The sequence below is a fragment of the Saimiri boliviensis genome, chromosome 16 (assembly GCF_048565385.1).
Source record: "Saimiri boliviensis isolate mSaiBol1 chromosome 16, mSaiBol1.pri, whole genome shotgun sequence".
Classification (NCBI taxonomy): Eukaryota; Metazoa; Chordata; class Mammalia; order Primates; family Cebidae; genus Saimiri; species Saimiri boliviensis.
This window is the reverse complement of record NC_133464.1, coordinates 78,570,573-78,714,751: the sequence shown is the minus strand read 5'-3', so window position 1 is coordinate 78,714,751 and position 144,179 is coordinate 78,570,573. Positions and strand designations below refer to the sequence as shown.

At 39.1% G+C, this 144,179-nt stretch overlaps 1 protein-coding gene across 7 annotated transcripts; it reads right to left on the bottom strand.

Moving 5' to 3' along the window:
• Window positions 1-36,170: 36,170 nt before the first annotated feature.
• KATNAL1 (katanin catalytic subunit A1 like 1) lies at window positions 36,171-135,552 on the bottom strand. Of its 7 annotated transcripts, none has more exons than XM_074387894.1 (13): window positions 135,432-135,552; window positions 113,562-113,731; window positions 109,904-110,079; window positions 106,408-106,568; window positions 91,800-91,968; window positions 85,820-85,861; window positions 74,311-74,438; window positions 73,813-73,918; window positions 66,345-66,503; window positions 65,525-65,651; window positions 62,484-62,618; window positions 43,760-43,886; window positions 36,171-42,544 (listed from the first exon to the last, which is right to left on the bottom strand). In XM_074387894.1, the coding sequence occupies exons 3-13, from the start codon at window positions 110,063-110,065 to the stop codon at window positions 42,346-42,348; spliced, it is 1,515 nt and encodes a 504-aa protein (XP_074243995.1). In that variant the 5' UTR covers window positions 110,066-110,079; window positions 113,562-113,731; window positions 135,432-135,552; the 3' UTR covers window positions 36,171-42,345. The 7 variants fall into 7 exon arrangements, with proteins under 7 accessions (XP_074243995.1, XP_074243994.1, XP_074243996.1 ...); XM_074387893.1 differs by lacking the exon at window positions 135,432-135,552 and adding an exon at window positions 134,861-135,034; XM_074387895.1 differs by lacking the exon at window positions 113,562-113,731.
• Between the last annotated feature and the right edge of the window lie 8,627 nt (window positions 135,553-144,179).

Below are 144,179 nucleotides of genomic sequence, written 5' to 3'. Positions count from 1 at the left end.
TTGCATCTAGAAATACGGGGTAGTGATTATAAACATGGATTTTAAAGTCACACACATATAGATTCCAAAACGTGCTGTAACCCCATTTAAGCTGTGTGACCTTGGGCAAGGTACTAAACATCATGAGTATAGTTTCGTCATTGTTAAAATAGGTACAGTGATGTACAAAAAAGGAACTAAAGCACTGAGCACAGAACCTGGCCAGCAACATCATTCGCGCATCTGCACTTTTGGGTGGTGTCTCCGCTCTGACCACCTCAGCGCAGGTTTCCACCGTCTGCTGCCTGTTGACCACAAAACTCCCAACTCATCCCTCTCACTCCAGTCTTCCTCATACCCCGGTGTCTTCTACACACTAGGGACAGAGTGATCCTCTGAACATAAAACTGATTAATAATCGATATCCAAACAGACTGATAATTGACAATCGACAAATTCCTCGAAAAAAAACCGAGAAAACTGGCAAAAATTGTCAACTTTTATAGAACCCTGAAAGTTAACCACCAAAAGCTAGGAATAATCTAAGAAGTTTTTATTTAATTAAAATGGCTGAGTCTTGGTACGAACAGCAAGCTTTGTGGTGTTTCAACCTGCCCTATTCCTATCCTTCACATGGTGGTTCCCTAGAAAACTCTAACAATCAGTAAAACAGCAGTCTGGTAGCCATCAAAGAGAGATCAATGGAGTCGGGGGCCCTTTAAAGCCTCGTTCCCATGGAATCATCATTATTTAGCCTCTCTAGTAGTTCCCTGGCAGACCCCATTTATTTTTGTTTGACCTGACTTAGAACTCACCTAGTACAAAGGCTTTTCTCCAGGGGTGTTTGTCAAAAAAAAAAAAAAAAAAAATTAGAGACCGTTGTTTAACTTTCTGGCTGGGTGCTTTGTGGCTGCCTAAGGCTGTGGATAACAGTTGGGCAGACAAGAAGCGGATCAAACACCATAAAAGGAAGATCTGGGAATGAGCTCTCCATAGGGTCTTTGACAAGCTTCACCTCCTTCCTGGGCATCTAGAAGGCTGCAGGCATGTGTAAGACTCTGCATGTGTCCAGGGTCATGCACATGCTCAGAAAAGACCTGAGAAGGCCCAAAGAGCTCACTTCTGGCTGATCTTGGGGCACCGTAAAACCAGAAAGAGAAAGCTAAGGCACGGTTTCAACTGCCTGGCTGAGTGTTGAAGGAGTGCCCAACATGCACACAGAGCAGCCTTCCGAGGACTGGGATATTCACTGGTCACTGGTGTTCAAGGACACCTCTGTCCATTCATTCACTGACTGCTGAGCTGACTGAGCAGACAGCTCAGTGGCTAAACATGATAAAGAATATAGACTTCACAGAATTATTTAGAAATATCACTAGTTAAAATAATAATAACAGACAGCGACAGCAAGCCCAGGGTGGAGCAGAATCTGACTTCCAGATAGCCTATCAGGGAGCTTCTCGCCCTCCATAGTCAAAAATCGTGTGCGCCAATTCCCATAATAAATTTAAAAAGTGCTTTGAGATGAATGAAAATGAAAACGCAACATAGCAACACTCGAGCAATCAAGGATGCAACTAAATCAGTGCTTATAGGGAATTTTGCAGCTATCAACATATTTTTAAGAGAGAAAGAAAAGTTTCATATCAATAATCTAACGTTCCATTCTAAGAAATTAGAAAAAGAAAAACAAACTCAACCCAAAAATAAGCAGCAGGAAGAAAATAGTAAAGATTAGAAAGAAAAATTTTTAAATGGAGAATATTTAGAATAGAGAAAATTTGATAAAAACAGATCATCAAATCACAATACAACTAAACTGACCCCCCCAAAAAAAGAGAAGACTCAAATTACTAAAATCAGGTATGGAAAAAGGGCATTATTTGCAAAAATAGAGTTTGAAGGATGTATTACAAACAGTGAGATGACAACAAATTAGATAACCTAGATGAAATGGACACATTTATGGAAACACACAAACTACTGAAACTCAGAAAGACAAAGATCTGAATATACATGTAACAAGAAAGATGCTGAATTTGTCATCAAAAAATTTCCCACAAAATAAAAGCCCATGACCAGATGGCTTCACTGATGAATTCTACCAAACATTTAATGAAGAATTAACATCAATCCTTCACAGACTCTTCCAAAATCTAGACGAGGAGGGAACATTTCCCAGAAGCTGTCTCAGAGGCTGCCTATCAAAATACCCTTAGAATAAAGTCTAAATCCTCCACACAGCATTGCCAGTTTTTTATAATCTGCCCGCCACTGTCGTGCGTGTGGCGCTCTAAACTTCCTCTGTCGTTTCTAAGACTATACTATGCTCTTCTCACCTCCTCGCCTTCATACCCACCATTACTTCTGCCTGGTATGGCCTCTCTGCCTCCCCTTCTCTTACTGATTGCTGTCCATCTTTTGAGACAGCCCCTCTGCAGGAAAGTTTCCTGCACCCCTCCTAACTGTATGAGGTGTCTCTCCTGAGGGCACTCACACCACTGCCTATGCTCCTGCATCACTACTGACTCTGGAAAAAATATGCCCATGCGTTTATCTGCCTCTCTTCCCAGTCCTGGGAAACAGGAATAGTGATTCCAATGGCTTGCAGGGTGCTTTCACTAGCAGGGCACATCAACCTTTGCTGAATAAACCACCTCAGGATAAGGTAAGGCACTCCTAAATTACTGCTGTTTCTGGGGCTAATTTTGATAATTTTATCCTAGTCCCATCAAGGACTCTCCTTCTGTAGAGACAGCATTCACAACTAAATGGATCTGTCTCAAGAGTAAAATAAAAGAGCAGTTACAGGTTCAGACCTGCTCACAGAGTGAAACAGACACGGCCGGTCCGTGCCTGTCTGAGTACACGAGCTGCATTCTCTGTGAATGCCGTGGTCACCTCTGGGGATGCACCCCACCAGTAGCGACCATGCCTGGGACCACAGTGCTGTATGGGTGCTGGAGATGCCAGGAGGTGAGGTGGGAGGCACGGGAGGCGGGAGACACCAGCCTGGTCTCTAAGGAGCTCAAGTGTCTAGTGAGGAGAAATGGGCTGGAAAGTAGAAAAAAGCAACGTTGCTTCCAGGAAATCTCAAATCAAAGTCAAGGAAGTGAGGCCAGCCGTCACTGCTCTAAGGTGCAGGGTGGTATTCTGAATAGAGGGACTTAACACAGTATTTCACAAGAAAAAACAATTCTATTATAGCCTAAATTTTAAAAGCTTTTAACTTTGTCTTTCTTCCCCTCTTGTAACTAATAGCTTAGTTTGAGCATGAAAATAAACCGGGGGGAAGAATGGCCTTTGTTTGCTCATGGTTTTTCCTTTTACTTAGTATTGTGAAACGAGATTCTTTAATAGATGGTGTTTAATGTTCTGTGTTAACTTCCCTTAAGGCTCTGTTGAGCATGACAAATGTGTGGATCATTACTTCTCAGTTCTCCTTGAGAAGATAAAACAATAATAATACATTGAAGTTTGTATTTTAACCCAGTTTTTCTGTGTGGGGCCTTTAATTTTTAGTGTTGTTGACAAACATACGCATCCCATTTTCCAAGCGGATGCTATGCTTCCCTTTAGGACCTGATCACGGCTGAGCATGGTCTCGCATCTCAGGGCATTCTCCACCAGCTTTACCGAGCTAGTGGGAGTCTTGGCGTCAGGGCAGTGCCATTGCGTGGTCACTTCTGACTCTGAGGACTGCAGAGCAGTCGGGTGTCCTCCACAGTTTAGGAAGTAAGGGTCGCTGCTTTTGAATCAGATACCCTCTCTCTAAATGGACGTCTTAGAATGTGCCCGGGACTGCAAATGCGCTTCCTGTCTCTGTAGCATGTCATGGAAAGTTTTGAGCTGTGAAACAGCCTGTCCTTTTATCTTCAAAGCTTGAAAGCTCTTGGATCTAAGAAGGAAATCATTTATTTGTGTTGAAAAAGACAATTTAGTTTTAGGATGATTAAACACAGAGTTAACAAAAAATGAAAACCAAACGACTTTTAGCCAAATAAGAAACTCACATGTTTATAAATCTGCTGCTCTTAACTCATTAATGTCATCTAAAAACCAGGCGTCCTACTGTTGGGAACTGCGATACTGAAGCACAAAATAAAATGGGTGGGGTGCACAGAACCGAGAATCTGACTAGCAGAAGAGTCTGTGCTCCAATCGCCTTATTAGGAGCTCCAAAAAGCAGGCAGAGAAAAACAGAGTTTGAAATAGAACTACTGACCAGGGGACAGTAACAAGGTGGTCCAGAGTTATCCCCCACGCACAAGTGCACACACCCCCGGGAACCCTGGAATGCTTGCAAAGGTTACTTGCTCACTAGGCCAGCAGACTTTCTGCTAATCACCAAGTCACTGAATTGCAGGTTCTTCTGAATCCAATTAAGAAGAGCAAGGTCTGGTAGAAAGAGACTTTTAATTTCAAAGCTAGCTTAGGGAAGAAGTACAGGCTTCCTGCCTTATGGGTACCACTTCACTTCTGAGGCAGAAAGTGGGCAATTTTGACTAGGTGTAGTGGCTCACACCTGTAATCTCAACCTCTGGGCGGATCGTCTGAGTTCAGGAGTTTGCAACCAGCCTGACCAACATGGGGAAACCCCGTCACTACTAAAAATACAAAAAATAGCTGGGCATGGTGGTGGGTGCCTGGAGTCCCAGCTACTCTGGAGTCTGAGTCACAAGAATGGCTTGAACCTGGGAGGCAGAGGTTGCAGTGAGCTGAAACTGTGCCACTGCACTCCAGCCTGGGGGACAGAGTGAGACTCTGTCTCAAAAAAAAGTGGGCAATTTTAAAGGTAAGGGACTACGCAGTGGTGGAAGTGAGCAGGTGAGTGGGATGTGGTGAGGAGGGGGTCTGTGTACTCCTCAGTGTCTTACCTACTGGCCAGTTGAATGGCGTCTTCCTGGGAAGAAACAGGTTGTAAAGGTGGCTGAAAATTCTAATGTGCATACTTTTGGTTGTAAATGGGCTGCTATCTGTTCAGGCAGCCTCCTGGTGGGTGAGAGCTCTGCTCTGGAGCTTCTAAGCACAGAGTTAGATGAACTTGCCCTGTAGAGAGCGTCTGGTGAAGAGGAGTTAAGAGGCTCTGATTACATTTCTAAAGGGCTAAGTAGGAAGTGTGGAAAAGTAGAAAAGAGAAAAGAAGAGAGATGAAAAAAATAAACTATCTCTTAGAAAAATGAGGGTACTAGGTTACTGCCATGGTCTCAAAGGGCTCTGATCAATCAGGGCTGATACCGTTATTTAAAACATGGTTATTATTAGGAGGTTAACTGACTGTGTGAGCTTAGTCAAGGTGTCCAGCCCTTGTGAGCCTCAGTTTATTAATCTATGAAATAAGTGAATTCCTTTTACCCGGGTTGTGGGTGGAGATTAACAGTAACGGGTCAGCATCCACACAGTACCTGGAGCAGAGCGGGTGCCTCCCACACAGTGCTGTTGCTGTGACTTTGTTCTTATTTCTAATCAAGTTATGAAGAAAGGAATTGAACAAAATGAATTTCAGTGGTCTCTTTAAAAGGAATATCCAAGTGCTAAAGTAGTTTTTCTTTAAAATATTGCCTATATTATCCAATCTTTGTAGATTTTTAAGATTGTGGCTGTGTGTGTGTGTATAATAAAACCTGCATATGTAGCTATTTTAAAATCTTAAATGTGTGGAAATTTCACTTTTAAAGAAAAGGATACCTTTAGATAAGACAGTTTGTAATAGAAACCACTGTGTGAAATTATTTCTAGAGAACTATTTATGTAATATGCCACCTTAATCCAGAAAATGACACAGGCAAAGAAAATTAAGTTATTAAAAATCGATTTTTAAAGTTTTTATTTTTAAAGACCAACTATAAAGCAATAAAAATTGGGAGAAAGGTGTATCTAAAAACCTAAGCCAGGCAGTCGTGATAGCTCACGCCTGTAATCCCAGCACTTTGGGAGGCCGGGGCAGGTGGATCACAAGGTCAGGAGTTCTAGACCAACCTGGCCAGTATGATGAAACCCCATCTCTACTAAAAATACAAAAATTAGCTGGGCATGATGGCACACGCCTATAATCCCAGTTACTCAGGAGGCTGAGGCAGAAGAATGGCTTGAATCCTGGAGGTGGAGGTTGCAGTGAGCTGAGATCATGCCACCGCACTCTAGCCTAGGTGACAGAGCAAAACTCCGTCTCAGAAAAAACAAACAAACAAACAAACCCTAAGCCAATATCCCTATTATGACTGAGCACAAAAAGTCTAAAAGCTAGAACAAAACAAGAAATGCACAGGTCATACAGTTTTCAATATTTAATAAGAGGAAGTTCATCAATTTATAAGGTCTCCATTTTGAAAGAAACCAGTCACATATAGGTCTTTATATATTAGTGATTTTGTATGATTGTTTCTTACATGGATCCTCTTTCAAAGTCAAAGTGCCATGGATTTGTAGGTCTTTGATGGGATTTCCCTGGGGAAACCCCATCTCTACTAAAAATACAAAAAATAGCCAGGCATGGTGACAGGCGCCTGGAATCCCAGCTACTCGGGAGGCTGAGGCACAAGAATCGCTTGAACTTGGGAGGTGTTCAAGTGATTGCAATACGCATAGTCTGAGTAGGTAGCTTTTTCTTTTTTGAGACGGAGTTTCGCTCTTGTTACCCAGGCTGGAGTGCAATGGCACGATCTCGGCTCACCGCAACCTCCGCCTCCTGGGCTCAGGCAATTCTCCTGCCTCAGCCTCCTGAGTAGCTGGGATTACAGGCACGCGCCACCATGCCCAGCTAATTTTTTTGTATTTTTACTAGAGATGGGGTTTCACCATGTTGACCAGGATGGTCTCGATCTCTTGATTTCGTGATCCACTCGCCTCTGCCTCCCAAAGTGCTGGGATTACAGGCGCGAGCCACCGCGCCCGGCCGTAGGTAGCTTTTTGGTGATCAAGTTGGCATGACGTTAGATGTCTACACACTACACATAAGGGGGACCCAGTGAATCAGGAGAATGTGAGCTGAGCACTTAATGCCTTGGTGGTGTCTATTGCATGCCAAGAATAGCCCAGCTGCGCTCACTGAGCTTCCAGTCACGTCTCCCTCCCTGGTATCTGGCTTGGGCAATTTCCTTGCTGCTCCACCCTCTGAACTTCTGCTACCATCTTCCTTGATGCTCTCCAATGCGGCTTTCTGAATGGGAGTCACACGAAGCTTTATTCTTTTACTATTTGGTACTAATGCAGCCCAACTAGAAGGAAGTTTCTATTGGTATTCGCAGGTTGCCTGTTCTCCCCATTCAGGAGTAGAGTTTGATCAGGAAGTCTAGAGCCATCTCACACCACCCTTTAAACTTGTGCCCTGTTTTTTGATAAACTTATGTTTATGCTCAGCCCACTCACGGGGGATGCAGGAAGGATGAGCTTTGCCCTTCCATGACGTCCTTCTGCCAAAAGAATCTGTAGAGCTTCACATTCTGCAGTTTTTATTCTTAAAAATGATAGGTCATTTTTCAGTTTGTGAAAATAAAGTTATATAAATTTAAATATTACTTTTCCAAGCCCTCCTCCCTCAGACTCCGATGCTGGGGAAGGGTATGCACCAACTCCAAGAACCACTTAGAGGAAAGGCAGGTTAGCAGGCCCTTCGTCTCTTTGTTGAAGCGCATCTTCCTCATTGCTGTGTTTACTCATGCAACACAGGAGTTAGAAAAAGTATGATAACCACAGGTGACTTGCTGGACAGGCAGGTATTCGGGGTGATTGAAAAGAAGGCCCAAAGCTTTGCTGGCAATGATTGTAGGAAGCAAAATTACAAATTTCCTGTGAAAATTGAAGAGCCAATTACATTTTCTTGCCTGGATGAAAGATCATCTCATCTCATCTCCACCCAGGGTGGATTACAGAAGCTGGACGCAGGGCCAGGGCTCTGCTCAGGAAATGGTTTCCTGAATATGTCCAAGTGCTGAAGTGCACAGTTGAAACCTCAGGGCTCCCCCGTGTAGAGACAGGACAAGGGCCTAGGAGAGGTTCGGCATGGTTTCTAAAATGTGTGGTTTTGAAGGGCCACATCGGGTGACCTGCTAAAATGGGCTGCTCATCAAATATACCTTCAGAAAAGTTAACCTGCTTACTGGAACGTGAACAGTCCACCTGGATGCTGAAGAGAGTTGCCAAAACCAGTAGTATTTAGCAAAATGTGTACTGGCCATGAATATCGAGCTATACTTTCTGATTATAACTGGACAGCAGATTTTGTCGTCTCCTGATAAGGTTACTGGCACCTGAGAGGAAGACCATGTCATCACCTGGCACTGCAGAACGCATGCTCGTCGGAAGAGAACATTCATTTTTTTCAGTGTTATCAACTCAGAAGTTCAGAAGGATAGGACAATAATATCATCTAGTGTTATGCCACTTGGAGTTTGCTATTTGCCCTCTCGTCTTCCTCATTGCTGTTTTTACCTTTTTGTGCTTTGTGGTGGTTCTTTTATACATTCTCCAGAGCTGTATGACCAGGCACCCTTGTCTAGGTCGTTCTGGGGAAGCTTTTATGTAGGGAGTCAAAGATGAGTGGTGGATTAATAAGTTGCCAGCGTTTCCATATTGCAAACATTTTCTTAAATACAGGTAGTGCTTGACTTACGACCACGGTCGGGACAGCGGACAGTCGTAACACGATTTGGTCGTAAGTTGAGTAGGCTATATGTACAGTTGAAATGGTGCACATGGAGATGGTAGAGCTGCCAGAAGCTGGTCCGCACTGTCATATGCCCAGCTGGGCAACGTTTGCGCTGCCAGACGCGGAGCAGTCGTGGCTAGCGATTGTGGTCGTAAAGTCGAATGGTCCTAAGTCGCATAGGTCGTAAGTCGAACAGTACCTGTAAATGGAGCTGCGTGTGCCAATAGTCCACTGTAGAATAATTCTGCCTTACAGTATTTGCTTTTCATGGCATATATAAAACCAAGAGGGTCAGGCCTGTGGTTTCTAAAGAAGAGAGCTGGTGGCTATTGACAGGAACCCGAAGGTTCCCCCAAAATCAATGCTGGAGCAACTGAAGGTGTGCAGGAGAAGCACGCACGGACCTGAAGGTGAACAAGGAATAGTGAGAGAATCCTGGGGAGACTGAAGGTTGTGCTAACTGACAGGTGAGGGGCAGGTGGGCGGGGCTGTCACTGGCAGAAGGATGGAGTTCAGAATGACACAGACTCATTATGTACTGGCCCCAAACTACTTTCCCAGCGTCATCTCCTGCGACTCTTCCCTAAACACCTTCTAATCTAGCAACACAAAAATCTGAATCCTAGAATGGCCAGGAGCACTGATTCTGTAGATTTGTTAGACCTGCCTGGAACCCTTTGCAGAAGGGGAAGAGGAGAGATTGCTGTGGTTGGCAGGCTCATCGGCCATGGGTTTGGGAGGTGGGGAGTGGTGTGAATGCTGTGAACTAACAAGCCTCTACCAGATGCTCCCCCGACACACCACGGTTTGCGTAACTTCATGCCTTTGAAATGCTGTTGTAGCTGACTTGAAGTTTGTTTCACACCATGTCCACTGATTAAACTCCTACTAATCTTCCAAGACTCAGCTCCATGATACTCTTTCTCAGAAGCATCTCTTATCCCCTCCCCAGCCCCAGCTTCTTGCCAGCAAGGAGAGTGTCTGCCTTTCTCTGTGTCCGCAGCCGCAGCCGTGGCTCCAGCGGAGATCACACAGCGCTGGTAGCACTTGGGTATGAAGCCATCTCCCCAGACTTGAGCTCCTGGGGGGCAGGGACCATGTTTTACAACTTCTTTAACCCCCTGTGGGAGAGGCAATGCCTGGTATATAGATGTCATTCAATAAATGCTTAATTAATTAGATATCGATTTCTAACTAGTTAATGGATTATAACGGGTAATTAAACACTACAGGGGAGCTGTCCAGGATGGTTCTTTGGAATTCCTGCCTTGAGGGAGGGTAAACTTAGCTTCACTTGGCCTGGCTAATCCTAAAGGTGGGTGGGCCGACTCGATGGCACCCCTCCCTCCAGAAGGCCTGCCTGTTCTCCAGGCTCAGGCTTTCCCCCGAGAGGGCCCCCAGCTGCCTTTTCCATGCAGAGCGTGCCTCCCTAGCAATGCTGGCCAATCTCCTCCTGGACCCAAAAGATAGCCTTGTTCCAGCACACCCCTGGGTCTGTGGAGGGAGGCTGCTGGTTCTTTTGCCAGCAAAATCTGGCCTGTGGACCAGACAGAGTGAATGATTTTTAGTGCAACTCTGCACTTTAGGTCGGGGTGCCATCCAGAGTCAGCCCCGGAGCGCGGGGTGCTCCTGGCCCGCTCACCCCTCACTGGACACTTCCCCCTTGCGTAGCTCTGTGCTGCCGCATCTTTGCTCCAGGTGCTTCCTCTACCTGCAACTCTCCACCCCCTTCCTCTGCAGTCAGTTAGTGAACACCCACTCATCTTTGAAAACTCAGCCCAGCATCATCTTTCTGGAGAAGCCTCTTTGGATCCTCCCCACATTCCCATCCCCCACTTGTCCCAGGCCCCAGCAAGCACTGACCCCTCCCTCTTCCACACCCTTCTGTTCTAGTCCCCATCACTCCATAGCAGTCCTAGTTGTGGGACACAGTTTGCTGAGATTCCTACTGTGAGGCCAGGACAATTAAAGAGCCAGGTCCTTCCATCAACACAAGAACAGTCCCGGGCCGAGGCCTGAGCCATTAGCCCCGGGTGCAGCAGGCAGCACCTGGCACAGCAGTGTTAGGAAGGCGGGCTGTGTGGTCCTGCTGAGTGTGACTGATCAAAGGCCAGTGTCGGCCTGGCAGGCGTGGTAGCTCAAGCCTGTAATCCCAGCATTCTGGGAGGCCGAGGTGGGCGGATCACCAAGTCAGGAGATCGTGCCCATTCTGGCTAACAGGATGAAAACCCCTTTCTACTAAAAATACAAAAAAAGTAGCCAGGCATGGTGGCATGTTCGGGAAGCTGAAGCAGGAGAATCAGTTGAACCCAGGAGGAGGAGGTTGCGGTGAGCCGAGTTCACGCCACTGTACTCCAGCCTGGGTGACAGAGCAAGACTCCGTCTCAAAAAAAAAAAAAAATGCCAGTGTATGGGTAAGGGTGGGCACACATGTGGACTGGCAGCCAGAGAGGCAAGGCTCTCCAGGTGATGAGGCCACCAGCTGTGACTTTGGGACCTGTCTCAGGAATCTGTCTGTTCTCAGTGGTGACATGCAGCTTTGAATCACCTCTTTCTTCCCTCTTCTGTTGGAGAAAGGAAACTAAATAGAAGCACAATCATATTGCAAAATAAATTAAGATCTTTTCTGTAAGGAACATAAATATCCTTAGGAGGGTGGAGAGCCCACCTGTGGCTAAGAGCGAGAGGCAACAGCTCAACCCTGAGAGACGAAGAGCCCCGTGCTGTGGTGACGGGCCAGCTGCTGAAAGACCCACTCGGAAGAGCTCTGGAGTGAAGATCCCCAGCTGGTTGACAAAGGATACTGAGAATTTGAGAAAATGGCACCCAGCCTTTGTAGGCATTTTTTTTCACTAAAAGTTATTCTTCAAGAGCCATCTGCTTCAGGAGTAAATATTCACTTCAACTCTTTCAGGGAAGACAACGCTTTTCGGGAATTCCCTTCACCTCCATTCAACCTGGTTTTGATGCTAGCCTTTGCATTCAGATGGGGTGGCCGTAGCTTGCTAAGCATGGTGCAATAGCATATCACTACAGGGGACAGAGATGAGCTTTTACAAGCTCCCTTGCCTCTTAAAGATTGACTTAGCAAAACAGTAAACACCTACCACTTACTGTGGGTGAGGCCCTGTTCTAAGTACTTTATATAGATGAATTCATTACTCTTCCCAATAGCCTTGTAGAGGAGTCAGGCTTATGATCTAGATCAGGCGTCCCCAAACTACGGCCCGCGGGCCACGTGCGGCCCCTTGAGGCCATTTATCCGGCCCCCCGCCGCACTTCAGGAAGGGGCACCTCTTTCATTGGTGGTCAGTGAGAGGAGCACAGTATGTGGTGACCCTCCAACGGTCTGAGGGACAGTGAACTGGCCGCCTGTGTAAAAAGTTTGGGGACGCCTGATAGATTTTATAGATAAGGACCTCAGAGGCTCACTAACTTGCCCTGGGTCACATAGCTAGAGACCGGTGAAGCCAGGATTCGAACTGGGCATCAGCTGGGCTGCAGAGCCCCCTTTAACCAACGTGCAATCCTGCCCTTTGGCACGAAGGCCATGCACGTAGTGAGGTGTGCAGGATGCAAAGGATGGTGGCCTCTGCCATAGTGGGGTCATGGACATGCTAAGTGGATTCTTGCAGTGACTGTTCATGGATGAGGACAGATGAGGGGGAGAAGCGAAGCAGCCAGTGGGCGCTCAGGTCAAAGAGGTTATTGCCAGGGTGGGCAATGACCAAGAGCAGCCGGGGGCTGGTACAGATGGGTCCGGGCAAATGTCAGGACTCAGCATCAGAGAGCCTACGAGATGAATCCCAAAGGTGAGGTGCCGGACACGGGCAGACGCCGGCGACGTGGGTGAGGAAGGAGAGACAAGCCCCTAGGCGGAGAGGCGTGGTGTGGGGTTCAGGCTAGTGTGAGGAGGAGGCCTGGGTTACGGGGGTCGCAGACGGCAGAAGTTTGAAGTGTGAGCACCACAGTAAAGACGCCACCACAGAAACCATGAACGAGGACAGACTCAGGAGGAAGATGTGGTCAGGGATGTTTGAGCTGGATCTCTGAGTTGTCTGGACTATGAGCCCAGGATGCAGCCCTTCTCCCTAAAAGGCACAGGGCCAAACCTCCCCTCTGAGGCCACAGCCTGGCTCACTCTGGCCTCACCCGCTGGCCAGCCTCACGGGGCTCACCAGGCAAATCTGCCACCACATCATGTCCTGTAAATTTTAGCTACAGGACAAATGCTAAACTAAAAAGCACAGAAACTATTAGCAACATACCGGTGATCTCATAATGCCACTGTGGAGATTTCCCAAGTAAATAATTTCCTTTCCAACCAAGTATCGTTGTCATACAAACACGAGAGATGTCCACTTACCCCCGGCCGTCCCCCTCAGATTTACGTTCCCATTGTGACATGGAACCTTGCTGCATTTCAATGCATTACTTAATCAAATGGTTTGTTGGTTGACCCCGGCGGGTCTTCAAGTTGGGATTATTTATGGATTTGGTTTCTTGCGTGGGGTCACTGTGGGGCCTAATCTGCATATGTCTCTCAAGAACTGGGAAGTTATTTGCATAAGAACCCCAAGGTTTCTTGAGAGGACCTAAAAAAGGGCCTGCAGAGCAATTTCTGGGCATTTTCTCTACATTTAGGGTGCAGGTACCCGAAGGGAGACTCTAGCAAAATCCCAAAGAGAGCATGCTGGGAAAGCAAGTCCCCCCATACCTCAAGAGGGAGCCAGTCCACACTATCCCTGCCTCCGGCAGCAACTCAGTTGGTATAGACGCCTCACTCCCTGGAGGTCTGTCCTGAAGAGAAATGTAGACCTGTGAGTCAGACTGCAAGAGTTAACAGCATTCCTAAAGCACATCCCATGGCAGGTGGGGTGAGAATCAAGACCAGCCACTGTGATCTTTACTCCCAAAAGCTCTTCAGTCTTGTGAAGAAGAAGGGACACCAACCAGGACAGTGGTTGGTCTTTATGTTACTGTTTGGTGTCTTCCTGGTGGCTTAAGCTTTCTGGCCTTAGGAAATGTCCCTCCTTTCTTTCTTTCTTTCTTTTTTTTTTTTTAGAGGAATCTTACTGTGTCACCCAGGCTGGAGTGCAATGGCATGGCCTCGGCTCACTGCAACCTCTGACTCCCGGGTTCAAGTGAATCTCCCACCTCAGCCTCCCGAGTAGCTGGGACTACAGATGTGTGCCACCACACCTGGATATGTTTTTTATTTTTAGTAGAGGCATGGTTTCACTGTGTTTGCCAGGCTGGTCTTGAACTCTTGACCTCGTGATTTGCCCGTCTCATCTCCCAAGGTGCTGGGATTACAGGTGTGAGCCGCCACACCTGGCCTGTCCATCCTTTGCCTCTAGTAACTTGCTCTGAAGTCTGCTTTATCAGATAGGAATATAGCCACTCCTGCCTTTTTTAAAATTAAAGTTTGCATGGTGTATCTTTTTCTATCCCTTTCCCTATGTTTTTGTATTCGAAGTGAGTTTCTTGTAGACTGCATACACTGAATCATACATTTTTAGTCCACTCAGTCAATTTCCATCTTTTAATTGGTATATTTAGACCATTTGTATCTAAGGTAATTGTTGATGAGTTAGGGTTTAAATCTGCCATTTTATTATTTGTTTTCTGTTGTTTCTTTTGTTTCTAAGCCCTCTTTTTCTCTTAACTTCCCATGGCTTACATGTGTATTTTTTTAGGATTTCACCTGCTGTATACTCACGTGGCACTTACATTGGGAATACATTCTGATAAATGTGACATTAGGCAATTTTGTCATTTTGTGAATGTCAGAAAGCGTACTCACATAAACCCAGATGGTATAGCCTACCACACACCTGGGCTATATGGTATAGCCTATCACTCATAGGCTACAAACTTGTACAGCATGGTGCTCTACTGAATGTTGCAGGCAACCGTAGCATAATGGTAAGCATTTGTGGATCTAAACATATCAAATATTAAAAAGGTATGGCAAAAATATAGCATGCAAGATTTTTTTAAAATGGTACGCTTGTATCAGGCACTTACCATGAATAGGGTCTATAGGATTGAAAGCTCTGGGTGTCAGTGAGTGAGTGGTGAGTGAGTGTGAAGGCTAGGATATTACTATACACTATTGTAGCATGGTACAGGTTTTATAAACACTAGACACAGACTGCACTAAATTTACTTAGAAAAATCTTTCTTCAACAATATATTAACTTAGCTTGATATAACTTTTTAACTTTACCCTTAAATGTTTTTAACTTTTTGACTTTTATAATAACGGCTCAAAACAAACGCCCATTGCGTAACAGTATAAAATATTTTCTTTCTAGAGGATATATAGAATAAGATGTAAATCTATCCTTAGGCTATATATATATATATATATATATATATATATATACACATATCCTTTTTATTTATTAAATGACTGGCAGTGCACTAGATTTGTTCACACCAGCATCTCCACAAATACATGAGTAATGCACCATGCCATGATGTTACAGTATTTACCTCATTACAAGGAAACGGAAGATTTTCAGCTCCATTATAATCTTATGAGCCACCATTGTAGATGTGATCCATCACTGACTGAAACATCATTACGTGGCACATGGCTTGCATTTACAGTATTTTCAAGTATCTTGTTTTGCACGGTTTTCTTAGTGGGTGCCATAGCTATTGCAAGATACACACATAACTTAACACAGTCTACTGGTATTGAAGTTTATCACTCAACGGAAGAATAGAAACCATACTGCTATTCTTGTCCTTTTACTTTGCCCACTTTTCAGATATAATTGTCTCAAGTATTTTCTACACCTATACTGAACACCACATTAGATGGTGCTAAAATTTCTGCTTCAACCATCAAATATGATTTAAGGAACTCATGAGAAGTAGGATAGCCTATTTTCTCCTATTTTTAATCCACTCTGATATCCCTTCTTCCTTTTTGAAGTTCCAGGGGCTTTCTTCTGTTATTATTTCCTTTATGCAGAGAACTTCCTTTAGTTATTCTTTTTTTTTTTTTTTTAGATGGAGTCTTGCTCTGTTGCCCAGACTGGAGTGCAGTGGCATGATTTCAGCTCACTGCAACCTTCGCCTCCCGGGTTCTTGAAATTCTCCCGCTTTAGCCTCCTGAGTAGCTGGGACTACAGGCACACACCGCCATGCCCGGCTAATATTTTTTTGTATTTTGGTAGAGACGGTGTTTCACCGCATTGCCCAGGCTGGTCTCAAACTCCTGAGCTCAGGCAATCGGCCAGCCTCAGCTTCCCAAAGTGCTGGGATTACAGGCATGAGCCACCGCACCCGGGCCCTTTAGTCGTTCTTAAAAGATAGGTTTGCTAACAACAAATTCCCCTAGTTTTTCTTTGTCTGATAATGTCTTTATTTCCCCTTCATTCTTGAAAGATATTTTCCCCTGATAGAGAATTTGCAGTTGGCAGCTCTTTTAATACTTAAAAAATGTTGGCCGGTTCCTGCTGGCCAAATGAGAAATTCGCTGTTATTTGAACTGGTGTTCCAATATAAGTAATGAGTGTTTGTTTCTGGGAACTTTCAATAATTTTTTTTTGTCTTTAACTTTTAAAGTTTAATTATGATATATCTTAGTACGAGTTTCACACCATTTTGGTTATCCTTCTGGGTTTCACTCAGTCTCTTAAATCTGTAAATGTATGCTCAACCCCACAGATACCTTTCCAGCAAAAGCAGGGCAGGACATAAACTCACCTTGCCTCCTTACGTCCAAAGGTGTGGGCTCAGTTTCCCCCCTGGGCCCCACTGACACCTAGGAAGGGGAAGAGAAATCAGAATCAGCTAGTCCTGCCTCCTACTTCATTCTGCCTCTTTAATACTACTTAAGTGTGGGGCTTTGCTGGTCACTGGACTTCATTCACATGACCCTAATAGGGAAATAAAAGCACCATCTGCTTCCACAGAGCAGAGGATGGAAGTCTAACTACCCACTCAGCCCACAGACAGCACCCAGCAGGTGCTTCCAGCACCATGTCAGAGACGGGAGATGAGGGATTTGCTCAGCCTACTGAGTAAGTTAATTTGAGTGCTATTACCTACTCTGGCAGGCCAAGAAGGCTGCAGTACATCAGCTCCCAGTTCAGCCCTGCTGAAATTCCAGGCTAAGGGGTGTATTTGTCCATTTTCACGCTGCTGATAAAGACATACCTGAGACTGGGCAATTTACGAAAGAGAGAGGTTTAATGGACTTACAGTTCCATGTGGCTGAGGAGGCCTCACAATCATGGTGGAAGGCAAGGCGGAGCAAGTCACATCTTACATGGATGGCAGCAGGCAAAGAGAGAGCTTGTGCAGGGAAACTCCCATTTTTAAAGCCATCAGATCTCATGAGACTTATTCACTATTATGAGAACAGTATGGGAGACACTTGCCCCCATGATTCAATTATCTCCCACCAGGTCTCTCCCACAACTCATGGGAATTATGAGAGTACAATTCAAGATGAGATTTGGGTGGGGACACAGAGCCAAATCATATCAGGGAGATGTAGTTTTCCCATTGGTATTTAGATGAAGGGGGATAACTATTGCCAGAAAGGTTTTCTGCTGTTAGGTCATCCATTTCTCAGTGTCTGGGGTATGGGACACAGGCTTTTCTTGGAGATTTTTGTTGGCAGCTCTGGGTTGAAGCCTTATGTTAGCTCCCTGTCTGGAATATATAGGAGGCAATAAGGAAACCTGGGGGACCCACCACTGTTGTTCTCCTCTAGTTCTGAGGACCCTGAGAAGTTTGCCACATTTTTTCTGCCTTTGAGGGTCTTTTTATGTTTTCTTGTTGTATCTTGTCCAGGGTCTTTATTTGCAAGAGGAAGGAGCTGGGAGGAATAGGGCTATTTCACCTCGGTTGGAATCAAAAGTCTGATTATACTCGGGGTGTTTAGGAGAGGTCAGATATGTGCCAAGAGACCTGCAGTTCCCTTTGTGGTTACAGGGCAATCACAGTGTTTCCTCATGACCAAGCAGGGTGGAGAAGCAGCTGAGAGAAGGAGTCTGTGAGTTTGCCAAAAGGTTGCTGTGACATGGAAGAAAAAGTTTTTATTGCTTTAAACGTAATGCCCTTTCCAGAAATTAAAATTAAGTAATGATCCAGGAACCTCGTACAATGAGGCAGTTTCAAAACATAAACTACAAACTTTATAGAGCACAGCTCACTTTCCCATGTTGGGCAAATACATTTGGTTATTATTTCTTAGTAGGCTTTCCAAGGCGCTTACAAGAAAAACACCGGGAGGAGCATAAATAAGCCAACATTTCTAGATCCTAAGTTCTAACATTTCTCAATGGTGGCGTTTTGAGACACCGTGTTTGAAGGCCCTTTATGAAGCGTAACATACACAAGGTGCTGTGGTTGCAGCCAAGCATGCTGGAGCAGTGTGCGTGGTTAATTTCAATGCGCTTTCTGGGAAATGTAGTGTGAAGGCACCAAATCAGTAAAATGACCGTTGAAAGGAAGGCTTTGATATGTTACAAAGAACAGTGACTTTTGTCCCCAGTTGCTGGCATTTTTTAACAAGAAGTTTTTAAACATCTGTTTCTGAAGCCGAGCTGGAAATCTCTACAGCCACAGTTCTTTGGTTGTGTCACATGGTGACTATAGGCTGTCCGTACTTTTTTGTTTAATCCTACCAGGAAATCTTCTTCCTTTTAAACTGGTTCAAAGCAGAGCATTTATATGTAGGGAGAATTTGAGAGGCCACTTTTTCAAATGGTGTCATGAGTCATGGTCGAGGATGTGATTCTGCTTCAGCAGGTTATGAATGGGGCCGCTTTATTAACAAGTCAGAGTGGGAGCACCAGAGTCTACGTCAGTCTCATAGAAAAGGCATCTTTCAGGTACTTCTCTTCTGGACACCACTTTGAAGCAAGAATAACTGTTCTGGTCCTTTGTTTGATTAAATGGCTTTGGGAACTGTGTTTCCGATCTCTGTGACAGGCTTCTATCGCTTCAGTGGCCGTGGATTAGACAAAAGGTGTGTGTGTGTGTGTGTGTGTGTGTGTGTGTGTGTGCCTGTGTGTGTGTGGGGGTGTGTGTGTGAAGGAGTTTGTGTGCAGTAGCAGGGAGGTCAAGGCAAGTTTTTTAAAAAATGAAATATATAAGGTACCATATGCAGGAGCAACCTGAGAATGCCAGGTGTGCCTGCCTCAGGATCTAATATGCAGTTACCATGGAGACCAGGGCTCCCTCAGCGCTGCAGGGTCTCTGTTTCCCCGCCCCTGAGGAGCCTGCTTGTCTAATAGGAACAGGTGCTTTAACATATAAAAGAATTAAGCCTTGAAGGTAAGCCTTCAGCAATTTCAATTTCCCCTGATACTTCCTAGAGTTTTTCCTCTGTACTCATGGTTCTTGCATGAACCAAAGCCTTGTTGAAATAATAATAGTGACATTAATTAAGACAACACTTTGTGTTATAAATACCATAGCTACCCTCTGGAGTCAGTGTTTTATCCACATTTCTGAGAAAATCAGGGCTTCAGGAAAATGAGATTTCTCCAGTCATACATTTCTGTCCCCTAGTCAAAACCTTAACCCAGACCCATCTGACTTCAGCCTGTGCACTAACTTCCTGCTAATGGGTGATGATGGTCATCACATCGGGAGTATATCTTCACCAAGGATCGGCCAGCTTTCTTTGTCCTATTTTGGCTTTTACAACTAAATCCACACTAAAATTAGAGATGGGAACAGACTAAGAACTGAGAAGCATAAGAAGAAATAGGATGTGAAGTTCCTGAAGCCTTTAGAATAGTCAGGTCGTGATTTATTCACAGGACACGCTGCATCACGCTGAGGATGAATGGCTAAGATTTACTAAGCATCTGTATGTGTCACGCGTTCTTTCAGCAAATACGTATTGAGGACTACTTATGCCAGACGTCGTTCTAAGTCCCGTGGGTACAGCAGTGAAGAAAATGAAGTAGACAGAAATCTGTGTCTATGAGGACTCCTGCTCTGAGCCTGTGCAGGCACCATGGCCCTGGGAACTTGGAAAGGAGTAAAATGTGGTCCATATCCTAGAGAAGTCTTCCATTTAGGGGCCAAGACAGACACACAAGCAACCTGACTGTACTGCCCTGTGGCAAGTGCTGGGCTCAGAGAAAGCATACATCACTCTGAGTGTGGGTTACTGGGTGGGCCTGGGTGTTCCAGGGTTCCTCTTGCTCACCTTTTAGATGATTAGAGCTTTGAAGAGACCTCAAAAGGTCCTATGGGTACTCTGGGATCCTCCTGACCAACTTCTGGGAAGCTGGCATCCTCATGGAGATGCATAATAGAGCCAGCCTTTAGCATGTAGTGGCTAGTATACAGGGTCTCCCTATCTTATACCTCAGGCAACTGATAAGTGTAGGATTTTACATTTGTTCCTAATTCATTTCATTTTTCTCCTTTCAGCTCCCCCTTCCATGCTACTGAGTTCTTATCCTAAATGTAAATCTGTACTTCCCAGCTTTGGGTCATCTGGAAGTTTGACATCTTCATCTTCACCTTCAATTAAAACACTTGGAGAACGGGGTCAACATGGCTCTATAACATGGAATCAAAGCCTTTTCTCTAGTCCAGAATAGGTTCATTAACTAATACCCTTCATTTAACCAGTGAAGAGCCCACCCCTCATCTAAGTTGCATTTCTCTACCTGTCCACAAGGACATCACTGGAGATGTTACCAAGTGCCTTGGCAAAGATCTTTCTTCTGTCCCCAAAGACGCACATACTCCTATTTTGGTAGAAGGCTGGGAAGATGGAAATTGATTTGAAATCGAAATGTGAAGTGAGACTACCCAAGTACCCGGCTCCAGCCATGCCAGCATACTCAGGCCTCTTGTTTACATTTGGGCAAGTGCTAGACTCAGAAAGCATAAAGTTCTATGAGTGTGAGTTACTGGGTGGCTGGGTGTTCCAGGGCTCCTCTCACTTGCCTTTTAGTTGATTAGAGCCTTCTAGAGACCTTGAAAGGTCCCACGGGTCCTCTGGGATCAGTTTGCATGGTACCAAACTGTCAAACACAAATGTGATGTTAGCAGACAACTGTCCTCCTTTGTTTTCTTAATTTGTGGGCAGACAGACATGCTATCAGTGCAGCACATAGAATTCAGCATTAGAATTAAATGAAATGTACAGCAAAGTGATTCTAATACATTTTAATGATATGTACCGTCATGCTAGTGCTACATGGAAATTAAATAGGAATGATGAGACATTCACAAGAATTGAAATAATTTCCTTACACAGACAAAAATTCCTAGAGTAGATTTGAGTAAAGAGAGGTCTGAAAAGAAGGAATAAGGGACACAGGGGAGGGAATTAGGGCCATGTATATGGTCAGGTTTAGGGGTAACTTCTCCCCTCTTTTAAACCAAGAAATTCCAAGGATTATAGTGTATCTTTGTCCGACTGTTTCCAATCCTGGAAGTGGCTGAATTTACAAGCTAGAAATTTGGGCAGGAAGAACAGAATCTAAGAATACTTGCTCAATCTGAGAGAAAATAAACTAAAGCATTAGCTCCTGGGAAGCTGATTCTAGTATAATTAAGAAATTAACATGAAAAGTAAGTACCTCCATCTATTAAGGCAAGCAACAGAAGCAGGCTTTCCAATGCAAGAGTTCTTTGCCAGCTACGTCGATTCAAATCACCCCGGAAGATCTTAAAAAATTCAGACACACCAAAACCTATCAAATCGATCTCAAGGAAAGGGGTTTAAGCACGTATATTTTTAAAAGATCCCCAAGTTGTTCTGATTATTCCCCTGGTTGAAAACCATTATGTTTATCGATTTTGTACGTAGAGATAGTTAGAAATTGCAGCCAGAGAGAGAGGAAAGATTGGGGAAGTCAAAATGAAAAAGTAGGATACATAAAATGCTAGAATCTCACAATGCATAATAAAGTTAATCAGATTGCTTTCCTAACACCCATCACTTAGGGAAAAGGTGTTCTGATCCAGTCAGTAGACAGGGAGATTATTCTGAGACAATACAGAGCAGTCTGAGTGGAAGCCTAAGTGAACTGAGCACTTGATTCACAGGGAGATGTTTCAGGAGATTGAAGGTGTTAAAATATGCTATTCTAGCATATTGATTATTAAGTTAAAGGCACTTGAGAAATAGCAGGTGCAAGATCACTTTGACCTTCGTGCTGATTCTTAAAGGCAGAAGATGAAATTCTCATGTGAAAGACGTTTTTCCTCTACTAGAAAGATGCAACATCCTTATCATCAAGGATGAGAAAATTGAGGCCAAAGGAATTCTGCACAAACAAGCTTTGTTAAAGTAACCTTTATTCTCCTAGCTACTTCTCTACCCTGGCTGAAGCCCTTTGCCTTATCATTCTAACTGCTTCTTCGGGTCTTTATGAGGGCTCCCATGCCATGTAAAACTTCTGTTGTGCTTTTTCTCCTATTAATCTATGTCATGTCAATTTAATTCTTGGACCCCGCTGGGACCCTGGGATGACAGAAAGAATTTTTCTGCACCTGCAACAGCGGCCCCCACCTTTTTGATACCAGGGGCTGGTTTCATGGAAGATAATTTTTTCCATAGACTGGAGGAGGGGGGATGGTTTCAGGATGATTCAAGCACATTACATTTATTGTGCACTTTATTTCTATTATTACATTGCAATACATAATGAAATAATTAAACAACTCACCATAATGTAGAATCAGTGGGAACCCTGAGCTTGCTTTCCTGCAACTAGATGGTCCCTTTTGGGGGTGATGGGAGACAGTGACAGATCATCAGGCATGAGATTCTCATAAGGAGGGCGCAACCTCGATCCCCCGAATGTGCAGTTCACAGTAGGATTCATGCTTCTGTGAGAATAATGCCACTGATGATTGACAGGGGGTGGAGCTCAGGCAATGATGCGAGCGGTGGGGAGCAGCTGTGAATACAGATGCAGCTTTGCTCCCTCACCTGCTCCTCACTTTCTGCTGTGCAGCCCAGTTCCTAACAGGCCATGGACCAGTACTAGGCCATGGCCCAGAGGGTTGGGGACCCCTGCCCTACCAAGTGAAAGGAAGTAGAAAAACAGAAAGGGGGCTTTTCAAAATTTAATTGAATTAATTTTGCTTTCAGTCTCCAGACGCTGAAGCAGTTTTCCATGAGCTCCTTTTAGGTGGGTTCTTTCCTCCTCCTGTCTCCTTTTACTGCCACACACCAAAGGTGGAAAGTGTGTGAGTGTATCCAAGGAGAGGGTATTCTTTCCACCCTCTACCACCACCCACGCATGCCACTTAACCTCAGCCAGGCTGGCAAGGCTACAAGAAATTATCTACTTTGGGGACTTCCCTTGTCTAACACTGTCAAGTGCAAGCATATATTAAAGCCTCTTGGTCACAGATGTGAGAGAGTTTAGGATGTGAAGTTGATTAAGGTACCTGCAGCCATCCACCACCAGGTGCTTGCCCGTGAGCTCCCCTCAGAGACAAAGATTACACCGTCAGTTACAGGTGTGCCACGGCATATCCACAGCCATTCTTTTCCCTTTCCTTTTATATTTTATCTGGAAGCCTTTCATGCAATAAGCGCTTTTGTCTTCCCCATCACCACCCCCTCCCCAAAGCAGAGGCAGCTCCTATGTTGCCTCTTTCTGTTGTCTCTCAACTTCAGTTCTCTGCCTGGGAACATTTCCAGTAACTTCCATCTATTTTATCACTTTTTCATTGGCCATTGACCTCAGAATTTGAAATCTCTGAAAAGCGTAGGTAGGGTACTGGGAAAGTCAGTGACTAAATAATCCCCATTTCACAGGGGCAGTGTTGGGCTTTGTTTTTTTTTTTTTTTTTAATCAGGTGAGCACCATGAGAATATTAGAAGCCCACAGAACGCTCGCTGAAGAGCTCTTACCCAGTTTAACGTCTGCAGTATTAAGTCATCCACCTACTGTTTCCCTTCACAAAGCCTGAAAGAAAACATACCACAAATACTACATACAGTTATATTTTAAATCAAATCAGCACAGGGTGCAGACTATTTATAAAATAGAGATGTCACCTGGATGCAGTGACTCACGCCTGTAATCCCAGCACTTTGGGAGGCCAAGGCAGGTGCATCATTAGGTCAGGAGTTTTGAGACCAGCCGGCCAACATGGTGAAACCCCATCTCTATTAAAGATACAAAAAATTTGTTGGGTGTGGTGGTGTGTGCCTATAGTCCCAGCTACTCAGGAGGCTGAGGCAGGAGGTGGAGGTTACAGTGAGCCGAGATTGCACCACTGCACCCAGGCTGGAGCCTGGGTGACAGGGTGAGACTCTATCTCAAAAAAAAAAAAAAAAAAAAGGAAAGAGATGTCATTTGCCTTAGCAGGAACTGTGTCTTATTATAGAACCAAACACCTAGTGCTCTGTTGATGCTACATAATACATTTTTTAAGGTGTCCTGTAATACAAATGCAACTAAAAAAGAAACTGATAGAAAACTGAGCAAGTTTTTCTTCCAAAACTGACCACTCAGGTTGTGTTTTATTTCTGTCTCAGAAGGGATGTGATTTCAGGAACAATCACGCATTTTATTTTCCAATTAGGGAAGTAGCAATTCTTCTCTAACACTTCCCCAAGCTGACGCTGTGAAGAAAGTACTGCAGTGACATCCTGTTGTGTGATCCTGGGCCAAGCACCTCACTAGGCCTCAGATCCCCTACTAGAATAGCCAGAGCAGGCCGGGCACAGTGGCTCACGTCTGTAAACCCAGCACTTTGGGAGGGTCATTTGAGGTCAGGAGTTTGAAACCACTCTGGCCAATGTGGTGAAATCCTGCCTTTACTAAAAATACAAAAATGAGCCGAGTGTGGTGGTGGGTACCTGTAATCCCAGCTACTTGGGAGGCTGAGGCAGGAGAATTGCTTGAGCCCAGGAGGCGAAGGTGGCAGTGAGCAGAGATTGCACCATTGCACTCCAGCCCAGAGCAGACAGAGCAAGGCTCTGTCTCAAAAAAGGCAAAGCCAGAGCACTAGATAATATCTCTAAATGTCCACCCAGTCCTAAAGCTTTCTGACTTTCCAATTCGGAAACTTCCAAATTAAAAAAAAAAGTAAATAAAAAACAGAAATTCAAACTGAATAGCCTAGTCAGCCAGAGTGGTGGGCAATTGGCTGTCTGTGAGGTGCATGGGGCCGGATGCCCTGGAGTAGGGCATGTCACTGTTCTCAACTACAGTTTCTCTCCCTGGTGGAGGATGGCACATCTCCACCCCCTGCCATGGGAAGCCTTGCAAAGAGAATAAAATTTTCCGGTTCTGATGACAAGAAGTTTGGCTGTATGACTTGTCTTGGGCAATGGAACTTGAGTAGAAGTGATATGTCACATCGGACAGAAGTCTTTGAGCCCCTGAATGTTGCTGAGCCCTCTTGCTCTTTTCCCTATGCTACAAGAATGGAGGCTACTGAAGACATCCTGGCTCTCAAAATGAGATGCACAGGGTGAAATTACAGCCAAAACAGAACTGCTGGGGACATGTAATATGTGAACAAGAAATAGCCTTGTCATTGCAAGCCACTGGAATCTTGGAGTTATTTGATTATCCCTCAGTCTTACCTAGAGGGAGCTGGCTGGCTCATCACCCTTCATTGGGCATATATGATACACATAAAGAATGACAGGTGGCTGGGTGTGGTGGCTCATGCCTGTAATTCCAACACTTTGGGAGGCGAAGGCGGGTGGATCACGAGGTCGAGATCCAGACCATCCTGGCCAGTGTGGTGAAACCCTCTCTCTACTAAAAATACAAAATTAGTTGGGCATGGTGGTGCACGCCTGTAGTCCCAGCTACTCAGGAGGCTGAGACAGGAGAATCACTTGAACCCAGGAGGTGGAGACTGCAGTGAGCCAAGATCATGCCACTGCACTCCAGCCTGGCAACAGGGGGAAACTCTGTTCCCCACTCTGCACCAAAACAAAACAAAACAAAACAAAACAAAACAAAACAAAACAAAACAAAACAAAACAAAACAATGACAGGAATGGCTTGATTGACACACAGCCTTAGAATCCTTAGAATAAGAGTTCCTGGCAGCAGAATCCTTGTCATTTCAATAGAACCATGAACACCAATGATACACAACTATCTGAATACGTAGTGCTAGCTGCTTTCCACAGGAATTTGGGGCTGGCATGCTGCAGTTGTCATGGCCATGCCCCCCATTCACCAAATCTCTAATTAGAATTCGATTGGTCAAAGGAGGACTCTGGACTCATCATCTGGAGACTGCAGGCCGCTCTAATTGCTGAGTCCCTCTAGGTCTGCAGACTTTGGTCCTATCTCTGGAGTCAAGTCATGTGATCTCGAATCTCAATCCCCATGGGCTAGATCGTGTTCATCTTTCTTGTGGTTGCTGTTCTGAATGAAAACAGAGTTATTTAAAAATTTCTCCTAGAACAAATGAACTCTCCAGCTCAGTCTGAGAAACACTGGAGTCAATGGTCTGTAATAGAGGAATTTGAAAGCATTACCTAATCTGAACATAATTTTCCTCACCATTTCACAGGTGGGTACCCTATCTACTGGCGACACACATCAACCTGATGCAGTAAATTAGGGCAGGAAAAAAACAGATGAATTTTCCAAGTGAAGTGCCAGGACAATTTAGGTAAGATGAACATGGTTAGAAGGTAAACCTGCCCCTGCTTATCTCTTTGTCCAGAGGGCAATGTGCATGTGACTTTAAGAGCAAAAATCCCAGAGAACTAATTAGGTTTACAGTCTGTGAACACAGTCAAAATAAAAAGCTCAAATCTCTTTTTTTCTTACATAGCCGGAGGGCAATAGCCAAAAGAAATTACTATTAAGTGTGAGTAATGCAAAACAGATTGTGCGAATTTCAATCTGAGACGTGTGAATCTAATATACAACTGCAAATTAGGAAGCACCTTTTGGGTTTCAAAATAGGCTCAGTTCATAAGTGGAACAAATTCTACCTCATAGACAACTCCAAGATGGGCTAACAGACCACACGTGGGGCTGGAAAAATGGAGGAAAATGTGTAGCACTGCAAAGATACTGTGACTGGCAGTTGTATTATCATCACTGGCAGGTAAATATTAAAGCGCTGAGAGGAATGTTTTTGCCAAGCCGGCATGGCTGCATGACATGCCATGGCAGGGCAGCCATCTCCCCTCTTGAGAAAGCAAGCAAAGCAGTTTCTATCAGGGTCTCAATAACTAGAAATCAGCCAGGCAGGTGGCTCACACCTGTAATCCCAGCACTTTGGGAGGCTGAGGCGGATGGATCACCTGAGGTCAGGAATTCGAGACCAGCCTGGCCAACACAGTGAAACCCCATCTCTAGAAAAATACAAAAATTAGCCGGGTGTGATGGCAGGGTGCCTGTAATCCTAGCTACTCGGGAGGCTGAGGTGGGAGAATCGCTTGAACCAAGGAGGCGGAAGATGCAGTGAGCCAACAGCATGCCATTGCACTTCAGCCTGGGTGACAAGAGCAAGACTCTGTCTTAAAAACAAACAGAAATCAATATAAGGTAACTTCAAGCTACAAAACATGAAAGGAAACTTAACTTTGTATTCATCTTGACTATGTCCACAGACTAGACAATAACTTTGCTCCAGATGACTGCTTAGGAGCTGATTTCAAATATAAGCTCCATGGTCATCATGCATTGGCTCTTCGGAACTGCCTGGCTTACAGGGTCCCAATGAAGAAAGCCTTTTTTTTTTTTTTTTTTTTTTTTTTTTTTTTTTGGTAGAATAAGGTTTTCATTTCCCATTGGGGATTTGAGCACCACAACTTGGAAAACCCTGTGGAGGAGACAATGATGAGAGAGTGCTGCTCGTCCTCACAGAGCGCTCCCTCAACAGCTGTCAAAGAACTCACGCTAAGGGGCAAATGCAACCATATAGTAAATCACCAGGAAGGTGGGGACCGTCACCCACCCCTGGATTAGTATTCCTCCTTTGCCACCTGGCAAACTCCTCTGCTTGCTTCAGCACGTGGCTGACCTCACCTCCTCCAGGAAGCCTTCTTTGTCCTTCTCCTCCTCCAGACCATTTCTCAGCCGCATGCTGTTACAACCACACACAGTATCCTATGACTACTTTGTGGCTTTCTCTACTTCGTGGCTTTCTCTACTAGGACATGAGTTCCTTGAGGGCAGGAGCTGTGTCTCAACTTAATTGACTTCAGTAAGTTTGGATTGATATTATATTGCTCTAAATAATAGGCCTATGTAAATATTAGTGTAAGATTTGAATTAGAATAGACTAAAGTCCTGGCGAGAGTCTCCAGACTCCCTCCCCGTGTCAACTCCCATGGACTACACAAAAACTTTATAAATGACCTTAGCAAAGTCCCTGTTATGGAACCTGAGACCCTTGGACATCATGTAATGCTTTTTCTTTCTTGTGAAAAGCAAATGGGACTAACAAATCATGACTCTAGTCTGCAGTTCTAAAGCGAAGTACACAAAAGTCTGTGTCATTTTTCTCTAAAAGATGTTTTATAGCTGCAACAGGAAAGACAATGTGTAATGTTTGTAAATTTCCTATTTGAAGTGCCTCTTTATTGAGAAATTATGCTTTGTTTCTATTGAAAACAGAGAAATGTGATCATTAGTGTGCTAAATAAGACAAGAATTCTAATGTGGTGCTACCACCAACTTGCGTTTTTTGGTTCAGAAAAGGTATTAAAATAGGTGAGAACAGAACCTCTCTTCCTCCTGCCTCTCCCACCTTTGCTGGAAAAGTAGCTCCCACACACCTTCAGCAAAATACCTCCATGTGCACGTCTACCACGGCCACTAGGTAAGTGTTAGATACAGTGAACTCCAAGTTTCTCTTCCAAGAATCAGTATGTCAGTATGTTCAGGGAAGTGGAATATTTTTGTCCACTACTAGTGTCCTAAGACTTTTGTACCATTGCAATAAAAGTATCAGAGTGCATATAGTCTAGTTTAGGGAAGAGAGTGGCCCCTAATTTCGGCAGACCCCAAAACAGCCATTTACTCCTTGAGTCAAAAATGGCTCACTGAAAGTCAGACTGACCCAGTCACGATGACTGGCAAGGTTAGGAGTATTACCGTCACTGCATCCACTTGTTTCCGAGGGCGTGACAAAGAGCCAGGCTACACACCTGGACCCGCATTAGTTGCAGTGGAGAAAACACCCACAAAAATAAAAAGAGCTAACCTGTGACAGGCTGGTAAACTAGCTCTTCCAGGGAAATAGAGGATGGAGAAAGGCCTAATGTGTAGTGTTTGCTGATTTCCAAGTGTGAATCCTCTCACTACAGCTACGCTTTTCACCTATCAATGGTGGAAAGGTTTGCAGCATTTCTTAACATTCCACAATTGACTTTGAGACACCCTGGTGTGCACCAGCCTTCACACGTCACTGTAGCAACATTAAGGGTTTGTATGGTGCCATGATCAGCACTTTAAATTCAGTGCCTCATTTAATCTTCCCAACAGCCCTACAAAGGAAGGTCCTGTTATTATCTCCATTTTAAGGTAAGGTAACACAGCCACAGAGAGGGTAAGTAACTTGCCCAAGGTCCCACAGCTTAGAAGGGGTATAGCTGAGGCTAGAATCGTTTTCTGACTGCAGAGTTGAGGTTTCTCACGATATTTAAATACGACTCGTGATCCAAAAGCGGCTTTGTTTTAAATAGCCAGTAAGTATCCAGTCAAACAGCAGGAACAATGCTTCGGCCACAGGAGGCACACTCCAAATAAGACCAAATATTTGTGGCTTCTGTCGACCTTCTTCACCCAGTTGCAGCAGAACACATAAGGATTCCTTTCCCTCGAAAACTTGATCCTCTCCTTTCCCTGACTCTTCCTTCCAGTCTGACTCTCAAACTTTAACACTTTCCTGTTAGTAACTAAGAGTCTCTGTTCCTCTCTTGGTCCTCCCTTGAACGATTCCAATCCCGTGTACAATAACTGAAGAGCCCTATTCCTCCTCCAGGAACAAAGAGGTCACCAAGCAACTGTGCTGCCCCAGGGAGCTGGCAGTCATCTGAACGTCCTGCACTACTGCAAGAACCACAGTGACCTGGTCCTTCCCCAAGGGATGTTTTTAATGTCAGTTGGAGAAACTGTTTTTGACATTGGGACAGGGATCACTGCTGATTGACTTTTAAAAAAGAAGGAATGAACAGTGACATATTCATATCATATCTAGAAATCAGGAATAATTTGAAGACTGAGGAGAAATGAAAACAACAGGAATTAAGCGTGTCTTAAATCTTTCAAGAACTATCATGTCTAGACTGATCAAAATCGGGAAAGCCACCACTGGGATAGATTTAGAATCCCAAGGCGTTTGAGGGTCAGGGAGGCAGGCAGGCAGAGAGAGGGCAGTTGTCCAGTGCCTGACCCTGAGAACTTGATGGCCAGGTTCAAACGATAAACAGACTTTCAACGGCCTATCAAGAACAGCACGGTGAAGGATGGGCCCCTGGGTGGCCAGGAAACCAGGTGTGGCCGCTGGTGCTCACCAGCCTACATCTCAATTGCGCCACTGAGTAATCCGCAGAGGAAGGTGGGAGAGGGCCAGGGCTGCAGCCAGCGGCACCCTGCAGTCCAGGAGGTGGTCTGGAACTACAAGTTGTCCATCATTAACGAGTAATGAAATCAATTTCCTGGGGCAGGTCCAGGAATTTTACAAAATGAAACCAATTAGAAAATATCACAGTGCATTATATATAAGGCAAAGCTATTGTTTTATTAAATTTTTGCTGTATGCACACAAACACACATATCTAGATAAAATGAAATGCTTACTTGCTATACTCTACAACCTTTTTTTTTTTTTAAAAAAAAAGGATGAGAAAATGATTACTATATGAAAGAAATCCATGTTACATGAAGAAAATTGATGTTGGGAAATATTTTCCTTGTTACATGATTTTGTTGCCAAAAACACTGAGCCTCTCTTAAGAACTTTAATATGTGCAACTTAAACTTAAAATAATTTTCCTGTTTAAAAATCTTCCAAATGAAGAGGTGCAGTAGATAAAATGCAGCCTTTCAACTAATTTGCAAGAACTGACACCAAGAAAGATGCAAATTTAATAGCCAAGTAAAAGCTTCGGCATAGTGGGCATGATTTTAAAATGAACCTCATTACTTGAGATTGCAGCCAATGATCTATTTATTCCACTTGGACCTACGTACCTTTGTGAAGTTACTTTTTGAGCCAGAACAGTCATTAAAACTAAGCACTGAAATAAAAAATAAAATCACTGTCCCTAAATTATCCTAAGGTTAAAAAAAATAAAGTATATTTAATGTCATGGCTCTCAATGAAAATATTACTCGTTTTTTGGAAGGAATTTGTAGCAATAAAATTATTTTTTCAGTTTTCATACTATAGTCTTTTAAATTTCTATATTTTATGGCTTTTTATAAATTATATACAAATACTGCTATAAGTATCCTTAAACTACCAACATGGTAACAGTGTGTTACTCACACTCTAGAGAGACACTGTTAACAAGGGCTGGAGAGTGCTGTCCCAGGTGAGAGTAAGAGTGACAGTGGCCAACACGGTCCTGGCCTTATGGGTCAAATGAAATGGGGTCCAGAGCTGTGACTGACTCTTAACTTAGGCCAACAGCTTTTGGGAGACAGAAGGGCAGACATTGACTTGATTTCTACAAATACTGCTTTGAAAAATCTTTATTTCATATTTCTGTTACAAAGTAAATAATTATCACATAAAAAATACAAAGTAAAAGGTAAAAGTCTCCCTTAATGCAAGAGGTTTTGCATTCTTGTTTAAATAAAGAAAATTTTAAGTGTCGGTTTTAAAAAGGAATTATCATAAACGTTTTTTTTTCCTAAAAGACTACAAGTTCATCTGTGGCACAAACTAAAGAAATTAGTGTGTTTTGAAAAGTATAGAGATTTTTTATTGTCTAATAATCCCATACTAAACAACTCAGGGAAGAAGTTTCCACTAAAAGTAGGAACTGAAGAGGTTATTATTTCTTGCGATGAGCAAATATGTATTTTAAACAATTCCCTAATGAGAACCAAGAAAAATGGTGCCTTTCTTTTAACATGAGTATTTCTGAATGCAGTTCCTAGCTGCCTTCTACAAACTCCCTTCATTTGTTGCCATGTTTTCTGCAAATCTCTTCCGGAGCCACTGTGGCTTACGACATTCTGTCCAATTAGTTGTCAGCATAGTTCCTTTTACCTTCACTGCAATGACCTTACTTTTGCTAAGAAGATCTCATACAATCAACCCATTCAATTAAAGCTATACAAAAGCTATTCTCAAAAACCTACTGCTAGGCAACAGAAACCTGTTGAACTAAATCTTGGGCGAAAAATATTTCTAAAGAGAAATGAGAACAATAGTAGTCACTTCGCAATAAATTATTAATACAGAATACAGAATAAATTTTGTTAAAATGTATAAGCACAGGTAAAAACAAAAAAGTTAGCCTACAAGAATTTAAGTGATTACTTTCACATGTACGTGTATGTGACTACGTACTGCATACACATTTTGCGTAAGTGGCAGATCCCCAATAACTAGCTGACTTAGTTCAATGTTTGCTCAGCCCACCTCCGTCACCTTTGCTATGAATTTGGGAAAACAGTATAGAATGACAATGTTCTGTGTTTTCAAGAGGGCATAGTTATTGCAAACTCTTTGCAGACAGTTGCTCTGAAGTGAACAAATGAAGTGAGTTCTTATGGTAAAGGCAGAATAAAGTTTATTATCCTAAATTCACAACTAAGTTAGATTTTGAAACATGGGCTTTGTACTGTAAATCAAACTAAAACATTTCATCCACATTTATTTATCTTTGGGGGAAAAAGTTTTGATTGGAAAAAGGCCTTTAAGGGCTGACAGAATTCATGAGAAGAGTTTCTCAGGCTTCTTAGAAACCTAATTGTTCCCAGGAAACAACTTTGATGAGTTAAGTGAAAATGAATCAGAAACATATGGATTAAATTTCCCCTTAAATAAACACTTTTAAAAGTTTAAAAATTAAAGGAAATACATTTGAGAAATGTTACAAAACATATTTCAAAATGTTTGAAAAATAGCTCGAGGTATTTTACAAACCCCAAATGAAGTTCAATTCATCCACATCTAATTACATAATAATTACTAACACCACAGTTCAGGATTTATGTTATAGAATACAGTAGTCATACTATGGTTAGTTGTTTAAGAATAAGAAGTACTAATTGACAGACATTTTGAACATTCAGACGAGACTGGTATTTTGAACATTCAGAATTAACTTCACTCTGGTGCTTCAAAGTTGGACTTGGTGTTGCCCTGATGACAACGATATGTCCAGCTAAGGACTCTGAAGCTGTCCTTTCCAGTGAGCAGAGCACTGCTGGAGAGCCTAGTAATACAAGTAACTGTTAGAGCTCGATGACACCTATGTTTGGTGGTCCATATGATTCATGGGAATTCTTAGAATGATTAGTTCATTTCATAAAGTGTTGCCCTTAAAAACAGCAGGTATATATATGTACTCAGAGCAAATGGCAGTCAATAGTCTCAAATTCATTTAAATCCCACAAGAGCCCTCTTTTCTTGCCTTATTACCATAAATTCTGAAACAGAACCTATCAGAGTAGTCTACCTAAAAATCCGATAATAAATCATTAAGGGAAAAACAAGATTAAAAAGTGATTAACCACCTCAGAAAAATGGGTGAATGCAACATATTTATTTTAAAAATAGAGTGCTCTTTGTGTGCTGAACATTGTTGAGAGTAATCTTAGAAAATGGCAAAATAATGTATTCTTGAAGCAAATTGACCGAGGTTCCTACCCTTCTACACTCCTTATGAGCCATTCAACTAGGGCAAGTCACTCTACAAGCCTCAGTTTCCTCTTCTGAAGAAAAAGGATAAGAGTAAATATATCTTTTAGGGCTAATGTATGAATTTAATAAAATAATAAAAGTATTTAACACACAGTAAACATTATGTTAGTTCTAATCCTATGATGTCAACTTACCGTACATTTCTTATTTTTAACCATCATCAGCTAGGGTAATTGTCTGTATTGGAAGCTGCTACACAGTCTTAAAGGTCCTTAATAAATGTTCTGCCATCTGACTTGCTTTCTTTAAGCCTCGTCTGCAGCATTCTTCAAGATCAGAAACACATATAAGTTCTGCTTCCAGGTCAGATGTGATCTTGAACACATATTTTTAAATTTTCATGGGTTCAACTCTTCATCTGTAAGAAGAGGGGACCAAGTCACTTGCTCTTAATTTCAGCTCTCAATGCTGTAGGTTGCTGGTGAGTCTCTCAAAACTTACATGGAAGGTGTTAATAAGATACTAGAAAAGGCAAAACTAGGAAAGAGTTGGCCATCGAGCTTTTCCAATTGTAAAAAGGGTAAGAAGTAACCACTGGGCACATGTGCTCTCTCCCCTGATTGCTTTTCGCCCTGTTCTGGGTGTAGCAGGAACCAGAGGAATGCCCAGGTGGAGCCCCTCATCTGCCTGGCCAGGTGCAGTTGAAGTTGTGACATCCAGCCAGGGAGGGGGAGGAGCACCTGAGCACCAGCCTCCAGCCTCCAGCCTCCAGGGTCGTTGTATCAGTTGTTGGAACCAGCCAGGTGAGGCTTGAGCCCACCCTGCCTTCCTGCTTATCACTGAAAAGGTAGCAGCTGATGCTGGGAAGGGATGGAGCCAGGCAATGCATCTACCTTCCGTCACAATTTCTAGTTAAATTCCTGGCGTCTGGGCAAACACAACATTAAAGCTAAGAGAAGCTTTATCTTTGGATCCCAGAAGTGTTCCCGGTGGACCTTTTCTCTGGATGGCCCAGAGAAACAACACACAGTACTAGAGCCCAAAGAACAGACCTCCCCAACATGCCTCATCCCTAAGCTGCAGTACTCATCTACACATGATGCTAACAAGCCTAACAACTATTTTATTAGGTTTACTGAAGGCTGAAAATAGGACACTGGGAGAGGAAGAAATGCTGATTAGAGACCAGAGGAAATGTTATAAAAGCAAACACCAAAACTCAAAGACCAATCAGTGAGAGAGATTAAAAAAAAAAAAAAAAAAGCCCTGGTACCCCCTCCACTAACCGCAGAGAGTGGCATAAAACAAAGGACTGACTGATCTCATAACAACTCTGAATCCTAAAGAAAAGGGTAAGTTCCAATTCTCCAGTTTACAAACTCAAGGAATAAACATGATATGCTTTAGCAAAGTTTCAAATTGATAAGCATATGAAAAAATGTTCAACTCATCTGGAAACTGCAATAGAAACAATGAGTTACCATTACACTCCTATCAGTGAACCTAGAGAAACAGTTATTAGGCTTGTGATCATTATTGCTATTAGAATGGCAAATCCCAAACTACCGACAACACCAAATGCTGGTGAAGATGTGGAGCAACAGAAACCTTTATTCATTGCAAGTGGAAATATAAAATGGTACAGCCACTTTGGAAGATAGTTTGGTAGTTTCTTATAAAACTATACATACCCTTACCATACATTCCAGCAATCACACTCATACTCAAGTAGGTTGAAAACATTCTGCTATAAACATTCACGTGCCTGCAAAAACCTGCACATGAATGTTTATAGCAGCTTTATTCATACTTGCTAAAACTTGGATACAAACAAGATGTCCTTCAGTAGGTGAATGGATAAACAAACTGTGGTACATCCAGACAATGGAGTATTAGTGCTAAAAAGAAATGAGCTATTGGTGCTACAGAAAGACACGGAGGAACCTTAAGGGCATACTGCTAAGTAAAAGAAGCCTGTCTAAAAAGACTATATAATATGTGATTCCAATCATACGACATTCTGGAAAAGACAAAACTAGAGAGTCGGTAAAAAGGTCAGTGGTTGCCAGGAATTGGGAGGAGAGGGAAAGAAGAATAGGTGTAGCACAGGGAATTTTTGAGCAGCGAAACCATTTTGTCTGCTATTGTAAAGATGGATACATGACATTATGCTTTTGTCAAAACATGACATTATGCTTTGTGTATTACACGAAGTGAACCCTAATATCAACCATGGACTTGAATAATAATAATGGATCAACATCAGTTCACCAATTATAACAAATATATCATACTAATATAATGTAAGATGTTAATAAGAGGAGAAACTGGGGGTGGGAGTTGAGAGTAAATAGGAGCTCCATATTTTCTGCTCAATTTTTCTGTAAACCTAAAACTGCTCTAAAAATAAAAATAAAGTCTATTAACTTAAAAAAAAACTATTTGGAGGATGTCATAAAGTAAAAGTTAGTCATCTAGAGAATTCACCATTTGGAACATCCACTTTGCAATGGTGCTACACGAATAAGACAAGTGTATTGACTATGCCAGTTAGAACTGAAAAAATACACATCTTACCTGCATCAACCTTGAAATTATTGGCATAATGCACTGCAAATACAAAATGTCAGGTTTACAATATGTGATTGTATGAGAACAACAATCTGGGGAAAGCCATTCCTTACGAGTGAGGGTTTTGTTGCTCCCACTGGTGGCAAGTGCACCTGTGGCTATAGATCAAAATGAACCACAAAGAAAGCAATGACAACCAACACTATCTAAATTTATTACCAAATTATAACCTATGCACAAACACAACTAAGTTAATGAGATTAGCAAAGTAGCAGCACAAAATGTAAGGAAAAACATATTTAATAAATACAACTTGGAATGTCTTTTTCTTTAAATTAAGCTCAAATACTGGGGAGACAAACACTGAAACTAAAGTCTTAACAACGCACTTACAAGCCATCATACCATGCAGTGATCCTGCTGGACACTGTGTTCACAACCATGTTAGCCCGCGCCACTTCCGGCTGCCATATCATCATATGAATATACATTTGTCAGTAGAAATGTGACATTTGTCCAGGTTTGTGTGTTTTCATAAAGTTACTCAGGTGTTTAGAGAATGAATGTAGGAACATGTAGGCTCCACAATTTTTAATGTCATCACATTAGTTTGTATTTACAAAACTATAGTAAAATAGATGTGTGCTGTTTGAAACTGCTGCTTAGAAAGCAATACATCCAAATAATGATGCTGGCCATAACAAAGAAGAGAAAAGTAATTCAGACATTTCACAGAGGCTTAATTTGAAATATAATGCTTTGCTAGAGAAACAAAGACAAAATATTTTAAACAATTTTAAGATTAAAAAGAAAGGTTAATGGGAGGAGGGAAACAGCAGAAGAGAAGAATGTGCTTAAAGAAACAAATCTGCATAGATGATGAAATGAATTTAATTCAATTGATTCCTGCCTAAAACCAAGCCTGGTTAACTGAGGTAGACTCTGGGAATTACACGTGCAAAGAGTCAGGTTTTCCAAAGGGTGACATTTTGTCATTTCGGATATGGTAAAGTAAAAGTGCATTTCATAGTTTTGAACAATAAAATGGGGAAATTTCCTTTTATAAGAAGGAAATTTCTCTATACTAATTTCCTATTTTTGTGCCAAATTTCCAAACATACAAAAACCTATACACTGCTGGTAATAAAGCAATATCCGGGTTTTGTTCATTTATTTATTTTCTCAGGAAATGAGGAAGGTAAAATAAATTGTATGACATTATCTGAATATTTTTCCTGTTTTTATTAATAAGTCACTGGGAATTTAGAATTATTATTAAAGCTAAAGAGTTGTCTGGAGCCAAAAAACCTAATAAAAATTCAAAGATCTATTTGTTAATGAGGTGAATGTTTAAAAATATATCTATCATCGTAAGGATTTGAGTTTTTAAATACTCATACAATTTCTATATTAAGAAACAAACATTAAAAGCAAATGTTAAAAAATTAAATAAATAAGTATGAAAAGCCTAATTTAAAAGTATAAATAAGTGAACTTATAGTAATTACAACAGAGTTTTTAGCTTTTTCTGTAAAAACAGTTAGTGGAGATGAGAGTAAAACATTTGAGGCTTAAATATTGTTGTCCTCCTAACATGCCCTCCAACTATAATTTCTGCTTTTTTCTATTGTGACATATTCTTAAATTCACATAAATATTATGTGCATCACAAATTAAGTGGTTTCTTAAAAATATACAATCCAAACAGCTAAGGAAAAAAGATACAAAAAAGAGAATAGTTAGGATTTTTTCTTCATACAAGTTAAGGTGGCCTTTTCTTGGAAAAGGCCAGCATACACCCTTAACATCTGACGGCTGTCATACAGAATATACCTAAAGTGATTTATCACTAATAAGATAAAACGAAGAGTGGGAGTCCACTGGCAAAGAAAGACTCAATAACCAAGACAATACTGAAGGAACCAAAGTCCACTCACACAACATGAAATACTTGCCTGGGTCCTTCACTTCATCTCAAATTAGGGTGGGGGGAAAGTGAATCGTAACTACCTCAGCTGGTTACTGTTTTATGATTCTCATCACAGATTTAGCAGTGTATATAAAAGCTTACTCCTAAGGAAGGAATTCAAATGAACCCAGACTATCCAAAACCTAGAGTACTAATAATTTCATGTTCAACAGAAGCTACACAAGGCAGTCAAGGAATGACAATTATATTGTAAATGTGGATTGTACACACACATTTTCCCCGATGTATCTGTATGACTGTCCATAGTAGATTCACCAAGTATTTGTTTGCTCACTTTTTGAGTAATCAGTGCTTTCAGCCTATGTTTTGAGACTGAAATATGACGTCACAAAAACTGTCATCTCAGAATCTCAAATTAAGCCCCGAGCTATAAAGCTAGATCATTGCATGCTTCCCCTTCCAAAATGGCTAGGTATTGCGGGAGGTACTGGTCAGACCCGAAAGTGTATAGACAAAGTCTGTGATGCCATCATCTATTGCCTATTTGGGTAACCAGAAGTTTGCAGCTTCCATTAAAGAGCTGTTTGATACATTTCACTAATATTAATTTCCTTTAAAAAAAGAAATTATGGGGCCAAAAGGTTTATAGTAAACGTGTCATGCTTATAATAAGTATGCAGCTTGGGAAATGATAAAAATTGTTCATTAAAATAGATCTAAAATAGTTTTACACATTATTCAAACAAATGGGTATCAGTTCTAATTTCAAAACAAATTTAAAGTGCAAAAAAGAGGGAAAAAACCTTTTACATATTTTTCCAAAGCACACAGAGTACTATGCCTCTCCATCAGTGATCTAAACTCTTGTTTCAGTAGAGACCAGAAGCTATACAGAATCATTAGAGAAACTGCCAGGTTGGAATGGTACTCTCTAGTCCAGCTTTGTCTGGTCCACAAAGCTCCCACCCACTGTGTCTTGGACCAGTCAACACACATCTACAGAATGAAGGGACTATCTGATCAGATATCTGCAAAGCAGACTTAAACATAACTTAGTCCGACAATCATTGTGCTGCAGAACTCAAAATACTCATGTTTTGTTTTGGTTTTGGAGGAATTAAAGGAGCCAAATATTTCTCCTTTGATAACGAATCTGCTACTGCAACACAGAATAACAAAACAAAACAAAGCAAAACAACTCAATCTCATTCTGGGTAAGGCAACACACCGTGTTCTGCAATAAAGACATTGCGTGTGTGTGTGTGTGTGTGTGTGTGCGTGTAATCCTAGGAGGGGTATGTGTATGCATGTGTGTGTGATGTACACTAAAAGTTAGGGCTGGGCGCAGTGGCTCAGGCCTGTAATCCCAGGAGAAGGGGGGGTGTGTGGGTGGGTGAGAGAGAGAGTGTGTGTGTGTGTGTGTGTTTGTGTGTGTCTAATCCCAGGAGGGGTGTGTGTATGTGTGTGTGTGTGTGTGTGTGTGTAATCCTAGGAGGGGTGTGTGTGTGCATGTGTGTGTGTGTTATGTACATTAAAAGTTAGGGCTGGGAACAGTGGCGTATGCCTGTAATCCCAGGAGTTACAGACTACCCTGGCCAACATGGTGAAACTGCGTCTCTACTAAAAATACAAAAAAACAGGCATGGTGGTGGCAACTGTAATCCCAGCTACTCAGGAGGCTGACGCAGGAGAATGGCTTGAACCTGGGAAATTAGCTGAAATCGCACCACTGCACTCCAGCGTGGGCGACAAGAACAAGACTCCATTTCAAAAAAAATAAAATAAAAAAAACAAAATAAAATAAAAGTTAGAACACCTGAGGGATGTCTTCAAGATCCTTTAAGAGATGTAAGATATAAAGCATTTACCATCCACTGAAAGGGCAAAATGAGAAACAAGGTAAATAAAAAGCACACCAGCTTCACTTAACATAGTAAAATTAAGCTTCCAGGAAGTTTGAGTACTGCTTAACTGTCATTAAAAGAATCACAATTACTATGTCATTATATAAAGAATTCAGAAAAATAATTAAATGCACACCAAAATATTTAATACAAAACTCCGAAAAGGTCTAACTAATCAACTAAAATATTGTTAGGCTGGTGCAAAAGTAATTGCAGGTTTTGCCACTGAAAGTAATGGAAAAACCACAACTACTTTTGCACTAATGCAAACAAGTTTTTTTTTTTTTTTTTTTTTTTTTTTTTTTTTGAGATGGAGTCTTGCTCTGTTGCCCAGGCTGGAGTGCAGTGGCATAATCTTAGCTCACTGCAACCTCTACCTCCTGGGTTCAAGCAATTCTCCTGCCTCAGCCTCCCTAGCAGTTGGGATTACAGGCACACACCACCATGACCGGCTAATTTTTGTATTTTTAGTAGAGATGGTGTTTTGCCATGTTGGCCAGGCTGGTCTCAATCTCCTGACCTCAGAATATCCGCCTGACTCAGCCTTCCAAACTGCTGGGATTACAAGGGTGAGCCACCGCACCCTGCCCATGCAAACAAATTTTAACAATCAGAAGACTAATGTTTTAGTGATGGCTCCTAAAACTTCAGGGGAAAAAAAAAGTACATTTCTGAATGGCAATAGTTTGCAAAATAATCTTAATGGAACTACTTATTTCTTTATTTTAAATGTTAATGAATAAAAGGAAACTTCTGTCAATTTTTAGGAAGAATTCAATTACAATAAAATCATTATGCCTTATAATCTGGCATCTTATAATCTGTGTCTCAGAAAGAAGGGCAATTTGCAGCCTCAGATGAATACCGGAGTTTAGAGTCAGACTTAAGTTATCTGAAAAGAACGTAAGGCATTTATAGGTTTTAGCAGGGAAAAAAATAATCAAATCTCTTTAAAAAAAAAAATCCTTCTTAGTATCTTGCTTAAGTGTCCAAAAAGCTGTATTATTTTTAGTTTTAAACCAGTAAGTGCTATTAAAAACTGAGAATTCAGGATGTTATCAAATACAAATTTTAAAAAGCTTGACCATTACAGCAATAAATTGCCTAATAAGACACATGTAATCATAAAAACAAACACCAGGATCATTTAGTTGTGATTAGATATATGCCATTTACTTTTTCTGGCTTCTTTCTAATGCGTAATTCCTGCTGAATTGAGTGACCACGTCAGATTTCTATCCGTATCTTTCAGTAAAAGTTCTCAACCTAGACAAGGACAAATTTTAAAATTTTCAAATGAACATCAGTCATTATGTATGATGCTGTTTTGTTAAACTAGCTGTATGCAAAACTATAAAGATTTTATTTGTTTTGTGTTAGCCACAGAGAGTGGACTTGTTTAGAATGCCAAAGTATTTATCACAAATACTAAAATCAAATTCAACAAAAAGCAAACAATGTTGGAGCTGAGAAAAATAATGGCTATATATCTGTTTGAATATTTTGAAAGAAAAGTGAAAATATAGCCAGGTGTGGTGGTGCGCCTATAGTCCCAGTTACTCAGGAGGCTGAGGCAGAATTGCTTGGATCTAGGAGGTGGAGGTTGCAGTGAGCTGAGATCATGCCACTGCACTACAGCCTGGGTGGCAGAGCAAGACTCTGTCTCAAAAAAAAAAAAAAAAGTGAAAATCAACTGAGAAGTCTAGAATGAAGAATTACACCTAATGCAATAATATTCTTCCCACCTTTTCAACATTAAGAAGCACCATCAAAAAATACTAAAGACAGAGAAACAACCCGGCAAAATGATTCAAATACCACAGAGCATGAGAATATTCCTGAATAAAGCTCAAGACGTTCTTAAACAGCTAATAGAAGAAATGGTGGGGGACGGGGGACATAAAAATTCTAACCATAAGACAGACTCTAACAGTAAGTAATACATTCTAAAGGTTTAACTAGTAAATTCATCATTTCTTCCAAAAAATGCTCTTATTTTCTTAATAAATAATGAATTTGACACAAATCCGATTTTGATGTTAAAGTCAACATATATAGATATGACCCTCATGTTGACAGAGCAAAGAATTGGAAAAAAAAAAGACAAATGCAAATGAAAAATAGGGGTCTTTTTAAATCTTCTGTAAACAGGTTCTTAAAATAGCACACTGCTCCCTTTCTTCAGCCTCCCTGATAGATTGGTTTGGGCGTGCAATATTAATGCAGGAACATGTGGAATACCAGCACAAAGCTGAGGGCGACTAGCAAACTCTCGCCATGAAATGTTCTTATTTCTCAACTACATTTAGTATTCTTTACAGTTTTAGACTTTTTTCCTTTAAGTGAAAACCGTTCCATGAAATGTTCTTATTTCTCAACTACATTTAGTAGTATTTACACTTTCAGACTTTTTTCCTTTAAGTGAAAACCATTCCACTGAAAAAAAATTCCAAACCGGTTTTTTAAAAATTGCAGGAATTTCTTAACATTTCATAAACAAAAATACCAGAAATTAAAGAGCTGACAGAAATTCAAGCAGATCCAAATTCAACCATCCATTTTTCATACTTCTCCAAGTCTGCAGCAGAGACAGACTTAGCAATTTTCTTAAGGGCCAATTCAAAGTCTCCTTTGGTAACAGGCATCTGAAGCTCCTCTTTAGAAAGTGCACGGATCTCTTCTGGACTTAAGCCATTGATACGCCGTCTCATTGCCATTAAAGAGGCATCCCTAAAAATATACCAAAATCAGTTAACAGTAATTTCTGCAAATGTTTTAAACACTTTCAATTGTAACAAAGTTATGAAAAAACAATCAAAAGATTATTTTATATGTTTTTATGATGCCGCTTAGAATTTTCCACTTAAGAAAAACCCTGGGGGCTCAGAGAAGTTAAAGCAGGACGCAAATAACCAAAAATGTAAAATGCACATAGTCAATGAACCCTAAAAGTCTAGGTTAAGCTCAAATAGTATTGAATTTTCCTTGCCCCACTTGCTCCTCAAAGTCAGCCAAGAAGTTTAGGAAACTGGAGTCGAATTTTGAAATACTGAATTGTACACTTAGAAGTGAACATATGGCTGATGTTAAGATAATTCAAACCACAGACCAGTTTGTCTACAGACTAAATAGAGGAATAAAGCCAGGAATCACTCCCTCTGAAACATGAATATCCACATATAGTGGACATGGAATTCTCTACATGGAGTATTTGTAGGCAACTGAAGGCATAAACTCTGGCTTCTCCTGATCCCATCTGCAGCTCTCTTGGACCAACTATAAATAAATATGAAGGGCTGGAAGAAAAGGATAATTCATAATCACAAAGAAGCTATCAGGAGGGCCAAGCCAACAAAAATTTCAAGTTCTTAAATATTTTACTATCATAGCAGTAGGAACTATTGTGAGCGTATCGTGTGCCATTAAACTTAGATGCACATGGGAAAAATGCGAACAGAAAAGGTGAGAAAAACAGATGCTATGGCTTTAAAGAAAGGCTACTAAAGTCTATTTAAGTACAGTTAGAAAAATAAGAAAAAAATGCACAGAGTGACAGGAACTGTCTAAAAATTATGATGTTGCTAAATGGAAAAATTTTTCCAGCTTACACTGATCATTTTTGCTCATCTGCATGTGTTTAAATAATGCCAGCTGAAACTAAATATTACTTTATGTTGATGCAGAAAGGCTCCAACACAAGGCTAAAGTAATCTTAGGTTGTCAAATTAATTATTACCAAGTTAGACACAATTTCTTAAAAATCAAAAGATCAAAATAGAGGAATAAAGTTACATGGGAACAAAGGACAAATGGAAAACCATTTCGAAAATATGGGTAGCTGCTTTCATGTCTAATGACACTGGGCTAAAGTACACTGACTTGAAGAGCAGTCCTCCTGCCAACTTTATAACCAATGTCTAGAATCAGAGATCATTAAAAAAATACCTGCAAACATTAGTGATGTCAGCACCAGAATAGCCCTCAATCTTCTCGGCTATATCTTCCAGTTGAATATCAGGATCTAATTCGACCTCTCGAAGGTTGATCTTCAGAAGCTCGGCTCTTCCTTTTGCTGTTACAAGATTTTGGTGGTGGTGTTAGATGTTTCACTTTACAAATAATTTTGCTAAGAAATGACATTAACAACAGGGGGAAAAATGAGGCCAATGCAAAGAAGAAGCAATAACTGTGTGTCCATTAGTATTATTACCAATCACTGCATGACTTACGGAATCATTTAACTTTCTATGTGCCTCTGTTGAACTAACTAAAAATTGACCAAAAAAATCTATCTGGGTTTTCTTTATAGACTGTGAGGTTACCTCCTATGAGAACAAAGAATCTGAGATCCTTCAAGAAAAATATAAATATCAGTTTTCAAGCACCAGAAATGCTTCTCATAAAAAATATTTAGCCTGGTGTTACAAAATTAGACCATATCAAGTGTAACTCCTATGAATTACTTTACTCACCTGTTAGTACGACATGGATCTCCAGAACTCTTAATAGTAGTTTAAAGAACATTTCCTGAAAATCAGTAATTGGCACAAAAAGCTCATTAATGTATTTTTTACTTGGAGCACCAGCCCACAGACATTTGGTGTTCCAGTATGATTTAAATGTGAACTGAATAAGTTCAAACATACTACAGAATTTTAAAAATAACCAATCACGTTTGCCATTTCACTAGTGCTTTTAGTGGCAAATCTGCTTAGCACAGCACACTGAGATAATGCATTACTAGTTTATTTGGCACTCTATTTTCTGAGATACAAAATGAAATTTAATTTTCTTCTACTTTTATTTTGAAAAATGCTAAATCTACAGGAAAAGAAAAATCAATGAATACCCAGTCACCTTTCACTGAGATTCACCAATTGCTAACATTTGGTGAATTGCTAACATTAGGCCATCACTCTAGCTGCCTCCTCATCTCCTCTCCTCCCCCAACTTTTTGAACTGAGCACCAGCTGTAGGCATCACAACACTTCACCTTAAATTCCTCAGCATGTATCTCCTAAGAAAAAAGGTAGACATAACATTTCTAACCCTTATCAGGAGATTTAATACTGGTACATTAGTGTCTAACAAACAATTCAAAGCAAAGTTTCCCCATTTGTCCCAGGCCTTTGTAACTTTTACAAACCAACACATTGCATTCAGTTACCATGCTTCATTCATCTTCTTTCACCTAAAACAGTTTCCCAGTGTTTACTTTTTGGTTCATTTTGTTTTGTCTTTCATCTAATTGACAATCCTCCCCCAACTGATCTTACAGAGCCAAAGCATTCCAACAAAGATTCTCCTAAAAGGTCTATCTGTAGAAATTAACGGGCAGATACCAAATGTTCATGGAAACGGAAAGAACCAAGAACAGCCAAGATGCTCTGGAAGAGCATCAGCGAAGTGGAAAGAATTGCTCTATCAGATTTCAAGACTTATTACAAAGGTATAGGACTCAAAGCAGTGTGACACTCTTGTGGAAATAGACAAACAGGTCAACAGTACAGAACGGGGTGCCTAGCAGCAGACAAAAGCATACATTATAGATACTGAATTAATGACAGAGGTGGTTCAGGCCGAAATGCTTTTCAATTAATGATGTAAGAACAGCTGACTATCCACAGGGAAAAAAATGAAATCAGTTCCTACCTCATACTGTACATGAAAATCAGTGCCAGAAATATTACATCCAAATGCAAAGCTGTTAAGTATTTTAATAGATAACACAGAATATCTGAATGATCTCAGGGAAGTATTCTCAAGACATGTATTCAAAAATTCAACTAAACTAGGAAAAGATGGCTAAACTGACCACATTAAAATAAGAAACTTCTATTCATCAAAAGAGACTGTATACATAGTGAAAACAGGTTAAGTTACAGAATTTGAGAGATATTTGCAACATATATAAGCAAACAAAGACTTGTATCAAGAATATTTAAGGAATTCCTAAAAATCAGCAAGAAAAAGACTAGTTAACAGCCAGCATGCCTGGCTGTGCACAGTGGCCAGACCACAGAGCTCGCTCACTCATGCACCCCTCACCACTCTGTGCCTGGCTCACCCGTGGCAGGCATGGGATCAGGGCCAGCAGCTCCAGCTGAGCACAGCCTGCCAGGCCAAGTGGGTGAACACTGGGCTCAAGCAAAACTCCAGCAATGGTGCCACCAAGGATCCTGCAACACAAGCACTTTGGAAAACACACTGAATTCATCTATCAATATTGCAGCACAACCTAGCAATTCACTCCTAGGATGGAATGCTCCATTCTGGCATTCTTACTACTACACATGTATGAAAATGTTCAGAGTAGCTGCACAGTTCATCACAGCCTAAAACAAGAAATAAAAATGTCCACTAAATAACATGATGGATACATTTCAATATAATCACATAATAGATGTTATGGGTTGAACCACGTCTCTCAAAATTTTTATGCAGCTCCTAACCCCCAGTACTTAAGAATGTGACTGTATTTGGAGACAGGAGAGGCAATTAAGACAAAATTAGGCCATATGGACTCTAATCCAGCATGACTGGTGTCCTTGTAAGGAGAAGAGATTAGGACATGAACACCTCTAAGGGAAAGACCACGTGAAGGCACCGGGACAAGACGGCCACCTACAAGCCAAGAAGAGAGGCCCCAGAATGCAATCACCCTGCCTACACCTTGATCTTGTACTTCTAGCTTCCAGTACTGTGAACAAATTAAATTCTGTTGTTTGAGCCACCCAGTCTTTGGTATTTGTTATGGCAGCCCTAGCAAACAAATATGATAGAATACACACACAGCAACAAAAATGAATCTAAGGTGGCATCTATATGTAGTAACATGGATGAATCTTAAAATACACTGAGCAAAAAGGCCAGGCATGGGGGCTTACGCCTGTAATCCCAGCACTTTGGGAGGCCAACGTGTGTGGATCGTGAGGTCAGGAGTTCAAGACCAGCCTGGCCAACACGGTGAAACCCCATCTCTACCAAAAATACAAAAATTAGCTGGGCACAGTGGCAGGTGCCTGTGATCCCAGCTACTCAAGAAGCTAAGGCAGAAGAACCGCTTGGATCAGGACCTTGAGGTTGCAATGAGCCAAGATTGCGCCACTGAACTCTAGCCTGGGCAAGTCTTCGTCTCAAAATAAATAAATAAATAAATAAATAAAGTACACTGAGTGAAAGAAGATACAAATGAACACAATCCATGTGATTTCATTTATGTAAAGTTTAAAAGGAGGTAAACTTTGTTTGGGGATACATTATTAGATGATAAAATTATACAGAAAAGCAATACATTATTTCCGTAAGAGGAAATCACCGTAATGGAAAAGTGGTGACCCCTAGCAGAGGGCAGGGAAGAGCCATGCTGGGAGGAAGCGCACTGGGAGCTGCTGAGTTGCGAGGAGGCTCCACTTCTCCAGGAGCCGGTAACAGGGCTGTCTGCTTCACCAGCTACTGGAGAAACTAAACATTTTAGTAACTGTTTCTGTATTGAGTTACATTTCACACACCACACACACACACAGTAAGACTGAGCAGAGCAGTGCCAAAAGCAGCAAGCAGGTGTGATTTGGGATTACCAGAAAACAGAAAGGGCAGGACTAGAAAACCTCTACCTACACAATTGCCTAATCTCAGAAGCCCCTATCCCGGATCTCAGCCAACAGGCTCCCAGGGAGTATACCCGCTCAATATGTGGTTTACGGCCGAAGAAGTCCTCCAGTAAGGCTGAAGGCAAGAGGGCTAGGGACAAGAAGGGGTGAGGGGAGGAAGCTCCTGTGCCTACCGCTACAGAAGGCTCATGGTCACCTGATGTCCAGGTAAGAACTAACGTTAACATAAGAACATCGTTACACCATGCTCCACATAGAGCCAGAGACAGCCAGTGAACAAAGACCCCTTTTCATTCTTACAGGCCCAATATTAGAATACCACTGTATGTGTAAATCAGATGTTTCACTGTGTCTGGCCTAAGATCCTAACACCAAGTTTAATATAATATATTCTCCCATTGAAATGAAGTTCCAGACAGCCAACTTAAAATGAACCTGGGAACATAAACCTGATCATAAGTGAGGACCTGGTGGTGCTGAACCTTAACCAGAAGCATCCTCTGTTTCCCTAGTAACTATGATTCTGGGGGCAAGTAACTTAATACTAGTTATATCAGTAATTTTTCAGAATAGTCTTAAAATTTATCAGCTCTATAAAAATGAATTAATGATATTCAATAAGCTTGTGAAAAGATTTAACAAGGGATTAATGTGTCGTTAATGACAGCGTAATGAACTGCCAATTCTCTATCACAACGTTAATACACATTCTAAATTTAAATAAATGTTGTTAAAAGAATCATACACTCCTTAAACAACCCCTCTTGAATCCACCAGGCAGTCCAGTGGAGTTAAAAACACTATGTTCTGGGCCTGCCTATCTGGGCTTTGGAATCATATGCCTGCTCTCACTTAGCCTCTGGGTGTATCAGTTTGCTAAGTGAAATAAGAACAGAATCTACCTTATAAAGCTGTCATGAGGGTTAAGTGAGTTGATGCATACAAGGCCTGGCCCACGGTAAGTACTCAGTAAATGTTCACTGCCCCCACCACCAGTCAATCAACAAATAGGACTCTGGGGAGACAGAAGTGGCCTTTTCTCGAGAGACATCTAGGAAAGCAGCAACCCAGATGAAACACCTGGGGACACAAGACAGGCCAGGGAGAGAAGACTGCATGACACCCACATGCTGTAACACTGGCTTTGAAAAGGGTAAAATTTAAAGAGAAGTGAAGAGAGAACTTGGGAAATGGGAGTACCACAGATAATGACACGGAAGTAGGAGGAAGCATGTGTGCAGCAGAATGAGCAAAAAAGGGTACAAAGTAGAAAAATACAATAAAATACTGATAGATGCAAACAGACACAGATAGGATACATACGGTGTGAACTTGCAGTAAAAGGAATACAACAACAAAATAAAAATAAAAGGACTCTGATCCTGATGTAATAGGAAGTCAGAGTCACTCTGAGTCAAAAGGACTCTAATGCCTTGGTGTTTAGGAGGTCAGCCTAAAAGTAAAACAATTAAATGAAGGGAAGTTGAGGAAGGAGTACATTGGGCTCACCAGGTAGCTGCTGCCATAATAGATGCTTAAAATGAGAAAAGCCTTAAGGTAAGGATGTTAGAACTCACTTGTGCCTATGATTTTGCCATTGAGTAAAGCAGATTGTATTTACCAAGATGGCAGTAACAGGTATCTCCCATCCCACACCCATTTCTACAATGTGACCCTACCAGTCCCCAACCCGGAGGCAGTCTAATTCCCCTTCTCTTGATTGGTGTGGGCCTGAGAATGGCGGAAGTATGAGCAGAAGGGACATTATATAACCTCCAAAGCTAATTCATAAAATCTGATGCCATTTCCACCTTATGCAGTGGAACAATCACATTTGGAGCACGGAGCTACCATCTATGAGATGCAAATATCCCAAGGCCACATCAAATAGCCACAGGTAAAACGTAGGTGCTCCTGAGAAACAGTCCCAGCAGAGGTCCAAACATGTGAATGAAGACATTCCAGAGGATCCCAGGCCCCAGCTGTGCAGCTGCCCCCAGCCATGACCCAAGGAATCACGGAACAGACACAAACCATCCCCACAGTGCCCCTTTCGATGTCAGCACAATGGTATGATTACTTTGTCCCATTACATTTTGAAGTTATTTGTTAAACCACAAGAGCAAGTGATATATTGGCTTTTCTTGCCAATATATTCTTGCCAAGTTCTAATTCTTAAAGAAATATACACATTTCTTTATGGAAATTACATAAAAAGGCACATTAGATGATGGCTTTCTGGTTTCATCTATCCTGATTCTTGTAATCCTTACCTTTTTCAAATAAAAATTCTAATTCACAGTTGCTTTTGTTCATAAAATGTCCAATTTAAAAAATTTTAACACATTCTATGTTTCTTTTCATTAATTTTATCCTGGATTTCCAAAATCATTCTTTTCAGATCTCTCATCTTCTTAAATTTTCTTTATTGTTCAATCTCTTCCAGACCCTTTTATCTATCAGTTGGCTCCAGCCCCAACACCTATCTATCTAGTCATTTTCAAGCACCCATGACTTCGATTCTACTTTTCTCTATGAAAATTCCGTTAAAATGCAACTTCCTTCATGAAATCTTCGCTAAGTATGCCAGTCAGAATTTATGATTCCTCCCTCTCCACTCCAAAAATACTGTGCAGAGCCCTTGGCTCATGCATTCCACTGTTTTACTGGAGTTTTAACCTAGCCCAGCCAAATTAAGCACTATTTTAAGAAAAAGAAAAGTTTTCTTTTTAAATAATGAGATTATTAAATTAATAGAATACAGAGTAACAGCCAGAAAAGATAATATAAGATGGAATCTGTGAGCCAAAAATCTATCAGTTGATTATGTTATATACCCTTGGGGTCTAGTCAAAAAAGTGATCAAGGAATATGTTATAAAAATTAAGTTTCAAAATTCAAAGATGAAATTTCTACTTCTAGTCATGTTGAAATAACTGTTACCAAACTTGCCCTCCTATGGTAAACAACTATAAAAAGAGACAGAATATAAAGAACACTGTTTTCATGTATTAGCCAACAGGCAGTAAAGAAATGAATACTGATTTTTCTTAGTTCTGCCAGTAATCTGAGTGCCTGACAGAACACCATTTAAAGGAAAATATATAACCTGTAATCCCTACAAATGTAGTGCATACAATAAAATTACTGGATATGTGAAGCAGAAAAATATGGTCCACACTCAAGAAAACTAAAAAGTAGCTAACAGAAATGAATCAAATGCTAAAATTAGCTGACAAAAAACAATAAAGTAGATTATCTATTACTGAATAAAAATTTACACTAAAACTTAGAGACTTAACATAACTATTTGTTATCCTCAGAGTTCCTGTGTGTCAAGAATTTAAGAGTGGCATAGCTAGAAAGTTCTAGCTTGGGGTCTGTAACGGTTAATTTTGTATGTCAACTTGGCTGGGCAATGGTGCCCAAAGAGTGGATGAAAAATTATTCTGGCCTGGGCACAGTGGCTCAGGTCTTTAATCCCAGGACTTTGGGAAGCGGAGGTGGGTGGATCACTTGAGGTCAGCAGTTCAAAACCAGTCTGACCAACACGGTGAACTCTATCTCTACTAAAAATACAACATTAGCCAGGCATGGTGGCACACACCTGTAATCCCAGCTACTTGGGAGGCGGAAGCAGGAGAACTGCTTGAACCAAGGAAGTGGAGGTTGCAGTGAGCTGAGATTGCACCACTACGCTCCAGCCAGGGCAACAAGAGTGAAACTCCGTCTCAAAAAAAAAAAAAATGAAAAAGAAAAACGAAAAATTATTCTGAATCTGTCTGTGAGAATGTTTTTCAATGAAAGTAACATTTAAATTGGTGGACTTTGAGTAAAGTAGACTGCCCTTCCTAATGTGGGTAGGCCTCATCTAATCAATGGAAGGTCTGAATAAAACACAACACTAAACACCCCCACAGGAAGAGGAAATTCAGCAAATGGCCTTCAGATTTCAACTGCAACACTGGCTCTCCCTGGGTTTCCAGCCTGATAGCTTTTGGACCTGAACTGCAATATCAGCTCTTCCTGGGTCTCTAACCTGCCAGCTCAGGGTACAGATTTTGGACTTACCAGCCCCCATAATCATGCGAGCCAACTCCCTAAAATAAACCTCTCTATATATACACATCTTGTTGGTTCTGTTTCTCTGTAGAACCCTGACTAATACAAGGTCTCTCAGGAAGTTGAAATCAATATATGGACCAGAACTACAGTCATCCAAAGGTAGCTCACTCACACGGCTGGCACGATGGTACTGCTTGCTGGTGGAAAACTTCAGTTCCTTTCCATTTGGGCTTCTCCACATGTTTCCAAGAATGACAGGTGGCTTCCCCAAGAGCAAATTATCCCATGTGATCCAAGTGAGGGAGAGTCAGGCAGAAACTATCTTTTTCATGATCTAGCCTCAGAAATCATTTAGCATTTACTTCTGCCATATTCTGTTCCTTAGAAGAAAATCACTAAGTCTAATCCACATTCAAATGGAGGGGAATTAAGCTCTACTTTTTCAAGGGAAGGATGTCCAAAAATTTTTAAAGAGAGAGAAAAATAAATAATCAAATGAGGAATCCCAGCCAGTTAATGAAAACTATAAAAAGTAACCAAATGGAAATGCTTGACTTGGAAAATACAGTATCTAAAATTAAAAATTCACTAGACAGGTTTAAAAGCAGATTGGGGATGACAAAAGAAAGTGTCAGTAAACATGAAGACAGATGACTAGAAATTATCCAACCTTAAAAGTATAAAGAAAAATTTTGGGAAAAAAACATTTAACAGAGTTTTAACGTCCTTTGAGACAATATCAAGAGGTCCAACATACATGCAAGACAAAAGGAAAATCCCACAGAGGCAAATCATAGCCAACCTGCTGAAACAGAAAGATAAACAGAGTATCTTAAAAACACCATAGAAGACAAACACTCAAGAATGTTCCAACTTACTTTCTACAGTAGATATATACCACACCACATGCCCCAGTCATTTCACATATAGGTAAAGTCAAAAAGTCTATGTCTACACAGACTTGAACATGACTATTCACAGCAGCTTTATTCACGATAGCCCCAAACTAGAAATAATCCAAATATTTATCAAGAAGACAATGGATAAAAAAATCTGTGGTATGTTCATGTAATGGAACAAATACTGTTCACCGATAAAAACAACAAACAAGGATGAAATTCAAAATCACCATGCTGAGTGAAGGAAGATAGTCACAAAATAATACCTACTATATGATTCTATTAATATGAACTTCAAAGTACTTTATACTGACAAAAACTAGAACAGTGGTTTCCTGAGTGGAAGGTGTAGAGGGAAGAGGGAAGGATGGGTTACAAGGGGCACCGGAATCTTTTGAGGATAAAAGACACGGTCTCCATCTTAACTGTGCTGTGGTTTCAAGGCTGTATAACTGCCAAACTCATCGAATTTTAAATGAATAAAATTTATTCCTCAGTAAAGTTGACTTTTTAAAAGTGGCCAGAAAGAGAAAGACTCACCACACACAAGGGAACAATGATATGAATAGCAGCTGACGGTGTGTCAAAAAAATAATGGAGGCCAAAAGTGACATCAACAAGGTAGCAGAATAGGATGTCTCAGACTTCTTACAGTTCTGCCACAGAAAAAACAACTTAACAATAAATACAGTTCAAAAAGCCTTTATAAGAACTTCAGACACTAGTTAGGAAGTCACAGAACCACAGGCAAGCTCAAAGCCTAGAACTGCACTGAAATGAGTAAGAAAAGCCATTTCATGTTAATTGAGTTAGCTCCTTCCTCAAGCTAGCAGAGCTTCATGCAATCAAGAGAAAATGCCTACTTCACAACTTCTCCCTTAGGAGAAAGAGAAAAGCAGAATATACATTCAGCATTCCAGCTTTTCACAGGGCTACCCAAGGGATTGGTTTCTGTCTTGCCACACTTGGAGCAGGCACAAAGACAGAACTCAGCAACTTTTTGCAGCACTAGCAACTTACAATACAACAGACAAAGCCGACACAGCTCCGTATGATTGGGAGAAAGCAATCAGCTTGTGGCTCCTTACTTGAAGGGGAAAGAGAGAAGTGGAATGTGTATCTAATTTTTCAGTTTTTCAGAGGACTGCCCAAGGGACTGATTTCTATCTCACCTGACTTGAAGGACTGATGGAACTGGGTAACCTTGTTGGCCCAGGGGCCACAAAAAACAAAAGAGAGTTAGGTAATTTGTTGCATGCCAGAGAACCTACAATACCACATATAGATAACAGAAGGAGCATGATAGACCACAAACTCATGAAAAAGGAATCAGCAAATCTCTCTAATTGGGAAATTACACGCATAAGCCCAGAGAGGCGGTAGCCCCACAAAAGGTTTGGGAGATCCTTGGATTATCAGTCAGGGTAATTGGCGAAGGTCTTCCCCTGCAGAAAGTGAGTTCATAAAAGATCCAAAGGGCTTGCTGTTCTTTTAAATGCAAAAATCACAACAGAAAAAACAAGGCACATGTTAAAAGAGAAACATGGACCAATAAGGGAAAAAATTAATTTCTAGGAATCAAAAAAAAAAAATCTAAGTATTATCCAAGAAAGAATTCAATATAATCATTTTAAAGAACCTCAGCAATATACAGGATAACCCAGAAAAACAAACGTAATCAGGAGAACGATGCACGAGCAAAGAAAGAATTTAACAGAGAGAAGCTATATAAAGAACCAAACAGAAATTTTGGAGCTAAAATATACAGATTCAGTAAAGAGGATCAACAGCAGTTTTGATCAAGCAGAATACTTAGTGAACCCCAAGACAAGTCATTTGAAATTATTACGTCAGAAACAAAAAGGAAAAAGAATGAAAACATGTGAAGAAAGTCTAAGGGAGTTAGATACCGTAAAATGACCAATAAACATAAAATGGAAGCTCCAGAAGGAATCAGAGTGAGAAAGAAACAGAGAGCCTATTTGAAGAAATAAAAGTCCAGAACTTCCTAAATACAAAGATATTGCAGATCTGGTTGCAGACCACCACAATAACGTGAGTCACACAAATTTCCTGGTTTCCCAATGCATAGAAAAGCTGTATTTACACTATAGTCTATTAAGTGTACAATAGCATTACATTAAAAAAATAGACATCTTAATGTAAAAATACTTCATTGATAAAAAAGAAAATGCTAACAATAATCTCTGCCTTTAGCAAGTTATAATATTTTGACTCGTGTAGGGTCTTGCCTCAATGTTGACGTATGTTGATGAATCAGGGTGGTGGCTGCTGAAGGGTGGGGTGGCAGTATCCACTTCTTAAATAAGAAAACAGTGAAGTCTGCTGTATCAGTTGTCTCTTCCTTTCATGAAAGAGTTCTCTGTAGCATGCACTGCTGTCTGATAGTATTTTACCTATAACAGCACTTCTTTTGAAATTGGAGTTCTCTTCAAATCTGCTGCTGTCTTATCAACTAAGTTTATAAACTAAGTTTATAGAATATTCTAAATCCTTTGTTGTTATTTCGACAATGTTCACAGCATCTTCACAGGAGATTCTACCTCAAGAAATATTTTCTTTGCTTATCTTTAAGAAGCAACTTCTTTCTTGTCTGTTCGAGTTTTATCACGAAATTGCAGCAATCCAGTCCCATCTACAAGTTCCACCTCTAATGCTAGTTCTCTTGCTTTACCACCACATCTGCGGTCCACCTCCACTGAAGTCTTGAACCCTTCAAGAAGTCACTCATAAGGGTTAGAATTAACTTCTTCCAAACTCCTGTTAAGGCTGATGTTTTGACATCCTTGCACGAATCACAAAGTTCTTAATGGCATCTAGAATGGTGAAACCTTTCAAAGGTTTTCAATTTACTTTGCCCAGATTTATCAGACAAATCGCCATCTACGGCAACTATAAGTTTATGAATATATTCCTTAAAAGTAAGACTTGAAAGTCAACATGACTCCTTGATTCATGGGCTGCAGAATGAATGTTGTGCAAGCAGACATGAAAACAACATGAATTTCTCCATCAAAGGTCTTGGATGACTCCAGGTGCATTGTCAGTAAGCAGTAACATTTCAAAAGGAATCTTAGTTCTTCTGGATAACTTGCTGCAGCTTCTGAGTGCTGCTTCAGTACTGCTGCTTTATCTTGCACTTCTTTCTTTAAACCTCATGAAACAACCTCCTAGATTCCAATTTTTTTTTTTTTTTTGAAGCTTCCTCACCTCTCTCAGCCTTCGTAGAATTGGAGAGTTGAAGCTTGCTCTGGATTAGGCTGTGCTTAAGGAATTACTGTGGCTGGTTTGGTCTTCTATCCAGATCACTAAACTCTATCCATATCAGCAATAAGGCTGTTTCACTTTCATATCGTTAATGTGTTTTCTGGAGTAACACTTTTAATTCCCTTTAATAACTTTTCCTTTTCATTCACAACTTGGCTGTTTGGTGTAAGTGGTCTAGCTTTGGTACACCTCAGCTTTCATCATGCTTTCCTCACTAAGCTTATTCATTCCTAGCTTTTGATTTCATATAATGTCTTCCTTCACATGAAAAGGAAGATATAATTCTTCCTTCACTTGAGTTGCATTTTCCTTTTCACATGAACACTTAGTGACACTGTAGAGTTCTTAACTGGCCTAATTCCAATATTATTGTGTCTGAGAATATGGGGAGCCCTGAGGAGAGGAAGAGTCATAAAACACACATTTATCAATTAAGTTTGCCATCTTATGTGGACATAGTTGGTGGTACCCCAAAACAACTACAACACTAACATTAAAGATCACTGATCACAGATCACTGTAACAGATAAATGATAATGAAAAGTCTCAAATATTGTGAGAATTACCAAAACGTGACACGGACACAAAGTGAGCATGTGCTGAAGAAATGGCATTCACAGACCTGCTTAATTCACGGTTGCCACAAACCTTCAATTTGTGAAAAACAAAGTATCTGCAAACTGCAATAAAAAGAAGCATAATAAAAAAATGTATGCCTGTATAAGAAAAGAAATGAACAAATTCATGAAGCTTAAAAGGATTCCAAATAGGATGACCTAAAAAAGAGCATAGACACACATAATCAAATTGTCAAAATTCAAAGACAAAGAGAGAATCATGAAAGCAACAAAAGAAAAGGTATTTGTCATCTCTAAGGGAACACTCATAAAATATCAACATATTTCTAAGCAGAAACATTGCAAGCCAGAAAGCCGTGACATTATATATTCCAAATACTAAAATAAAGACCCTGCCAACCAAGAACACTATTTTGGCAAAAATGCACTTCAAAAATAAAGGTGAAATAAATGAAGGAGACCTTCCTAGAAGAACAAAAGCTGAGGGAATTTATCATGAATAGACCTGCCATAAAAAATTGCTGAATGGAGTCCTTCAAGTTGAAACAAAAGGAAACTAGACAGTAACACAAAAGCAAATGAAAATATAAAGTTCTCTAATAAAGGTACAGATAGGTACAGAATCCTGTAGTACTATAATGGTGGTGGTATATAAATCACTTTTAATTTATGTTTATGATTTAAAAGATAAAAGCACAAATAATAACTATATAAAATTATGCATACTGTAATTGCTAGAGCAACTAGTAAAACAGATATAGTTAGATATAGCGAAAAATCCAATAATGGCATTAAAATGAATAGTAAAAAACAGCCAATTAACCCAAAAGAAATTAGTAAAGGCGGTACAGAGAAACAAACAAACAGGACAAATAGCAAGACGGCAGACTTACACAGTCATATCACTAATTACAATACATTTAAATAGACTTAAATACTCCTATTAAAAAGCAGAGACAGCCAGGTGCAGTGGCTTACGCCTATAATCTCAGCACTTTTGGAGGCCAAAGTGGGCAAATCTCCTGAGTTCAGAAGTTTAAGACAGCCTGGACAACATGGCCAAACCCCATCTCTACTAAAAATACAAAAAAATTAGCTGGTGTGGTGGCACACACATGTAGTCCCAGCTACTCAGGAGGCTGAGGCAGGAAAATCACTTGAATTTGGGAAGCGGAGGTTGCAGTGAGCTGAGATTGCGCCACGGCACCCTGCCTAGGCAACAAAGCAAGACTCCGTCTCAGAAAAAAAAAAGAAAAAAAAAAAAAAACCAAAAGGCAGGTATAGACTGGACAAATAGCAAGATCCAACTATATGCTGTCTATAAAAACTGCACTGTAATGGCCAAAAGGCAGATATAGACTGGACAAATAGCAAGATCCAATTATATGCTGTCTATAAAAACTGCACTATAATGGGCAGATGTGGTGGTTCATGCCTGTAATCTCAGCATTTTGGGAGGCTGAGGCAGGTGGATCACAAGGTCAAGAGATCAAGACCATCCTGGCCAACATGGTGAAACCTTGTCTCTATTAAAAATACAAAAATTAGGGTGTGGTGGCACACACCTGAAGTCCCAGCTACTTGGGAGGCTGAAGCAGGAGAATTGCTTGAACCAGGAGGCAGAGGTTGCAGTGAGCTGAGATTGCACCACTGCACCCCAGCTTGGGCAACAAAAGCGAGACTCCATCTCAAAAGAAAACGAAAACAAAAACATAAAACCTGTATTGTAAATATAATGACAGAGTAAAAATTAAAGATAAACAGCAGACATATCATAACAACAGTAGCAAAAGAAAGATGGTAAGGCTAAATTAATAGCAGTCAAAGCAGTATTTCCAGAGAGGAGTGTCAGGGTGTATTCTGGGAGATAAAGAGAGGCATTTCATAATGGTAAGAGGACCATGAACATATAACAATGATAATTTATTTAGCTAACAACATAACATCAAAATACATGAAGCAAAACATAAAGCAGAAACTGAAAGAATTAAAGGGAGAAATGAACAAGTTCCCAGTCATAGTTGAAGATTTCCATAAGCCATTCTTAGTAACTGATAGAAAAACTAGACTAAAAAATCAGCAAGGATCTTAATTTTTGAGTAACACTATCACACCAAATTGATCTAGCTGACATTTATAGAATATTATAACAAGCTCAGAATAAACATTCTATTCAATTGCATCTGGAGCTTCACCAAGATAGACTACATTCTGAATCACAAATTTCAAGAAGTTCAAAAACTGACATCTTACAGAGTATGTTCCTGACTGCAATGGGATTAAATTAAAAATCAGCCATAAGATACCTAGAAGGCCGGGCATGGTGGCTCATGCCTGTAATCCAAGCACTTTGGAGGCCAAGGCAGGCAGATCACCCGAGGTCGGGAGTTCAAGATATCTAGAAAATATCTCAATTATTTGGCTCCCAAACCAATTTGAGTGCTAAATAACTCAAGGGCCAAAGAAAGGGGGGAAAAAAGGAAAACTAGAAAATAGTTCTAACTTAATAGTAGAAAATATATTATGGTCATATTATGGTCATTGGTATTTTTGTGTAGTGTCATTTCAAGTCTTTTGCCCAGTTTTTAATTGGATTATTAGTTGCTTTATTAATGCTTTTTATGTTATATCAGATCTGTGCATTGTGAATATTTTCTTCCAGTTTGTAGTTTGCCTTTTGATTTTCTTTATGGCATATAGGAAAATTTGTGAGATAAAAGCAAAGCAGAACTTACAAGAAATTTATAGTTTTATATTGTGCACATTTAAAAAAGGAAAAAAAAAAGGCCAGGCACAGTGGCTCACATCTGTAATCCCAGTGCTACTAGGAGGATTGCTTGAGGCCAGGAATTCGAGTCCAGCCTGGGAAACATAGCAAGACTCTGTCTCTCCAAAAAATAAAAATAACAAAAATTAACCAAACGCAGTGGCATGTGTTTGTACTTCCTGCTCAGGGGCTGAGGTGGAAGGATCTGTTAATCCCAAAAGTTTGAGGCTGCAGTTAGCTACAATCATGCCACTGCACTCCAACCTGGGTAACAGAGCAAGACTCTGTCTCTTAACAAAAGGGTGGGTGAGGGTGGTTCCTAAAATCAATAATCTTAGTTTCTAACTTCAGAAAGAATAAATTGTACTCAAAGTACAAAACAAAACAAAAATTTTTTTAAAGAGAGAAGAAATCATTGAAAAAGAAAATTAACAAAGCAAAAATTTGGTTCTCTGAAAAGATTAACGATATTGATCAATCTCAACCAAAAATGATGAAGAACAATAGAGATAAAATAAATTAGTAATATTAGGAGTGAAAAGTGAGCCATCACTACAGATCCTATGGCCAATTAAAGGAAAATAAGGTGTATAGATTTGTACTATGCCAACTTAAGTGAAGCTGGAATTTCATTTCCCAGAATTCTCTTCATTGCATAGCTCTGGGTTAGTGTGGACCACATGAGTCATTATGTCTGAGCTGTGAAAGGCAAAAATTAATCATCTCAGAAAGTTGGCGCATACTGTCACTTATTTCTTGGTTCTCCTTGTTAGTGTGAGGCAGCACGTGTGCTTTCAGCTCTTTGTAGTTTCTGCCAAATTTCTTCCTTCTGCTTTTTTGAATCTTGAGCCAGGTATACATTTAGCTAGCTGCTTCTGTAGGAAAGCCATTCATCTAGATTAGGAGTCTCAGTGGAATAAAAGAGCTCAACATAGATTCCAATGTATTCTCATGGAGTGAGCTCATCGCCACAGGTAGAGTTTGTCCTTACTTCTACCATGGCACATTATCATCTCTTCCTAAGTGTTCTCCCTACTGATTTCAAATTCCAGAATCAGACGTGAAATCTACAATCACCCATAAACTATTTAATCAGCTTCCACATTCACATTAGGTCAAATCCAAATAAATTTGACAACTTATGAAAAATAGACAAATTCTTTGAAAGACACAAGTTACCAAAGCTTGCTCAAGAAAAAAACAAGTAACTTAGATAACCATATGTGTGTATGTAAAAAACAATGGAAAAGAGCAGTATTCAGAAATAAACTCACACATATACACAACAAAATAATTTTCTGTGAAGGTGCCAAAGGAATTCAATGAAAAAAGCAAAGTCCTTTCAGAAAGTGATACTACAACTGCATATGCATACGAAAAAAATGAAACTCAACTTCTACCTGACACACACACACACACACACACACACACACACACACACACACTCTTCATTCAAGAGGAATCACAGATATAAATACAGTTTCTAAAAGAAAACAGAAGAAAAGCTTTGCAGCCTTGGGATAGACAAGGTTTCTTAAGACACAAAAAGTACTATTCATTTAAAAAAATTGTCAGCAGGACTTCTGCTTATTAAGAAATACGATAAAGAAAATCAAAAGGCAAACTACAAACTGGAAGAAAATATTGACTATGCACAGATCTGGTAAATAACATAAAAAGCATTAATAAAGCAACTAATAATCCAATTAAAAACTGAGTAAAAGACTTGAAATGACACTACACGAAAAGTATACCAACGACCATAAAAAGCACATAAAAAGGTACTTAACATAAATAATCGGAGAAATACCAATTAAAAATGAGACAGTATTTCATACTTAATAGATTGACTTAAAATACTGACAACACCATGTGTTGGCAAGGATATGGAAGTATTTGAATTCTCATTTATTGATGATGGAATATAAAACGGTACAACCATTCTGAAAAACAGTTTGGGTATTTCCTATAAAGCTAAACATATGCCTGCCCTATGACCCATCTTTTCTATTCTTATATAAAAGAACTGAAAACATTCATCCATGAAAAAGATATACACAAGAAAGTGTGCAGCTTTATTCATAATGCCCCAAACCTAGAAATAACTTAAATACCAATCAAAAGAAGAATAAACAAATTGTGGCATAATCCTACCAGGAATAAGCTGCTGATACATGTGATCCCATGGATGAACTTCAAGTGAAAGTAGCCAGATACAGTGAGTACACACTGTCATGATTCCATTTATATGAAATCTAACAAGAGGCAGAACTAATCTATGGTGATAAAAATCAGGTGCACTGAACTCCTATTGGAGGATTAGCTGGTAGGGGCATACAGAAATATTATAGGATGATAGAAATGCCCGGCCGGGCGCGGTGGCTCAAGCCTGTAATCCCAGCACTTTGGGAGGCCGAGGCGGGTGGATCACGAGGTCGAGAGATCGAGACCATCCTGGTCAACATGGTGAAACCCTGTCTCTACTAAAAATACAAAAAACTAGCTGGGCGTGGTGGCACGTGCCTGTAATCCCAGCTACTCAGGATGCTGAGGCAGGAGAATTGCCTGAGCCCAGTAGGCGGAGGTTGCAGTGAGCCGAGATCGCGCCATTGCACTCCAGCCTGGGTAACAAGAGCGAAACTCCATCTCAAAAAAAAAAAAAAAGAAATGCCCTACATCTTGATTAGGGTATTGATTAAACAGGAGTACAGATTTGTACTCATCAAATTATGTACTTAGGCACATTTCATTTTATGCAAACTTTATCTCAAGATAAAAAGAAAAAATTCACTCATGGAAATTTCATTACAGGATGAAATTATATTTTCCAGGCTGAGCATGGTGGTTCACACCTGTAATTCCAGCACTTGGTGAGGCCGAGAAGAGAAATCACTTGAGGTCAGGAGCTCAAGACCAGCCTGGACAACAGGAAAAAAACCCATCTCTACAAAAAGTACAAAAATAGCTGGGTGTGGTGGTGCACATCTGCAATTCCAGTTCAGAAGGCTGAGGAACCAGGAATCACCTGAACTTAGTAGGTGGAGGCCTCAGTGACCCGAGATCATGCCACTACTGCACTTCAGCCTGGGCAACAGAGTGCAACTCTGCCTCAAAAAAAAAAAAAAAAAAAAGGAATATATACACGTGTGTGTGTGTGTGTGTGTGTGTGTGTGTGTGTGTGTTCCAAAACAGCATATTTTGAAAAAGATCCAAAGAAACTTCAAGTTTAAAAATGAAAACTTAAAAGTGTTACCAAATTTATTAACATAAATATTGTTCTAAATTCAAGAATTTCTCTGCAATGTAAGAAATTTCAGTAGAGGACTGTGGCCTGTGTTTATATCTACTACAAATTAGTTTTGTGATGCTATAAACTTCTTTAAGCAGAATGGCAATGAAATAAAGATTTAGATACATGGGAAACATAACAGAAAGCTCAAAATAAAGAAGTCATCATACCTGTTGGGAGAGGTATATATATCCTTTTTTCTAACCTTCTTCGCAAAGCTTCATCAATGTCCCAAGGGAAGTTAGTAGCGGCCAATACCATAACCATTTTGGAAGGATCGTCATTTTCTAAAGCTCCTCCAACTCCTATACACAGTAAGGGAGGAAAAGATAGTGTTTTTCTTACAACCCTTTATTCTTTCATTCAATTAACATTTCTAACCATTAGCCATAGTGACAGAAGCAATGATGAACACAGTGCAGCCTGATCTCTGTGTGATGGCAAAACCAGACTCATCAACAGATAACTACAAAAAAAAAAAAGTAGACGAATTCACATAACCTAGTGCAGGATTTTTCTTTTCTTTTCTTTTTCAGTTGTGCAACCTAGTGCAGCATTTTAATCCAGTTAAAAAATCCATTTTTCTCTAAGAAAATGAACATATATTTCCTCTGAAAAGAAAAGGCATGGGACAATAGGTTCTGTTGTATTCCTCTTATTTCTTTTAAATCATAAAGTTCCTTAAAATTTTTAGTTTTTAGTCTATTTTCTCAAGTATACAATTATAATTCTGAAAGACAGATTGTGTTGCAATGATGTTGTCCTTTAAACTTTTAAGTGACTTGTGAAAATAAACAACACATTTGAGGATGACCCTACTAATCACAGGTAAAAATAACCAAACCAACTACATGCATATACACGGTGTCTCCTTTTCAGAATTAAAATTTTAGAATAAAAAATTTCAGGTCACACAACAGAAACTCTAGAAAATACCTAGTGAAAACTAAAAGATAAAAAACCCATAAACTTCATTTATTGATAAGACTTTCTAGTCTGGCATAATAAAGTACTCGTGGATTTAAAGCAACTTAGTTCATTACAGTATTATTATCATTTTTTTTTTTAACAATGTCTGGTTCTGTCATTCAGGCTGAAGTGTTCTGGCATGATCTTGGCTCACTGAAACTTACAATATTTTCTTATTACTAAACTACTTCAACTATTATGACAAAGAATCAAGCTGTCCAACTAATAATCAACAAGTCACAAGTATCCCTCAGTGAAATTCAGCTGACTAAATATTCAGTGATTTCCTTTTCCAATTTTAAACCCCTAATGTTTTCTCCTATATCCCACCTCAAAAATCAAACATACTCATTCCTTCTCTCATACTTTAGCAAAAGTTAAAACAGTACACTCACTGAGGCAAGGATCTCATACTACATTATAAGTATTCAGTAAGTATCCACAGTTGATGAATAACCATGACTGTTTTTAAACAATACAACTTGGATATTGATGGCATTTTGTTGTTGTTATGGGACAGGTTCTTGCTCTGTCACCCAGGCTGGAGAGCCATAATCACAGCTTACTGTGGCCTCAAACTCCTGGGCTCAAGCTTTCTTCCCATCTCAGCCTCCTGAGTAGGTAGGACTACAGGCAGGCGCCACCACACCCAGCTACTTTCTAAAGTTTTTGCTATATTAAAGTCTTGTTGGTTTTGAACTTCTGGCCTCAAGTGACCCTCCCACCTTCGCCTCCCAAACTGCTGAGATTACAGGCATGAGCCACTGTACTCACTCCCTCAGCCTGGATATTTTTAAACAATTTTATTGGTTCTCATGTTTTGCTTAAATGGCCTCTTGTCTACCACACAACTAACTACCAGAGTAACTCATCTCTAAATAGCAATTCGGAGCCCATAACCCTCTTCCTTCCATGGCTCCCCAGGGCCCTTTTTCTCTGTCTGGATAACTCCTACCAATGCTTCAAAGTTCAACTAGTCTATCTCTTTCCATGACTCCCCTAACCTTGGTGGTACCTCTCTTACTGTTTCCACTGCACCCAGACTTTACTTCTACCCTAGAACTTACCATAATGTATTATACTCATCTGATCAGCTGCCTGCTTCCCATCTAGATCAGTGGTTCTCAAACTTTCTGATCTCAGGCCCTTTTATCCAAAATAATTGAAAACATTCATTCATAAAAATTACTGAGTCTTAAAAATTACTGAAGCTGGGTGCAGTGGCTCATGCCTATGATCCTAGCACTTTGAGAGGCTGAGTCCAGAGGATCACCTGAGCTCAAGAGTTCAACTACAGTCGGGTAAACATGGTGAGACCCTGTCTTTACAAAAAATAAAACTTGGCCAGATGTGGTGGCATGTGACTGTGGTCCCAGCTACTTAGGAGGCTGAGGCAGGAGAATCGCTTGAGCCCAGGAGGTAGAGGCTGCCGTGAGCTGTGTTCACACCACTGTATTCCAGCCTCAGCAACAGAGCAAGACTCTGAACCTAAATATATATATACAAAATTGAGAACTTCAAAGAGCTTTTTTGTGTGTGGAATGCATCTATCAATACCTTTAAAACTTAAAATAGATGGTACATGCGTAAATTGTATGAAAAAAAGAAAAATACTAAAATAGAAATTTAAAAACATTAATTCACTTAAAAATAATAAATCCATTAATCCATTACTTGGTTCATGTATTTCTATGAAAAGCATGTTTTCCAAAATATTAAAAAAACAGAAGAGGGCCTTTTTTTTTCTTCACATTTTTGCAAATCTCTTTAACGTCTAACTAGAGAACAGCTGGATTCGCATATCTGCTTTTGCATTATACCCTTTATGATATCCTGTCTTACAGCCCCTAGAAAACTCTACTGTATACTTGTGAGAGAATGAGAGTGAAAAAGGAAAGGCAAATAATGACTTGATATTCCTATGAAAATAGTTTTGACCTTGCAGATTCTTTAAAGGGTCTCAAGGAACCCTAGGACTCTAGATCATACCTCTAGAACCCTTGCTCCAAATAGTAAGCTCACTGAAGGCCATTTTAGCTTTTTTCTTTGTAACCTCAGAATCTGAAATGGTGCATGATCTCTAACAAGTATGCAATAAATGCTCTCTGAGCAGATGAACAAATGGGTGAATTAACGAATAATTAAACTCAGGCTGCCTTCTAATCCATCCACTGATTATAAGTTTACACAAAATATTTTTTAAAAAATAAGAATTTTGAAACAATAATTAAGTATCAATTACCATCCATTTGAATGAGTAGTTCAGACTTGACCCTGCGACTTGCCTCATGTTCATCAGAGGTTCCTCTTCGACTACAGATAGAATCTATCTCATCAATGAAGATTGTGGTAGGCGCATAAAATCTAGCCTTTAAGAAAATATTTTAAAGAAATCATTCAATGATCTCATAAAACAATCTGCGTATTTAAAAAACAATCTTTTAAAACAATGGCAAAAAAGAGCAGAAACTTCTCATGTTTAATGCCATCATTTGGTTATGGTCATTCCCATGAGAAAAAAGAAATATCTAAAAATAAAGGTTATGGGTGAAGTTGGGTGACAGATACATGAGGGGTCATTGCACTATGCTTACTTTCAGGTCTGGAAATTTCCATAATAAAAAAACTTTCAAAAATAAATCAACCTCAATCCTCAAGTAGGCATTCTTAAGGTAATGCAAATCCCATACAAAAAAGGAATAAACTTTAACGACAGATCAGGCTCTGATTTTTAAAATAAATATTAAAATATTATTCTGCTCCATCAGCTTCCGAGAGATCCAGAAATACCAGTCAAACCACACACATGGCCAAAGTCTCTTCTTCCACCCTCAACGGGTAAGATGCGAAAAGGCGTTCTTTTACCTTAAAGAAAAGATACACTGAAGATACACCAACTACCCCACAAAATCCACCATCCCATTTCTCAACAGTGTGTCAAGAACTATTAAAATATAACTATACTGTCCTTTTCAAAAAGATTCCAGGTGGACAGACCTCATTGATGGGGGCATCATAGGCCTACACACACTACTTTGAAATCTGAATATATCATCACTTACCATCTCAAACAACAGACGAACTAACTTCTCAGATTCACCTCTATATTTAGATGTCAGTGTAGAAGAGGAAACGTTGAAGAATGTTGTACCACATTCAGTGGCAACAGCTTTAGCTAGCATAGTTTTACCAGTGCCTGGGGGTCCAACCATTAGTACACCCTGAAATTTCAACAGATGAATTAAATGATTTATCAGATTAAAAGTTTAATAAATTATCAGCTATTAATGTACATTAGGATTTTTCCATCAAAAGATAAACTCAAAATTGTCACAGTAAAATCATGATGCATTTAGCAAGAATATCATTTTATAGCTAGAAAAAATGACGCAATCTCATAAAATGTCTCAAGTCAGAGGTAGTCAGAGATAACCTAATAAAAAGCCTAGACAACCAACAATTTTTTCATATATTTAGAAATAATCTACTGTTTCCTGAACCTGACATACGATATATACATATAATATGGAGCATTGCTTAAAAGCAACCATTCTGTTTACACATAATAAAAACATTCCTTACCCTCTATAAGGGACAAAACCTATCTTCCACAGTGCATTTATAATATACAACTTTCAGTAAAAAATAAAGACCCATTTATGAGTTAATAAGGTAACAGTAAAAATTCCAGTGGTGATTCAAACATAATCAAATTAGCAACATTTTTATCATTTTAGACAGTTTACATAAAACAGTGATTGTGATAAAGGAGCCAATAAATACAGAATAAAAACTTTAGTTACTTCTTAGTTTTGAAAACAAACATGAAAGTATTCTATAAAAACAAATCAGAGAGGAATAAAAATTATTCAAGGAAACCAATCTTCTAGTCTTAAAAACTAATGGATATTTAAATAATTATTTTTTTCTAGCAGTTTTAATGGAGTTTAAACACATGACTCACACTAAATTTTTTTTGCATAATATTCGGTCATTCCTTAAGAGGAAATTCTGATCCAATTGCTACTTTGGCTCGACAAACTTTTGGGGATTTAAGCTTTGAAAACTGCATATGTCAAAGTTTCACAAACTCCAAATTCAGAAACTGTCCAAATGATGGCTAAAGAATTTTGTTACAGAGATCAACAAGGAATCACTAAGAATTGAAACATTAGTTCTACAAAAATATTTTTTTGCTTTGTTACGGAGTCTTCAACTTTGCATAAGATTGAAATTTTAAAAACCATGAAAACGACCAACTGATGCTACAGGCATAGCCACAGCAAAGTTCTTATTTCTTCCATAACTTTTTTCATGCTCACTGAGAGGGGCATCTTGTAATGTCATTCATGTGGCCACCTCCTATAGGAGTTAATTTCTAACATTAGCATCTGTTCACAGCTACTGTACATTTATAAACTTCACCTCCTCATGACATTACTCCTTTAATTAAGTTCTCTCTTTTCTGTATCTCCTAGTCCACTGGCCCTTTCCCCTCGGTATATACATATACTTTAATCTGCCACATTACAAAATCTCTTAAGGAAAGAACAGTCTCTTCAATAAATGGTGCTAGAAAAACTGGATGACCATATGCAGAAGAATGAAACTAGATGCTGATCTCTCACCATATACAAAAATCAAATCAAAATGGACCAAAGAACATATATAGAAATCAAGTCAAAATAGATTAAAGACCTGAAACTATGAAACTACTAGAAGAAAAAACCAGGAAAATGATACAGGACATCAGTCCAGGCAGATTTTTTGTGTGTGTGTAAGACCTTAATGGCACAGACAAACAAAGCAAAAACAGATAGATTATATTAAAAAAAAAAAATCAACAAAAAGACACCCCTGCAATGGGAGAAAATATTTGCAAAATATTCATCTGACAAGGGATTAGTAACCGGAACACACAAGCAGCTCAAACAACTCAACAGCAAAAAGACAAATAATCCAATTATAAAACGGGCAAAAGGTCTGAATAGACATTTGTCAAAAGAAGACATACAAATGTCCAACAGATAATGAAAAAATGCTCAACATCACTAATCATTAGAGAAATTCAAGTCAAAATCAAAATGAGATATCATCTCACTCCAATTAAAATGGCTTTCATCAAAAACATAGGCAATCACGGATGATGGTGAGGATATGGAGAAAGGGGAATGCTCCTATACTGTTGGTGGCAGCCACTGTGGAAAACTGTAAAGAAGTTCTTCAAAAAATGAAAACCAGGTCTATCATATGATCCAGTGATTCTACTACTGGGTATATATCAAAAAAAAAGGAAATCAATATATTGAAGAGGTATCTGCACTCCTGTGTTTATTACAACACTAGTCACAATAGCCAAAATATGAAATCAACCTAAGTGACCAACAATGGATGAATGGAAAAAGAAAATGTGGTATATACACAAAATGGAGAGATTAAGAACCATGGGCAATGATTCAATTGATCATGTGAGCTTCCCTAATTGGCAATACTCTGTGTATTTCTCTTAGTCCATTTGTGTTGCTGTAAAGAAATACCTGAGGCCGGGTAATTTTAAAGAAAAAAAGTTTATTTGGCTCACAGTTCTGCAGGCTGTACAGGAAGCATGATGCCTGCACCCGTTCAGCTTCTAGTGATGGCCTCACGCTTCTTCCACTTACGGAGAAAGGTGAAAGGGAGCCAGCATGCAGAACTCATATGGCAAGAGCAAAAGCAAGAGAGAGGGGAAACAGCCAGTTCTCATGAGAACTAACAGAGTGAGAACTTGCTCAGTATCATGGGGTCAGCACCAAGTCATTCATGAGAGATCTGCCCCATGCACAAACTCCTCCCATTAGGCACCACTTCCCAACACCACACACCAAGAATCAAATTTCAACATAAGATTTTGTGGAACAAATATCCAAACCATATCCGAACTACAGCAGCACTGTCACATGCCCATGTACTGCAATAATCTGCATATTGTCACACATCCAGGAGAGTAAAGCATCCTGACTCCAGGAAGAGAGGACAAAAGCATCACCTTCAGCATCCTTCCAGACCTCGCCCTGTAAGTTTCTCCTCTTGGCTGGTTCCGATTTATATACTTTGGCTATAGTAACACTGTTACCATAAGTATGGCTGCTCCCTGCACAGCTCAGGGGTTGGGGCACCAATCCCCCACAAGGTCAAAAATCTGCATATAATTTTTGATTCCCCAAAAACATAATAATGAATATCCGATTGTTGATTTGAAGACTTATTGGTAATAAAAACTGTAAACACATATTTTGTATATGTATTGTATATTGTATTCTTACTATAAAGTAAGCTAGAGAAAAGAAAACGTTATTAAGAAAATTATGAGAAAATATATTTATTATTCATTAAGTGGAAGTGTATCACCTTTTCACCTTGGATAGGCTAAGGAAGAGGAGGAAAAGGAGGGGTTGTCTTGTCTCCGGGGCAGCAGAAGCAGAAGAAAAGCCATGTGTAAGGGGACCCACAATGTTCATGCCTACGTTGTCCTGGGCTCAATTGTAAAACTTCCTTTCCTTCTGTAAGGACTCACGGTTCTGTGAGTCATTCTAGAGAATAATCAAACCTGAGAGGGTAATGGGAACCCCTGAATTTGTAGCCAGTTGGTCATAAGAGTGACCTGGGGACCCCCAAGTTTGCAGCTAGTGTCTGAAGTGAGGGCAGTCTTGCAGAAAACTGAGCTCTCAACCTTGTGAAGTTTGGCCCAACTCTGGGTAGGTGATGTCAGAAGTCATTGCATATGCCTTCCATTCAAGCCTGGAATCTGGGAGTCATACAACTTGTCTCTCTCCCACATCCCTGTAAACAATCAGTCACTTATACCTTCTAAACAACCCTCACAAATTCATTCATTTTTCACTAGCCAAAAAGCCAAAGCCTTTGTGCAGGCGTTTGTCCTCACTGTTTGGCTAGATTATTTCAACTGCCTCCTAATCAGATTTCTTTTCCATTTCCATCTAAGCCCATCCCCAACCTATCCTCCATACTGCTACAGGAAAGAGATCTTCCTACACTTGCAAATCACCCTCCTACTAAAAACTCTTCAATGGCTCACTGACATCTTTAGCATGGCATGCAGGGCTCTTTGTGAGAAGTAGGTCACATCGACCAGTCTAGCAGTGCCTTTTGTTACTATGTCCCATAAAACACTCTATACTTCCAGCCACACTGAACCACAGAAGATTCTTCACATATACTATGTTCTCTTACACTTTTCATGTGTTTGTACATGACATCCATTCTGCCTTAGAGCCTTTCTTCATCACATCTGCCTGCTGAACTTCTATTCATCTTTCAAGTCTCAGCTCAGAATCACCTGCTCTGGGAGGTTATCCCTGTTATTATGCTCCATAGCAGACTAAGTCCCTCTTCCTCTCTCCTGCCATAGCAACGTGTTCATTACTCTATCAGACACTAGTCACACTGTCCTCAACAAATACTGCACTTAACACATGGTGTCCATTAAATATATGCTATTCACCCAAAGACCATGAGCTTCTTGGGGGCTGTTATTCATTCATTTTGGTATCCTCTGCACTTAGCCTATCACTTAACACAAGGTAAATACTCAATAAATATGTATTTACCCAGTGCAAACTTATCCAATGCTTACTAAGTACTAGGCCCTGAGGGAAAAAAGTTGAATCTGTCAGGAATCACACATAAATCCTCAAGAGACTTTTAATCTATTAGAAAATATAGATAAATTATGGTGCAGTCTGAGAAGTGCTAAGATAGCCTGGATGATAAAAGGATAGATGAATACAGTCTCAATGTAAGACTGATTCAAGGATATGTTTACATACTTCAGCCACTGAAAATACAGTAGTCTATTCCTTGGGCATCTCCTTATTTTCTGAGTATAATTTTCTGATCTTAAAACTTATAAAGAAGAACCTCACTATTATTCTGTTAGAGAAATATTTGTCCCAGAGATGTATTTTTGAAAAAGCATTTAGTATCTCCACCTTTTACTGCTCTCATAAGCTTCATCCCTGTATTTCTAACTTGGTGCATTTCTGCATGAATACTGTACCAAAATTTCACACTAATTCCTCCTCTCTTTTCCCAGAAGCACCCCTTGCTCCTGCTGAACTTTCATCCAGAAGAATAAACCAGTATCTTTCACCTTCCTGAGCTCCACATTTATGTTATCGTCACTATTTATTTTGCTATAGGCAAAAACCAATTTTCTTTGCCCCACCTTCATCTTGACATACATATTACATTCAAAAGGTTACCAACTTCCTTCATTAAATATCACTAGCATCTGTCCTTCCATTCCTAATCACCATCCCAATTCAAGTTCTTTGAATTTTAAGCCTTAACTACTGCCAATCACTTCTGAACATGCTCTCTGCCTTCCATCTTACTGTGCTCATTGCAACCAGACTGTTTTCCCCAACTCACTAGTTTAACTATGCTACCTACATGCTCAAAGAGGTCTCCCAAACGCCCATAGAAAAAGGACCAAATTCCTGGGAAATACAATCTGGCCTCAACCTTCCTTCCCATTTGAATCTCCCACTAAGTTATTTTTTCAACAGTTATAAGTGCTAACTATTGTCAGATACTGTCTTATTAACTCATTTTAACCTCACTATATCCTATGAGATAACATGATTCCCATTTTATAGATAAGAAAACTGAGGAATGGAGAACTCTCATAACTTGCTCAAGATCACAGATCCAGTAAGTGGAAAGGGCTAGAATTCGTATGCACCCAGTCTGGATCCAGGATCTGTGCCCCTTACCAATATGCTATGCTGCTTTCCTTACAAAACTTCAATGCATCTATTTCCCAAATACACTTACACTTTCTCACTATATTCTACTGCTCACGTCATTCACCCCCCACTCAAGTTCCTAAAACTCCAAAATGTAGCTCCTCCAACACAGTGAAATCCTCACAACCCTACAAATTGCCACTTGAATCCCACATCCTCAAGCACAAAACCCTCTCTAATCATGTCATGTTTGCTCTCCAAGCACATGTGGACTGTACCACCCATTAGGCTCTGCTACTGACTAACACTGAAAGCTACCTGTAAGTGCCCAACTCTCTATTTCGGATGTCTCACAGTTCAGGACTATGTCTTGAAAAACAAAATAAAACGGCTAAACAAGTGCCTGATGGATACAGGAGTAGTATCACACCATGCAGGAGAAAGTGTGCTGTTGAGGGAAGGTACATATTAACATAAGAAGATGAGACACATTGAATTTTAAATTTTCTAAAGGTCTATTATGGTTGTCACAACCTATTTGGACTTCAATTTTCTAGTCTGTGACATAGTGGGGATTTAAGATGATCTCAAAGACTCATTCCAATTCTGAAATTCTGGAATTTATGTTTTGAGACAAATTTTGTAAATGTGAAAAATCTCTGAGGCCTCCTTATTTTCAAGTATTCTTTAAAACATATTTATCAGGCTCACACCTGTAATCCCAGCACTTGGGGAAGCCGAGACAAGTGGATCACTTGAAGCCAGGAGTTCAAGATCAGCCTGGCTAACATGACAAAATGCAGCCTCTACCAAAAATACAAAATTTAGCTGGTGTGGTGGCACACACCTGTAATTCCAGCTACTCAGGAGGTTGAGGCATGAGAATCACTTGAACCCAGGAGGCGGAGGCTGCAGTGAGCTGAGATCGTGCCACTGTCTACCAGCCTAGGCAACAGAGTGAGACTCAATCTCAAAAAATAAATAAAATACATTTATTGTCCCATTTTAGTAAATATTCTCACAAATCCCTATAAAATTCAAACATAAGCTTTTAAAAAAACATAAAAGTTCTATTCAAGAATTTTATTCTACTGTTACAGAAAAAAATGTATTAGGTCAGGAATAAGATTCTTTGGAAATATATCTTTACATTTATTTTCTTAATCCAGTTTGCCAATAAATACTACAAAAGCACAGCAAGGACTAAATAAATTGATACAGTCAGATCATATTTTGTGATGACATAAGAAATTGTTTTTTAAACCACAGCTAAATACCTCTTTTTAGAAAAAAAATTTGTGAAAACTCAAAAGTATAAAAAATGTAGTCTATAAAATAGTTAACAATGAGCTTCAAGTCAGTGACAAGTGAAACAAATTAAAATAATTAACCATCAGTGAGAAATATTCCAACTTCTGAAAAATAACTGTTTGACCAAACCTTTCTTCTATAAGACTATGTACTATTTCTGCTTAATCTGCTTAACTTTTTATCTACAAAAACATACATCTAGAAAATTCTTAAAACTAATCTCTAGCTCAGCACCCCTGAGGAAAGTGACTTTACCTAAAGGCTATATAGTTTCAACACTGCAAGCCCATCTCTCCTGCCATGCAGATGCAGTACATCACACTACAAATTCAAATCCAGGTGTTTTGGGTGTATATAAACTTCTCCCAACCTTTTCAAAATGTGTTAAATACATTAAAAACTACAGCAATGCTGCCTTTCATTCTGATACAAGCAGCATTCTTACACCAAAACCAATTTCATAAATTCTCACCTTCCATGGCCTTCTAATCCCTTTGAAGAAGTCAGGCATCCACATTGGAAGAACGACAGCTTCCCTTAGCAGCTTCTTAGCTTCTTCCAGATCTGCTATGTCATCCCTTTGAAAGATCAGCAAAGTTTCATAAGGTTTATTCAGGGACCTTTGATTTATGGTCAAAACTAATTCTTTAAATTTTTTTTTAATTTATGAAATTATTCATATATTAAGAACATTATTCTAATTCTTACTGCATAAAAAGATCAGTGAAAACATTAGTTATTAATAAGGACATGTCATTCAATTAACAACTTTCATCGGTTACATCAACTTCAAATTAATGTGTAAAATGCCCTTGGTTATGTTCGACAGAAACTGTCTCGCCAATCTATACTCTCATATTATAGATGTGGTCATAATGAGATTAATGAATAACAAGAGAAAACTCACACCAAGCCAACCTATAACTTGTTTTCTCCTCTACTTTAGTTAAACAATTTGAAAGACTCTAACCAATGAATGCTAGGATTCCTGGATACAATGTCTCTCTCAAGGGCTTCCACCAGATCCTTATCATAACCAGCACCATCAAATTTTGGAATTTCACCATCACTTGCACCATCTTGCATATTCTTCCTTCCCTGGGGATAGGTATAAAAAAAGTACTAGTCAATAACTGTGTAATTTTAATCAACATCATTAAGCTTTGAAAGCATTATAATGCCATCATTTTCTAAATAATTTTTATTATTTTAAGGTAGTATTTTCTGATTACTCAAATGCCATTCTCCTCTATTTATCAGAAATACATGAACTGGTTAACTTTATTAAAAACTTCAAATCTACATTCTTGCAGGGACAGTTGCAGGTAAGACTAAAATGAACCTTGCTAGATCCCAAAAGATTGGGAAATACTATCTTTGAACTGGTAGATGCAGAGGATTTCCATCACTACAGAAAATATGTTGAATATTAATATAGAAGGATCTTTTAAATAGTATTAAGACCATTAAAGCAATATGTTTTACCCCAAATTCTTCATTTAATAATATAGTTGTTGTAAAAGGAATTATATGCTATGGTTTCTATGGGGTTCTGCCAAGATTTACACAGCTTTGAAGAGCTTTAAACGAAATGCACTTATTTGCCAGAGGCAGTGCAACTACAGAAAATACTTCAGCAAGCACAGCCAAGGGCCTCCCCAGAGCTTTAGCCCCAGTTACCGCCTAGAGTAAAAATGAAATGGGAAAATGGTCAAAATGAGTTAATCTCCTAAACATCAACCTGAAAAGAGACAAGAGAACAAGACAAACTTCTCCAATCCCACTTCTTATATAGTCAAAAGGCTCAATCGTAAGTGCTGGGAGGAAACTAAACAGCTCCCTTGGACAGATACTCTAGTTCCTTTAAGCTACTAGGTAAGTGACCAAACAGTATTCTGGTACTTCACCTCCCAAAAATGAACAATTTATTATTTCTGGGCAGTATGGCAGTAGTATTAAATTTATTAGTAAATTTCAGGAAGATTCTTGCTTTCCAGATGACAGATATCAATACTGACACTACTAAAGGAGTAAATTTCTGGCACCTACACAACAAACATTACATCGACAAACTTAAGCTTAGGCTAGAGTCACATTTTATAGCACAGATAGGCCAAGTCTACCAAGTCATATTCAAACCAATCACTAGAAACATTTTGTAATCACTTAAAAACTATCCTAGAAATACATCAACTAAAGAATATACAAGAAACTGACATATCTGGGGCTAGAGCCTTCATATGGCATTGTAATTCATACTTACCAAGTTAAAATTAAAATATCATTTTAATATGAATGTCCAAGTAGCTGGAAAGAATTTAGTAAACACTACACCAGCAGAAAGAAAAAGCTGCATGCCTATCTGAAAGTAACAGGAGTACCATAGGATTTTAAGAACAGTAAGTATTTGTGCGTCTTCTATGTGCAACACATGCTATTCTGCATTAGGTTTTACAGCAGTGAATGAAAATACATTATCTGCCTTCATCAAGCATCTAGTCTAGTGGGGGAAAGAAGCAAATAAAGCAAAAACACACATAAACTGTGAAATGCTGTGAAAAAACCTGAGTAGCCAGCATAGATAAAAAGTATAGCACGGAAGGCAGAGGTTGAAGATATGGGCAGAGGTGAGTTTGGATTTCTTCTGGTTGCTACAGAGTATAGGTAGAGGAGGAGAATTAAAGAAGTAAAAGCCTCTCACTATGCAGAAGAATAAATGTGTGTAGAGGCCAGTTAAATGATGTGCCCAAGAATCCAGAGTTTCTCAGTGGTACACATGAGACTTGGAATACAGATCAAGGACTACAAAAAAGATTCTGGGAACATTTTCAAATCAAAATGGTGAGGTTATATAAAACAGACTTAGGGCCAGGTGCAGTGGCTCACACCTGTAATCCCAGCACTTTGGGAAGCCAAGGCAGGAAGATCACAAGGTCAAGAGATAGAGACCATCTGACCAACATGGTGAAACCCCATCTCTACTAAAAATGAAAAAATTAGCTTGGTGTGGTGGTGCACGTCTGCAGTCCCAGCCAGTAGGGAAGCTGAGGCAGGATTGCTTGAACCAGAGAGGCGGAGGTTGCAGTGAGCCGAGACTGTGCCAATGCACCCTAGCCTGGCAACAGAGAGACTGTCTCAAAAAAAAAAAAAAAAAAAAAAAAAAAAAAAGAAAAGAAAAGAAAAAATAAAAGGAAAAGAAGAAAAAAAACTTAAGAAAACTAAAATTAATTTGGTTATACCAGGAAATCAGTAAAATGGGTGATAGTTATTCTTCATAACAAATACTTAAATCAGAATATAGACATCAAATATAACAATACCTAAAAGAAACTGTTAGTTGAAGGCAATAAAGCTAACCTGGCCCAAGATATTATAAAGAGTACATAAATAATACTAACTGCAATGTCACTGAAATGATCTCAGAATTATTTCCTTAGATTTTCATAATAGTTGACTAAGGTCAACATTAGCAAGAATTCGATTTTTAGCATGAAGGTTGATATACTTTTTTCCTCAAAATTTACCATATCAAGAAAGCTGTGTTACTAACCTTTTATTAGTGTTGGTTAATCTTCTATTTGAGGAAAATTAGGCTCAAAGTGACTAACCAAATGTTACAGTGTCAATTAATGACATATTGCCCTAAAATGCAAGTGTTTTTTACATTTTACTATGCAACCTCTCACACTGGCAGATTAAGTGAAACATGGTCAGTTACTAGCTCTGGGTCTTGCATTTTAAGAGAAATACTGATAAATGAACTACGCCCAGGGAAAGATAATCAAGTTGTAAAGGGTTCAAAATCCATGTCATATAGAGTAAGACCAAGGAAACTAAAGCTTTAAGCTGAAGAAGCAAATCCTAATGGAGCAATACAACCAACAGGCCTATTAGGTATTACACACCCCCAACTACCCCCACCGCACCGAAAAAAAGAGCCAGGGCCAGTTAAAAAAGAGATAGACTTCAGATCAACAAAAGAAAGAATTTTTTTACAATGGATTCTGTCCAACGGAGGAATCAACTCATTAGGTAGTAAGCTACCACACTTCGAGAATTACTGACTAATTAGCAATAAAAATCACTGGGGTCATAGTCACAGAGATGACTGAATTATAGCTGATCTTTTTCCTGTAAAGCCACTGACTCTCACTTGCCTAATTTATTCATCTGTTGACTGATTTCAATGGCCCAAAGGAAGTATAAAATTTACTAGAAATCTCATTATTTCTCTCTTTTCTAAAATGATACTTGAAGTTCTAAGATATATGTGCACAACGTGCAAGTTTGTTACATAGGCATACATGTGCCACAGTGGTTTGCTGTACCCATCAACCCATCATCTACATTAGGTATTTCTCCTAACACTATCCCTCCCGTAGTACCTCACCCCACGACAGGCCCTGGTGTGATGTTTGCCTCCCTGTGTCCGTGTGTTTGCATTGTTCAGCTCCCACTTATGAGTGAGAATATGAGGGGTTCGGTTTTCTGTTCCTGTGTTACTTTGCTGAGAATGATGGTTTCCAGCTTCATCCATGTCCCTGCAAAGGACATGAACTCATTGTTTTCTACAGCTGCATAGTATTCCATGGTGTATATGTGCCACATTTTCTTTAGCCAGTCTATCACTGATGGTCATTTGGGTTAGTTCCAAGTCTTTGCTACTGTGAATAGTGCTGCAATAAACATACATGTGCATGTGTCTTTATAGTAGAATGACTTATAATTTTGGGGGTATATACCCAGTAATGGGATTGCTGGGTTAAAAGGTATTTCTTGTTCTAGATCCTTGAGGAATTGCCACATCTTTCACAATGGTTGAACTAATTTACACTCCCACCAACAATGTAAAAGCGTTCCTATTTCTCCACATCTTCTCCAGCAAATTCTTAAAAAAAAAAAAAAAAAAAAAAAAAAAAAAAAAAAAAAAAAAAAAACAATGAATCTGGGAGGTGGTTTTTTTTTAAAAGATTAACAAAATAGACTGCTAGCCAGACTAATAAAGAAGAAAAGAGAGAAGAATAAAATTGACATAATAAAAAAGATAAACAGGATATCACCACTGATTCCACAGAAATACAAACTAACATCAGAAAATACTATAAACATGTCTATGTAAATGAACTAGAAAATCTAGAAGAAATGGATAAATTCCTGGAAACATACACCCTCGCAAGACTAAAACAGGAAGAAGTCGAATCCCTGAATAGACCAATAACAAGTTCTGAAATTGAGGCAGTAATTAATACCCAACCAACCAAAAAATGCCCAGGACCAGACAGATTCACAGCCAAATTCTAGAAGTACGAAGAGGAGCTGGTTTCTTCTGAAACTATTCCAAACAGTAGAAAAAGAGGGACTCTTCCCTAACTATGAAGCCAGTATCATCTTGCTACCAAAACCTGGCAGAAACACAACAAAAAAAGAAAGTTTCAGGCCAATATCCCTGATGAACATCCATGCAAAATCCTCAGCAAAATACTGGCAAACCAAATCCAGCAGCACATCAAAAAGCTTATCCCATGATCAAGTCGGATTCATCCCTGGGATGCAAGGCTGGTTCAACATACACAAATCAATAAACATTCCATCACATAAACAGAACCAATGACCAAAATGACATGGTTATCTCAACAGATGCAGAAAAGGCCTTTGATAAAACTCAACACCCCTTCATGCTAAAAACTCTCAATAAACTAGGCATTGACTAGCTATTTATGACAAACCCACAGCCAATATCACACTGAATGGGCAAAAGTTGGAAGCATTCCCTTTGAATACCAGTATAAGACAAGGATGCCCTCTTACCATTCCTATTTGACATGATATTGGAAGTTCTGGTCAGGGCAATCAGGCAAGAGAAAGAAATAAAGAGTATTCAAAGAGGAAGAGAGGAAGTCAAATTGTCTCTGTTCACAGATGATATAACTGTGTATTTAGAAAACCCCATCATCTCAGCCCAAGATCTCCTTAAGCTGATAAGTAACTTCAGCAAGGTCTCAGGACACAAAATCAATGTGCAAAACTCACAAGAATTCCTATACACCAATAATAGACAAACGGTCAAATCATGAGTGAACTCCCATTCATGACTGCTACAAAGAGAATAAAATACCTAGGAATACAACTTACAAGGGATGTGAAGGACCTCTTCAAGGAGAGCTACACACCACTACTCAAGGAAGTCAGAGAGGACACAAACAAATGGAAAAACATCCCACGGTCATGGACAGAAAGAACCAATATCAAGAAAATGGCCATACTGCCCAAAGTAATTTATAGATTCGATGCTATCCCGATCAAGCTACTGTTGACTTTCTTCACAGAATTAGAAAAAACTACTTTAAATTTCACACAAAACCAAAAGCGCGTATAGCCAAGACAACCCTAAGCAAAAAGAACAAACCTGGAAATATTATGCTACCTGACTTCAAACTATACTACAAGGCTACAGTAACCAAAACAGCATGGTACTGGTACCAAAACAGAGATAGAGACCAATGGAACAGAACAGAAGCCTCAGAAATAGCGCCACACATCTACAACCATCTGATCTTTGACAAACCTGACACAAACAAGCAATGGAGAAAGAATTCCCTATTTAATAAATAGTGTTGGGAAAACTGGCTAGCCATATGCAGGAAACTGACCCTGGATCCCTACCTAATACAAAAATTAATTCAAGATGGATTAAAGACTTAAGCATAAGACCTAAAATGATAAAAACCCAAGAAGAAAACTTAGGCATTACCATTCACAGGCACAGGCAAAGACTTCATGACTAAAACACCAAAAGCAAAGGCAACAAAAAGCCAAAATTGACAAATGGAACCTAATTAAACTAAGGAGCTTCTGCACAGCAAAAGAAACTATCATCATAGTGAACAGGCACCCTACAGAATGGGAGAAAATTTTTGCAATCTATCCATCTGACAAAGGGCTAATATCCACCATCTACAAGGAATTTAAACAAATTTACAAGAAAAAACCAACCTCATCAAAAAGTGGGCAAAGAATATGAAAAGACACTTCTCAAAAGAAGACACTTATGCAGTCAACAAACATATGAAAAATAGCTCATCATCACTGGTCATTAAACAAATGCAAATCAAAGCCACAATGAGATACCATCTCACACCAGTTAGAATGGCAATTATTTCTCTTCTTTAAAAAAGTGATTGTATTCAACAAAATTCAATAGCCTTTTATGCTAAAAACCCTCAACAGACTAGGTATTGATGAAACCTATCTCAAAATAATAAAAGTTATTTAAGACAAACCAACAGCCAAAATCATAAAGAATGAGCAAATACTGGAAGCATTCCCTTTGAAATCCGGCACTAGACAAGGATGCCCTCTCTCACCATTCCTATTCAATACAGTATTGGAAGTTCTAGCAGAACAATCAGGCAAGAAAAAGAAATAGCGGGTATTCAATTAGGAAAGGAGGAAGTCCAATTGTCTCTATTTGCAGATGACATGATTGTATATTTACAAGACCCCATCATCTCAGCCCAAAATCTCCTGAAACTGATAAGCAAATTTTAGCAAAGTCTCAGGATACAAAATCAATGTGCAAAAATCATTCCTATACACCAAAAACAGATTAAAAGAGAGCCAAATCAAGAACCAACTGTCATTCACAATTGCTACAAAGAGAATAAAATACCTAGAAATACAACTAACAAAGGATGTAAAGGACCTCTTTAAGGAGAACTGCAAACCACTGCTCAACGAAATAAGAGAGGACACAAACAGACGGAGATACATTCCATGCTAATGGTTAGAAAGAATCAATATCGTGAAAATGCCCTTACTGCCCAAAGTAATTTATAGATTCAACGCTATCCCCATCAAGCTACCAATGATCTTCTTCACAGAACTGGAAAAAAACACCTTAAACTTCATATGGAATCAAAAGAGAGCCCACATAGCCAAGACAATCATAAGCAAAAAGAACAAAGCTGGAGGCATCACACTACCTGACTTCAAACTATACTATGGGGCTACAGTAATCAAAACAGCATGGTATTGGTACCAAAACAGATATATAGACCAAAGGAACAGAACAGAGGCCTCAGAGGTAATGCCACATATCTAAAACCATCTGATCTTTGACAAACCTGACAAAAACAAGCAATGGGGAAAGGAGTCCCTGTTTAATAAATGGTGTTGGGAAAAGTGGCTAGCTATGTGCAGAAAGCAGAAACTGGACCCCTTCCTGACACCTTATGCTAAAATTAACTCCAGATGGATTAAGGACTTAAATATAAGACCTAACACCATAAAAACCTTAGAAGAAACCCTAGGCAAAACCATTCAGGACATAGGCATAGGCAAGGACTTCATTACTAAAACACCGAAAACATTTGCAACAAAAGCCAAAATAGACAAATGGGATCTAATTAAACTCCAGGGCTTCTTTACAGCAAAAGAAACAATCATTAGAGTGAACCAGCAACCAACAGAACGGGAAAAAATGTTTGCAACCTACCCATTTGACAAAGGACTTATATCCAAAATCTACAAAGAACTAAAACAGACTTACGAGAAAAAAAAAAAAAAGAAAAACATTCAAAAGTGGGCAAAGGGTATGAACAGACATTTTTCAAAAGAAGACATATTTGAGGCCAACAAACATGAAAAAATGCTCATCATCACTCGTCATTAGAGACATACAAATCAAAACTACATTGAGATACCATCTCATGCCAGTTAGAATGGAGATCATTAAAAAATCTGGAGACAACAGATACTGGAGAGGATGTGGAGAAACAGGAACACTTTTACACTGTTGGTGGAAGTGTAAATTAGTTCAACCATTGTGGAACACAGTGTGGAGATTCCTCAAGGACCTAGAAATAGAAATTCCATTTGACTCAGCAATCTCATTACTGGGTATACATCCAAAGGATTATAAATCATTCTGTTATAAGGATACATGCACACGCATGTTCACTGCAGCACTACTTACAATAGCAAAGACTTGGAACCAACCCAAATGCCCATCAATGACAGACTGGATAGGGAAAATGTGGCACATATACACCATGGAATACTATTCTGCCATAAAAAACGATGAGTTTGTGTCCTTTGTAGGGACATGGATGAATCTGGAAACCATCATTCTCAGCAAACTGACACAAAAACAGAAAATCAAACACCACATGTTCTCACTGACAGATGGGTGTTGAACAACGAGAACACATGGACACAGGGAGGGGAGCATCACACACTGAGGTCTGTCGGGGGAGACTAGGGGAGGGACAGTGCGGGGTAGGAGTTGGAGAGGGATAACATGGGGAGAAATGCCAGATATAGGTGACAGGGGGATGGAGGCAGCAAACCACATTGCCATGTATGTACCTGTGCAAAAATCCTACATGTTCTTTACATGTACCCCAGAACCTAAAATGCAATAAAACATACATATTTTTAAAGTGATTTTATATTCTATTTCTTATCTGTGTTAGTCCCCCACTTTCATGTTACATTGATAACCAAAACTCATATATGGCCTACTCAATGTGCCACGTACTGTTCTAAGCACTTAATATTTACTAACTCTCTTATTGATCCTCAAAGTCCTATGAGGTAGGTACTCTTCTTATTTCCATCTCATGGATGAGAAAACCAAAGCACAGAGATGGTAAGTAAATTGCCCAAGGACATGCAGCTAGATCCTAGGAAATCCAGCTCCAGAATCAGTGCTTTCAACCACTTTGTACTCTAGTATACTGCTGCACGCTCCTGGGCTACTCTCACCCCAGTGTGAGAAGCAACACAGGAAAAGTTAGAAAAGGTTTCTAAATTGCATCTCACTCTAAGACTTGATTATTTTACAAAGTAAAATAAGTTAACAAAGGCAAACACTGCTTACTAATTTCAGTATCATGCCCTGCATTTGAATGTTAATACACTTAGACTGAAATTATGAATCCACAGCATTCTGCATACCTATCAACAATATTTGCCAGTACTTACTATGTGCCAAGCACAATTCTAGGCACTGAGGATATCTCAATGAAGCGAACAGAAACCCCTGCCCTCATGAGGCATGTATTCAAGTTAGAAAGCACAACACATTAATAAGTAAAATATACAGTAAAACAGAGACAGAACAGCAAGTTCAAATGCATCACAGTCAGCATGTACTTGATAAGTCTGAGGAACAAGGAAACCAATAAAAAGAAATGAAATGAGTAGAGAAAGAAAACGAGGTCAAAGAAAAAATCTAAGATAAGAAACCACTGAAAGTTTTGAGCACAAGAAAAGACATAATCTGACCTATGTTTAAGAGGAACTCTCAGCCAGGTGTGGTGGCTCACACCTGTAATCCCAGCACTTTGGGAGGCTGAGGCAGGTGGATCGTGAAGTCAAGAGTTGAAGACCAGCCTGGCCAAGATGGTGAAACCCTGTCTCTATTAAAAATAGAAAAATTACCCCGGCATGGTGGTGGGTGCCTGTAATCCCAGCTACTCGGGAGGGTGAGGCAGAGAATTGCTTGAACCTGGGAGGCAGAGGTTGCAGTGAGCTGAAATTGCACCACGCACTCCAGCCTGGACTACAGAGTGAGACTCTGTCTCAAAAAAAAAAAAAAAAAAAAAAAAAAAAGGAAATCTGGAACTCTCTGGCTGCTCTGCTGCCAACAAGCCAGGGACAATGTGTTCTCTCATGTTTTATTTTACACTTTCTGTAGTATATAGAATGGCTAAAATGAGTGGTAAAGTCTGAGAGAGGATAAGAAAAAACATATACAGCTATTCAGATCCCACATTTAATCTTACTATATAAGAAATATCAAACACCACATTAAATAAGAGCTCATGCACTCCTATTAAGATAGCCCTGAAACTGGGAAACTTAAGATAGTTCAATAAGGATAAACAAATTCTAAAATCAGAAAGCTAAAGCACTCTTACTTGGCAAGGCTGAAATATGGTAAGACTGTTCAGTTTGAGAAAAATATGTGTATTAGTCTTTTAAATAAGAGGTTAAAATATTTAACACAACTCTTCTTCCATGACCTAAGACCTCATCCCTGTCAAAGACTAAGCTGACATTTGGATAGAAAAAGAAAATCAACAGCGGGTCTGTAAAAAAACCAGAATAGTACAAATTGCCACAAATGGGTTTAGAATTCTAAATCACAAGTTTGGTCAAATAGTTATTTAGATGCAAAAACTACTTTACCATAATTTAATACAATAAGATAAAAAAAAAAAAACAACCCAGCACTATAAATTAGCTATCATCAGAGACAAAATTCGTGGAGTAACTTAAGATTCAAAGGACAGAACAAGATATTTCTTTAAAACAAGCCATTGATGATACAAAACAAGCCAATGAACACATTTCCTTGAGGTTCCATAGTTTACTGTATCTCTATGGTGGAAACACCATATAATGGTGGGCTGCTACCCAAACTCATCTCAACTATGAGTTCAGTGACATGATGTTGAAATCTATCATACAGGCAGTATTTATATCACAGAACTAGCAAATGCTATAAATCAGGGCTTGATTTATTGTTTTCCTGACTGCCTAGATTTAGAAAAGTAATAGGGAAAATGTTAATAATGCAGACTAAACTTAAAAGCATGTCATTTTTGCTGTTGTTATATTGTAAATAGCACAAAAAATCAGATTATTTTTCCAGTATTTGAAAACTGCTCAAGTCACTGATCAATGAATGAAGCACTAGCATATGTTTTTATTGTTTCACTATCATCTTATTCTTTAAAATGAAAACAAATTATCAACCAACATTCATGCCAACACTACATTACTCCATCATATGCAACCACCAGTTCGCCACAGATAGAAGCTTAACAAAAATCAGTAAAAGCATTCTGTGAGAGTCCACTGGCTCTGTAAAATTTACAATAAAACGTACTGGGTATTTGATTATTTTTAAATTATATAATCGTCTTTTATATACTTTCATATGAGATTTATAATGAGCTTGTGTGTGTATGTGTGTATACACACACCAATCTTTTTTCATAGAAGTAGTTATTAACATATACCACTGGCTGGATTATCATTATTCATCAAAAAAGTACCCTTATAATTTGTGCACTTTTCTTCAATAAAAAGGTTTTTTATGAAGTCGCTGTTCATTTGCATAATCAATCCATAGCTCTCAGAAGAATATGTCCAGTTTGCAACATCTCTCCATATCAGATATCCCTAGACATAACAAGTGGCCATTTATCGTGAGAAGGCTTTCCTTCTCACGATAAATGGCCACTTGTTATGTATAATTCAATGAAATAAAGTCCTTTAACAACTTGAAAATGAATTCAGAGAATATAATTTACCCTAACTTAATCTGAATTCTACTGGGGTCTGTTGCGGAGGAATAGAGGAGGAAGCACCGGGTGGGTAGGGAGGTTGAGGAGGGATAACTTCGGGAGAAATGCCAGATACAGGTGACAGGGGGATGGAGGCAGCAAAACACATTGCCATGTATGTACCTGTGCAACCATCCTGCATGTTCTGTTCATGTACCTCAGAACCTAAAGTGCAATAAAAAATATATATAATAAATAAATGAATAAATAAATAAAATTTAATTTAAAAGTATGTATAGCTTTAACCATGAGATCTTAATGGAAGTTGTGCTCATTTTACTGAGTTAATTAACCATAAAACTATAATCTTAACAATATTTGAAAATCAGAGCTTTATAAATTAAGGTTACAAAACAGTAACATTTCTTCTACTTCCTAATATTTTTAGATTATACTTCTTAAATTTAAAAAATCCTTTTGTTACTTCTATGTATATTTCTATTTGACTCTCAGTTTAAATAGCAAAATAATGATAAATCCAATTTTCCCAGGTGCTATGGTCTGAATGTTTGTGTCCTTCCAAAATTCATGTTGATATCTAAGCCCCAATATGATGGTTATTAGGAGGCAGGGTTTTTGGAAGGTGATTAGGTCAATGAGGTTTCTGCCCTCATGAACAGAATTGGTGTGCTAATAAAAGATGCCCACCCGGCCAACATGGTGAAACCCCGTGTCTACTAAAAAAATACAAAAGTTAGCTGGGCATGGGGGCACGTGCCTATAGTCCCAGCTACTCAGGAGACTGAGGCAGGAGAATTGCTCAAACCCAGGAGGCGGAGGTTGCAGTGAGCTGAGATCACACCATGGCACTCCAGCCTAGCGCCTGGTGACAGAGTGAGACTGTCTCAAAAAAAAAAAAAAAAAAAAAAAGATGCCCAAGGGAGCCTGTTAGACCATTCCATCCTGTGAGGACACAGCAGATACCAAATCTGCTAGTGGCTTGATCTTAGACTTCACAGCCTCCAAAATTGTGAGAAATAAATTTCTATTACTTCTAAATTACCTAGTCTAAGTCACTTTACTATAGTAGGAAGAAGAGACCAGATGCATTGAAATAAAACAATACAGCTTAAAAGTTACTCAGGCCAGGAGCTATGTTTCATTAATGTTTGTATTTCTAGCACCTAGAAGTTTTACTGACACAAAATGTACACTTAACAAAGATGTGTTCAATAAACAGAGTGCTAACTAGCTTTATAGATGACCCGGTGGACCTCAGCGGGGAAATGATAAAGCCTCAACAACAGATCACTATGCAAAGTGACTGTTACTTACTGAAAAACAGCATTTTAAGCTTCAACCTAACCTGAAGCCTGTCAGTAACTTAAAAGATAAATCACTCTCAGAAAATAAATTGCTACTCTTAGAAGAAGATAATAAGCATTTGCAAATAAGAGGCTATATAACACAATGATTAAAAACTCAGGTATTTCAATTAGACAAGGTACAAATCCTAGTTCACCATCTATTTGCAGTCAAGACTTCAGTGTCTCAACTTCTTTACACATGAAACAGGAAAAATAATGCTGAGCTCACAGGATTATGCAAGGATCAAATAAACCAATAAATGTAAAAAGCTTCAAAGAAGGCTTTTTTGGTAGAAAGCTTCAAAAAGGATAAGTGTGCTCAAGGAAGACTAACATTTGCTACTACTGCTATTATTAGTTGTTCCATCATACAGTTCCCAACACCAAATTAAAAATCCAAAAATATACCAGGGACCTTAAGCAAGATATGTCTAACTTCTCTATCCTCACATTTTTTTTATATCTATAAAGTTAAGTACATAGTTACAGTGCTGCAGAAGCTTTCAAAATTCTGACAAAGTAAAAATGCATTCTGAATCATAAGCTGGTATACATCAACATATATGCCTATATGAATTAATTTCTATATATTTTTATAAATAAATTTTTATCAAAATAATACTGTACTTACGGTCAATAAACGGAATTTTCTTTTCTATTCTGCTTCAATTTTAAAGCTGGTTACACAAAACTGATCTTAAGAAAAACAAATACAACAAACACCGGAGACTCCCATACCTCTTCTGAGGGAGGCTGCTTCCAAACAATGCCAATTTTCCTTTTTCCCTTTTTTTTGAGACCCAGTTTTGCTCTGGCGCCCAGGCTAAACTGCAGTGGCAGAATCTCAGCTCGCTGCAATCTCTGCCTCTCAGGTTCAAGCGATTCTTGTGCCTCAGCCTCCCGAGTAGCTGGGATTACATGCCACCACGCCCAACTAATTTTTGTGTTTTTAGTAGAGATGGGGTTTCACTATGTTGCCCAGGCTGATCTTGAACTCCTGGGTTCAAGCTATTCACCTGCCTTAGCCTCCCAAAGTGCTGGGATTATAGGTGTGAGCCACTGCCCCTAGCCCCAACACTCATTTTCACATCAGCTTTTAGCAGAAGTAGGTATCTATTAGTTTCACCCAAGCTGCCTCAAATCCTATGGCAGCCTTCAATGAGTTTTATAAACTTCAGTATCCTAATGAACATTTGCGTAGTTAGGAAATAAATACATCAAGAGCAAACTCCCATTCACAATTGCTATGAAGGGAATAAAATATCTAGGAATACAACTAACAAAGGATGTAAAGGACCTCTTCAAGAACTGTGAATCACTGCTAAAGGAAATAAGAGAGGACACAAACAGAAGAAAAATATTCCATGCTCATGTTTAAGAAGAATCAATATTGTGAAAATGGCCATACTGCCCAAAGTAACATATAGATTCAATGATATCCCTATCAAGGTACCTATGACTCTCTTCACAAAAACTACCTTAAACTTCATATGTAACCAAAAGAGAGCCTGCATAGCCAAGACAATCATAAGCAAAAAGAACAAAGCTGGAGGCATCACACTACCTGACTTCAAACTATACTAGAAGGCTATAGTAATCAAAACAGCATGGTACTGGTAAGAAAACAGAGATTATAAACCAATGGAATAGAACAGAGGCCTCAGAGGCAACACCACACATCTACAACCATCTGATCTTTGACAAACCTGACAAAAACAAGCAATGGGGAAAGGACTCCCTGTTTAATAAATAGTGTTGGGATAACTGGCTACCCATGTGCAGAAAGCAGAAACTGGACCCCTTCCTGACACCTTATACTAAAATTAACTCCAGATGGATTAAAGACTTAAACGTAAGACCTAACACCATAAAAACCCTAGCAGAAAACATAGGCAAAACCATTCAGGACATAGGCATAGGCAAGGACTTCATGACTAAAACACCAAAAGCATTGGCAACAAAAGCCAAAATAGACAAATTGGATCTAATTAAACTCCAGAGCTTCTGTACAGCAAAAGAAACAATCATTAGAGTGAACCAGCAACCAACAGAATGAGAAAAAATTTTTACAATCTATCCATCTAACAAAGGGCTAATATCCAGAATCTACAAAGAACTAAAACAGATTTACAAGAAAACAAACCAACCAACCCATTCAAAAGTGGGCGAAGGACATGAACAGACACTTTTCTAAAGGCGACATATTTGAGGCCAACAAACATATGAAAAAATGCTCACCAACACTGGTCATTAGAGAAATGCAAATCAAAACCACATTGAGATACCATCTCACGCCAGTTAGAATGGCGATCATTAAAAAATCTGGAGACAACAGATGCTGGAGAGGATGTGGAGAAATAGGAACAGCTTTACGTTGTTGGTGGGAGTGTAAGTTAGTTCAACCATTGTGGAAGACAGTGAAGCTCAAGAACCTAGAAACAGAAATCCATTTGACTCAGCAATCCCATTCCTGGGTATATATCCAAAGATTATAAAACATTCTGTTACAAAGACACATGTACATGTACGTTCACTGTGGCACTGTTTACAATAGCAAAGACCTGGAACCAACCCAAATGCCCATCAATGATAGACTGGACAAGGAAAATGTGGAACATATACACCATGGAATTCTATGCAGCCATAAAAAACAATGAGTTTGTGTCCTTTGTAGGGACATGGATGATTCTGTAAACCAACATCCTCAGCAAACTGACACAAGAACAGAAAATCAAATAGCACATGTTCTCACTGATAGGTGGGTGCTGAACAATGGGAACACATGGACACAGGGAGGGGAGCATCACACACTGGGGTCTGTTGAGGGGGCCTAGGGGAGGGACCGCAGTGGGTAGGGAGGTTGGGGAGGAATAACATGGAGAGAAATGCCACATATAGATGATGGGGGAATGGAGGCAGCAAACTACATTGCTACATGATCTGCACATGTACCCCAGAACCTAAAGTACAATAAAAATAATTTAAAAAAAACTAAGATTTAGAAAATCATTTGAAAACATTATAAATGAAAGACAATTTATAAATTCTAGAAAAAATGTAATTGACATTCAAAAAATGCTGCTTATTTTGTTCTTTGCTTAGCAGTCACATTAAAAAACCCACATTTAATTGTTCTGGATTTCTTCTGGTAAATCCAAACCAGACTTTTCATCTAGCTCAGTAGGCAGGGATACTACATAATATGAAAAATCTTAAGGTAAACAAGAAAAAGATATGTGACTTCACAAATTCCATTCTTCCAGTTTCCATCTCTTACTGCAAGACCTTGGCAAGTTTTAGCTCTCTGTACCACAGTTTCTTCCTCCAGAAAGTGGGGATAGTAAGACACCTACTTCCCAGGATTGTTTCATGAACTACTGTTTAATCACTCTGAACAGTGCCTAGCGAAGCAGCGTCCAGTAAACCATGACCATGGTTCCTCTCTTATGTAAACTCAAGACAGAAAGTTCTGCACCCTGTTCTAAACGTTTATCTAAAAGCTACCAGCAAAGTGGGAGTTGGATTTCAGCCCCTACTTTATTCTGTATAACACAAACCAACATTAGCTGCATAAAAATGAAGAAAGAAACAAAAATGATATTTAAGATAAAGAATTTCAAGTATCCACTTATGTGGCTTTTGATAATGGGAGGGTACAAATTTGAAAAGTTAATGTATTTATTACTACCCTTCAGTAATCCCAAAAAGGATCTGAAACAGAATCACTTGCAGTTTCATGGCATAAAAGCTCTCCCACAAATTACACACATTAAAAAAATGTAATTCATTTTCAGTGTAATATTGAGGCAGGGAGGTAAAAGTCTTTGAACTATCTCAGAAACATCAATTTTATTGTACCATGGTCTATGTATTATGGATATAAGACCTAGGAAGTTGGTCTAGAGTCCTTATCTACAGATCAAAATTACATGTAATAAAAATATTCAAATACAGTTTTGAAGGATAACCTCTTGTTATTAGATATATCTTTATTATACACATCATGGCCTCAATGTGATGACATATCCTGAATCTCTAACTAGTAAAATAAAACTTCTTTGTGGCAATTCAATTACATTATCGTTTATTTATGACATCACAATGGAAACGGGAAATACTATTGCTTAAAAATTTTTGTCTTTTTAATAAAATAAAGGCCTAAGAGGCAAATCAGATTATCCTGGCTACCTCCTTAGTAAGAATATCTTCAACCCACTGTCCTAAGTCCATTTTAAGGGAAGTACATAATTTCTACCCAGCACTGTGTTTATTGACCAATCAATTTCCTAATAAGTAAATGTGCATAATGAACCCTAAGCAAGGCAAATTTTCTCAAGGAAAAAAAAAAATCTTGTTCTATGATAATCTACAGAAAAATCAAAGATACTTATTTTTAGTGTAGTAATTCATGTCCTCATCTTATTCTGTAATCATATGTATCTACTTTCTTATAAGTCTTTCCCCATAACTGTTTTCATTTATTGCTCATTTCTACTCAGAATACTTTCAAAATATTTTTCAAAAAAGTTTTAAAGCCTTATTTTTTTCTTACAAGGGATCAATTTCACTAAATATTTTTATACACGTATGTGTATATATATATTTATCACTCCTCTGAGGTAATTTGCATTGCAACATGGCCTTTAAAATACAAAGACTACTGAGGTTTTGAATGAAATTTTTTTCTAACTCTTCCACGTCAAAACCAGGGTATCCTGAAAAGCCAACAAAAATCATAATATCCACCAAAAGTCATGGGCTTCAAGTGAGTGAACTACAGAAAGACAGCGTCTTGCCTTGTCATCTCTCCCTCTTGCTCTATAATCCTTGTCCCTACTTGTAGAAGGTTTTTCACTCTTTGATATAGGATGTGCTCGGCCTACAGGTCCCCGGGCTCCTACTCCTGCCATCTCCTTCCTCAGAGGTCTTACTTCTCGATTGGCACGCCTGATCTGAGGTGGAGCTCTGACAAAAAAAAAAATATAAAAAAAAAATTAAAATTAATCAAAGGCAAAAGTATCTCCATACTACCCTAGTCAATAAAATTGTTAGATCAAGAAGCCTGAAATCTAATTTTTTCACCTTTGGACAATTCACGGCCACAACTATCAGGTTGGTTTTCCCAAATTCATTTTTCTAAAACATACTAGCTGATACAATTATTAAATACACATACATGACACAGCAATTAATCTGTCAAAAGTAACTATTAATCACCAATAGAGGGCAACACAGACTATCCCCATCTAATAATCTTAACAGCATAATGAAAGTCAGTAATTTTATTCATTACTGTCCTAAACCAAGAATAAGTAACTTTTTTTTTGGAAAAAAAGCATTAAAACCTGAAAGAATAGGAACTCTACAATGTCTGTTTGTACAGTTTATTAATTTCTGTTTTACAACAAAGATGATTTTCTCTGTTTCTATAATGGAAAATTAAACATTTCATTCATCAAATTACAAATGGCAGGGCTAACAATAAAATCTTCTTAAAGTAATTTATGTGTAAAAATATTCATGTTTTGAGAATGTCACAAACCACAGAATCATTCAAATTACAGTCCTCAAAATGTGATAAAAAATTTTTGATAAATACATAAAAGTGTGCATTCAAAATAGCATATTTTTGTTTCATCTGCTGTGGAACTTGTCTACTTCAAACAGTAAGTTTTGAGGCATCTCAGCACAGTTTTTGTCTCTTTTTGGTTCTTAGGTAAGGGACTCTATCACTTCGTGTTTAATCTTAGTTCTCTCTTGAAATGTCTCTACCTCTATTTTCCTACCTTTTCTTTCCCTATAACTATGTATGTATCTATAGCCCTTCAGATCCCATATGTGTATTCCATTTTTAACCACATGCCATATCTATTATTATCCCTTTTCCAGCCTCACACTTTTAATCCACCTAACTCATCATGGAGTTTCGTCCCTTGCATCAGAAAAGGTGACATATATGCATAACTCAAAGAATGGAAAATGAATGAAAAGCCATGAAGGTTGCAAACTAAGGGCCAAAAGGGTAAGAAAAAGAAAAAAAAAATGTGTTACCATGTTGCGAGTCTGATACAGTCTATTTAGACACTGGAATAAGACTACATCATGGAATTGCTAAGGAAAAGAAAGGCTGGTGAAAACCATATGTCTACCTATGAGGTTACCCTACACGGACATCTCAATTTGTGCAGTCCAGTCCAGTTAAACAAGTATTTACTGACCACCCATTAGGTGGTATATGGCCTCTACCTCACTGGCCCTAAGAGGAGACAAACATAAATAAGCAATCTTGTGAAAGAAATCCATAGAAAAGAAACTACAAAATAGTGCATAGTAATGGCTATGAGGCGTTTTGAAAATTAAAGTATTATTACATTATTGTCTTTAGGACATTAGTAGTCTTTTAAACATTCAGCCTATAAAATAAAAATGTGATGAGTCTGGTAAAGAATAAAAAATTTTAATTGTTAAATTGCTCTAGTTCTAGCATTTCAATGTGACCACTGTTTGACCTAACTTTTTTTGTTTTTTGTGTTTTTTTTTTCGGTTTGATGAAGGGGTGGAAAGTAATAAAGTACAATTTTACTTTTATTTGTATGCACTTGTGTATATATAAATGTCTTTCCTGAATCAGATTTATGGGTATGGCCGAAGACAATAAAATAAGACCAACAATCTTTTCCACACAGAATGTGCATCATGTTTGCCTTTTTGTAAGCAGCTTCACCTGCTTCTTAAATAGTCCGTTTCCTTTGTGATCCGTTTTTTAGACTAAACAGCTAGCCACAGCCTCTACTCACCAATAACAAGCCATCCCTCCCAGCTGATTGCTCCTCTGGACTCACAGCTTAGGGTACACTACAGCAGATCTCAGACAACATTCCTTCTGCCGCCTCAGCTTGCGCCTTCCTCACCTTAGCTTGCGATTCAATGGCCACCTAGGAGTTCTGCTGTAGTCCATTCTGCACACACATCCCATTGGGTAAAGCTGTATTGTAGAAGAATTGTTTCAAATCTCTTACAGAGGCTACATTCTGAGTGTCTGCCATTACTGACCTTGTCCTGCCACTCAATATTCTGATGGGCTCCTAAACAGTCTGAGTGAAACTGCTCAAGAAGCCAGATGCGTCATCTGCGGCAAGGCTCCTGTCTCACAGAAGTGTGCCTCTGCTTTGTCAGTCTTCAGTTCCATCTCACTGCAACTGGATATTACATTTGTAACAGACTCCGTGGGCTCCCCAAAGGACATCCTTGATTCTGTTCTGTACTTCTTTGTCCACTAGCGCATCACTGCACAATGTCATGCTTCAACTTAAGGACTCAGTGACAGCTTCCAGGCTGTGTAAACAACAAAGATCTCAAGGCTTCTTTTACTAGTGTCTCTTTAAAAAGAGACTGTAGTAGGGTTGCATAGCATCATTGACCTCTACCCTAATGGCTGAACAGAATGACACTGTACTAGCTCATGACACTTCAAATTTAGAGAGTAACTGGTTAGATGTGCAGGTGACAGACAAAAGCATCTATATTGTGCTCAATTCTCCTATTTCAGATTTCCATATAGGAATGAGAAGAAATATGCCTTATTCTATCACATGCAAATCAGCCTCATTTCCTTCAAAATCCAGTATTTCCTCTTTCTAAGCTGTATTAAACATCATTATATGTAAATGTTCTTATTGGTACTCCTTTACACAGTCTACCTACAAGTCCTCTGTCAAATACATGCTTTGTAAATATCTTCTCCCAGTGTGTGATCTGCCTTTTCTCTCTATTTTTTTTTTTGCATTTTATTTTATTTTCAATTTTTTAGATTCAGGGATATATGCACAGGTGCTCATTTGTTACAAAGGTATTTTACCTCTCTTAATGGTATCTTTCTTGATAAAGAGAAGGTCATAATTCTAGAAGTCCAATTTATCAACCTTTAATATTTAATGCTTTAGTGGCCAGTCTAATAAATCTTTGCCTACCCTGAGATTATGATGATATCATAAAAACTTCCATGTTTTCTTCTAGTTTTACTTTATTACTTTTAATATTTTAGGTATTGATCTATTCTAAGTTAATTTTTGTATAATGTTAGGTGGGAAAAAAGAGTATCTTGATTTTTTTTTCACCCAAATGGATAATGAATTACCCCAGAAGCATTTACTGATAAGGCCCACCTTTTTCTACTGAATTTCAGTGGCATCTTCACAAATCAAGTGACTTCCCAAGATTTAATCCTTAAGGATAACTTCTGGTTCTAAAAAGGTCTTCAGAATTTTTAAATTATTTGCTATCAGAAGATTATAAACAAATATCCTAAGTAGGAATCTTTAAAATATTATTAATTCTTTCAACAAATAGCTAAATCTTACTGAAAGCAAGGCACTGTGCTACACAATGTAAAAGGCTGGATTAAGGGTTGTGTGCAGTGGCTCATGCTTGTAATCCCAACACTCTGGGAGGCTGAGGCAGGCAGATCACTTGAGGTCAGGAGTTCCAGAGCAGCCGGGCCAACATGGCAAACCCCGTCTCTACTAAAAATACAAACCTCAGCCATACATGGTAGTGGGCACCTGTAATCCCAGCTACTTGGGAGGCTGAGACAGGAGAATCACTTGAACCTGAAAGGCAAAGGTTGCAGTGAGTTGAGATCATGCCACTGCACTCCATCCTGGGCCACAGAGCAAGGCTCCGTCTCAAAGAAAAAAAAAGGCGGGGGTAAGGGGTGGGAATTAAGTCTTCCCTCATTATCCAAGCAAATAAATCACATTCAGAAATATATTGAGCACCACAGACAATGGTACGATACGAGTTGATGTGAGTTGTTTTGTAACTTCAAGGGTACTTTTTGTGCAGAAAACACTCTCAGGCTTACTTTGATTTTTAAAATATTCAATTTATTAAATTTAAAAATGCAAAAAATCAGTTTTTCCTTAAAGCTTTTAGATTCAGCTACATTTTTTTTTCTATGTACAAGCCTAGCAGATTTTAGAAGTCACTTTCAAGAAATTTTTCTTTTCTTTAAAAAAAAAAAAACAAAAACAAAAAACAAAACAAAGTCTCACTCACTCTGCCACCCAGGCTGGAGTGCAGCAGCACAATCCTGGCTCACTGCAACCTCCACCTCCCAGGTTCAAGAGATTCTCCTGCCTCAGCTGAGAGTATAGGAATGCACCACCACGCCCAGCTAATTTTTGGATTTTTTGTGGAGACAGATTTCACCGTGCTGACTAGGCTAGTCTTGAACTCCTGTCCTCAAGTGATCTGCCCACCTCGGCCTCCCAAAGTGCTGGAATTACAGGTGTGAGCCATTGCACCTGGCCCATTTTTAAGAGATTTTAAAATAATGCTTGGTCCCAGTAACAAACCTGGTTAATAAAAGGCCACCAGAATTTTTTAACCAAATTTATAAACTTAATGTATTTCCTTCTTAGTTCTTATCTTACTTAGTAAAGCATAATTTACATATAATTACTTTTATAAACTTATAATAAATTAAGTTTACAAATAAGATATTAAATTTCTCCTAAGAGTTCCAATAAAGTACTTAACATAAATTTTCATGTATGAAAAAAAATCACAAGTCTAAATTAGTCCATAATACATTTAAAGTGGAATTGCACGCATCACCCTCATTAGCCTATTTTCTTAAATATTCCAAGTACATAAAAATAAATATGCAAACATATACATATTCTTTAACAGAAAAATATTATTACCATAGTTTTTATCCTCTTAGACATGACTAGTCTTAATTTTAAATCTACCTGGAGTTAAAAGATCTGCTTAACTACTAAAGACGACACTTACCATCCAACTTAACCAAGGTAAACCAGAAATTTCAGATGGTTTAAGATCTGAAGCTACAGATATATTTCTCACACCAAATATTATATAATCCTACTTAATATGTTGGGGGTTGGATTCTCAGCATTTTGATGTTACCCATAACAGTTACTTAAGCTGGAATATTTCGTGGATTCTTGTCATGTTTCTTATGAGCCATATGAAATCTTATGTAAAGTTGCTAAGACATTCATTCAGTCATTTCAAAAGTGAGGCAAGCGGTGTGAAAACTACTAAACCTTTCACTAATGATGGAATTCCATCACTCCCAGGCAAATTAGTTACTGCTTGTATCTTGCTTTTCTTTGGCTCTACAGATAGGTCCTTGCCTTTACCATTAAATTCTAAAAATCTTTGAACCTGAAAAACCTAAGATATTTATTTTTTGCCTAACTCTAAAGACTTTAAAACTTGATGAATGATAGTATTTTTTCATATTATCAGGACTATACAACCTCTACTCTACAGATAATATAATAATATCAGTTGAACTTTATATAAATTCTCACAGGTCTTTGTCCAGTTTATTGTCAACTTCTGAGATTATTCTGCTGATTTATAAAATGAAGTGGATACCAGAAGCATGTGACATACTACCAGCATTCACTAAGCCTATAATTTAGCTGAATATACATACATATTTTACAATTATACTAGACATCTCTTTCTGTCCACATAAACCCTGTAACTAAAGCCTTGGTGAAGAAGAGTCCTCAACTCAAATATAAACAAGTCACACAAAAAAACCAGCAAACTGTAAGATAAGCCTCTCAAGAACTGATAACAGAACTACAAAAATAATATGCAGTGACAACAAAAACAAATAAGCTGAAAACATTCCCACAATAAAACATGTAGGAATTCTAGGTAAAATGTAATCAATATCCTTTTATACACACAGCTGGTCTTACTGTAAGATAAGTGAAATACCTAATAGACAAAAAAGAGAGAGAGACATACAAGCACATGAGCTGACAACACAGCAGTCCTTCAGTGTTTGGGACCTCGGACATCTGAGGGCTTGAGATTTATTGATCACAAGTGAGATCTGATACAGGGCCATAGGCCCAAACAAATCAAAGAAGTTGAGACCACCACAAAAAGCCAGGACCCTCAAAGGACAACCACCTTGGTAAAAAGGGTAGAATTTTAAAGACAGAAGAAATAAGTACACTTTTCTACTTGGATCTACGTTCTACATTTGCGAAGTGAAACAAAAGCACCCCCAGATATAGCAGAAAAGGGCCTATCCTCATGTGATTTGGGACTGAATTTTATACACCTTAAGCAGAGAATGTGGACATAAAAGCAGGCCTAGTCAGGTAACATCCCTAAGGCACCTCGCTGAAGCAAGCACAGAAGTCTCAGGAGTGACACCTTCAAAACAAGCCACATATTGAAATGACTCATTAAAACCTTGTTGAAGAAATATTCTCAACTTTACCACAAAAAAAGGCTCACCAGAAAAAAAAAGCAAGATGACTCTCAATGACTCTGATAAGAGAACTGCCAGTTACAGACAAAATAAGTATTTTTATATGATTAAAGCATTTAAAAATTCTCAAGCAAAAGATGCACAAGTCTTTAGTGTAAAAAAATAAACTGACACTTAAATAATTCATAGTGACACTGTTTAACACAAAGACAGAAAAAATCTTAAAACCAATGAGAAAAAAATGTTACCTATAAACAAACAACAAACAGATTGATAATACAAGCCAGAAGACAAAATACTTTCACAAACATCATCTTCAAAGTATAGAGATTAACTACCAAACTAGTATTTTATACTAAAATATCACATAAGAGTGACAGGAAAATATAGATATTTTGAGAAAAGAACTGTTAAGTTTACCACTAATAGAGACCTTGGCTGTAAAAACTGCTAAATATTCTTCAGCAAAGATGAAACTAAATTTAGAAATAGTGAAATGCAAGAAATAGTAAACATAACCACTGGCAAACACACGAATAAACCTAAAAAGCATTTTATGTACTCATTCTTTCAACAAGTATTTACTGAATACATACACTGTGGCAGGCAATATTCTTGGTGCTGGGGGTAAAGCAGCGAACAAACAAAACGCCCTGACCTTACAAAGCTTACAATCTAGCAGGGACAGGAACACACACATAATTAACATAATATAATATGATGGGATAACCTAATGTAATACAATGTATTATCAGGTGGCAATGAGTACTATAAAGAAAAATGAAGCCGAGTAAGGGAACAAGAGTGGTGACAAGTGAAGGGGTACATATTTTAAATAGGATGGTCAGGGTAGGACTCTCTACGTGACATTTGAACAAATGAGCTGAGGGCATTTGCCAGGTGAACATCAAGTAGGGTGAAATTAAGGGATGGGTAATAAAAATGGCAAACATATCTTGAGCTCTTCCTATGTGTACAAATGTTCTTCATGCTTTGCATGCGTTAAATCACTTAATTCTCACAATAACCCTATGAAGTAATTTCCATATTGATCCCCAACTTACAGAGGAGGAAAATGAGGGACAGGTTGAATGATTTGTCCTCAGAGAAGCTATGTGGTAGGGCTAGGAGAAGAACCTGTTCTTTCATGTCTATAAAGAAATACCTGAGACTGGGTAATTTACGAAGAAAAGAGGTGTAATTGGTTCCCAGTTCAGCAGGCTGTACGGGGAGCTGGCATCTGCTCAGCTTCTGGAGAGGCCTCAGGAAACTTACAATCATGGCAGAAGGTGAAGGGAGAGCAGACACATCACATAGCCAGAGGAGCAAGAGGTGGGGAGGGGGTGAAGATGGGGAAGGTGCTATACACTTTTAAACAACCAGATCTTTTGAGAATTCTATCATGAGAACAGCACCAAAGCGGGAAATCAGCCCCCATGGTCCAATCACCTTCCACTAGGCCCCTCCACCAACATTGGGGATTACAGTTCAACATGAGATGTCAGCAGGGACAGAGATCCAAACTGTTATCAGAATCCCTGTAGCCTGGTGAATTGTCAAGCTCTGTGCAAAGGAGGGTAAGGACCTTCTTCCTACTGCTCTTTGACTCCATAGGGTCCACAAAGCTAAGGACTAGGGAGCAACAAGTGGAAGAGATAGGAGAAAGAGGCTGCAGTCAGAATAAAGGAAAAGAGGAAAAAAACAAAATTGTATAGTGTCACAGAAGGCTCAAGAGGGAAAAGAGGGTTCCAAAGAATATGGTCAACATTATCAAATATTATGAAGGTTAAACAGCATTAAGTCCAGAGAAGAGGCATTTCATTTTTAAGTGAGGAAGCTACTTGGTATTTTTAAGAATTCAGTCCCAATACTGCAATGACTGGAGAGTAGCAGGATTTCTTGCATTTAAGAAAAAAGGGGCCAGGCGCGATGGCTCACGTCTGTAATCAAAGCACTTTGGGAGGCCAAGGCGGGTGGATCACAAGGTCAGGAGTTTGAGACCAGCCTGACCGACATGGTGAAACCCCATTTCTACTAAAAATACAAAAATGAGCCGGCGTGGTGGTACATGCCTGTAATCCCAGCTACTCAGGAAGCTAAGGCAGGAGAATCGCTTGAATCCGGGAGGCAGAGGTTGTAGTGAGCCAAGATTGTGCTGCTGCACTTCAGCCTGGGTGACAGAGCAAGACTCCATCTCAAAATAAAAAAAAAGAAAATAAAAAGAAAAAAGAGGCAGTGAAAGACAACAGATGAATACTACACATTCAACAGCAGTTTGCAAAGAAGAGGGGAAATGACAGTCACTAACATGCAGCAAGGCAAACATGTTTTTCAACAAAAACATGAAAATAATGTGTTATTGCTTCATTCTGACTTACCACTATCTTGTTCCTTACTTAATCTTCAATGAATTATAATTTCTATCTTTCAGTTGCCTTTTCTGTAACATTAATAAAAAGAAATACTAAGTTTTTAAGCACTTAATGTATTACATATCTAGAATTGGAGAGTGGAGATTTAAGAGTAACTACTGGGTGCTATAAAATAATGAAAATGCTCCCTAGAGAAGACTTACATAAAAGGAACAATAAAATAACACAACCAAATGGAATGTCCCCCTATCCTTGGAACACGTTAGATCAGAATTTAGACCCTGAAAAACACGTGCTTCCTCTGTTCTCAATCTCAGACAGTCTTGCTTGCATTTTTCTCCTTGCTGAAATGATTGCACAAGCGCTCACCTCTCTACCTGCCCACCTCTTTGCAACCACACCCTTACAACCCCTGCCTCCCTGCTGTGACTCTGAGCCAGTTGTCCATGCACTCCCTCGACATGTGCATTAGATCCCATCTCCTCTTGTCACCTCAAGGACACTGCTCCATTAGTCAACCATCTAGCCCATGCATCATCAATTTTCCTCTTTCTACTGCAGCATTTCCATCAGCATACAAATCCTCCTGCTATTCTTTTCTCTCTAAAACAACAAACCTTAACTACTTGTCTTCCCCAACTAGCACTCACTTCCCTGGCTCCCTTTTTTAGCAAGACTCATTGAGGGAATTGTATATACTCTCATCTTCTGCTCCTCTCTTTGTAGTCTCTGAACCCACTCCATCATTCTCCACCATTCCACCAAAACTGTGCATCAAGGCCACCAGTGAGCTCCTGCTGCTAAATCCATGCCAATTCTCAATCCTTATCCTATCTGACCTAGATGCATTTGAAAAAGTAAATTAGAATCTTTAATTAAGCCTCAGTGTCTCCTTCTAAAACACAGGGATGATAATAATAGTACCTATTTTAAGGTTGGTTATGAAGATTTAAAAAGAAATAAACCACATAAAAGCACAATACCTGGTTCACAGTAAAGAACTCACCAAATGTCAGTTATTAGCATGTTTAATCAGCCCTGCTACCTACATTCTACTCAGTCTAAAAATAGAGTCCATCCCATACTCCAGAAACAGAATTTAAGAAAATAACATAACTCCAGAATTTTAAGAAAATGACTATAATCTCAATCTGCAATAGTATTAGGCAAATAACCTATTCCATCATATAAAGAATGACCTTAAAATTTCTTTGTCATTAGTTGTGATGATGCTGAAATAACTACATTAACCCCAATCTCTCTCAGAGTATGGCTCTCATTTCTAACTCTTATTTGACAGCTTGATTTAGATATTATCTGCTCCAATTTTTCTTTCATTCTCTATATCTCATTAATCACCAAATCCAGTCCATTCTTCCTCAGTAATGACTCTCACACCATCTACAAAATCATAAGCCTAAGAGAGCAGGGAACATGTCTGTTTCTGCATCCACCATATGTAGGACAGCAACAGGCACAGTACTATACATATAATAGATGCCAGCATCCTACAAAGCAATCTCATTTCAATAAACATTTACAGAAGGGAAAATGAGCTATAGAGAAATAAACTTGTAGATCACTCAATCAGTAGTGGAACTGATACAGAAACTTGCTCCCCAACCTTCTAATCACAGGAAAATAACTAAGCCAGAGCATGGGTGAAATACCTGCAATGCATGAATGATAGTTTATTCTCTACCAGTACTTGACTTTGACCTTAATTGATCTTTTTCACTGCAAATTGGGATGAAAAATACTGCCAGTTACTTAATCTCTGAGTACCCAAAGAAACATAAGACAACAACTTTAATTCCAAGTCAGTAAGAATTTACTCTTTGCTGAAATTCTATGGAATAGCCCTAAATTGATCAAAAAAAAAAAAATCAATCTTCCTGTCTATATGTATACAGAAACACACTATACCATTCTTCTTGGTTCTTGATGAAATGACATTAAAAGGCCTATTAGAGTTTTAGTGCACCTATACAGAAGAAGTAAAATGATTAATTTCAGGTTTGTGTGTCCTATTCTTATTGCTACCTCTTCCAAAAGATGTAACTTTGAAAGACCTACCACTTGGAATTGGTACTATATAGGCATTATAAAGAACGGCATGGAGAGTCCTCAAAAAATTAAACAGAACTAACTTATGATCCAGCAAGCTCACTTCAGAGCATACATCCAAAGAAAATCCGTATATCAGATCTCTGCACTCTCATGTTCATTTCAGCATTAGTAGTAATAGTCAAGATAGGGAAACAAACTAAACATCCATTGACAGATGAATGGATAAAGAAAATGTGGTGTGCATGTATGTTGCAGGCAGGGTGTGTACCTACCTACACACACACACACACACACACACACACACACACACCCCGAGGAATATTATTCATCCTTAAAGAGAAGGAAATTCTACCACTTCCCTGTGACAGGTGAAATAAGCCAGACGCAGAAAGACAAATAGTACATGATCTGACTGTGTTAGTATGTTTGGGTTTTTTTTGTTTTGTTTTGTTTTTTCTTTTTTGCGCTGCTATAAAGAAATACCTGAGGTTGGATCATTTATAAAAAGAGGTTTCCTTAGCTTATGGTTCTGCAGACTGAACAAGCATGATACCAACATCTGCTCAGTTTACGGTGAAAAAAACTAAACAAGATAAAATAAATATTATATTTTCCTGTTGACTTAAATTGTAATTTCAGTGTGGTGCTCACATGGAAAGTTCTTTTTAGTTACCCTTAAAATATCAATACTTCATTAAGCATTTTCAGTTTCTTTATTCTCCCACCACTGCTAAGAATGTTAACAAGTAGGCAATACCAAGATATACAAATGTGTATCAAAATATACCTGTAATATATCCACTGAGTATATATATATAAGTAATATAGCAGAGTGTATACAAATAAGAAGAGATGAATATGAAGAGATCTGGTTTCAAACCCTTCATGGGATCACTTGAGTTTTAAATAAAATAATGCTTATAACATATACAGTGAGTGATTAATGATTATTAGCTACCATCCTTTCTGTAAAAATAATCACCAACTGCTTATGACATGGACATTTAAAAAGCCCCATCCTCTCTGTCATAGTTATTAAAATGTTTCAGGAAACTAAAGAATTAGTAGAATCTGCAAGGAGAAAAAAAATGACTTGTGTTTTATGACTAAGGCTATCATTTTTAATTGTTATTCTTGATATTTCTCTAAAAGAATGTTATATTCCTTTATTTCAGAGATGACCATTAATTTTAATTATTTTTTACATGCCAGTTACTGTCTTAAATTTTTTTATTCAATTCCATGAAGTAGAGATCCCCATTTTACAGATAGTGAGACTAATGTTTAGAGAGGTTAAATCACTTGCTCAAGGTCATAAAGCAAGTAGATTTCAGAAGCAAAATTGACAATCTTATCAACTCAAGTCAAATGCCGTTTCACTAAACCAAGAATATCCAATGACTATATCTACCATTCACTATCACTAGGTGAAAACCTTATTATATTTGTTTTACACAACCTGGAAAAAAAGTTTATGAAACAAGAAAAATATTATACAACTGTAAACTTCCATAACCTTTAAGTCTAAATTTGCAATCTGAATATTTATTTTATCAGCCCTTGCATACATTCTGTGCCATGAAGCAGCATAAGAGTTAGTTCATTAACATTTGCTTTACTTTGTTAATTGATGAAGGATCCACTGTTTTTGCTTACAAAAAAAATTTATTCATAAAGTTTTAAACTATTAATCCCACGCTATTACTCAATGTATTATACTTCCTTCTCTAATAGAACCTCGTAGAGTTATTTAGGTGTTTTCTTATTGTTGTTAATGATATACATAGGAATGAAAATCTTTTTTCCAGACAATATGCAATCTGAGATTTGCTTTTATTCAGGGTTTCTGATACACGAAATAGAAAACACACACACATACACACACACACACACACACACACACACACACACACACAATGGCTATGCACAAAGAAAAGTTTTTTAAAAATTTAGTACAGAGAAAGGAGAATCAGTGAAATACATTCTGGTCCATTCATCTTTCACTTTCATTTAGAAAAAGGATTTAAAAACAAGTAGAATAAGAAGTTAGATCTATGTTATGAATAGTTAAGAAAGGACAAAGAAAAGAAAAAACTGGACTAGTGTTATTCTAGTAATGTTTTGAGACTAGCAGTCATCAATGGGAAAATGTCATCTACAATGTTTTATTCAGTTTGAGCCATCAATATTTGTTATTATCTGTGGATAATGCTGTTTGAAATGCATCATGGTACTCTAACAATTCAGAACATATATTCCTATATTTAAAGGTATTGTCGGCTTTTAGCTTTAAACTAGAAGTATATTTTAGAATTAATGACTTTCAGTAAAAAACAAGGTATTTCATTATACATACATACAGGAAAATTTCAAGTTCTAGTAGATTAAAATGCCATTCTTTCAGTATTTATCTTGGAACTTCCAGGGTAACATTGATATGACTCTTAAAACACTGCCTTTTGAGGAATGTGGGTTACCTTAGTATAAAACACCTGAAGGTGGTTATATCGGAGGAAAAATACATCGATGCATTGTTGTTGACCTTAAAAAAGAATCCTCATCTACTATTTTCACACTGAAAAATCACAAAATTGTCTGTAATTCAATGGAAAAAATCCAAAGGAATAAATTAACTACTTCTCATAGTTCTTAAAATGTTTTTAGAAAATTTCAACAGATGATTACAGCTACTGACCAAAGGAAAACTTATTTTTTATGGTGCAATACTCTGGCCATGGTTCCACTTCACAATAAAGTGGACAGAAAGCCAGAAAGACCTAAATTCACATCCTGATTTAACATGATTAGGATCTCCCAGGTTTCAGTTTCCTCACTTGTGAAACTAATGGAGTTAACTCATTTACTGTTGGTTAAATGCCAACTATGTGCCAAACCCTGTGTTAGCAATGGAAGTTTATTACTTAATTTTTGTTTTAAGTAAATAAAACCATGGTCCTTGTCGGTGCAAATCTTGTGAAGAGACAAATAAATGCAACATGATAACCACTATGAACAAACTACTATGTCTGAGCAAATCAAAAAAGACTGCAGAGGGGATTGTCAGTTGAGACTTGAACGAATATGAGTTGCTAAGAAATGGGGATTACAGATATTTCTTGAAGAAAGAAGACACTGCACAGACACGATGACAAAGGCAAAAAGTGAGAGGTTTACTGTAAAGGATGCACAGGCTGGGATTAGAGAAAACTGGTGGGAGAGGCCACACTGAGGAATCTGACCTTTAAGCAGTAAGCCACTTAAACATTATCGGTAAGGTTCCTCATACACCAAAACTCTGGAAATTGGCTGTAGGCCCAACCAGGTAAATTCAATTTCTCCACCACTTCATTTGAGGTTGTTAAGAGTCTCTTCAAGCAAAAAAGCAAAACTATTCAAATTTTGATGCTGCCATTATGAAACCTAAAAGACCTCTCTTAACTGATAAGTTTTAGGACCAGCAATAGAATTCTATTGTTATTAGAGTCATAAAGCATTCTAAAAGCACAAGATATGTAACAATTACTTCTGTACTTTATCAAACACAAAACTGTAAACCTATAAATGTGAATATTAAAAACAGATATTGAATTTACATGTTCCCAAAAATGTTTTTTCATACTTTGTTCAAAGCAAGCTTCATTGTGAACATCAACTAACTAGAAGCACCTAAAGAAAATATAAAGCCCTATTTACCTGTGTTCTGCAGGAACAGGAGGTGGCCACACAGCAGGATCTTTAAATGGTTCATCTTGACAGGACACAGGGAAATCTGGAGGCTTGTCGATTTTAAAACTTTCTAAAGTGCTGACAATACTTTTAACTTGTTCATATTCTTCCAATAATTCCTGCCGAACCTTAAAAAAAAACAGGCTTTATGCTAGAAACTGTTTTAAACACTTCATAAATTGTAAATAATAAATTGCTATAGAGTGCATGTTTTCTTAAGGTCAAAGTATGAAAAATGAATCATTAAAACATTCAAAAACACAAAGAACTATTTCAAGTAATACAGAAAGAAGGGCAGAAATTGGTTTGAAAAAACATAATTCTATACCTTTTAATAAGGAAAGTAGTTACATATCTTTTATAATGGAATTCCATTTCTACAAAAGAATGTGATGATCATTAATACAATTGAAAACAAGCAACTAAGTAGGTGACAAGTTAACCATTCCCAGAAATGTAAAATATTGTGCTAAATATTTTTAATATATTTGTAAATAGATTTGAAAAAATTGTAAGCCAAAATTTTCAACACCACTTCCTATTCCCAGTATCACTAAATATAAAATGCCTGTCATGAGTGTCTGAAAGTTAGAAGTGATATAATACTATGAATTACAAACTTCCTGGTTTGTTTTGTATTCTTTTGAGACAGAGTCTCACTCTATTGCCAGGCTGGGGTGCAGCGGCACAATCTCAGGCCACTACAACCTCTGCCTTCCGGGTTCAAGTGGTTCTCCTGCCTCAGCCTCCCAAGTAGCTGAGATTATAGGTGCATAACACCATGCCCAGCTAATTTTCATATTTTTTTTTAGTAGAGACAGGGTTTCACCATATTGGCCAGGATGGTCTCGATCTCCATACCTTGTGATCTGCCTGCCTTGGCCTCCCAAAGTGGTGGGATTACAGGTATGAGCCACTGCACCCCAGTTTTTATTTAAATTCTCCTTCATCTGAAACCTGAATCATTTTGGCCTTATTTATTTCAAGTTCTGAATAAAGTTTATTTTTATATCAAAGACAAAGTTTTTCCTGTATTTAAAAAACTTAACTGAGCACACATTAGGAGGAAATTCTTGTGTTTTCAAACTTTGAGCCCAAACTAATTTTCAAAAGCAAGCAGATAAATATTAAAAATTACATTCAAGACCAGTCTGGGGAAACAAAAATATTAGGCCAGGCATAACAACAAATGGCTATAGTTCTAGCTACTCAGGAGGCTGAGGCAGGAAAATCACTTGAGCCTGGAAGTTTGAAGCTATAGTGAGCTATGATCACGCTACTGCACTCCAGCCTGGGCAAGAGAGCAAGACTCCATATCGAAACAAAAAAAGAAAATTCCACTTACAAAATCTTTTTAACAATTGTTTTTTTTTTTTAACCAGAAACCACATTTTACTGTAAAGCAGAGTGTAAGAAAGTTTCTCCTATCATTATATTGAATCATATAGTAAAAGGAACATATGAAAGAGTTACAGATCCGAAGAAAAAGCTAGGTAAAATTCAATTGCTAATATATACACTTACACTATACTGGGATATGCTATCCTGGAAGAACTGTAATTTCAGAACCCAATGGAAAGAAGCATAGTAGAAATATCTGAGTAGAAATGGTCACTATTTAACATAAACAATTAGGAACATATCAAATATATTTCCATAACAGATTAATGAAACACCCTGCCTGTGGCTAATGGGAAGGATAGAAGAAAACAACTAAAATTTTCAGCCTGAGTTAGAGTAAGTATATTGTTCTCAATGAACATAATTTGGTAACATTTAATTAGGAAAATAAGCCAAATTTACCCTCAAAACTTAGGAAAACATCAATTTCTGACTAATGGAAAAATTAGACGAAACACTTGAAAGGCATTAGTACATGAAATGGAAACATCAAAGAAACACTTGACTTTGTATTTTTAAGTTTTAAAAGATTTTAATTTTAAAAGTGGGGAGTGTTTGCATTGGCAGCACATATACTGAAACTGGAATAACAGAGAAGATCAGCACTCCTGAAGTGTTATGTATTTTTTTACTTAATGTTTTCTAAAAAGGCTGTTAACGTTATTTTAGTATAACAGGTGAAAAATACAAGCTTAAATAATAGGTCCTTATAAAAACAAAAGGCAGTTTTGTTAACTAAACATCACTGAAGATAGACAGATCATTTATTTCCTTAAATAAAGATATGTTGCTTATAAGTATGATGTGCAAAAATTCTTTTTTAAAAGTTACAATTAATTTGGAACCAGAGCAGCAAAGAACTATGCTAAAAATACTGATCAGTTAAAACACTAAATTTAAATTAAACTTAAAGAACAGTAAGTGGTGAAATTAAAATTCAAGTTTTTATTAACTATCTTATTAAATAAGCAAATTATATAGTCAAAAGACAGCAAATACAGTAATGTTTTTATTAGATTATGGACTCATTTGCATTTTTAAGGAGTCTTTCAGAAGAGGAGTTTTGTAAAATGGGTCAAAACAACATGTAAAAATGAAAGGGAGAAGCGCCAGTATGAATCCTTTATTTCAGGTTCAGCACAGTGGTTCACATATGTAATACCAGTGCTTTAAGAGGCCAAGGCAGGAGGACCACTTGAGGCCCAGAGTTTGAGACCACCCTGGGCAACACAGCAAGAGCCAGTCCTGACAAAAAAAAACTTAAAAGTTAGCTGGGCATGGTGGTGTGCACCTGCAGCCCTATCTACTTAGGAAGCTGTGGTGGGAGGATCACTTGAGCCCAGGACTTTGAGGCTGCAGTGAACTGTAATGGCACCAATGTACTCCAGCCTGGGTGACAGAGCAAAACCCTGTCTCTTTAAAAAAAAAAAAAAAAAAAAAAAAAGAAAGAAAGAATAGCTGGGCATGGTGGCTCATGCATGTAATTCCAGCACTTTGGGAGGCTGAGGCGGGCGGATCACAAGGTCAAGAGTTCGAGACCAGCCTGGGCAACACAGTGAAACCCCATCACTACTAAAATACAAAAAATTAGCGGGGTGTGGTAGCAGATGTCTGTAATCCTCGCTAATCAGGGGACTGAGGTGGGAGAATCATTTGAACCCGGGAGGCAGAGGTTGCAGTGAGCCAAGATTGTGCCACTGTACTCGAACCTGAGCAACAGAGCAAGACTCCATCTCTAAAAAAACAAAAGAATGAATGAAATACTTTATTTCAAATGTCTGTAGTCACACAATTAGGTAACTAATTACGGAAAGAGAAAAAAGTAAAAGTAGATTCAATTAGAATTAAATATCTTCAAAATATACCTCATGGAATATATGACCACAAAAACAAAACATTAGGTAAGATACTAGAAAATTATTCAAGAATATATTTTAAATATATTTCAGTATTCAGATTAATAGAAAATATTTCCATCTCAAACTCATTTTCCAACTCTAATCTCTCAAGTATAATAGGGTACTGCTTTCCTAACACATCTAATACTTTAATATCATCTTACCTGTTGCCATTTGCCTTTGATAGCTGGATCTCTTACTGACTGGCAATGTCTCTGAATCTGTTGTATCACCCCCTGGTAATACACCATTGATGAGTCGTAATTTCCAAGAAGGGCATATTCTCTTCCTTTCTTTGCATTATCACATATCTCAGCCAAATTCATCTTCTTTCAGAGACCTAAACATAAAATATAATGACTTTTTAAAAATTTTCAGCACTGACTTTAAAACATTTATTATTCTTTAAAATGTTTAAAACTACTTTTTTTTGGAGATAGAGTCTCACTTTGTTGCCCAGGCTGGAGTGCGGTTGATTCCAGTCAACTGTGAGTTGACTCACTGCAACCTCTACCTCCCAGGTTCAAGTGATTCTTGAGTAGCTGGGACTACAGGGATGTACCATCATGTCGCTATTTTTTTGTATTTTTAGTAGAGACAGGGGTTTCACTGTGTTGGCCAGGCTGGTCTCGAACTCCTGACCTTGGGCAGTCCACCTACCTCAGCCTCCCAAAGTGCTGGGATTACAGGTGTGAGCCACCTTGCCCAGTGTGGAACTACTTTGAAAGTCAAGAGTTAACTTTCATTCTTTGAGGCTATCTGAATGCATCTTATAATACTAAACAAAATTTTCAAATTTGTAAGTATAAAGGAGATTACAAAAGAACACCCATGGAAATAATAGGAAGAGACATTACATAGCTCTGGACTACTGATTTACTTAAAGGCACATAAAATTGGACCCTAGTTTTCCTTATTCCTTTATAATTACCATAGACTGCAATAATATATGAACTTGTTTTATTCAATTTATTCTTGCCAACATAAAAATATATATATATACATATATATATATATATATATATATATATCTCACATAAATATAGGAATGTTATATTTTCCACTGAAGTCAGTTGAAACTATAAAAATTAGTTCTCACTAAAATTTCTTGGCCCAAGAAAAAAAGTTATACTTAAAGAACACATTTTAAAGGAACAGTCTATAGTTGTCCATATACCATTTATACTCATGTAATTGCCTCATAAACTTAAATCTAAGCAAACACCTATAAATTAAACTACATGAACCCCAACTTGTAATCTTCTAAGACTCCGTCATTCTCTATAACTCTTTGGCCATGCAAATAACTACCATTATTTTCCTTTCTATAAGATGTTAATTAGAACACCCTCTAAATATCTGGCTTCCACCAAAGCTCCAGTCCAGTAATTCTGGCTTTTCTTCCAGGCTTTCCAAAGGTCTCCTAGAAACATCCAAGGCTTCTATGCAAAGACACTTTCTTTCCAAGACTAAAAGAATTGGAAGTCCAGAGATACAGGAGAATGGTATCCCAAGAAAGAGTCCAAGTTACCTTCTTATTTCTAGGAACAGTAAACCAATGAATACATATAGAGGAGAAAAACAAAATACTTCTCTACGCCTTGCTCAGGGAATTAAACTTTGGTTTGGGGAGCCTGACTTTTCCTCTCTGACTCTCAATCTCTTATCTATTCTTCAAGGGCTCAAAAATTCTTCCTGGAAATTAACCATAACTAGTTCTAGGCATTTCAATGGACTGCAACGCATTTTTGAAAATAAATGTTTCTTTATGTTTTTGACATGTTATCTGCCCCTTACAGGTTCCCTGAAGGCAGAGTTATATTACTTGAGAATAACACTGCAGCAAATAGTACACTACTGATGTGGTTTGGCTCTGTGTTCCCACTCAAATCTTACCTTGAATTGTAATAATTCCCACGTGTCAAGGACAGGACCAGGTGGTGATAAATGGATCATGAGGACTGTTTCCTCCATGCTGTTCTTGTGATAATGAGTAAGTCTCATAAGATCTTATGGTTTTATAAGCGTCTAGTATTCCCCCTGCTGGCATGCATTCTCTATCCTGCTGCCCTGTGAAGAGGCGCTTCCACCATGATTGTAAGTTTCCTGAGGCCTCCCCAGCCATGCAGAACTGTGATTCCATTAAACCTCTTTTCTTTATAAATTACCCAGTCTCAGGTTTTTCATTATAGCAGTGTGAGAAAGGACTAATACAGATTAGTACCAGGAGTGGGGCGCTGCTAGAAGGATACCTGAAAATGTGTAAGTGACTTTGTAAGTGAGTGACAGGCAGAGGTTGGAACAGTTTGGAGGGCTCAGAGGAACACAGAAAACTGTCGGAAAGTTGGAACTTCCTAGGGACTTGTTGAATGGCTTTGATCAAAATGGTAATAGTGATACGGACAATACAAGCTGAGGTGGACTTAGATAAAGATGAAGAACTTGTTGGGAACTTGAATAAACATGACCCTTGCTATGCTTTGGCAAAGAAACTGGCAGCATTTTGTCCCTGCTCTAGAGATCTGTGGAACTTTGAACTTGAGAGAGATGATTTATGGTATCTGGCAGAAGAAATTTCTAAGCAGCAAAGCCTTCAAGAAGTGATTTGGGGGTGCTCTTAAAAGCACTCAGTTTTATGCATTCACAGAGATACAGTTTAGAATTGGAATTTATATTTAAAAGGGAAGCAGCACATAAAGGTTTAGAAAATGTGTAGCCTGACAATGAAATAGAAAAGAAAAATCCATTTTCTGGGAAGAAATTCAAGCCAGCCACAGAATTTACATAAGTGACAAAGAATCAAAAGCTTATCACCAAGACAATGGGGAAAATGCCTCTAGGACTTGTCAGGGATGTTTGGCAGCCCCTCCCATCACAAGCCCAGAGGCCTAGGAGAGAAAAATGGGTTTCCTGGGCTGGGTCCAGGGCCCCCCCTGCTGTATGCAGCCTTGGGACTTGGTGCCCTGCACCCAGCCGCTCCAGCTATGGCTAAAAGGGGCCAAGGTACTGCTCAGGCCATGGCTTCAGATGATCCAAGCCCAAAGCCTTGGCAGCCTCCACATGGTGTTGGGCCTGCAGGTGCACAGAAGATGAGGATTGAGGTTTGGGAACCACCACCAAGATTTCAGAGGATGCATGGAAATGCCTGGATGTACAGGTAAAAGTCTGCTGCAGGGAAAGGACCTGCTGGGGAAGTAGGGAAGGGAAATGTGTGGTTGGAGCTCCCACTAAGTCCTGTGAGAAGACAGCCAACATCCTCCAGACCCCGGAATGGTATATTCACTGACGGCTTGCACCATGCATCTGGAAAAGCCATAGGCACTCAAGGCCAGCTGTGAAAGCAGCCAGAAGGTGGGGATGTACCCAGCAAAGCCACAGGGGTAGACCTGCCCAAGGCCATGGAAACCTACCTCTTATATCAGTGTGACCTGGATGTCAGACATGGAGTCAAAGGAAATCATTTTGGAACCTTAAGACTTTATGATTGCCCTATTGGACTTCATACTTGGGTACTATAGCCCCTTTCTTTTAGCCAATTTCTCCCATTGGAAACAGGTATATTTGCCCAGTGCCTGTACTTCCATTATATGTAGAAAGTAACCCACATACTTTTGATTTTACAGGCTCATAGGTGGAAGAAACTTGCCTTGTCTCAGATCAGACTTTGGACTTGGACTTTTGAGTTAATGCTGGAATTAGTTAAGACTTTGGGGGACTGCTGGAAAGGCACAATTGTGTTTTTTAATGTTGAGGACATGAGATTTGGGAAGGGCCAGGGGAAGAATGGTATGGTTTGTCTCTGTGTCCCCACCCAAATCTCACCTTGAATTGTAATAATCACATGTCAAGGGCAGGAGCAGGTAGAGGTGACTGAATCATGGAAGTGGTTCCCCCATGCTGTTCTCATGATAATGAGTGAGTCTCATGAAATCTGATGGTTCTGTAAGCATCCAGCATTTCCCCTGTTGGCATCCATGTTCTCTCTTGCCGCCCTGTGAAGAGGTGCCTTCTGCCATAATTATAAGTTTCCTGAGGCCTCCCCAACCATGCAGAACTATGAGTCACTTAAACCTCCTTTCTTTATAAATTACCCAGTCTCCATTATTTCTTCACAGAAGCATGAGAATGGACCAATACAACTACATTTACCCAGTAACAAATTTCAATGTCCAGTGGATCTATCCACAGAATACAGGACAACCATGAAAAGTCTCATCTTCAAATTTAGAACATTAACACAAAACAATATGGTCTTATTATAATGAGTAATATGTAATTAATAAATCCAGTAGAAACAAAGATGCTCTATAAATTATTTCCCTTTAAAGTCATTGTGAAACAAAAACTTAATCCTGCTCACAAGTATAGACACAAAACCATGAAAGATAAAAATATCTTGATATAAAGGAAAAGGTGGCAAACTTGTCCTGTACAAGTAAATATTTTAGGCTTTGAGGATTAACAAATGAAGGATATTACATAGCTACTTATATAATGAGACAAAAAATGTCCGTAATTCTTATTGATGCAATTCAAAATATTATAGAAACAATAATGGAATACAACTTTTTGTAAGACAAGTTGACTAAGAAGAATGAATTTTGGAGACAATATTTCACTCAGTTGGGATTCAAAGTTAGTGCTCCCTATCACCAAAACCAATCACAAATGTTCATATACTCTAATGTTTTACCTTGAATACAACAAATTTCATGTTTAAAAATGTATTTTTTCAAAAGTACCAGTTAGGTGCTACTGTAAACTGATAGTAAACCACAAGTATATGATTTCAATTCAGCATAATCATTGTTTAGAAGTGATTAGTTTTTGATTCCTTGTTACTTATGCAAATTTCTGTGACTAGCTTAAATTTCTCCCCATAATGATTCATTATAATAAGACCATATTGTTTTGTGTTAACATTCTAAATTTGAAGATGAGATTTTACATGGTTTTCCTGTATTCTGTGGATACAGGATAGATCTAATGCACATTGAAATTTGTTACTGTGTAACAGTAGTCATATAGTATTTACTCTTCTCTTAGTATTTACCTTTTAGCATGTAATTAACTGCAAATTAATCATTCCAATTAAAGGTTAGGTAAAAAGTGCCTCAACGGTACAGTTAAATGGAAATTTCCTTTGCACTTGCATCATGTTCTAAGAAGTGTTGCTGAAACTGTAGTTTGAACTCAGAAAACATACCTATTGCAATACTGGGTAGGAATACAGACCTTACTTCTTTGTTTTATTATGACACCATAGAAAGCTATATAAAATGACTTGATATTACTTGTGATTCAAAGAACAGTAGTTGTCATTGAAACAACTTTAATGCAGTATTAATTTTGATACAAGAACTGTTTTATCTTGTAATTTCAGGTTGAATTCATTAAGGAATACTATTGAGTCTGCAACACAAATTGATTTCTTAAGTCATTCATCATTCAATAATAGTGATTGACAGCAGTTTCTCACATTCAGAAAAATTCAAATCTCACTTCTAAATTCAAAAGTTTGCAATAAAACCTCACAACTATTAAGTCATCAAACTGCTGTACAGCAGGGCAAGTGAGAATATTCAGGCTCTATTTCTAACAAAAATTCCTGGAACTGACAACAACTAAGTCCACAAGAACAAATGTTGACACTACTGGTTCAATATTACATGATAGATTCTGATATTCTCTGCAAAATAACTGCTAAGAAATAAAGTAACAATAGACTTTAAACATCTTACACTTTCACAGCTTTATGAATTTGTACACCTGAGTTTTTTTCTATTCTACAGAAATCTTTACCACCATCAGTTATAATACATCTTAGCAGACTACATTTATTCAGGTTGTACGCAGTGTTTTCTTAACTTTTTGAAATATTCTTATCTGTAGTTTATTCTATACACACTATTCATTAAGATTATTTAATAACTTCAAACTCAGCCTTAACTTTCCAAATAAACAATTGAGCAGTGTTGGTAACATCTGTCAACTTATCAAAAGCCAAGGAAAACCACTTGAAATCATTTGCCTTGTTTTAAAATTGATTGTTGATATCCTCAATTCTTTGAGCAACTCTTCTTGCCAAAAGTCTAACAGTCTTAAGTTTACTTTCTCCAGACACAATTCTGTATCTGCTGTAACCAAACACAATTTAGTTAATCCACTATTGGTAAATGACTTCCTTGCTTGGCTAACAAATGAGCCACTTGGAAGTTTACTCTGGCTGCAGCCTTAATTTTATTTTCAAATTTTGTGAAGAAATTCTACCAGAATAAGATATTAGTTTTTAAGTTTTCTCATTTTTCTGACCGTTACTCTCCTGTGAGTTGGGAATATTGTGATGAATGCACAGTTTGGTAATATCAACGTATTCTGTGTTTAACACAGCTATGGCATCACTATATAATACAATGCCTTGTCATCTAATTCAATAATCCATGCTTCGCTGTGCTTTAAAAGTATCACATTCCAAGTCTATTTTTTTCATCTTTTCTTATTTTGACATGATGTGGATGCATTGATAATAAAGTAAAATGTCACAATACAGTGATGCATGGCACTTAAAACAGTGATTACAGTTCAGAAACAGCAGTGCAAAATGAGAATGCCACGTGGTTTCTGTCACAACCCCTCAAATTTGCCAATCCAGCATAAAGCATCCAGAGACAATATGTAAACAATGAGTGTGGTTGTGTTCCAATAAAACCTTATTTGTGGACAATGAAATCTGAATTTCATTTAATTTCCACATGTCACAAAATAGCATTCTTTTGATTTTTTTTCAACCTTATAAAAATGCGAAAATCATTCCTGATTTATGACCCATTCAAGAACAAGTGGCAAGCTGGATTTCGCCCCTGGACTGTAGTTGTCTGACTCTTGCTTTCAGCCTCTATCTTAAAAATCTAGCAGGAGAAGCAAATTAAAACCAAAAGAAGCAGAACAATGTAAGAAAGTTAAGGTAAGAAATCAGTGAAATAGAAAACAGAAAAAAACAGAAAATTTCAATGTAGCCAAAAGCAGGTTCTTCACAAAGATCAATAAAATGAATAAACCTCTAGAATGACTGACCAGGAAAGGGAGGAAAAAAAGCCAGGTGCAGTGGCTCATGCCTGTAATCCCAGTACTTTGGGAGGCTGAGGCAGGTTGATCATGAGGTCAAGAGTTCGAGATCAGCCTGGCCAAGATGGTGAAACCCTGTCTCTATTAAAAATACAAAAATTAGTTGGGCATGGTGGCAAGTACCTGTAACCCCCACCTACTTGGGAGGCTGAGGCAGGAGAATCACTTGAACCCAGAAAGTGGAAGTCGCAGTGAGCCAAGATCACACCAGGGCACCCTAGCCTGGGCAACAGAGTAAGACTCTGCCTCAAAACACACACATACACACACACACACACACAATAAAAATAAAAATGAAGAAGGGCTATCACTACAAACCTTGGAGCTACTGAAAGACAAAAGAGGGCTTAAGGAAATGGACAAATTCTATGATGGTCCCATACAAAGCTTGCCCAAGAAGAGATAGAGTACTTAATCTGAATAGTCCTATATCAATTAATGAAACTGAATACAGAAGAGGTAGAATTACTTCCAACTCTTCTTTTTCTTTTTTGCCAGAGTTCTTTTGGCTATCCAACTCATATTTTAAAGTCCGTGTTAGCCTTACACCAAAATCAGACAAATATCAGAAAATTACCTATCAATATCCCTCACAAACATAGATACAAAAAAATCTTTAAATTTTAGCTAATCAAATCCAGCAATATGTAAAATGGATACCGTATTATGACCCAGTAAGGTTTATCCCAAGAATTCAAGATGGTTTGTTTTAAAATCAATCAATATAATTTTAAGAGAATAAAAACAAAACATTATAAATCATCTCAATACAGAAAATGCATTTGACAAAATCAACATAATCCATGTTAAGAATGCTTAGCAAAGCATATGTATTGTGAAAGACTAAATGCTCTCCCTCTAAGATCAAGAACAAGACAAGGATATTTGCTCTCAACCCTTCTATTCCACATCAGAACTGAGGTTCTAACCAGTGCAATAAGGCAATACAAAAATAAAAGGCATACTGATTGGAAAAAAAGTAAAGCTGCTTTTATTTACAGAAAACATGAGCATCAGTAGAGAAAAATCCTAGGGAATCTGCAAATAGCTCTAGAACTAATAAGCAAGTTGTGTAAGGCTGCAGAATACAAGGTCAGTATACAAAAATCAATCTTATTTCCACATGCAAGAAATAATTGGAAACTAAAAAGTAAAATTATTCAAAAATATTAAATATTCAGGGATAAATTTAACAAAATATGTGCAAGACCTGTAACCTGAGAACTATTAAAACCTACTAAGAGAATTAAAGATGACCTAAATTAACAGATATGTGTGCATGTATTTATGAATAAAAACACTCAATACGGGTAAGACGTCAACTGTCTTGAAAGTGATCCATAGAGTCAATGCAATCCCAATCAAAATCCCAGCAGCCTTTTTTGGAAAAATTGACAAGCTGATTCTAAAATTTACATGAAAAATAAAAGAATATAAAATAGATAAAAGTTTTGAAAAACAGTATAGTAAGAGGACTTACACTATATAATTTTGTATTTACTATAAAGTTACAGTAATCAAGATAGTGTGGAACTGACATAAAGACACAAAGATCAGTGAAAGAAATCACAGTCAAGAAATAGATTCCTACATACAAGGCCAACTAATTTTCAACCAAAGTGCCAAAGCAATTCAGTGAGGGAAGGACAATTTTTTCCAGCAAAAGGGTACTGAAATAAACTGGCTGTCCATATTCAAAACAAAAACTGACTCTCAATCCTTACATCACATACAAAAAATTAACTCAAATGGATTACAGTATTGACCTAAATGTAAGAGTTAAAACGACAATGCTTCCAGAAGACAACCTAACCCAAGGTATTTTTTTCCCACCAGTTTCCCAAGCCCCAGTTCCCACAGGACAATTTGAAAAGGGCCATGTAACATCTGCAAATGAAGTAGTCTGAATCACAGGAGAGGAGGCCTAAGCTTAGAGAACCTGAATCTATTAAGCTTTATGCTTCCCTACCCCTTGTTCTAAAAGGACATACTGTATGTTCCAAGGCTGTAAGCAAACCTGACCTTTGCTCCGGAGAAAAACACTATCCCTTTCTATCCTCCAAGGCTGTTCAACTTGGTAGCTCCCTACATCGTGGGGAGCCCTTCTGCCTCCTCTATGCAGTCCTTTTTTTATGTATCACATGTCTTTCTCTTTCTTGGTTCCCTCCCTTACCTTTATGGAACGTACTTTCCACAAATGGGAGATAAAATTTTTGCAACCATGCATGTCTATAAATATCTTTATTCTACCCTCATACCTCCATGAGAGTTTGACTGGCTACTCAATCTTAGTTTGCAAATAATTTTCCTTGACAATTTTTATGGCATTTCCTTAATGCCTTTTAGGCTTCAATATTAGGTTAAGAAGATTGAAGTCATTTAAATTGCTTATACCACTTGTTTTTCCCCTTTTCTGGAAACTTGTAGGATCCTTTCTTTGACATGTGTTTTCTAAAATTTTTGATGATGTGCTTTGAAATGGGTCTATTTGCAGTTCTTTCAATGTAGAAATTAATGTCTTCCAATTTTAGGAAATATTCTGAATTATTTCATTAAAAAATTCTATTTTCTTTTTTTCTGTTCTGAAATGCCTTTTATCCAGGAATTAAGACTTCCTAGGCTAGTCCTCTGATTTTCTTAGTTTTTCTCTCCTATTTTCCATCTCTCTGTCCTTTTGCTCTACTCTCTTGGCGATTTTCTCAACTTTATATTCTAATCCTTCTTTAAAACCTTTTCCATTTTTATCGAGGTATATAACTTAAATAAAGTGCACAAGTGTTAAGTGTGCAGCTCAATGACCTTTTACCCTGTGCATATACACCTGTGTACACCCAGGCAACCCCCACTTGAAAATACAGAACACTTCCAACTCCCCAGAAGGATCCTCTATCCCGCTCAGTCAGTACTTTAATCACTATTCTGACACCACAGATGAGTTCTGCCTGCTTTTTAAAAATCAGCTTTATTGAGATATAATTTTCATATAATTAAATCCACTAATTTTAAGTGTACAAGTAGATGAGGTTTGAAAACGTGATAAACTGCATAACCACCACTACCACCACAATAGAGGTAAGGAACATTTCTATCACCCCAGAAGGCTCCCTTTCGCCACTTTGAATTTGACCTCCAACTCTCACCATGCACTCTCCTGTTCCCTTATCACTACACAGGCCCACCTCCCTTTACCGCACCTCACTTTACTGCACTTCGCAAATTACAGTTTGAAGATTTTTGGCAACCATGAACGAGCAAGTCTGCCGCAACCATTTTTCTGACAGCAGGTGCTCACTTTGTGTCTCTGTGTCACATTTTGTTAATTCTCACACTATTCCAAACTTCTCCATTTTTATGGAGTGATCAGTGATCCCTGATGTTACCATTGTGATTGTATTGGGGCACCACAAACCATGTCCTATAGCAAGGTGATTTAATTGATAAATACTATGTTCTGACTGCTCTACCAATAGGCTGTTTTGCCCTGTCTCTCTTCTCTTCAGGCCTCCCTTTTCCAGGAGACACAATACTGAAACTAGGTCAATGAAGAACCCTACAATAGCCTCCAAGTGTTCAAGTGAAAGGGAATAGCTGTATGTCTCTCACTTGAAATCAAAAGCTAGAAACTGCTAACCTTAGTGAGCAAGGCATATTGAAAGCTGAGACAGGCCAAAAGGCAGATCTCTCGGGCCAAAGAGCCAATTTGTAAATTCAAAGAAAAAGTTCTTGAAAGAAATTAAAAATGCTACTCCAGTGAACATATGAATATTGAGAAAGCAAAACAGCCTTACTGCTGATAAGGAGAAAGTGTGAGTGGTCTGAACAGAAGATCAAACCAGCCACAATATTCCCTTAAGCCAAAGCTTAATCCAGAATAAGACCCTAATTGTCTTCATTTCTATGAGGGTGAGAGAGGTGAGGGTGCTGCAGAAGTATGAAGCAAGCAGAGATTGGTTTATAAGGTTGAAAGAAAGAAGCCTTTCCATAACACAAAAGGGCAAGGTGAAGCAGCAAGTCCTAATGCAGAAGCTGCAGCAAGTTCTCTAGAATCAGCTAAGATCATTGATGAAGGTGGCTACACTAAACAACAGATTTTCAGTGTAGACAAAATAGCCTTCTATTGGCAAAAGATGACATCTAGGACTTTCCTAGCTAGAGTGGAGGAGTGAAGGCCTGGGTTCAAACCCTTAAAGGACAGGCTGGCTCTCTTCTTAGGGGCTGATTTAGCTGACAGCTTGAAGTTGAAGCCAATGCTCATTTACTAGAACGAAGATCCTAGGGCCCTTAAGAATTATGCTAAATCTCCTCTGCCTGTGCTCCATAAATGGAACAGCAAAGTCTAGATGACAGCACATCTGTTTACAGTATGGCTTATTGAATATTTTAAGCCCAACTTTGAGAGCTATGGCTCAGAAAAAGATTCCTTTCAAAATATTGCTACTCATTGACAATGCACCTGGTCACCAAAGAGCTCTGATGGAGACGCACAAGGAAATAAACACTGTTTTCATACCTGCTTATCCATTCTGCAGCCCATGGATAAATGAGTTATTTCAACTTTCAAATCTTATTCTTTAAGAAATACATTTTGTAAACCTACAGGTGCCATAGATAGTGAACTCCTTTGATGAAACTGGTTAAAGTAAATTGAACACTTTCTGAAACAGAGTCACCACTCTATATGCCAATAAGAACATTTGTGATTCATGGGAGGATGTCAAAACATTAACACTAACGGGAGTGTTACAGAAATTGATTCCAACCCTCATGAATGACTTCGAGGGTTTCAAGACTTTAGTGGAGGAAGTCACTGAAGATGTGGTAGAAATAGCAAGAGAACTAGAATTAGAAGTGGAGCCTGTAGATGTGACTGAATTGCTGCAGTCTCATGATAAAACAAACAGGGTAGGGCAGAGTGGCTCACGCCTATAACCTCAACACTTCAGGAGGCCAAGGCAGGAGGATCGCTAAGCCAGGAGTTCAAGACTAGCCTGGGCAACACAGCAAGACCCCATCTCTACAAAATAAAAATTAAAATTAAAAAAAAAACTTGAATAGATAAGAAGTTGTTTCTTATGGATGAGCAAAGAAGGTGGTTTCTTAAGCTGGAATATACTCCTGATGAAGATACTTGTGACCACTGTTGAAATAATAACAAAAGATTTAGATTACTACATAATCTTAGTTGATAAAGCAGCAGCAGGGTTTGGCGAGGACTGACTCCAATTTTGAAAGAACTGCTACTGTGGGTAATGCTGTCAAACAGTATAATCACATGCCGTGGAGTACTTTTTCACAAAAGGAAGAATCAATACATCCACCAAACTTTATTGCTGTCTTAAGAATTGCCCTGGGCCAGTCACAGTGGCTCACACCAGTAATCCCAACACTTTGGGAGGCCAAGGCAGGAGTGTCACTTGGGGCCAGGAGTTCAAGACCAGCCTGGGCAACATAACAAGATGCCAATTCTACAAAGAAAAAAAAAAATTTAATTATTAATGTGGTAACATGCACCTGTGGTCCTAGCTACTCAAAAAGCTGGGGTGGGAAGATCACTTGGATCCAAGAATTTGAAGCTGCAGTAAGTTATGATCACACCGCTATACTCCAGCCCTCCAGCCTGGGTGACAGAGTAAGACCCTGTCTCTTAAAAAAAAAAAAAAGAAAGAAAGAAAGAAAAGAGGAGGAAGGAAGAAGGAGGAGAAGAAGAAAAAGAATGGAGGAGGAGGAGGAGGAAGAAAGGAAGAGGAGGGGAAGGAAGAAGAAGAAAGGAGGAAGAGGAAAAAGAAATTGCCACAGCCACCCCAACCTTCAGCAACCACTACCCCGATCTGTCAGCAACCATCAAAATAAGACCCCTTACCAGTAAAAAGGTTAAGACTGTCTGAGACTCAGATAACTGTTAGCATTTCTTAGCAATACAGACCTTTTTTTTTTTTTTTTGAGACAGTTTCACTCTTGTTACCCAGGCTGGAGTGCAATGGTGCGATCTCGGCTCACCCAACCTCCGCCTCCTGGGTTCAAGCAATTCTCCTGCCTCAGCCTCCCGAGTAGCTGGGACGATAGGCGTGCACCGCCATGCCCAGCTAATTTTTTTTTTTTTTTTGTATTTTTAGTAGAGATGGGGTTTCACCATGTTGACCAGGATGGTCTCGATCTCTTGACCTCGTGATCCACCTGCCTCGGCCTCCCAAAGCAATACAGTCTTTTTTAACAAAAGATGCTGGCAAGGCTGCAGCAAAAAAGGAATACTTACACAGTGTTGGTATAGAAAGCAGAGATTTCTTAAAGAACTTAAAACAGGACCATCATTTGACCCAGCAGTCCCATTACTGGTTATGTACCCAAAAGAAAACCAAACATTCTACCAAAAAGACACATGCACTCGTATGTTCACTGCAGCACTATTCACAAGAGCAAAGCCATGGAATCAATCTAGGTACTCATCAACAGTGGATTGGATAAAGAAAATGTGATACATATATACCATGGAATACTACATTGTCATAAAAAAGAACAAAATCATGTCCTTTACAGCAGCATGGATGTAGCTGGGGGCCATTATCCTTAACAAATTAATGCAGGAACAGAAAAGCAAATACCGCATATTCTTACATACAAGTGGGAGCTAAACACTGGGTACTCCTAGACATAGAGATGGCAACAACAGACACTGGAAACTAATAGAGGCGGGAGGGAGGTAGGCAAGGGATGAAAAACTATCTTGTCGTTAGTATACTCACTCTCTGTGTGATAGGATCATTCATATCCCAAACCTCAGCATCATGCAATATACCCATACAACAAAACTGCAGATGTACCCCCTAAATCTAAAATAAAAGTTAAAATTGTTTTTTCAGTCTTTTTAAATTGAGGCATGTACATTTTTTTAATGTAATGCTATTGCACATTTAATTGACTATAGTATAGTATAAATGTAACTTTTATATGCATTGGGAAACCAGAAAGTTTGTGTGACTAGATTTATTGCAATACTTGCTTTACCAAAATGGTCTGCAACAAGGCCCCAGGATCTCTGAAGTATGCCTGCAGTTTTGTCACTTCTAGAATGCAAAATAAATAGACTCATAGAGTATGTGCCCTGATTTCCTTCACCTAGAATAATGCTTTTGAGAGTCAACTATGCCCTTATATGTATCAGTAATGCTTTTTATTGCTGAGTAGTATCCCATTATACATACTAAAATTGTTTATTTACTCATCAGTTCTCCATTGGGCACTTCATAGAAACAATCACAAAAATACAGGACATACCATTTACCCAGGCTTCACTTTATTTCCACTGAGTTTACATCTAAAATTACAAGATACAAAGAAAACAATCCACTATGAGGGAGAATTAATACCACATAGAGTAAAATTAAGGCCTTTATCTAAAGCACTTGATAATATATTAGATAGCTACTGTAAAATAAGTACATTTAAAGATAAAAGGACAAGAAATTTTAAAATAAATAAGCTTATTTGAAAAATAATCAAAAAGAACTTCTGGCATTAAAATACACAGTCACTGAAATAGAAAAACACTCAGTGGACTGAGGAAGCAAAAGATTAGACACAGATGAAAGGAGAATCAATAAACCAGAAGACAGAGCTGTAGAAGCTGACCAGAATGCAGCATATACAGACAGAATAAGTAAATAAGATTAAGAAATGCAGAACATAAAATCAATCATATGTGTCTTATTATCAATTCCAGAAGGAGAAAAGGCAAAATTCAAAAATATAATGGCCGAGCACTTTCCAAAACTGGCAAAAGACAGTAATTTTCAGTTTTAAAACAAATCAAAGTTCACACCTAGAGACAATGTAGTAAGACCGAAGAACATTTAAAATGAAAAGAAATGACGAATTATAAACAAAGGAAAAAAATTATATTGGCAGCTAAGTTTTCAAGAGGAACACTGGGAGCCTGGAGACAGTGAAATATCTTCCAAGGGGTAAGTGGGTAAGGGGTTGGCAACCTAGAATTGTATACCACACCAATCGACTTTATGTTTGATAAAGGCAACATAAAAATTTCAGACAGACGGCTGGGTGCAGTGGCTCATTCCTGTAATTCCAGCACTTCGGGAGGTTGCAGCAGGCAGATCACAAGGTCAGGAGATCGAGACCATCCTGGCCAACATGGTGAAACCCCGTCTCTACTAAAATACAAAAAATTAGCCGGGTGTGGTGGCATGTGCCTATAGTCCCAGTAATTGGGAGGCTGAGGCAGGGGAATCGTTTGAACCTGGAAGGCAGAGATCGTAGTGTGCCGAGATGGTGCCACTACACTCCACCCTGGCAACAGAGCAAGACTCTGGCTCAAAAAAAAAAAAAAAAAAAAGAGGCCGGGCGCGGTGGCTCAAGCCTGTAATCCCAGCACTTTGGGAGGCCGAGGCGGGTGGATCACGAGGTCGAGAGATCGAGACCATCCTGGTCATCATGGTGAAACCCTGTCTCTACTAAAAAAATACAAAAGCTGAGGCAGGAGAATTGCTTGAACCCAGGAGGCGGAGGTTGCGGTGAGCCGAGATCGCGCCATTGAACTCCAGCCTGGGTAACAAGAGCGAAACTCCGTCTCAAAAAAAAGAAAATGAGAAAAACCTGGGCATGAATCCAAGCACCATAAGTTCTTAGCTGTGACCTCAGACAAATCATGTAATTTCACTAGGCCTCAGTTCTGTCTACAAAATAGGGAAAATAATACTTATCATTATAAGGTTATTTTAAAAATTAAATGTGATCATATGTTAACATATTTCCTCACATACAACACTGAATCAATGTAAGGAATATTTTTACTTCGCTTATTTTGAGTTTATTATGTTTTCAAAAATAAACTGAGAATCTTCTTACAGTGTTTACTGCTGAACTGACCCAGCAATGCTGCCATATACAGAATGCTCCAGATAATATCTTCAAGGAGAGTTCTAAGCGCAGACTGAGAAGAGCTAGTCCAAGTCCATGCTCAGACCAAGAAGGAATACTGCTTTATCTGGTCCCAGATAACTATTTTTGTAACTGTTTTATGACTCAGATCTCAATGTAACACATAAAGCCATGGTTCCAACCTATCTCCTCAGCTACATCTCCAACCTTTTGGTTCTCTCCTTTAAATCTACCATTACCCACCACACACGCACACATACACACACACGTGCGCGCACACACACACACACACACACACACACACACACACACTTTCTCTCCCAAGATACCTGAATTTTTAATCTCATGCCAAGACTAAGATATATAACTGAAAAAATGAAAAGCTAGCTTGTATCCAGAACCCGATCCTACCAGGGACATCACTCGTAATTCCTTTTACAAATAAAATCATAATATTTATTATTTTTTTGTCTCCACAGTAATGGTTTTTAAATAGGGAAGAAAATATTTTTTTCAAACTAATTTTATGTGAATGTCAATCTAATTCAGTCATACTTACAATACATACAAGGCTAAGAAAATAATTTCTGCTTTAAACTATTTTCATTCTGACACTGCCGTATTTTTCTCATATTGTTCCTTTTCCTCCTAATAGTTGTAAATTCCTGAAAGTAGACACCTATTTATAAACTCCAGAGTAACCTGCACTAAAGCAAAGTGAACTATTAATAACACTAGTTAGAACAGTGGTAAGCAAAACAACAAATCAAGTTCTATTTTCAGATTTTGTACCACAATGAATTTTAACAATATGTTTAGGCTTTATATGCTTAATGAAAAAAAAAAAAGTCTCCAAATCACCAGGTCCAGTTTATGTCATACAATGGTTGCTATAAATAAAAGCAACTTAATTGCATAACCATGACTTCTCAAATCAATGCATCTTGAAGTATGTTCCAAGCTCAATAAATGAACCTACTATGTGAGTGCTAATCAACAAAATAGTTAATTTTGAAAATCAAAATACCTCCCATCTCTTTATGTTGGGCAGTATTCTCAAGTGCTACAGTTTGCCATGAATAATAAAGAATACAACTTAATCATAAACCCAGACATTACAGAAGAATGTATGTAGCAAGGAAGTCTTTTCATTTATTTTTTACATGTATATAAATCACTTCTCAAATATTTGAGAAACAAAAAAACTGTTCATAAACACAGAAGAATCTAGATATTAATATAGGGTTCTAAGAGCTTAAATATTTCGCAGAAGTAACCATCACAGTCATTTCTGCTCATGTTCTAAATTCTCCTGGCAACTTTAAAACATTACAAAGGACAGAAAATGTGGATCATCTGTTATTATGTCTCAAGATGGCAGCTTAAACTATAAACTTTATCTTAAGTGCATAAATACCCTTTTTAGCACAAAAATAATAGTAGCAACATTTATTGAATGCTTACTCCCCACCAAGTAATATGATAAAAATGGTTTTCTAGCCATTATCTCATCTAATCCTTATAACACAAAGCAACTGTAACAGTTATCCACCGTTAACAGAGGAAGTCTACTAAAAATACAAAAATTGGCCAGGCGGGGTGGCGTGTACCTGTAGTCCCAGCTACTTGGGAGGCTGAAGCAGAAGAATTGCTTGAACCTGGGAGGCAGAGGTTGCAGTGAGCCAAGATCATGCCACTGCACTCCAGCCCGGGCAACAGAGCAAGATTCTGTCTCCCAAAAAAAAAAAAAAAAAAAAAAAAAAAACAGGGAAGGTGACTGAGGCTTTAACAAATTTAAACTATTTGCCATAGAGCCTGGATTTGAACCCAGATGTGTCAAACTCAGAGCCTGTCCTCCGAGCTCATTACACTTCACTGCCTCAAATTCCTTTAAAGTTACCCAGCTAATCTAAAAATAAACATAAAAGGCTTATTAACAGAAATAGATATTTTGTTCTGGTTGCCTATGTAATTAAATATTACTTGTTTTTAAATACCATAGTGCTTTGAACAACATAAAACCCTTCAAAACCATCTGCTTCATATTACTTTATTTTATGAAGCATTTATTTTTGAGACATGCTCTGGCTCTGTCTCCCAGGCTGGAGTGCAATGATGCAATCTCAACTCACTGCAACCTCGACCTCCCGGGCTCAACCAATCCTGCCACCTCAGCCTCCTGAGTAGCTGGCACCATAGGTGCGTGCAGCCACGTCTGGCTAATTTTTGTATTTTTTACAGAGATGAGGCCTCACCATGTTGCCCAGGCTTGTCTCAAACTCCTGGGCTCAAGGGTTCTGCTCCCCACCACAAAGTGCTGGGATAACAAGCAAGAGTCACCACACACAGACTCAAGTAGTCTTTGAACAAGTAATTTATTATCATATTTATTTATTCATCCATTCATCATCCAATCTAATTAGCAGCACCTACCACATTTAGCAAATAACCTATGTATATGTAAAAAACAATGAAAGGCCACATGGAGTTTACCAACATATTATTCTTGACTTCAAATAACATCTAATAATGCAGGAAAAATACTAGTATAAAAATACCAGGAATTGGCCAGGTGCAGTGGCTCACACCTGTAATTCCAGCATTTTGGGAGGCCCAGGCGGGTAAATCACAAGCTCAGGAGATCGAGACCATCCTGGCCAACATTGTAAAACCCCATCTCTACTAAAATACAAAAAATTAGCCTGACATGGTGGCATGCACCTGTAGTCCCAGCTACTTGGGAGGCTGAGGCAGGGAAATCACTTGAACTCAGGAGGCAGACATTGCAGTGAGCCAAGATCACGCCGCTACACTCCACCCTGGCAACAGAGCAAGATTCTGTCTCAAAAAAAGAAAAAAAAAAAAAAAAAACAGGAATTATATGTTAAATACCACAGTCATCCACATTCTTACATAAGTAGTCAGAAAAAAAAAAATGGCACTACTGATTCTCTCTCTCATTCATTTCTCTTCCCACTGTCAAATAACAAGGAAAAATGGCAAGGCGAAAACATCAGAAAGAAAAGAATACTGACGTATAAAGACATTCATAGAGACACAGGAATAAATGAGAATAAAGGAACGATAAAGTTACACTGTTTGTCCCTCAAACACGTAAAAGTATGAAAATACAAAATAAAACATACTGTTTTTGGAGACAACTTCCTTAAAAAACACAAGAGTCAAGAGTAAGTATACCAAAACTAGTTTAAGCACAGATTGAAATGTAACCTCCTTTGAGAGAGGGGCCAGATCTTATTCATGTATCGTGTATCATTTGATGTGCTATTTGACCTGAAATGCAAGGCACATATGTTTGATAAATGTCTATAAAATAACCATTCTAAAGAGTTCTATAATAGGAAAGTAAATACAATTGGGGGTCAGCAACTAAGCATTAAATTCTCTACTAAATGCAAAACAATACTTAGACATGACTGAAAACGATAAAAAGTATTTACTAAAATCAGCTTCATACCAAAAGGATATTTAAAAGAATAAAGATTTCAAACCAAAGTTCACTTTTTAATAGGCTGCTTAATAGGAGTTTTACAATTACTAATGGACAGAACAAAGTTACAAAGGGCTTAAAAGGTCATTTACTCCTTTGCCATTTGTTCAATTAGGACCACAATCAAACCATCCCCCAGCAAAAGAAACATATCTAAAGATATCCAGTGAAGATTAAACCACCTTGATAAACTACTCCATTTTTTTAAACTACTTTCACAATCTATGCCATGAATTTATCTGGCCAATGTCTGTATCTCACTTTTATCAGACATTCTAGGGCAGGCGTCCCCAAACTTTTTACACAGGGGGCCAGTTCACTGTCCCTCAGACCGTTGGAGGGCCGCCACATACTGTGCTCCTCTCACTGACCACCAATGAAAGAGGTGCCCCTTCCTGAAGTGCGGCGCAGGGCCGGATAAATGGCCTCAGGGGGCCGCATGCAACCCGCGGGCCGTAGTTTGGGGAAGCCTGTTCTAGGGCATAATTTCCCTAGGACTACCATATATAAGTCTAGTTATCACTGAAGAGAAAAATGTTTAAAATAATGTTGAGCCAGGTGTGGGCACATGCCTGAAATCCCAGTTACTGGGGAGGCTGAGACAAGAAGGCTGCTTGAGCCCAGGAGTTCAAGGCTGCAGTGAGCTATGACTGTACCACTGCATTCCAGCCTAGGTGACAGAGTCAGATCCTGTCTCTAAAAAAATGAAACGAAATACTCTTGAGCACATTAAAATATAAACATATTTTCATTTACAAAAAGATGCTCAAACGTCAGCGAAATAATAAATCAGTCCAGACATGAAATAATGTCAGAATTGAAGAATTTTAGAACTACTGGGATCTAAGATGATCTAGCGGAACTTGTTTCTTTAAAGATGAAAACAAGGCAAAACACAATAGTATTAATACCCTATAAAATAACATTTTATAGCATTAAAGGAAGCTTCATTTAAAAAAAAAAAATGATTCACCCTCAGACTCGAATCATCACTTTGTAATAACTACTACCTGATTCACCTGCTTAATATGGTCAAGTAAATTCACAAAACAGGGCCTTTCTCTCAGACAGAACTGGCAGTCCCGCCACACTGTTAGTAAGGAAGCAGGAGAAGGAGAAATGCATTCAGTTGCTGAGCACTTTAGGGTTTTACCGCCAATAAACTGCTTTAACTTCCTGAAATCAAGTAAGACGGATAGTATTAACACCCCATATGACATAAGGGTACAGATTTGGAGGCCTGCCTATGATCACACAGAAAATAAGCTGTAGTTACAAAATTTAGACAAGTCTGACTCCTTCCACTACATCACATCAGTAAATGACACTTGGGGGAATGTCCTCTATAAAAGATTATCACTCTAAATGTTGAGACAGTAAAGTATTAATCTGTAGGGGCCTTTCTAGTTTCACTGTTATATTTACACAAAATAGACAATTATTAAACTGATAAATCTAAAGTGGGGGAGGAGTTAATTAAATCATCAGTTCTTGGCCTGGATTCTCTTCTCTGCAGCAACCCATTAGGCTATTGGTTTCCTCAATATTTTAAATTCTCCCTTAATAAATCAATCAAAATTTAAGGAGAAAAAATCATACCACCTCATGTTTGCTGTCACTGAAAACTGACTTCTAGTCACAGCTCAATTAAAAATCTTGCATGTCCTAGCTCAACTCCTATTCCACAGAGGCTATTCCAAATCTTCACCACACTTTGGCAACCCCAATCTCTTCTCTCATCAGTTGGCATTATCCCTATCCTCTTAGAGACTTAGGGGTTTTCTTTTTTTGGGGGGAGGGGGTGGGGGCTATCTTTTTCCTGCAGTAGAGACCATAATCTTTGAACACTCTCATCTTTTCACCACCCAACTTATAAATATCTATATCCATTCTCTTTTTTTGTTTCTCAGTGCCTAGAAATACAGTTAGCCCTTAACTGATACTTGTTAAATGTGGCAAATGAATTCAAGAACAACTCTTTTGCCCTGCTCCATCCCATCCCTTCCTACATTTTCAGGGATCTGTATCAGCTACCTTCTCTCTCTCTTCGTCGCCTACATCTTCAAATATCACCTCTGTGGCTCTTTCCCTTATAGCCTGTTATCAATCTTCCACCCCCCTCGAAAAAAAACTCAACTCTACAAACTTTAGTTATTGTTCCATCTCTTTCTTCTCTTTATAGTCAAACTCCTTTAAAAAAAAAAAATGTACAACTGGAAATTTCCTTTTTTGAGACAGGAATGGTCTTGCTCTGTCACCCAGGCTGGAATGCACGGGAATACTGCGGCCTTGAAATCCTGAACTCAAGCCATTAACTCACCTCATGGAAATTTTATATCAAGGAGGTACTGTGAAGTAGGAGAATGAAATTAAAGTTAATTTTTTTTTTTTTTTGAGACGGAGTCTCACTCTGTGGCCAGGCTGAAGTGCAGTAGCGCAATCTCGGCTCACTGCAACCTCTGCCACTTGGGTTCAAACAATTCTCCTGCCTCAGCCTCCCAAGTAGCTGGGATTACAGGCGTGCACCACCATGCGAGGCTAATTTTTTGTATTTTAGTACAGATAGGGTTTCACTATGTTGGCCAGGATGGTCTTGATCTCCTGATCTCATGATCCACCACCTAAGCCTCCCAAAGTGCTGGGATTACAGTCATGAGCCATTGCGTCCAACCTAAAGTTAATTTTTGAAAGAATTCCTACCTTTTAAAAATACATATTGAAATACCTAGAGATGAAAAGCTGTATCTGAGTTTAGCTTCAAAACAACCCACTGGAGAAGTAGGAATTACAGATGAAACAAAATTAGTTATGTGTGCATTCTTCAAGGTAAGTGATAGTTACACTGGAGTTCATTTTATTTTTTCTTCTTTTGTGTATGTATTATGGGAAATTTTCAGTATTTTTAAAGGTAGCATGTGCTCACTGATTCCTCTTCATTTCTACAAAGTTCTAAAATGATTTCTAGCCACAAAATACATCAAGCACTTCTCAGGCTACCTTACACACCCTCTCCAAGGCACCGGATACTCTGGACCACCCCATGCGTCTTACTCTCTCCTCCTTTGTTTGTTATGCTCTCTCCCAGTTCTTCTTTCTCTCTGCCTCCTAACCACTGTCTCATTTGTAGGCTCCTCCCCCAAACACATAAACACATCTCTTTTTCTTTTTTTTCTCTTGAGACAGAGTCCCGTTCTGTCACCAGGCTGGAGTGCAGTGGCGCCATTTTGGCTCACTGCAACCTCCACCTCCAGGGTTCAGGTGAATAGCTAGGACTACAGGTGTGTGCCATCATGCCCAGCTAATTTTTGTATTTTTAGTAGAGACAGGGTTTTACCATGCTGGCCAGGATGGTCTCGATCTCTTGACCTCGTGATCCACCCGCCTTCCAAAGTGCTGGGATTACAGGCGTGAGCCATTCCACCCAGCCTACACACATCTCTTAAATAAGAGTTCCATATCCAAAGCTCTTCCTTTTTCCTTTCTACTCACTCTAGCGTGAGCTGGTCCATTCTCCCAGCTTTAACTACTTATCTATATGCAAACTTCTAACTCCAGCCTGCTCTCTCTGAACTCCAGACTCAAATGCATCCCCACCTGAATATCCCACAGGAACCTCAAACAAATCCTCAAAACTGAACTAATACCTTTATTTTTCATCCCCACAAAAACCAGTTCCTTTTCATCTCAATCAATGGGTTCACTATTACCTCAGTCGTGCTAGCCAGAAACTGAGGAATCAATCATCTTAAAGAGTTCCAAATCTCTCTAACTCCCAACCCACAACACTTATCAAGTCATATCAATTTTATCACTTAAACATTCCGTGAATCCATGTCTCTCTGTGACTCCAACTGCTTAATTCAGACTCTCTTCATTTCTCTACTGGACTTTTTTTTTTGTCTATTATACAACTGGCTTTTCTACTACCACTCTAATCTTTCACCTCCCAGGTCCATTCTCTACACTGGAGCTGGAGTTATCTTTCTAAAACACAAACCTGATGACACCACCACACTAGCTAAAATTCTTCAATGACTGCCCCATGTCAAGATGAATTTTAAACTCTGAACACAGTACCAAGTACTTTAATATCTGGCCTCAACCACTAATTGCAAGTATTCTGGGATCCAGTCATTCAGAACTATCTAGGGTTCCCCAAATACAAAATCCTCATTCTTCAATCTATCCTTTGCTCATCTTGTGCTATCCATTTGTCCTAGACTGACGTTCCTCATCATCACTCCAACGAAAGCTTATTCAACTATTTTAACACAAGTTAAAAGTCAAATCACACTCAAGACCTCCCCTGACTTTAGACAGAGTCAATATCTTTCTACTAATTGACAAAGAGAATGATTAGTGCTTGAGCCCATGACCAGACCCACTTGAGCTGAAATCCCAGGTTCACCCTTTACCAACTATGATTTCGTACAAGGCTTCTAAAGCCTGTTTCCTCATCTCTAAAAATCAGTAACTACTTCGCCAACTGTTCTGAGGATTAACTAAGGAGCTGTATGCAAAATACTCTGCACAGCACCTTACATATTCAATAAATGTTACTGTTATGTGATTATTTCCACTCTGGGCTCCTATAGCAACTTGAACATCTCTCTACCACAGTATTGTGATGACATGGCTGTTTGCCATGCAGGATACTATCTTTTTTCATCTCTTTATTATCATCATCTGGCATAATGCTTGGCACATAGGTTCTTAACAAATTTTGAATGAATAAATAAAATACTTCAATTCTTATACTGTATCACATAAGGCCTCAATTTTGTTTTCTACCTGTCTTACTAACTCTACTTTCCATCTCCTCCTTGTACAAAATTGCTACCTCAAGTAAAATTTACACAGGTCAGCTTCATTTTAATTGAGAGAAATAATTTTATGGGATTTGTGTCTTTTTGTTTCTAAACACACCCAAACTCACAATAATATCAACAACCCTCCAACTCACTTTATAAAGCAGCAAATTTCTAGAATTTTGAAAATTTTTAAGGGGTCGCCAAGGAAGGTTTCCTAAATCTGTTGTCACCTCCCTTTACCAACAATTCTTGGGTCAACCCTAAGGACTCAGGTGTACTCCTGAGCATAATTAATTAATTTAAAAACATGGTATTTTTCCTACTGAAAACATGCTCTGAGAAATTCTGAATAACACTGAAATAATCAAAGAAAATAATTATTGCTGCCTACAGCTTAAAAAAAGTCTGTTTTTAAAAATTACTAGTAATTTAAAACTGAACTAATCAAAATATGTGTATGCACTGTCAGGATGGCAAGTGGGGGTGGGGTAGAGCACTCATTTCACAACCTTGAACCTCAAGAAATAAAATGCAAAAATGCAAAACGTTAAAAATGCCAGGTACCACCATAAAATCGCAATGACATCTTTTTATCTATTTCCACACTTAACCTTGAAACATTACTGCCCTTTGAGTCATTACCGATTGATGGGTTTAATATGCAATCACCTCTGAGCTACTTTAAAACCAACATGACTAATCTAGAAATAAACGTATCCGGGAATGGAGAAAAGACTGTTAAAACACGGTTTCTCGGGTCTCACATCCAACGTGTGACTTACATACGGCTCTGCACGGAGAAGCAGCAACCCGCGAGTGTCAGAGGTGCCGAAGGCCCGAGGCCCCGCAGCTTGGGCGGCTGCTCATCCCTCAGACTGTGCAGGGCGGTGGCCCAGACCGGGTGGGGCTGAGCGCTGCAGCCGGGGCGGGCCCAGCAACCGGGCGGGAAGCCCCAGGCTCACCTCCACTTCCCTTTCCCAACGCACAGGAGCCCAGTTCTGCGACCACCCAACAGCCCCCTCAAGACAAAGAGAGATTTTTTTCTGTCCCGGTCCGCTCAAAGTTTATCGGTCTCTCCCGGCGATCGGGGCCGCCGGGCTTTGTAGTTCGCCAGTCTGAGCTACCCCACCAAGGCCGCGAGCCCGAAGAGCCACTGAACTACAATCCCCATGATGCCCCGCCAGCCTAGCGCTCCCGCGCTCCTCCCAGTCCCCGCACGGGGGCCAGCGCCCAAGGAACCCCACCGCGCACTGCCCAGGCGTCTCCGTTGGTGGGCGGTCGGGAGGGGCTATAGGCTAGAGCCCCCCCACCACCTGCTGTCCCGCTTCCGCCCCTGTCCCTCGGATTCATTACCTAGGAGGCGCAGGTCGGGACACAGTCCGCGATGCGGTCCAGATGGGGTGGGGGTGGGGCACACGCCGCCGCCGCCGCCGCCGAGTCCGTTAGTTCGCGACGTGCGTGAAGAGGCGGCGGCGGCGGCGGCGGCGTAGGGTTGCCAAGGCAGCTGCGGTCACGCGGTGGGGGCAGCGCGGGAGGGAGCGCGGGGCTTGTGAGTCCGCTCTGGGGCGGAGCTTGGGACGCCCTCCCCGGTTTCCGGGGAAGGGGGGTGCAGCAGCACAGGGTGGGCGAGGAGGGAGACCGTGACATTGAGGAGGACGCGGGGCTGACCGAGCTCCGGTGGTGCTTGATGAGCCCGCCTCGACTGCGTCCAGCCCCCGTGGCGGGGCGTCTTCGTGCCTGCTGCTTTCGGAAGGGGCACCCGGGGCGTCGCTGGGCCCTTGGGGTCCGCCGCTGGACCTGCCCCGATGGGAATCGTGGAATCTACGCCACCTCTGTGTTTACCTCCAGTCAGACCGAATTGAAGTCGTTCGCACCCCCTTTCTCCATTCTCTGGAGAGTGGCATAGAAAGGAGTCCTTCAATAAGATGGAATGCGTATGGTTTTTAGGATGATTCAGGATGTTTTAGAACTTGCAAATGGCATTGCTTTCGACTGGATTTGGATTTATGCTGTTTCTTGGGCAATAGTTTGTGGATTCCAAGATAAACAGGTTAAGAGCTTGGGCTTCTAAAACGAATTCTTAGTTCACGTCCTGCCCCTATAACATGGTAGCTGATGACCAGGGGGGCCTTTCTCACCTCTCGACGTTTTGGTCTGCAAAATGGAGATAACCATCTTGCAGCTCTTGTAGGAAATAAACCTAGCATTTAACAATAGCTATTAAATATTATTTAATCAATAGTGATCAAAGGCAGAATCGTGGTTGGCTGGCCGTCAGGGAGGGATTTGAGATTATTTTTTGTAGTAATGAAAAAGTTCTACAGCTAAGCGTTTCCGTTACAGAAGTATATGCATTTGTCAAAACTCTTGGAATGGGACATTTAAGATGTGTACATTTCATTGCATATAGATTTACCTCAAAAGGGAACATAAAAATGTGTTGTTGTTATTATTATTAGAACTATGGACTCTAATAGAAACCACAGAGATGTTCTAGGCCCAATCTCTAGATTTTATAGATGAGAAAACTGAGGCCCAGAGATTTAATAGGAAAAAAGAGGAAGGGGATTGAATTACTGACCTTGTCATTTTGTAGTAATGAATGTCACCTGAAAAATTATGGTCGAAAATAACAAGTCACTATGCCTGTAATCCAGCTGAGTCATCCTACCGCAGAGATTTTCTTGAAATTGTCTGAGTTCCTTATCCACCCTTTGTTGTTCGCCAAGGCCAATGTCCTCTCAATGATTGCACTTCTGGCTCTCAGTTCTTACTTCTTCTGAACACATAAGATTTCTCCACATATCACCTCTTGCAACCCTTTTCTGTCTACTGCTGCTGACACATAATGTCGAAATTAGCCCCTTTTATTTGGCTGTTTCTATAGCCAACTCTGGAAGGTTTGGAGCAGATGAGTGGTTTTAAATTAAGGATGCAAAAAACCTAAAATTAGAAATCCCTGCTCTTAAAAGGCCTCTAGTTCCTCCAGTGGTATTTTTATCTGCTTACTCCCATTTCTTCATCATAACCTGTAACCTCCCACTATTGTACCATCTCTCTGGTCCCATCTCTCCCCTCCTCTCTTCTCTCTTTATAGAATATTTTTATCTCCATCTCCTGATCTGTGCCTTCATAGCTATCTACCATTCCTAAACTGTTTACCAAAGTATTTTCCTACACAAAGTAAGAGGAACTCTGGTGCCAGCTATTAAAATTTTTTTTCACATAGGTATCCTCATATTCTATTTGATTCAGTCCACAGTGTAGCTGCTCAATAAATATTAAGCAGTTTGTGTACGTGACCTGTGGATATGGTTCGGGTTGTGTCCCCACCCCCCTTTCACCTTGTATTATAATAATCCCCACGTGTCAAGGCCAGGGCCTGGTGGAGATAATTGAATCATGAGGATAGTTTCCCCCACACTGTTCTCATGGTAGTGAATGAGTCTCAAGATCTGATGGTTTAATAAATGGGAGTTCCCCTACACAAGCTCTTTTGCCTGCCACTGTGTAAGAAGTCCCTTTGCTCTTCCTCATCTGCCATGATTATGAGGCCCCCCCCAGCCATGTGGAACTCAGTCCATTAAACCTCTTTCCTTTATAAATTACCCTGTCTTGGATATGTCTTTATTAGCAGTGTGAAAATGGACTAACACCCCTATCCAGACTACCTTCACAGTGGGTTCACTTATGAAACCCATTTTCTTACATCGATAATAATGGTTTCCTCTATTTAGTATAAGTGAGGAAACTATGTGATCATACCTGGAATCTGCTAATAGGAAGAAAAGAAACCAAAGTAACCATAGCTTGTACAAAAAACACAACAACATTTAAGAGATGAAAGTCCAGAACAAAGTCTGAGTATTAAGTCATAGGACATCCTTATAGGACCTGTCACCTGCAGCAATTTGATCACAACTCTGCATATGTAATGAGCATGTAAATAAATTCTCCTTTACTGCTGGAGAAGATGATACTGATCTGCTACCAGCTGAGCACGTGTTTGTAGTAGGGATGATAGGTTCACTGGATCCGTCTCTCTCTCACCTGGTTTCCCTTGTGACCTGTTGCTTGTCTTTCTTTGCAAGGCGGCTGGCCAGCATTGTAGTGCAGCCTACAGGCCACGACGAAGTCTCCAAGGGCAAGGCCTCAATGCATAACGCTCCTTGTTTTGTGAAGCCAGGATTCCAGAAAATCAGCTCAGCAGGACAGGCCACTTGAGAATGGATGATGGCAGCACAAACAGCTGCTTTGCAGTGAGTTGGAGGAGGGAAGACCACAAGCCACGGAAGCACAGTGGCTAACGTGACTGTGGACAGGTAGGAAGAATAAGGACTGACGGTAAATCATAGTTACTTTGGACCTCTTCAAGTGATAAACACCCTATGCAAATCCAAAGGATGGAACTGAAAGCAGCACATTAATCCCCACAGGCAGCGTGGTCAAGAGGCACCACCCTCATTTACAGCATATCTGGTTCACAGTTGACGTTTTTCTCAGTTATTGGTGTTCTTGGGATCGCTAGCAATTGACTTTGCTCACCACCCTCCTTGATGGTCCATGACCCTGGATCTCTTCAGAGCTTTCCAACCAGACTTCATTATGTTATTCACCAGCTCTTTTATCTACTCCTTAAATGTGGGGATCGTTGCCAAGGTCCAGTGACTATACCTTCTCCATTTACAAGCTTCCACTTCAGCTAAGGTTGACCCTCTGACTTCTCTTGCTACTTCTGATCCACAAGTTCCAGTACTGCACAAGCAGACCTCCTCTTCCTTCCTTAATTTGTTCTGTTACTTCTGTTCTCTACGCCTGAGTTGCCAGCCCCTGATCCCATCTAAGTTCTATGTATTTTGAAAACGAACCTTCACTTGAAACCTTTCCAGATCATTCGTGCTCAGTCATATCACCCGGCTCAGAATATTTCCTGCCAATCTCACTCCCTCAACAGCTTACCATACTGAGTGGTTGCTCATCTATCATTTACTCAGTGGCTTTTTGTCTTTTCTTACTATATTTCAAGCTCCTCCAATGTGCATTTTTGGATATTCTCAAAAACACCTTCATAGTACCCCATATATAATAAGGGCACAATAAATGTTTTTGACTGGTGGTTCTTTTAACTTTTCCCCTTAGGAAAACCTCCTTTATCTGGTAGCTCTTCCTCTCTAGTGCTATACAGGACATTTGCAGCCTCTTGGTAAAAATTTCCCTGGAGGCTGTAGAACTGTGGGCCCCCATGCATATTCAGTGGAGGAGTACCTTGAAGTAATTCCTGAAGTCACTGTTGCTATGGAAGAAATTCAGCATGTAAGTATCACTGAATTCCAACATTCAGGCCCTCTTGACCTTGAAGATCTAGAACAGAGCTTTCCTCACTGTGAGTCACAGCCTATTAGTAGGTCATGAAGTCAATGTGATGGGTCTCTTCCAGCTTTGTAATATTGAAAATGTGATAAGGTAAGGTAGTGTAGGGTAAAGCATAACGCAACAGAATGGGACAGAAAATGAAATCCAGAGGGGATGTGCATGGTGAGGGTCAAGTATCGTATGGCAGTTACTGAGCTGTCATCTTTCAGCTTGAAACCTACCCTCTGTCCTCTGTGTTGGTGGGGCTGGAATTGTGCAAATATTTCTCCTTTGTCATCTGGGCGGAGCAGCACAGCAGGACCAGAGGAAGAGCACAAGGCTGGAGGAAAGGGAAGCAAGTTGCTCCTTCCTGTTGGCCTGGTCTGCTTGTCAGCATCACTCCTGCCACAGCCTTTTAGCCTGGTGGCAGTTTTACCTGTCTCCAGCTTCTTCTTGTATCTCAGAACCAGCCTCATCTCCTCTCTTCTCCCTCCACCCCAGAGCATGACCCGCAGCAGCGGCCAGGCAGTGTCCCCCTTCAGCAGCCTGTGCCCCCAGCTTCACCAGGACTTTCCTCCAAACCCCAACCTCTCCTGCCTTGGATCTCCAGTCCCACAGGCAGGAGCTGCTTCTCACAGGTATAACCTATGTGTTACTCCAGTGTTCCTTTTTTAATTTTTCAGTCCTCGAATATCTGACTAATCAATTCCCTGTGCTAAATTCTCGCTCTTGAAATAACTACTTACGTTTCTTTTTTTCTGACTGGACCCTAACTGATACGAATTGCGAAGTAAAATGTACTTCCTGCCATAAGCGTCCATCAAAAGGGTTTAAGAAACACTGCTTTAGAGGATTGAGAGTTTTTAAATAGCCAGATGCCATCAGTCCTAACATGTAGAGGTACTCTGGATTTCAGGTCCATGAAAAGCAAAGTCCCTGTTCCATTACAGCTGTTGTCACTGTTGGACCCCAGGCCTGGAATATAGGGATCACTAGAGGTGAGCCTGCACTTGTCTGTGAGAGTTTAGCCAGAACCCCAAACTTCACATGGAATCTGACCTCTCTCAGATATGCAGAAACTCAGCTTCTTTACTTGCTATAGTTTTACTCCTTACTAGCAAGTGAGAGGAAGCAGAAAGTTAATGATGAAGAAAGCCAGGAACTGGTACCAGAGACCTCATACAATGAAATGCAACTTGATTGAGTGGAAGAGAAGGATTTAAAAGGTAGATTTTTTTTTTTTTTTTTTTTTTGAGCGGAGTTTCGCTCTTGTTGCCCAGGCTAGAGTGCGGTGGCGGGATCTCTGCTCACCACAATCTCTGCTTCATGGTTTAACGCAATTCTTTTGCCTCAGCCTCCAGGGTAGCTGGGATTACAGGCCTGTGCCACCAAGCCCAGCTAAGTTCGTATTTTTAGTAAAGACAGAGTTTCACCATATTGGTCAGGCTGGTCTCAAACTCCCGACCTCAGGGAATCCGCCTACCTTGGCCTCCCAAAATGCTGGGATTACAGGCGTGAGCTACCACGCCTGGCTATAAGGTAGATTTTCAAGGTGTCAATTTTGTCTTTCTGTTGTTGCCTGGTTGTTGTTTTTTTTTTTTTCTTTTTTTTTTTTTTTTAAACAAAATCTCACTCTGTTGCCCACGCTGGAATGCAATAGCACAAGCTCAGCTCACTGCAACCTCCGCCTTCCAGGTTCAAGTGCCTCAGCCTCCCAAGTAGCTGTGACTACAGACATGCACCACCACGCCCTGCTAATTTTTGTATTCCTTAATAGAAACACGGTTTCACCATTACTGGGCAGGCTGGTCCTGAACTCCTGACCCTATGATCCGCCTGCCTCAGCCTCCCAAAGTTCTGGGATTATAAGCATGAGCCACTGCACCTGGCCTGATGATGCCTTTCCTATGTAATGGGAAGAGATAGTAGACAAGGAGGAAATTAAGAGCCTTATACTAATACCTTATACCTGTGTTTCTGCTTTATCCAGTCAAAATGAGGCTTTGGCTCTATTTTATTCATGAACTTACTATACTTATGCCTCAGTCTCCCATTAGAAGTGAGACTCACTTAATCACATATTCTTAATAAAAAGAGCTGCTCCACATTTTAGGAACTCAAAATATTTCTTATGTATGCCAAGATAAACACAAAACCTCTTGGCAGCAATCTATGAGGATTCTCCTTGCTTATGATTTTGCATTTCTTTATGCTAATTCAGAAATATGAACAGAAAACCCAGGACTTGAGGCTGTTAAGTGGATTTGTAACACTTGGAGTGTTGTGGGCACATAACTCAATGAATGAATATATAGTCATCTGTGATAGCTGGAGGAATAGTATTTTCATTGAGCACTGCAGTAAGTCATTGCAGATACTCTGCTAGATACTAATACATTAGCAACACTTTTTTCACCTAACTGTTTTAGGACCTTGCATTTAGTAGAATACATAACTCAAAGTGAATTACTCAGGCAAATGTTGGCAAGAGTTACTTCATTTGTGACATGCAGAGAATCTTCTAGTGAATTGAAAAGCATGTCACCTTCCGATTTATCCACTGAAGCATGTTACAATGTAGGTGACATGTCACAGAGGAAGAGCGGCTTGTGATCAGGTTTTCTATTCATAGAAGACAGTGTTATGCCAGGCAACCCCAACCACAGAACATTTCAAGTATGAATGAAAAAGGAGCAGTACAGTTAGGATCCCATTTCCCCTTCTAAGGAGATGCAAACCCTCTCCAGGGCCCTTCCCATGTCTGAAATCCTTTCTTTTCCTATTTTTCTTGAGTCTGTTCTACTTCCACTCTAGACAATTGAGAGAGATGAGTTTTAGAGGAAAATTCCATTTCCTTTCTTCCTTCCTATTTCTCACGCATTTTAGGTTGTCTTTGTGATTTATGTGCATAAATGATAGAAAATCATAAACGTTGGCTTGCATGAATTGTTCCTAAATGGTTAACAATTCAAGCACACTGTTCATCATCCTATTCTCCCTAGTATTCTCTCCTTATATTCGCTGGCCTGCCTCACTCCTTTCTTAAGTTTCACCTCAATTTTCACATGTCCAGAAAATCCTCGCTGACAATAAAGGATTCTAACAGCACTTATTCAACCTCATCTCCATCCCTTTTTCCCAAATTACTGGTTACCGATTCTTACTGTCTGAAAGTGAAGTTAAGATGAAATAAAGTAAGTATGGCAATTACATAAGATTTGGAAGAAACATATGTTGCTTCCTTCTTGATCTGTGCCAGGATTTACACCTTCATGACAGAAAAGCGTTTGAGTTTTTTAAAATTTAAAACACACAAAAAAAAATTATAGAGAGTTGCATAACAAAAAAGAAACCCTGGTACTCAACCACATCCTGATTTTGGTGTTATTTTTGGATTCATGTTCTTTTACTATTATTACATATCTATATATTATAGACATTATATAATAAATATTTTGCATATTTTCAAGCTTTCTATAAATGCTGTTATGTTATGCTTTCTTGAGGTTGCCTTTTTTTGTTCAAAAATGTGTTTCTGAGATTTATACATGTTAATAGATTTAGTTCACTCATTTTTAATTGCCATAACCATATAATACCATTCATCTATTTCCTGTTGGTGACTAATCCATTTCTGTCCTTCACTAATACTAAAGACTGTATAATAAACATTGTTGAATACTTCCTTGTATGTATGTGTGAAAGGTTTTGGAGAGTTTATCCAAGAAGTAGAATGATAGATAGCAAAGATCATTCATCTTCAGTTTTCCTAGATTTCACTAGTGTTCCCTAAAGTCACTGTATTCATGTATGCTCAGAACAGCAATGTAAGAGAATTCCCACTTCATCATATCTTAGAATTATCTGACATTTCTATTTTTGCTGGTCTCATGAGTAGGAATGTATGAAAGTGTATTTGGGTTTGATGTAGGTGTCACTGTATGAGGGTTGTCAAGGCAGGAATGTGAGGCTGAAGCTCAGGAAGCAGAGGAAGTCAAATATAAATTAGGCAGCGTATTAGTTTCTATTGCTATGTAGCAAATTACCACACACTTGCTCAAAACAACACATATTTATTACACAGTTTCTATGGGAATTCAGTTACAGCTTAGCTGGGTTCTCTGCTCCAGGGTGTCTCGTGAGGCTGCAGTCAAGGTGTCATCCAGGGCTGGGATCTCTTCTGAAGGCTTGACATGGGAAGGATCTGCTTCCAGGCTCTTGTGGTGGTTGCCAGAATTCAGTTCCCTGCGGTTTGTCGGAGTGAGGGCCTTGGTTACTGTCCTGTGCTCTGGTGTTCTCTATCCTATTTTATTTACATTTAGTTCGTGAACTACTAGTAGGTGTAGCAAACACAGCTTGCAGGATGCAGTGCAGAGTATATAGTGACCTGGCCTGCTCACTCTTCCTTGTTTTCTGCCTCCTCATGCTCCCAGACCTCTGTGCCTGCACATGTCCTCCTCCTTCCTGCACCCACCTTCCCCTACTGTACCTGTCATCTCCCCAGCTCCTCTGTCCCTCAAGAATCAGCTGAGGCATTGCCTCTGGAACCCATTCCTGAGCCTGGTCTTCTTTCTGTGTACCCTGTAGAACCCTATGCCCCCACCATCACAGCACTTACTCTGAATTGAATCATCTGTTCACTTTTCTGTTTTCCCACCAGACAAGTTATTTGAGAATGGGGAGTAGGTCTCTACAGTTTTGTATCCCCAGCCCTAGCATAGTGCCTGACATAAAGTCAAAACCTAATAG

What these genes read in the sequence shown, in the direction of transcription:
- KATNAL1 (XM_074387894.1), bottom strand. Translation starts at nt 110,065, where the DNA reads ATGAATTTGGCTGAGATATGTGATAATGCAAAGAAAGGAAGAGAATAT. An exon ending in AGGAATCCTAGCATTCATTG is followed by an intron (nt 73,919 to 74,310) that starts GTTAGAGTCTTT and finishes GATCTTTCAAAG; the next exon opens with GGATGACATAGCAGATCTGG. An exon ending in ATATATACCTCTCCCAACAG is followed by an intron (nt 43,887 to 62,483) that starts GTATGATGACTT and finishes ATCTTGTAACAG; the next exon opens with CAAAAGGAAGAGCCGAGCTT.